This window comes from Thermobia domestica, chromosome 16, assembly GCF_964235325.1.
Source record: "Thermobia domestica chromosome 16, izTheDome1.hap1.1, whole genome shotgun sequence".
Classification (NCBI taxonomy): Eukaryota; Metazoa; Arthropoda; class Insecta; order Zygentoma; family Lepismatidae; genus Thermobia; species Thermobia domestica.
The window spans coordinates 41,673,267-41,794,605 of NC_137469.1; the positions used below are offsets into that span (position 1 = coordinate 41,673,267).

At 36.1% G+C, this 121,339-nt stretch overlaps 4 protein-coding genes across 4 annotated transcripts; 2 read left to right on the forward strand and 2 right to left on the reverse strand.

Annotated features, from left to right (window-relative positions):
- Window positions 1–8,224: 8,224 nt before the first annotated feature.
- On the reverse strand, window positions 8,225–22,747 carry Fic (FIC domain protein adenylyltransferase). The gene is made up of 2 exons (XM_081742372.1): window positions 22,194–22,747; window positions 8,225–10,199 (listed from the first exon to the last, which is right to left on the reverse strand). Exons 1-2 carry the CDS (start codon window positions 22,552–22,554, stop codon window positions 9,112–9,114), a joined length of 1,449 nt encoding a protein of 482 aa, XP_081598498.1. The 5' UTR covers window positions 22,555–22,747; the 3' UTR covers window positions 8,225–9,111.
- A 162-nt stretch (window positions 22,748–22,909) lies between these two features.
- On the forward strand, window positions 22,910–62,706 carry Dbp73D (putative ATP-dependent RNA helicase Dbp73D). Its single transcript, XM_081742371.1, has 11 exons — window positions 22,910–23,067; window positions 28,587–29,274; window positions 34,295–34,445; window positions 36,999–37,126; window positions 41,140–41,317; window positions 42,240–42,437; window positions 45,027–45,215; window positions 47,217–47,520; window positions 53,198–53,363; window positions 55,908–56,042; window positions 62,533–62,706. Exons 1-11 carry the CDS (start codon window positions 23,045–23,047, stop codon window positions 62,665–62,667), a joined length of 2,295 nt encoding a protein of 764 aa, XP_081598497.1. The 5' UTR covers window positions 22,910–23,044; the 3' UTR covers window positions 62,668–62,706.
- A 4,274-nt stretch (window positions 62,707–66,980) lies between these two features.
- On the reverse strand, window positions 66,981–89,549 carry LOC145673040 (trans-1,2-dihydrobenzene-1,2-diol dehydrogenase-like). Its single transcript, XM_081742373.1, has 6 exons — window positions 89,161–89,549; window positions 78,939–79,102; window positions 73,454–73,581; window positions 72,509–72,758; window positions 70,156–70,309; window positions 66,981–67,298 (listed from the first exon to the last, which is right to left on the reverse strand). Exons 1-6 carry the CDS (start codon window positions 89,360–89,362, stop codon window positions 67,195–67,197), a joined length of 1,002 nt encoding a protein of 333 aa, XP_081598499.1. The 5' UTR covers window positions 89,363–89,549; the 3' UTR covers window positions 66,981–67,194.
- Window positions 89,550–105,902: 16,353 nt separating this feature from the next.
- On the forward strand, window positions 105,903–107,018 carry LOC145672456 (uncharacterized). Its single transcript, XM_081741612.1, has one exon. It carries the CDS (start codon window positions 105,903–105,905, stop codon window positions 107,016–107,018), a length of 1,116 nt encoding a protein of 371 aa, XP_081597738.1.
- Window positions 107,019–121,339: the final 14,321 nt, after the last annotated feature.

Below are 121,339 nucleotides of genomic sequence, written 5' to 3' on the forward strand. Positions count from 1 at the left end.
AACGTCCCATGGCGACACAGTGGCTGGCGCCATTTTGCGTTTTTTTCGATTTTAGGCGTTCACGTTGTTTTGAATATCTCAGCATGTATTTGCCCTACCAAATTGAAAATTATTTGACGTCTCCAACTCGTGCAGAGCTGAAACTTTGATCTTTTAACATTTTTGCCTAAAACCACTTGAAGGGGGTGAAATCAGGGTCTACAGTAGAAACATTTTTGGACATTAAAGACATGTTTGGGAAGAGGAAACAACCGACGTCGAGGTCTGAATTTGTTTGTGCATGTAGTCCGGGGTCATAAGTTAATACAAATTCACAGACCTGTAGCTGGTCCCAAAGGCCTGAAAAAGAATCGTAAAATTGGGGAATTATGCCAATTTGGCATGTTTCATTGTCCAATATCTCCAATGGGCTTGGATGATTTAAAAAAAAAAAACTGAAATTTTGGGAATAGTTAGTTCTTTAGTATATCATAACACACAACAAAGCGCGTTTTGTGCTTTTGAGCAGAAGGGGGTCAAAGTATTACGGAATGACGTCATACCCCTAGGAGGTGTTTTGTTCATAAATTCAACTGGAAATTTGTTATGAAGTAAAATAAAGTAGGATGAATGGTTAGTCCAGTCAAGGCTCTCAAGCTCGTTCTTTCCTCTAGTTCTAACACTGTCTTATCACACCCACAGCAACTGGTGAAGAATGCCGCTAACGTCATCTTCGTAACGAATAAAGCTAATTTAAAAATTCTGTAGCTTACCTTAAACAAGAATCACATCCTCCTGTGTAGATATAATCTATTCCAGCAGAATAAAATCCAACTGAATCTGACTGGAAACGTACGACGTATTCCTTAATGCCTTACAAATGAGATTCTCTAGTGAACCATGCATAAGAATTGACTCAAATATTTCACTGTGTTCAGCTCAGAGACCTATCAATTGATATCTCCCAGGGTGAACTTTTCTCATACAAGGATGGCATTTTTTTTTTTTTTTTCTTTCTTCGAATGGAGCATAATAGGATAGATCAAAGATGCATGTTGGGAAGCTAATAACATGGGCCATCGGAATGGTCGTATCAGAGGAAGGCCGGATGAAGGAGGCCCTCTTGGGGAACCAAAACACAGGCAACCAGAGGTCATCGTATGAGCAACGGTTACACAAAACTACTTACACAGCCTCTACAGTCATACACAGTACAGGTCTTGAAAGTTATCCTGGATGTTTAGCAACCTTCGAAGTTGTCTCCAAGTTCATCGACGGTCCGTTGCCAACGATAAGGAAGGCATTAAATACTATCTGCTTTATGTAAAGCGCTAACGTAAGCTACCTCATGTTGAAATCTCGCATGAGGAAAAAGTTTACTGCGATAGGTAGGGCACGCACACCTGGTGCTTCCTGTAACTGTGTGGCATTTTGGTGCATTCCTAATGCAGAAAATTGATCACTGTTCGTAAACTCCATTCCGGACCACTGTTGCTCACTTACTGAACTTCGGGGCGCGCTCAGACATGCAGCACTACTCGAATACACCATTTGGTGGGACCACTTGACAATATATGCCATAAGCTTTCCAGCATGTATCTTCAATCCGTCCTGTTCTATTATGCCACATTCGAGAGAAGAAAAAGGTAGATGCCATGACTTAACCCTACATATTCAGCTTTTCTTGCCTCCAATATAAAATCAAACTTTATATCGTTAGAGAACAAAAGACCTACGAGTTAGCATCGACAGTGCCTGCTCGTCAAACATCTACGCAACTTAAATACACCTAAATTGATTCTGGACATATAGAGGTGTTAAAAATTCTGATTCTTAGCACACTTGGGATTCGCTGCTGCCTCTGTTGCTAACAATATTAATTAATTTCTCTGACTTGATAGGTCAATCATTTTAGACTTGACTTTTGTAACTTGGATAAAGCATTTTCTCTTGAGGCATAACTAGTCTCGAAACAAGAAAGAAATCACGTGGTGCTAGATCTGGTGAGTAGGGGTCATGTTCCATAATATTAATGTCCTTACGCTCCACATTGACAGACAGATAAAACCGTGTGTGTTAGTACGTTGCTCCGGTGCAGAATCCATCCATTTTGTAAAGCGAGTTTTTCCACACTTTGTCACGAAGTCTCGTCAGAATCTCAATGTAGTAGCGCTGATTGACTCCCACTCCTCCCCCACTACTCAAACATTGAACCCCATGAATATCATCGAACACAAGCATTGGCTTAAATTTTCAGCGTGATATGCACGGTTTTGCTTTGGTCTAGAGGAATCAGCGTACCCCCATTGCATAGATTGTCGCTTAGTCTCCGGTCTAAGGTAAAAATTCACGTTTCATCAAAGGGGTTACAAATTTCATCAAGTCTGGTTCATTGTCGATGAGGTGTAACATGTATACACCCAATTCTTGATGGCATTATTGTTGCTGCAACAGATTTTCCTCATGTCAAACACTTGTGTGATAATCCACTGAACGGATTCCTTGTCAGATTAATTGGTTCGGTTACTGCACGCACATTCAATCTTCGGTCGCGTACTACGTTTATGCGTGTGTGACTAGGCCTTCCTAATTGATCATTGTCTTCAACACTTTCCCCTTCCTCCAAGAGACGTTTATGCTACTAAGACTTGTACCCTGGACATACAAGTATCACAGTATACCATGAACTGCATTCGAAATGTTTCAATCTGCGACTGTTTACGTTCTACAGGAAACCTGATATTTATTCTTTGTTTCTTTCACTTTCAAACTAGCCGCTTTCCGACTCAAACCACCGTTGTATGTGTTCACGGAATGATGTCTCACTCGGAACGGCTACAGCCAGATGAGCATAAATCCCATGGAGAGGAAAGTGAGGGATGGTGCTTCAAGACAAAAATAAACAATCTATTGGAACTGCTCTCGTATTCTGTATCAATTACAGAGAATCTTTATACTTACCGTTCCTTTCGAACATATTCCAGGTTCTTCAAGTTTGTGAATGAACGAAAGGTGATAGAAAATAAGAAAAAAAATCAGCATTGATTCGACCACACACAAATAGCTTCAAAAGGAAGTATTCACACGCGGTTCATGTACGATTCTGACCGTTTCGCAATCATTAAATACATAGATAAAAACTTCAGGATGAATTGCCTCTTAGAAATTACCTACAAATGCGACAGATTAATGCTATTTCACCTTTTAATTTCAATTTTTTTTCTTTTTTTCTGGTGAGATATGGAGAATCCAAGTGGTAAGTACAAGGCCATTTCAGTTTCAATTAAGGTTGGTGTAAAGGGACAAGTTTTGCCGATAGATGTCACTACGGTCTTCGTACCTCTCTCGTGTATTTTTTACCTTTCACGAAAATTTACAAATTTCAACCTAGAGACTTCAAATTTTTAGAGGAGAAACTTCATAACCTATCGAAGGCAACAATCCGTTCCGATTTTTCATTTATAATTTTCTTCATTGTTGAAACAGTTCCATTGTTAAAGGTTAGGATATCCATTTCAACAATGAAGAAAATTACAAATAAAAAATCGGCACGGATTGTTGCCTTCGATAGGTTATGAAGTTACTTCCTACTACCAAAGTTTGAGGTCTGTAAGTTGAAATTTATAAGAGAAATTGTGATTTTTTTGTGAAAGGTAAAAAATACATGAGAGAGATAAGACTGTAGTGACATCTATCGGCAAAACTTGTCCCTTTACACCAACCTTAAGTGAAAAAGTTTATTTCTAAATTATTATCTCTTGTTGGTATGCAATTTTCCACTGATCTTTTATTTAAGAAAAGAAAAAAAGTAGCCTTTTCACACATATGTACAAGTAGTATTTGCCTCACTGTTTAGAGAATTAAAACAACAGATACACGCTGCTACTTAACAGTCCATCTCGTCAGATACAGTACATAAGTTCTACAATATTTTTAACGTTTAACCAAAAAAGAAAAAAAAAGTCCAAATATAAGACAATATCAACTGATAGATCTTGTTCAACTGAACAAAATATGTGAGAGTACAAAAATGGTGCGTAGCCTTTGAGAAATCTTTTTTGTTTGTTTGTTTGTAAATACAGAGAATGATGCTGTATTTTATTAGTTATTCCGTCAATATTAAATTATGGCAGTTGAAATCACTTTTTTTTCTTACACCACGAAATCTTGAGATGAAACTGATATTTAAATACACCATCATAAGGTTCTCCATTATGACAATACAGTACAGTAAGTTAGAAAGAGCCTACAATTACCATTCACCCTTAGTTTTAATTTGTTTAATTGTCCAAATATAATAATATCACATGGAGCCGAACATGAGGGTAAGATCTTATGCGCAGTATTTTAGTAAATTGAAAGAAAAACATTAACCTTCCTAGAGGTAAAAAGTATGTTGTTCCTAATAATTGAGAACTTTTGAAAATGAAATGAAATCATTCAGTTTTAAGACTGCTTTAAGGGCAAAAAGAGATTGTAATGATGAGAAATGAATGCAATAGTGGAATGAACGAAATGGGAGGAAACGGGAGAATCCCAAGAAAACCCATGTACACGGTGTTTACCTATTACAAAGTCCACTTGGCGTGAGCTGAATTAGGGACCCCGCACACCAGAGTTGAACGCTCTACGACAGCCACCACGGCTCCTTGGGAGTTTTTATAGAGGAAATTATTTACTTATGTACTGTTTATTTAGTAAAATACACTGTTAAGTTCCATATCGTATCTATTATTAGTTTCCTTTTCTACCAGTGACACACACTATTTTAGTGTACACTACTTGTAACCCTATTTCTGATTGCAATCTATTAAGAGTAAAAGAGAAAATCCACTAATATTTAGTTAACGGCAGTTATTAAGGCCGAAAGTTATGCTAGAAAGTATTAGTTATTTTGTTTTTTCATGCAATGTTTACATCTAACTGTACGAATAACAATGTGACGAAATATTGCACATCTTAGTTTAATTAAGCACGTATTTTGTATGATATCGATTTCTAGACCGTTTCTCTGTATCTGTAACAACAAACAAGTGTTTCACAAGTATTTATGTTCAAAAAGAAATACGTTTCCTTCATTTGTTTACGCGTACCGCTCTACTTTCTGTACGATAACCATGTGTACGAATATGAATGTGACATACTGTATACACATTCATACTGTATACACATACTGTATGTGTACACATACTGTATACACATACTGTGTACACATACTGTATACACATTCAGTTTCTTGATAGCTGCGCATGAGAATTTACCTTTCTGCACGTCAATTCGTTCAGTTTGATGATATCTATGTCTCAATCTTTAGACAATATTAAACCCTTTAAGTTTTTTCGGTCGTTTCCGACCGATATTGTAGTGTCTTAAAGATTCGATTAAAAGAAAACTAAGAATGCTATTTAGTTCCGTTTTTATTATTATTATTATTATTATTATTATTTATTTTCCAAGAGAGGAGGCATTCAAGAAAGCCTTGGAAGGGTCTATACGCTTCCGAGCGTCAGAACATAGGGGGGTATGACGTCATCATTTTACAAATTCCCTTTTTTTTTTTTTTTTTTACTGAGGTCTATATTCAACATTTTTTGGTGAGCTTCTCTTTAATCCTAGAATCCTAACATTTTCCCTAAACAATTAGTGAACCAATTAGTTTTTATGAGAATTTTTTCAGATCTCTTCGTCAACATAGAAGGGGGGTTCAGAGGGACAAAAGTGTAAAAAAAAGGATATTTTTGATCAAAAATCCCACTTTCGCGATTCTTGCTCCGCTCGGCTACATGATAGGGACATTTGAGTGGTACTTTCTGAAAGCCTACTTGATTCGAAAGAGAACGACGTATGAATCATCATCCTACGATAATTAGGGGCGTGTCAGGAAATTTTTGAAGTTTGTATAGTATCCTTAGGAAATTTCGAAAATATTCGCAGAAGAGGAAAATATTTTTCCCCCCTTAGCATTGAAGATAGGAAATTGGTATTTGGCACAAGTAATTAGTACTATAAGTAATATTTTTAAAGTGATTTCCAGATCTCTATGTTATTTTTGAAGTTTGTATAGTATCCTTGGGAAATTTCAGAAATATTCGCAGAAGAGGGAAATATTTTTCCCGTCCTTAGTATTGAAGATAGGAAATTGGTGTTTGGCATGAGTTATTAGTACACTACGTAGTATTTTTGAAAATGATTTCCAGATCTCTATGTTTACTCAGGGCCGCACCAGAGGGCCCCAAAAAGGGATAAAAGGGATTTTTCAGCAAAAATCCCTATTTACTCAATTTTTCTCTCCTTAGCGACGTCCGAGGGACATGAGCGTAATACAATCTGAAAGCATGCTCTATTTTGAAGAGAATGGTGTATGAATCGTGATCCTACGATAATTAGGGACGTGTCAAGAAATTTTTGAAATTTATATAGGGTATTTGGGACATTCTGGGAATATTCGCAGAGGAGGAAAATATTTTTCCCGTCCTTAGTGTTGAAGATAGGAGATTGGTATTTGGCACAAGCAATTAGTACACTACGTGGTAATTTTGAAAGTGATTTCTGGAACTCTATGTTTACCCAGGGCCGCGCCAGAGGGTTCCAAACCGGGAAAAAGGGATTTTTCAGCAAAAATCCCTATCTTCCTCAATTCTTCCCTCCTTACAGATGTCCGAGGGACATGCGAGTGATACCATCTGAAAGGCTACTCCATTCTGAACAAAACGATGTATGAACCATAATTTTACGATCATTAGGGGCGTGTCAGATTTTTTTTTTAAATTTGTAGGATGCATGTTAGGGAAATTTTGGGCTTTTTTTTTTTTTTTTTTTTTTTGATGCTCTCTCAACATGGGTAAAAAAATTTCCCGTCCTTACTATTCAAGACAGGAAATTCGAATTTGTCACAAGTAATTAGCACACTATGTAGTATTTTTCCAAATTTTTGGAGGATTGTGCGCAGACCGGTAGAGCCTCAGGGGCCCCAAACTTTGAAAGTTTTTTTTTGGTAAAAAAATCCCGATTTTCCCTCAAATAATTCCCTTCTGGCATATTATGGGGACATGTAAGTGGTACCGTTTGAAAGGCTGTTCCATTCTGAGAAAAACGAGGTATAAACCATGATCCTAGCACAAATAGGGATGACACTCGCTGCTTATCTGAAACTCAAGAAAAACGCCGAAAAAGGCAAGTATTTAAAAGAGTTAAACAAAAATTACAGTACAGTAGTTAGTCATAAATTTAGACTAGATTTCATTACGCATACTATGGGCTGTCGTCTTGGTAATATCAGCTTGATTAGTGTAACTATCCATCATGACTCTGGAACTCCTTAAAGGAATAATTAACACAAACCAGACACACTTATTTATTAAAACTAAAATACAGTTTAACGATCTCGAAAACTTAACGTTACAATGTATTTTAGTTTTAATAAATAAGAGTATATACTCTGGTCAGAACTGTTAATTATACCTTGGATTAGTGTATACAGGGTGGCCCAAAAGTAGGTATACATCCCTGCATTGATCAAGTATAACATTCTAGCTTATAGGTTTATTTGCTTCGGCTATTCTGAGCTTAAGATATAAGTACAAATAATAAAGAAACTAAGTCTACCTGATGAATAACAATAAGAAATGATATAAAAAGCAATGAGTTGATCAGTACGGCACTGTATACCTACTTTTGGGCCACCCTGTATTTGAGTATCATTTTCGTCAGTATCAAATTTTAGTTTTCAAAAATATATCGTCGCATAAGAACCAGAGAAATGTCTTTTTCAAACAAATGGTGTCTTAATAAGATGGTAAATTCATCATTGCATAGCAGAGAAGTCAATGACAAAGTAAACTTCAATAACACACAAATAACACCACGTGGGGCTTTTAGAATTATGTTCATAATCCAAGCAAACAAAAATTCCATTCTTAAAGTTACATTCGTTTGGTTCTTATACGACGATATATTCTAGAAAATGGCGTACGAGGATTTACCCTCACTCCTTATAATTTTGTTCAACTCACTCACCATTGGACACTTTGTTTTTTCGTTAAATGCTAACAAATACCGTAGAACAAATAATCTCTTGTCAATGGGAGTATCCAGTGACCTTTTACGCAACAAAATCGTCAATACTCTTACACAAATTCATCTCACATGATGCGTTTTTGGTTTTAATTATACAGTCAAGGTATTGCATTTGAAAAATAAAATATATTACATTCGATACCATAAGTAACAATAATTAAACAGTTCATGAATTAAAAATAATTTATTTGTACGTAATTTCAGAAATGTGCTATTTTTTACGATATGTATAGGAACTCTTCCAATAAATGCATCCGCCAAAATACACGCACTCATACAATACTTCCACACTCGTATGGCACCAACACGACTATTTACCAGTTGTGTCAGTAGTTCAAAGACTCAACTCGTAAACTAGAACTGCTCACAATACTGCATACAAAAATAATTGTATCTTATATAACTTCACATATTCTTGTTGTGTGTGCATTAACGTTCTGTATGCTCATATAAACCAAATCAGAAACAATATTTTCAGTGTTATCCCATTTTGTAATACAAAAGTCTCGCTTTATTTGCTACTGATAGGAACAAGAGTCATTGAAACTCAGCAACTCATTGTAAATTCTAAAAATACATCACCGTTTTTTTTTTTTTTTTTTTATCTGTAAAATGGTGCATGCAAACTTCAATCTGTACAATAAAATTATCGCAGATAGTACAGCTGGCAACAAAAGTTGTTTTCTTAAGTATTAACTTGAGTGTTCATTAAAAAAACTATTACAAACCTGATTGTATCTTTTACCGAACATAGACAATTCTATACGGCTTATTTTATATTAATATTTTATATTTGTTTCTTACAAAGAACAACTTCTGTGGTCTATTACATTAAATATTCATGCACACACATTTTGCACCAAAATATATCACAGTAACAAATAAATATACCGTGCAGATTGTCTGCATTTATTTAAATACATAATTAAAAATCAAATTAAAATTACATACTCACTTGTACCAGACAAGGACGTGATTCAATTAAAACAAAACTAATCAAAATATGCCAATGGAAACAATTACATTTCCTTATCTCCATGATCCAGCATGAAATATTTAATGACCAGGTCTATCATCATCTTCAAGTATTATTTTTTGGCTCTCATCCTGTTCAAGTGCAGGGAACATAACAGAATACTCTTTGGTAGCCCATAAATACACATCTAACGTTCTTTCCGTACAATCTGCTATAAATCGGACAAAAGGTCTTATATCACCTTCATTAGCTATTTCCAAATATTCATAGTACTTTTGTCTGTCTTGCTTTAGTATGATCACAGGCGGATAGCCAGCTTGCATAAGGATCATGTTCATAAGTAACCGTGAGGTCCTTCCATTACCATCACTAAACGGATGAATGTACACTAGCTTATAGTGGGCAACTGCTGCATACCTTATGGGATGCATGCGTAGAGCGCGTTCCGAGTTCAACCACTCTAAAAATTCTTCCATTAAAATCTGTATTTTCAACGGACCAGGCGGTACATGATCACCAACGTACACTTGTGTTCTTCGGAACATACCAGCTTCTATAGGATTCACAAATCCCATCACTCTCTTATGAATTTCAATAATGTCATTTAGTTTTATAGCACCGATTCTATGCACGAGTGTACTATTGATGTATTTCAACGCAGCGTCAAGACCTAAAATCTCATTGTGTTCAATTATACTTTTGCCCGCCACAGCCATGTGTGTTTCAACAATAGATCGTGTTTGCGATAATGTCATGGTGTTCCCTTCTATACCCACCGTATGATATATATGTTGAAAATATGCTTCCTTTTTGACACGTTGCAACGCAGCGTTTGAGTCTGGTATATTAGTTAGCGAATCCCGTTTTTCATCTATTTTTCGTAACCTATTTCGATCTATACGCTCAACTACATGCATTGTTCGGTGACGGTTTACCAAGGCCCGCGAATGTCCCGGAGAGTAAGTCAACGCTTGAAAATATAGCTGATCTGCTGCCACTGTATCATTTTTGGTGTCCTCCAAAAATTCTCCGAAGTAGTTGAGAATATCCGGATGCTTGGGTGCTAAAGCCACTGCGTGTTGGAAAAGTTTCAGTGCCTTGTCATGCTTCTCAGCTTTCTTCATCTCGAGAGCTGCATGCAGGGAACTCAGTGCCTCAGAAATTGCCGCTAAAAATAAATAAAGAAACCATAAAATAATATCTCCAGTTTAAATGAAGGTATTATCAATTAGAACATATCTAAATTACCCAACTAACTCATATAACTCTCAGTTGTTACGTGTATTTATAATAAATATGTCAAATAAACTTCTATAACAAATCAGTTCCTGTATATCTAACTGTTAGGTGTGAATAACTATTATCGAGGGTTAAAAGTGTCCAATTGGTGCGAGAATCCAACTCTGATCTTAGGCTCACCGTACCTATGTGTTAAGCACTACGCTTCGCAGTCTGCTCTGAATAGCCATGGCCTTCCCCATTGGTCCATTGGCTAGCGCGTCCGCGTTTGGTGCACGAGATGCCGAGTTCAATTCCCAGTGAGAGAATCTTGGAACTTGAACTAATTAGCGGTCCGGATTCCACCTTAACCCTCAACCTACCAACGGGAAGGGGGGGGGGGCTTTGTGGCCACCACAGTTCTTTGTAATTACTCTTCTAATAGTTTCTTTAAAATTATAAAAATTATGTTATTGCTCAACATGTTTAGCTAAAGCATATAACTTACGGTGGTGCAAATTGAACGCTAGTGTGTCTCATAAATTTGCTATTTTGAGTTGGTTTCACAAAGTACCCCACGTTGTAGGGGACGTGACTTGCCATTCAGTAGTTTTTACTCCTACATGGCATATAATAAATAGTTGTTAGTCCTATTCCGTGCACACTTCACTTCAATCACTGTAGATTTTTGTGCGAGCTTCTAATTTGCTTCTTTTGCGACATATATTATATCTCAACAGGTAAGTACAAAATGAATGACTCCCTCCTCTTGGTAGTCTGTGATACAAGAAATAACTAGGTAGTGCGAGGATTAAACTGTATGTTCATGCCTCATACAGCCTCGCTCCTGAAAGTGGTGCTAAACTCCAATCAAACTGCAAATCCATACATTCTATTACACTTAAAAGTCTGTTCTCGGCCAGATCACATGACGGATGAATTGCTTATGATAAACGTAGGAAATAACTGATTTTTGTATCACAATTTCTCTACAGATGCAAATTTTATAATATACAAAGAGTAAAAGAAATGCGCAACTGGACCGAGAATCTAACTCGGGCGTCCTGGTCATTCTGCAGATGCATCAACACGTGAACCGGTCAGCTCCTTGAACATATATATAAGCTACACTTTACTCAACATCCACTTTAAAGGTTGCAGATCGTATGTCTGTTCAGGGAATCGTCTATGAAGAGTACTGCTAAACACGTCTGCACGATGATCCGGACACCCGGGTTGAATTCTCGGTTCAGACGTGCTTTTCTCTTTTTCCACTCATTGTGTATCATTTTACGTTTATATTGCAAGGATCTGTACACCTCACATACTATAAGCCACATGTTTTTACTATCTACGATCTGTAAAGAAATGATGACAGATGGAAACTACACTTCCAGGAAGAGACTAAATGGACACGGAGAACCACGAAGAAATCCGACAACCCCCGAACAGGTTCTCCCTCCAAAGGATAGCTATAAAATAGAACGACGGAACCAAGACAATATCAGTGTCTTGCACTCATAATTAACCTATAATATCTTCTCTGGAAGCCGCCTATCTGTAAAGTAAAGGCTAGAACTCTGTTGGTAAAAGATAGCATGTGGTTCTCGAAAATTTGTTGTTTACAAAACAAAAGGATAATTCACAAGGTAAAGGGGAATCATTTGAAATTACTCACCCCCAAAGGTACACACTGGTTAATATCGTTTTTTGCAACGACACGATGTTCACATTATTGTTCTATGTCTTAACAATGACATCTTAATAATATTAGGTAGATTTTATCGATACTTATAGGTACGTGTCTCTCCCGATATGTCATATGCAGGGTTGGCAAAAACCATGTTTTTTATTAAAGAACCCACAAAATCGAGTTTTTTTTGTTTTGTTTTGTTTAAACCCGTCTTTTTTTTAAAATAATTTGCTGTATGTATTTACATCACATATAGACAGAAATAAGTTTGTCTTGCCTTGGTGTTATTATACAACAACCAGGTTATGCTGGAAAGGGTCACATAAGCTTAAAGCGGAATCCAAACCGATTCTCGGCTTACATCCGAGAGAAATTGTCCTCCACTTGAACTCCAAACCGGGACTAATTGGCCACAAATGCTATACGTCTACCGACTCACTCACGAAGAACTCCTGATAAAAATACGTTGTACTGATCTTTACTTACTTGTTGATATATTTGTTAAGAGTAATTTCAGAAGGACAAAAAGATAAACAATTGTACAAGTGAAACCATTATACAAAATTACATATAGACAATTTCAAAGTACTGCAGAGTACAGAAGAACTAATTTAGTCCAAGTTAGTTCACTACGACTTTTATTAGTCCAAGTTCAAGAAATATAACGACTTAATTGCATATCAGTAAGAAAAGTGAACAAAGATACGAATTATTTAAGTCTATTTTGGCTCTGATCCATTTATACAGAAATAGATATCAAATATACTTCTGATTTCAATAAATGTCTCTCGTGGGGTTTTATGCCCCCCCAAAGTACGGCATTTCGATGTATTTTATCAATAGTAAACATTGTTAAAACGAAACAATATTTAGAAGTTTGCTTTGATCGCAACTGCATAACAATAATAACAAATTATAAAAAAAATTACAAAAGAAACATTCATAAACTTATAAAAAAAGTTGCTTTTGTAGCATAATCTCTCTGAGTAACGAATGGAAAATTTAGGTCTGAATATAATACGAATAATATACGAGAGTGAAACGTGATAACTCACAAATGTGTGTTCATCAAAATTTTACGATTGATTTTGAGTTTAACGTCCCGTTCAGCAGCTGAGCTATATGAGACGTGGGCCTATTGATTAACGTGGTATCCGAACCACATGAGCTCCCGCCGGGAATCGAACCCTTGTCTCGCACGCCAAAGGCGCGTACGCTAACCGCTTAGCCACGACGGAGCTCTTTGTTTTGATTAAACCAGCCAACCCTGGTTACATTGTTACTCTTATTCTTTTCCTGTATATATGTATGCATTCATTTATATCCTTGGACAGTGTACCAATTTATTTCAGCCCTACATTTTTAAATTGTGTATTAGGTTTTTCAGGCAATAATCTCTTCTTAATCAGCACATAGTTCTCCAATAAATAAATAAATAAAGGTAAATTAAATAAGTAGTGTACGAGTGGCACCAGAAATATCGAAAGAAAAAAATTGAGGAACATTGCTAGGAGAGTAATTTGAAATATTACAACTGTGTTTCATACGTAAAATAAACGTTAATGTTATGAAACAAAACGCTTTGTTCTAAAGGAAAAAGTAAATTTGTAGTCCCCTGTAGACCCACAATGTATTGGTGCAAGGCTAACCGTAAGATATATACCAATAGGATTCTGGGTATCTTATTCTGAAAATGCATTACAACTTTTAATTTAAATAAATAAATAAATAAAAGTACTCGTGAACAGGGTTGGCTGGTTTAAACCAGCTGGGTTTTAAAAAAAACTGGTTTAAACCAAAAAACGAAAAATGTTTGTAAAAGTGTAAATGTTCGTAAAATCTTGATGAACACACATTTGTGGGTTATCGCGTGTCACTCCCGTATATTATTATATTCAGACCTAAATTCCCCATTCCTTACTTGAAGAGATTATACTACAAAAGCAACTTTTTTTATGTATATATAAGTTTATGAATGTTTCTTTTGTGATTTTTTTTAATAGCTTGTTATTCTTATGAAATTGCAATCAAAGAATAAAATACATCGAAATGCCGTACTTTTTTGTGGGGATGAAACAAACCGCACGAGAGGCATTTATTGAAATCAGAAGTATCTTTGGTATCTGAAGTATTTATAAATGGCTCAGATCCAAAGCGGACTCAAATAATTCTTTTCTGTATTCACTTTTCTTACTGACATGCATGCAATTAAGTCGTTGTATTTCTTTAACTTGGTCTAATAAAAGTCGTAGTGAACTAACATGGACTAAATTAGTTCATCTGTACTCTGCAGTATTTTGAAATTGTCCATATGTAATTTTGTATAATGGTTTCACTTATGCAACTGTTTATCTTTTTGTCCTTCCGAAATGAATCTTGACAATTATATTATAGTCAGCCGGCCAAGCCCCGGAAATGTCAATAGAAAATGAACCGATGGCATTTGCGTGTTAGCAACAGGCATCCACCGTAGAGTCATAGTACATAGGCCCCTCTAACACGCCTTGCCGGATGCCAGGCTGAATTTTTGGGGGAAAGTACCCAAAATGGCGGAAACAAAATGGCGGACTCCAAATTCTTATCCTACACGAGAACTTCCTTATTTTGCGATGGATCTTCAATATTTTGGCACCAAACCTAGGGTTTTCGGGGGCGAGCTATTCGCTCATACCACTGGTTCCTCTCTGTAGGTTTTCAAAATGGCGGAAAACAATATGGTGGACGCGATACATGTAAAAAAATCTCTTTAATGTATTTTTAATATTGTCATGTGAAATATCACTTTTTATACGCAGGAAGCTTGTTTCTACAAACTATTTAATTCTGAATATCTTTAAAATGGCGGAAAACAAGATGGTTGAATAATAATAATAATAATAATAATAATAATAATAATAATAATAATAATAATAATAATTATAATTATTATTATTATTATTATTATTATAAAGTAATACCCGCAGCTCGTATGGGACCCCTATACTAGAAGAAGACGGGCTATATAAGTTCTCTAGCGTTAATCCGACCCTGAATATAGTTGTAGTTTTAGTTTGGTATTGAAGTTGATGATTCTATCACAACGTGCAAAGACTCTCAAGTCTCAAGATTACACCGCGATGAGGAAGATGTTCAAAGTCTAGTTGAACAGCTTAAGAGAGATTCTCCATGTGTAAGAATGTTCCGCATCCTCCGGAGCGTGCAGATGAAGAAAATGTTATTGACTCACAAATGCTGGTTAGTTTATCGACAAATGACATAGCATCACCTGAAGTTCAGGAACATCTCCTGTCTGCAAAACAGCGAGGAGAAAATCTGGTGAAAACATTCTTGACAGAGAGTTTAATAAAACGAACAGTGCCATTCTTTTCGGCTATAAAGAGACAGAATTCTCTGACATTTGCATCACTGTACAAAGTAGTTGCTACCACTCCACAAAATGAAAAGAAATCAATAAAGTTTGACAGACAGTTGATACAACATTTATTCTGTGCACAACAAGCAGGACGGGAAGTGTAACTGGAGGATATCCTTTCACATAAACTATCGCCCGTTCCACTTTCCTTGGCAAAGAACGATGGATCGATGAACTTCACCACCAAGTCGACTTTGATAGACATACTAACAATAAACATTTCAGCCACAACACCAGTTTCTGATATTTCTACTTGTTTAATCATAGATGGTCATCTTTTGATGCATTGTGATGGCAAACCTTCAGACTGCAAGACATTCAACGATTATGGAGAAAAAAATTCAGCTATAGTTTTCCCGTACGTATCTCCAGAGGTTAAATAATTGTAATAACGTTTGACAGTTACCGACCATGCTCGATTAAGAATCACACTAGAAGGAAAAGAGATGATAAAAGAAAAAGACCTATAAGAAAAATCATTGGCGATGGGAACACTCCACTTCCAGCTTCATGGGATCAGTATGTTGGTCTCAACAGCAACAAGGCTGACCTTGCATCCTTTCTTGCAAACCAATTACTTCAACTAGCATGTCAACACTTGCCAGAAAGCTGCGAATTGATAAGTTATGCTTCTCCTGATAAAGTTATCTCAAATTTGAAAGGAGAACTAAGGCATCTGGTGTCTAATCACAAGGAAGCAGACACACTAATGATACTGCATGCACAAGAAGCTATTCGAGATAGTGAAATTGAACAGGTGATAGTGATGTATTAGTTATGTTAATTCATTTCTTCGGTGAATCCTCCAAGAAGGTTTGGATGGCGGAAGGAATATCCAGAGATCGGAAATTCTTCAATATCAATGCTATTTCTGCGAATCTGAACAAGGCCGCGAGGAAAAGTCTGGTGGGTTTTCATTCAGTAACGGGCTGCGATACGACATCATCCTTTACCGGCCATGGAAAAAAGAGCTCCTGGAAAATATTCATTCAGTACCCACATCTCCTAAAAGGTGTCGGACGTGATGGATCAATGGAAGGCGTGGAGGAATTCGTCTGCAGACTTTACTCTGCATCCGATCCATTTGGAGGTATCGACCGTGTTCGATACGAACAGTTTCTAGAAGGCAAGAAACAGTTGGAACATCTTCCACCTACAAAAGATGCTCTTAAACTTCATTTCATTCGGTCAAACTATCATTCTAAAATATGGTTGCAAGCAAATACTGCCATCATGGATATTGAGAATCCCGAGGAAACTGAAGGATGGAGAAAGGATGATTCTAATCTCAAGGTTGTCTGGATAACTAAATCAGCAGTCCCACAGGTATGCGTAGTTCTGGTTTCGTGCTGATGTAAGAAAAGTATCATCTGCCGTCTTGCAAGTGCAGGCGTTCAACTCCACCACAACTATGCTTGCCTACATGCGGGTGCAATGGTATTGGTTGCCTTAATCCAACAGGCAAGGATTAATAGGAACAAGGAAATTTGTTTCACATTGTATTGCATCTAAGAAACTTGTCTGTTGCGACAACATGAAGTGGTAAGTGGACATATAATTTCCACAAAAATTGTTCTTGTTTCTATACTTTAGTCAATATTGTTCTGATATTACCAAACTGTATGAGTCATCCGAGAATGTTACTGCTATGACAAATTCAAACAAAAGTGCATAATTTGATTTAAAACCTTGTGTGTAGAAACGCTGTGTCTCCTCTTAATCCATAATTTTACGATTTTTTCTTTCATTGAAGAAGCAAGACGTTTGAAGTGTTCATCCGAAAATGGTCATCGATGACGAAGCTTTAAATTTTCAATATATATATATATAAGCTTTAATATAATGAGTGTGTTTGCGTGAAAGAGAGAGAGAGAGAAAGTATTTAAGGATGGAAGATATCTACCTCACTTTGAAACACTTGGAATTAAATTCGATTTTTGAATCACCGCGAAACCTCGTTTAATACTATAGAAAGTCGATCGGAAAACGAACAGTAGAATTTTATGCCCGCCATTCTGTTCCGCAACATTTTTGAAAACTCTTAGAGTGTAACAAATTAGTTAAACTTAAGAATTGACTCCAATACAAATATTGAAAAATACACTGGTAAATAGGGCATTTTCCTGCAAATTACGAATGTCTTGTCAGCCGTTTTGATTTGTGTTCCGTCAAAATTCATCCTGGCATTCGGCAAGGTATGTTATAGGGACCTAAGTATCATGGCTCTACGGTGGATGCCTCCATCTAATTCAATTCTTTGGAATCTTACGATAAAATAAAAATGAAGAGAAATGTACAATCTAGAAAATCGGAAGTTTTGAAAACATGTCAGACTATAAAACTTAAGACAGCTCTTTATGCATACACATAACGATTCAACCATCTTGTTTTCCGCCATTTTAAAGATATTCAGAATTAAATAGTTTGTAGAAACAAGCTTCCTGCGTATAAAAAGTGATATTTCACATGACAATATTAAAAATACATTGAAGAGAATTTTTTTTTACATGTATCGCATCCACCATATTGTTTTTCCGCCATTTTGAAAACCTACAGAGAGGAACCAGTGGTATGAGCGAATAGCTCGCCCCCGAAAACCCTAGGTTTGGTGCCAAAATATTGAAGATCCACCGCAAAATAAGGAAGTTCTCGTGTAGGATAAGAATTTGGAGTCCGCCATTTTGTTTCCGCCATTTTGGGTACTTTCCCCCAAAAATTCAGCCTGGCATCCGGCAAGGCGTGTTAGAGGGGCCTATGTACTATGACTCTACGGTGGATGCCTGTTGCTAACACGCAAATGCCATCGGTTGACAAGTACCGATAAAGTGGCCGGCTGACTATTAACAAGTATGTAAAGATTAATACAACGTACTTTTGTCAGGAGTTCTTCGTGAGTGAGTCGGCAGACGTATCGCATTTGTGGTAAATAAGTCTCGGTTTCGAGCCCAAATGGAGGGTACATTTTTTCGTATGTAAAGGGTCGTGTACACCATAAAAGATCTTGTACAAGAACATGTAGCTGTCATAAAAAAATCTTGAAACCCAATCTTTCTATTTACTGTCTACACATATCAACTTCTTGAAAGCAAGAAAGACATTTCCACCCATGCAGCACTGCGCTCTAGTGGACAAATAGTGAACCTTCTCATTACAGGGTTCTGCCTGGATGACAAATGGGTTTACCTGAATCACCTGAATGAAGTCTATCTATATATTGTATTTTTCTTCACATTTATGTGGCTTTCAGATATTCACTATTTTTAATTAAGAGTTCAAATACAGAATTACACACCTCCAATTTTAAAAAAATCCTTACATTTGACCTTTTTGAGTACGAAGTAGAAGATATAGAATGAGGGGTGTTACGACCTCCCATGCCATGATACGATATGCATAAACCGACTCGCAAGAAAATGACAGTTGTTCTTTGTTCAATGACGTCACTCATGATGAAAGAAACAACTGTCCATTGGCGGTCAGAATCTCACATACAGATGGATGTATGAAATATATAGCTGAGGTATATAATATACGTATACATGTGTAGTATACGGAAGTTTGTTAGATGTCAGACACCCTGCAGCGACATGATATAATGTCTAAATGAGAAAAAGGCAGTAACTATGTAGTATATGGATAACGTATGCTCCGTACAGATTTCCGTACTAATCGTAAGGATTCCATATATTTGTACAACATACCGCTGTCCGAATAACGGATTTTTCTCAGTGTACACATAATTCTATACTATATGCAATAGTATCATATATACTTTGATTTTCATATTTATTTTGTCAATGTAAATAGCAGCAATACAAGATATCAATATCAAAATACTTGTGTTTTTTTGTAGTTTCAATCAAATCATAGGGTCAGATAATGGGGCCGTCTTACGCATCCTTTTGCATTGTTTGCTTAATATATGGCCAAACATGTCTTGAGGCTGTGAACTGTGGAACCTTTTACGTACTGCGAGCAGTGGCGGTTTTAGCGGGTAGACACGGGGCTACCAAAAAATATATAAAACTGAAAATATATAAACACTAATCATCATCATCATAGGTATTCTGCCTTTATTGGCAAGTCACTTGCCCCAGCTGAGAAGCTTCCATGCTCCACGGTCCTCCGCTAACCTTTTCGTCTTCGCGTATGATCTTTCTGTTTTAATATCATCCATTAATTGTAGTCTCCTTCGCCCCCTCCCTCTCTTTCCCGCCACCATACCCTCTAGGACGTCCCTCATGATACAATATCTTCTTAGGCAATGTCCCAACCAGTTTCTCTTCCTCTTCCTAATAATGTCTAAAAGTGTTCTTTTCTCACCCATCATTTCTAACATTATAAACACTAAAAGATATAATAAAAAGTAAATATATTTTCACTTTTTCTATTAATGGTAAATAATTATTTAATAAACAACATCAACAACTACTGTAAAAGTAATTTCCTATTGTCATTAATCAATCGAATGTGCATATGTATCCATACGCGAGGAGCGGACCTACCCAAAATTAAAATCCTAAAGACGCCCCTGACTGCGAGCTTTAGCATGTTGGAGGTGAACTACTGGAAAACAATACAATTGAAATGACTTGATACTAGACCGAAGTAAGTTTGTTTTATCTTTGTTTCAGCTATAATGTCAAACGGTTTACTTGCAACTGAGTCAGTCAATTTTCAATTTCTATGCAGTTAGCTTTCTTTCTTTTTTTTTTCTTTTTCTTTAATCACATTCATTTTTACTGATATAGATGTGAATAACGCTGCTAATAAGAGAATAGTATCTAGTTATTTTTCCAAGAAGAACAAGTAGAATAACATCTAAAATTTATGATAAAACTAGAAGAAAGAGTTATTCTTCTTACAGAATTATTGCAAAAAAATGAAATGAAATCTTTAAGTTTTACGTCCCACGGTTATGCCGGTTAGGCTAAAGGAGACGGTGATGAGATATGAATGAAATGGTGGAATGAAAAAGTGGGAGGAAACGGGAGAACCCCGAGAAAACACAGGAGCATGGTGTTTGTCCACCACAAAGTCCACACGGCGCGAGCTGGGATCGAACCAGATACCCCAAGCAACGGAGGTGAACGCTCTACCACTGAGCCACCGCAGCTTCTATCTACAATCAAAATATATGCATAATTAGAATAATTGCAAAACCTAAGGATTTCTGCTCAAGTACAACCCTGAAAACTATGTACATCGGTTCAAATTTCCATTTAATCCATCATATATATATTATTAAAATATATAATATTATTTGGTGACAATCAGTTTATCGGAAAAACATTGTTATTATTATTATTATTATTATGAAAATTAGTAATTGTGAAAGATAATAACTTCGATTAAAGCTGCTATGATTACAGAATTTAGCTTGCAGTACCATCCTGAATTCAGTATGCTATTTTGATATCTGTGAGGAAGCTAAATTATTTCGATGCCTACATTCATGGAACCGAGCTGTTAACAAAAGAAGAGACACTTGTTTTCCCTGGCAATCGTAAAAATGTGTATTTTGGCCCTTCCCCCTCCAGCCCAAAAGAAACCGTTGTTTCGGAAGCGGCGCAACTGGATTTTCTGTTATGTCAGCGGGAGGGCGATAGCAGGTAGCAAGCAAGACGGCCCAAAAAGTTGAACACTGTTGAACTTCTTGCAAGATGGAAAAAATGTTTTATGACCCTATCAAGACTATGTGTACACGGGGAAATATGGTAGGGTTTCAAGATTTTTTTTATGACAGCTACAAGATCTTTTATGGTGTACACGACCTTTAAGTCGACAAGCGGTTTGAACTCCATTTTAAGTTATGTGACCCATTCCAGCATAACTCGGTTGTTGCATAATAACACCAAGGTGAAACAAACTTATTTCTGCCCATATATAAACTGGTTTAAACAACAACAACAACAAAAAAGTTTAACCCCCCCCAAAAAAAAAAACATGGTTTTTGCCAACCCTCCTCGTGAAGAATAGTCCGTAATAAATATGGTAATGTTACGATTAAATGAGCTGAGTGCATATCAAAGAGGAATATCTAGGACATTAATTTTCCCTGTCTGAGCTTTTCTGAACAATGTAGAAAACAAGTGCTGGGTTATTTAGCAGGAGTCCAGAAGTACGTAAAAAAAAAAAAAAAAAAAAAAAAAAAAAAAAAAAAAAAAAAAAAAAAAAAAAAGGAGAAATGGATGATGCAAGCACTTAGATCTAACATAACGTAACCAAATCTAACCTGAACTAACCTAATATTAGTATAAATAAGCGAAATTCTATCATTATTTGGAAAATTATGCTGACCTCTACACTAACATAATCTAACAAACTAACCTATCCCTGGGGATAATTTTGGAACTGGGGGGCCAATATCAGGTTAAATCCCCATGTTTACAGGAGAAATGAGTTGTAATTACTAAGTACTAACCTAACCTAGCCTAAACCATCAAAAACAGAAAATATAAGAAGAAAGTACGAATTTTAAGCAAATAATTCGGGCCTCCCAAATCCAAGTATCCTAACCTAATCTAAACTAAAATAACCTGTCTAAACCATGAGAAAATAAAGACAGTATGCAAGAAAGCACGAAATTCAAGCAAAATATTCTCGCCCCCAGTTCCAAAAATATGCCCTATCCTACACCTGTATAGTTTTATCAAAAACAACTGGATTGATCCAAGGTTGTACCAAGAGAAAGAAATCTGATGATCGTCAAAAAAATAATAACAATAATCTGAATTTTACCCACTGTAAACTTAAGACGTTGCCACTATTCCTGAACCCTCCAAGTTTCCCATGGTACAATCTTGGACTCATCTTATTAATTGGTCAAATATACTTGCCTGTATTGGTGCCAGATTTCACGGAATCCTGGCCATAGGTATTGAAGTAAGAGTAAGCTACTGCAATTTCCATTGAACTTTCATCAGTAGCTTGAATTTCACTTTCATGAGGCAATGGTGAAAAGTATTGATGTTGGATGCGTTTGGTGTCAGCACTGTTATACTCATTTTTATCAGAAAACGTTCTTATATAATCTGACAGTATAACAAAAAGCACAGCAAATGCTATACCCGATACAAAAACGATACCGAGAGTAATTCTATTCATATCTGTTTTTGACAACCACCCATGTCGCCTTAACGTTCTGCACACAAGATTCTTCAATGATTTTCCACGTTCAAAACACCATGCTGGGTTCATCTTGAATGTTTCTGCCAAACAGCAAAACCAAGTGCATTCCAATGAATATTACTTAAGAACACGTATCACAACAAAATAAGGAAAACTCCATTAACAACAGGGACCTTCTTCCGATCGAATCTTTCCATTGCTTTCCCCTCACTACGCTCACTAAGCTGTAGCTTTCTGCTAGAGCCGAATGATGCTACATCTGGTGGAACATTTTATTACATATACAATGGTGAAATAGACTTAAAAATAAATGATTCGAAATATTTTAAAATGTCAGTTATTCACATAATTTATTCATACTTGTAAGTAATTAAATTAAAATATTTCTACTGTTCTCAAGGTCTTTTTCAGTGAAAGGACAGCTGGTTCATTTTCATTGGTTCCCTGCATATGACGTCACGAAACATGTCTGCCCCCATGTGTGAACGTGTGTTTTGTTTATTTAACCGGGAGTGCGTATATTCCCAATAATACTATAGTGAAAGTGTAATGAAGAAAAATGGATCTGTTCGTAATAAATAGGTAATACAAGCGTAGTACAATTCTAAGGTATTGTAATTTAAAATCATGCAGGTTTACTTTTGACACACCACTCAAAATAATTGTTAAAAATAATTTAACTGATTTGCGTTATCTTATCTGCTAAATGATTTGCGCGGAGCAACATGAAAATATCTCACTTGGTAAAGGGAGCCGCCAAAAGTTATTGGGCTTGTGTATGGTATAAAGTAGTGCAAAAACAAACACAGACCAACCTGTGCTGTCACCAATTCTATCTAACCAAGTAAGGGCAGGCGGAAGCTGATGGGCCCGCCCGATAGCGCAAGGGTGCTTCCGAAAGAAACAGGCGCGTGAGCGACGATGGGTATGCGCATAAGCGAGGATAGTGAAAACTAGTGTGTTTTGGCAGTGATAGAAGGTTCAATAGCACTTGTCATGGTTTCATACTAGTAGCGCTCCACTTATAAACATAAAATACAGCTGTTATAAACTCTCCAGAAATACTGGTGCACCACCAGTGAAAAATATTACCTAATAGTTACCTTTCTTATGCACTCACTTATTTTATCTCTCGTAAATCACTTGTGATTTACACTAGTAGATCTACACCTGTAAACCAAAATTACAGGTGTATTACTGTGGATTTGATTCTACTGCCCGCAGAAATTTGTTTTTTATGTATTTTTATGCAAAATATTGATTTTACCTGTAAATCATCCAAAATGTAAACCGGCGCCTTATAATGGTTTTAACTGGAATAATTATATCGAAGTCCTTAGTATGTACCGGCACCATATAACGTGGAAATTTGTTTTCGGCACACCACTCGAAATAATTGTTGAAATATTGTAATTCTTACACTAACTTGTCTCAAATGATTTACGCTAATAGGCATGAGAATATCTCACTTGGCATAGATAAAACTCAAGGAGGGGAAGGTTCTAGAACACAGGTCCCCCCCATGTAGGTTAGTAGCTAGGTTGGTTCCTTTCTGTACCAAAGTTTAATATTCAAATCACATAGTATTGCTTAGCTAGCGTTAGCGAGTGAAGGCGGGTTAGAGCCCCGCAGGGCACGTTATTTTCTGTCTTTATTACAACTAGACGGGAAGGGGGACCTGTGTGTGTTCTAAAACCTTGCCCTCAAGGAGGCCATCTGAAGTAATTGTTCAAAAATTACAATTCTCTTACGATTTGCGTATAAATAGTGTCCGTGTGTATGGAGTAGAAACAGTGCAAAAAACACAAGCTAGTCTGTGGTAGGTGGCCACTCAAAAGCAAGAATGCTATCTAACCGAGTCAGGCAGTAGAGTAGGAAGAAGGGGAGAGTGAGAGAGAGAGAGAGAGTGTGTGTGTTTGTTTGTTTTTTTTTTTTTTTGTGTGTGTGTGTGTGTGTGTTTTTTAAACAACGATCTTCTAATCATTAACTGAAAGGACAGCGTTTGGGACTGTCGCAACTAAGGGACGTAGAGTTAACAAGCGTCTGTCAATTGTTTGAAATGAGGGTTCTGGTTGACCATTTAGTTATTACAAATTGTTCGCTGCAAAAGTTCGAGACTACCAATATGTCATAGTGTGAAGTATTTTGTAACGATGAAAGGAAAAGAAAATTCAAAAGAAAAGCAGAATTCCAATACTCTGCACAAAGCATCTTCCAAGCAGCTGTTTCTTGCTAAAATCCCCTTGCGTGGCAAAACATCTTCCCTTTTTTCCTTCCTTTAGACATCTTTTACAGATTCCGAAACAGCAGGTGGTATATTGTTCCGAAACGCACCATATACGCTCGAGCCAGCGTATTGTGCGCGTTTTTATTGCTTTCGCATTTGTGATTAGTCATCCACATTTAAATACATGGTCAGCGTATTCCAAGCGTACGCATGAGCCATGAAAACGCGTTCTAAACGCATGGAGTAGCCATGCACTTGACATCTCTCTCCTTTCGAAACTATTAAATCCTGACAACATTATATATTGACGTCATAGACAAAGAAGAAGGAGTAGTTGACATAGATTATAGTAGTATTCAGATAGTGAAGTTATGGTTTATATCCGTCTTTAAGGAGAAGAAATAATGAAATATCATAAGAGAGGATAAGTATGTATAATTAAAGAGTTGTTTTTATTGTAATTTATATCTTTCCTGTCTCAAAACCAACACCAAATTCGCCAAACCTAAATCAATTCTTAGTTATGGGCATGGTAAAAGATGATAGCGCAGTTGAACAAATATTCATCAAGAGCTCCTTCGTGGCTAAGCGGTTATCGTACGCGCATTTGGCGTGGGAGACCCGGGTTCGATACCCGGCGGGAGCTCATGTGGTTCGGATTCTACGTTAATCAGTAGATCCACGTCTCATTTAACCTCGCTGCTGAACGGGATGTTAGACTCAACACAAACAAACAAACAAATATTCATCAACTGTATTCATGAAATGAAATCTTTCAGTTTAACAATTATGCCTGTTAGTCTAAGGGAGACGAATGGTTAAAGCAAGTGAATAACGATACGGTAAATGAAAAATTGATGGAATGAGAATGTGAGAAGAAACGGGTTTACCCCGAAAAAACCCCCCGAACACCACATTGTCCACCACAAACTTACTTGGGTGGGGATCGAACCAGGGACCCCACGCACCAGAGGCAATCGCTCTACTACTGAGCCACGGTGTTTCTCACGTTAAGAGTAAGGTTTATAGAAAATATTTGAAAGATATATTTCAGCATCCTTCCTTCTCATTTTCGTCCGTATCCGTATTTCTAAGTGAAATTACAAAAATCCAGCTTGACGTAAGTGTGAAAAATTTATTTGAGATGGTTCGGCTGTTTTCCCATGACGATGATGCAGATAACATCGATTTTGAACATGGAGAAAATAAAATGATAGAAATTTATCCTCCCCTCCCCCTTAATGAAGGAATTCGCTAAAATGCTGGGACACCTGCCCAACTATTTTTAACGAGCATTTCGTATGCCGATTTTCATCTCTGCTTAAGAAGCTCCTGAAATATTTAATTTTTGGCATAAATTTTGCATCTTGCTCCTCCTTTAGTACGCGTATTTTAAGGAAAGTGACATGATGGAAAACCTGTCGTGGGCCAAGTGCTAACTAGGTTCAAAAATTCATTTCTAGTGCTACTTGTAGACGATTCAAGAAAGCTTGAACAAAACCATTTAATACTTCAAATTTACACGTTCAAAGAAGTATTGTTCAAGGCACTTGAACAAGAGTCTCGTATGGTCTTGAAACAACTTTTGCACGATCATGGAGGTATTGAATCATGTTTTATATACTTATTGATAGGTGGCAGACCAAAACAAGTGACTGAAACTATGAAAACAAATGAAAGCGAAACTGCCAACTGATTTAGTTCAGACCTGCGCATGAATAGATATAGTATTAGCATATCTTTCCTAACTTCCTGCAAGCATTTGGAATTTAATAGATTACCGGTATATTAAATCCTTTAGAAAACAGGCCAATTGATTTTGTAGCAACCCCCTTCGAATTTTTACGAAGTATTTTGCCCCTTTTACAATAAATGCGAGTTAGGTTAGCTTAATTTAAAAGAGTAAAATGCTGCTTAGTTATAAAATCCCTGTAACTACTAAGCTTTTTAAAAATCTGATTCTTCAAATGTCGTACTGATGGCAGAATCACACTATAAAAGAAAAATCGAACTGTTTCCCAAAATTGTATCACGAGGCAATGACTGCCTTTCTGATTTTATTAATGCTATGGTATCGAAGACTGTTTAAAGAAAAGGCTGAAATCGCAAGGAAACCAAACGAAGCAATGATGATATATTTTTTTCAGCCATTGGACTTACCGCTCATATTTGCATCAGACTTTCTTCTTAAACCTATCCCATATTTGGTACTGGTAAAGAATAACCCGTCAAACAAAAGTAATTTTACTGTTAAAATATGTGACTGCGAATGAAAGAGGATTGTTTGGGATAATAATTTCAACTGTCAGATCATGCCTGTATAGGTCTAATGTAGAAAACAAGTATTTTACGTTTAGAAATTTAAAAGTATCAAATCATTAGAAGGGCTGTAGTTGAATTTAAATGAGTGAATACGATGTCAAAGGTTTGTTGCACTACGGTATTGTTATTCTTATGTTTCTTACACTATAACCTCCGTGCAATATAAATGACGCGCCTGCTCTCGACGAACGTACTTTCGTGTGGGCCCCTTTCTATGTTCCTGCCCTGACACTGTTAAATAGCATTCTTGATTTTAGTGGGGGGGGTCCCTTACTTTCGTATGTGTGGCATGTCTGGATGCGCATTCGTTCCTTACTGGAAAGTCCTCGTAAAATTAACCTGCACGCATGAAAGCAACTCCTACCTTAAGAAATAACTCCTGAAATACTACGTATGTGAATTCCGTATTAAAATAATTGCATATTTTATAACAGGATAACATGTAATAATTTCCAAGATAAATCAGTTTGCGATCATATCACCATCATCATAACATCAATCTGTACGTTTTTTTTTTTTTTTTTTTTTTTTTTTTTTTTTTTTTTTTTTTTTTAATCCCAGATTAATAAGAGTACGAAACGTCGTATTAAAACAAGAAAAGTCAGATATATATGTAGTTTTTATTTAATGAACTCTTTTCTCTTAATCTATACCTAATATTCTTGTATATTCTCAAATTAATACTTATACCTATCATTGCCTCAAAATTTAACAATAGTTATAAGCATGTAAGCACTGTAACTACATTAATCGCGTATATTATCAACAAAAATACTAACAATATCTTCCAACCCCGGTGTGAGCCTTCCTTTATTAAGCACACTTTGAACACATCAGATAATTATGGAAAAGAGTAACAAAAAGATATTTAGTCACAATTCCGCTCTGTCTCACGACGCCATCATAGTTGTTTTGTATTTTCCTGCACTCAATTCGAGCTCTGATTGGCTATTGAATACCCTTGAATTGGATTGTTTAGAACAGGACCGAAACGAAATTTCTTGAACGAAACTCTTGAATTCAAGACAAAAATAACGTCATTGCTAACGTCTTTTTCATCAAATAGTCTTGAATGGTCTTGAACAAGACTCTTGTTCAAGTTTTCTTGGATCGTCTACAAGCAGTATAACAGTTCAGCAGTTTTCTTGTGTTTATGAGATAGACAACGTCGATTTCATTTATACATGTATATAGATAAGACTCGAAAACTAGTTGAAACTTATGTAGTGTTGTAAAAAGAAATCATCCTTCATTTAATTTTAATTTTACATATAACTTAGGAACCAAATGTTTATACACCACAATATTTCACAAGTTTTTATCGCAGGTCAGAATATACCATGACGCTAAGTTTGATCCAAATCATAAGAGTTCGGTCGAACCCGTACGATATATAATGATCTTGTCATTGTCTTTTCGGGAGCAAAACAAATGAAGGACGAGTATAAAGTGAATGTTTTTTTATGTTAAAAATGGGTCCTTTGCTCAAATTGCGAAAGAGAAACCATAATTTATTTATTGTTTTTTTAATTTTTTTAATTTTTTTTTTCAGATTTTGGGGTGAAGAAGATAGTAGTGCGCAGCAAAAAATTGATGAAGAAGAACATCTCTCCCGACTACTGTCTAAAATTGAAAAGAAGAAGTTACAGAAAGAACATAGCAATTTACCAGCCGAATCCACTGATGTATTACATTCTTCCATCGATGAAAACACCAAGTCAAAATCGGAAGAAAAACGTTGTAAGAAACGTTCTCCTAAAGTGGACATAAAACAAGAACAAATATCGGACGATGAACGGGAACGTGATGAAGAAGTGTTACGGAAGCGAAAGAAAGAGGAAACCAATGAGGACGTAAAATATTCCGAATTGTTAGAAATAAAAAAGAAAAAGAAGAAGCGCAAATATAGTGAAGGTGAGTGTAACGAAAGCAGTTTTGAGACTTTTCTGAGTGACAAGAACGTAAAAGAAGAACCATCCTTTCATTATGAAGAAAGTGAAACTAAAAGTACGGATCCCCCGGATCCTGATACCGAAGTTCTTAGTGACGTAAGTCCTAAAAGTAAAGTGAAGAAGAAGAAGAAAAAAGTCAAATTAGTTGAAGAACATTTATCTGACAGAGAAACAACTGATCAGCTTGCTGAAACAAATGAAGTTGATGCCGATATCACTAAAGGAGAAAATGCTGATTTGACAGAGTTTACTGTACTCGGCTCTGATGATTTTGATAAGAGGGAAAAGGTAAGGAGTCAATCATTTCGTAAATGTTTTTATTTTTTAATTTTTTCATCCATATGGATAGTTTATAAAACATGGAAAATAATTATAAGTTAGTAATGTGTTTCATATCTTGGAGTGTTTTGAACAAACTTAACAAGCTCGCTCGAACAAGCTCGTTACTGAATTCTCCATGTCCGCGTGTCTGTTTGTGTGACTGTTTGTTATTTGCGAATTTTTCAATTTTGAGCCCCCCATTCGATAGAACATCAATAACTATCTAAAAGAAGTGACGGAATTTTTCGTGTCACTCTTACCGTTCCAGAGATATTGGCCAAAAAAGTTCCGATTTCGTGAGATTCAAGGAGTCATATCTCGGAACCGTAAGTTATAGAGAACTGTTAATGATGTTGATCAATACCTAAGAGGATGGTGAACATTTTGGTACCAAATAGTAACCGGTGGCCACTGATTGTATCTGCATTTTCAGTACATATGCGGTGATAAAAATGACAGCTCAGTATAGCTAATTCAATTGTTTTCCCTAATATGCAGGTTCCAAATACCGGCGTGTAAGTGTATTATCCATTGAATTTAGTCAAATAAATTTAATATACAATTTCCTATAAATTTCGAAAAAATTAATTGTTTTTAAGTTCATGCTGGTAATGCACTTCGAGCATTCTCAATTGGTTTCTTCTGAAGTTGCGATAATTATAAAATGTCAAAAAATAGAATATACTGTCGCCAAAAAATGATAGTGGATATTATCGTGTTAATTTTTGAAGACAAGCGTTACAGGGACACTTGACCACATATTTCAGAGGTTTTGTATGAAAAAGTGTGTTTCTGCGGATGGACCAAATCTGTAACTATCTTTTAGTGGCCACTGTAGTAGTAGAAGATACATTCAAAAAATAAGACCAGAAAGGTCCTTAAAACCGTATGTTATGATTCTCATGTCCAGAACATAAGATGAGGTCCTTTGGGAGGTAATTGACTCGATTTTAGAAGCTACCGTAATCTCGTAGTTGAAACGTAAGAATTACTCTTTAATATCATCTTCTCCCCTTTGTGTTTTACTGTCTACCACCCGCCTAATAAGATGATATTTTCTAGTCTAGTTTGGAATGTCCTAGTCAATTCCTTTGTCTCTTTAACATTGTTAGTATTGTATACAATATAAAGTTTTCATGCTGATAAATATGTATTCATTAGGATAGTAATTTGATTTTGTAACCATTTCACAAGTGTTCCGAAAAACAGTTTTCGTCGTTCGAGCTGTTTGTTCAAATATTATAACAGGGGATTCCAAACGTTGTTAGAACTCAATAATAATTTTCTTTAATTTTTCTCCTCTGTCTGTCATTAAGTTATTTAATTTTTATCTCAGGCGCTTCTTATATCAGTCAGTAGATTTGGAATTCGTAGTGTATTGTATGATGGGGTGCTGAGAAGTCTTTACCTTTTTTAAGAAAAACAAGTCAAAGTCAGTTTTATGATGAATTTATTCAACATACTCCCCTTTCACTTTCACGAATTTTGGCTCGGTTTGTTTAACTTGATAATCTTTTTCCTTGTCCAGAAGGCAATAATCATTAGACGTTAAACTAAAAATATTAGTCTACTCACATTTTTCTGTAATTCCTAAATATTTAAGTTTTCAAGCTTTCGATTCTCCCCTAGAGTCTTGGTCACGGAGGTTAAAAACATGAAGAAAAAGACGAGAAACATCAAAGAATAAAAACGAACGGACTTAACAAGGGGAAGAGCTGTGTGCAAAACAGTTGTCAAGTGCGTCAGTGATCTGTAGATGTTCTTGAAGCAAACTAAGATATGGCGGAGTCAGTTTGTGCGCCTTTTCTGCTTTTGTTGGGAGGTTGGCAACTCATTTTTATTATCATGCCAATGTTGTGAAAATTTTGTGATAACCGCCTCCCATTCGTCATTCAACCGTCCCTTTTCTATATTTAATTTTGGTTTTCTTAAGTGAATAAATAAATTTTCAAAAACCAGTCTCTCTACTTCATTTCTAGTTTCAAATAAAATCTTTGAATCTTGTACCCTGTGTTGCGTTTCTTTAAAATGTTTAGATAAACCTGACACCGGATTTTCCGCTTTCGAATCTCTGTGTTCCTTTACTCGGCCTTTTAAATTTCTTTTCGTTTTGCCTATGTAACTCTCTTGGCAAGTGCATTTTATTTCGTAAATACCCGATTTCTTATTGGAATCTCTGTAATAACTCTTAAATTGGGTGATGTTCTTTCCTAAAGTTTTAGGTAGTTTTAAAGCTGTACGTAAAACCTCATTGTGCATATATTCTATTTAATGCAGTTGTCAATCTAGGAGAAATAGGCAATCCTATCCATATTTTATCCTTCCTTTTATCCTAATTTATTGCTAATTTTAGTGTTTTCCGTGATAAAAAGAACTAAGTTGAATAAGATGTAAAAATATTTCTGTGGCCGCGCGTAGCGTAGTCGCTAACGCTCTCGCTTTTAGATGCGAGCGGTCCCGGGTTCGATTCCCGGTGGGAGTACTCGGTCGAAAAAGTGTAAAAAGCTTTCTCCGCCCAGCCATCCTGAATGAGGTTTTCCTCAGTCACACGAGGTAAATGCCGGGATGGTACCTAATTTATAGGTCCCAGGCCGCTTCCTTCCTTCGCCAATCCTTTCTTCCTTCCCTTTCCCCGGATAGTGTGATCGCCAAGCGACGTCATCCTTCATAAATGACGGGCTAAATGGCTATAGATACCGAAAGCCCAGAAATCTAAATCCTAACCCAAAAAAATATTTCTGAAGCTGAAGCTCTTTATTCTAGTGTAGCCGTCGACAAAATTTTGTGCCGAAATTATACTAGAAATAAACAGTCCAATTAGGATTCCCAGGACATTTAATAAGTCAGCGTTATTCTCTTGTAGTTCTTTACTCGATAACCCATAAAATATGTTTCACTTTCTCAAAGCTTTCCTCATTCTTAACTTTACCCTTACTTGCAGCTACATTTCAAAATGAAATGAAATCTTTGAGTTTTACGTCCCACGGTTATGCCGGTTAGGCTAAAAAAGAAGACGGTGATGATGAGTAATGAATGAAATGGTGGAATGAAGAAAGTGTGAGAAAACGGGAGAACCCCGAGAAAACCCACGCACACGGTGTTTGTCCACCACAAAGTCCACTTGGCAGAGCTGGGATCGAACCCGGGACCCCAAGCACCAGAGGCGAACGCTCTACCACTGAGCCATCGCGGCCCGTTGAGCTACATTTCAGATTTCCACATATAATGTAATATATGTCACTGTATTTTTCCTCTCATACTTTTATACTTGACAGTTTTCTCTTCGTTTCAATCACCTTTGCTCTCGTCTCTTTAATGTGGATTTTCATCCCTTATATTGTGCTGATTTTCTTCAAAGTTGATAACACTCAACTTGTCAAAGGAGATGAACGTGACCAGAGGCGCCCTAAGAAAATTTCGTAGGGAAAGGGGCATCTCCATGGTTGTTATATTACGTCTGGTATTTAATATACGTGGTTTGCTATATTACGTATACATTTTTGTGAGCCGAAGGGCTTCCCCCCTTTAGGCGCCCATGGTGAAAAAGGACACAGAGTAAACTCGCCAATTCATTGATAAACCTGAGAAAACAAGACTTTGTTCACAACATTCTGTGTTTACATTCATTTCCATACCAACAAGTAGACAATTGATGAAACATTACATCAATTTTTTTTATGACCGAGAAAAATACATACAAACCTTAAAACAATTTTTTTGTTTTTTAAATAAGAATACAAGTTCAACACATTTTGTGAAGTGAGAATTTCTGTCGTAAGGGTTTGAAAAGTGAACAAAAAAAGAAAAAAAAAGTATGTCACCGGTTTAGCAGCAAGTAGAAGACATTGACAACAATACCAGATAGCATCGAATCGAAGACTCACATCGGTTACACATGTAAAATTTCATTGCTCTACGATATGTGGAAGTGGTTCAGGGTAAAACTTTCTCGCGCACCTATCGTTAGCCTGCAAATTTCAAAGAAACCATACATGTGCAAATTACTTAGAAATTATTGATTTGCGACCCCCGGCTCATATAGGTGAAAATGTTCTAAGATCCTTGTAGAATATCCCCTTGCAAGGAATGCATCGAATTACCAGTCACCCTATATATATATATACTAGCTGAACCTGCGCTGTCTACTCAGTATATCGTTCTGTTATGACCATGAATCTCCTTCCCACTGTACATGTCTCCTTACTCACACAAGTAAAAGATAGAAGACTCACAAAGGAAATGAATTGTTATGTATAGATGTTGGAGTGAGTTTGTAGCAGATTTGTAGAAGTAACACGATACCAAGTGGAAATATTTTTTCCTAATAAATCCATATCCGTTCGAGTACGCCTCATTGCGTCTCTTGAGGCCGTTGAAGTTGCCAGCATGCAATAGGTTTTGCCATTCAGATTTAAGCAAAGCGCTTGCCATGTTCGTCAACCCGCCATTCATAACTTCTCTACTGGTTGCCTAACACTGTAGTCTCGTCCTTCATGTTAATCTTATGGGCTCAAAACGGCCCCTAAAATGTTGAATAGAATAATAACGACACGGTTTTAGAACATTTGAGTGAGGACAATCTACACAAAATTTGGAATCGACCAGCAAAAACGGCACATTTCTAGCACATATAATTTTTCAAGATCTCATTGTCGAAAGGAATGGAGATAAACATATAAACTAGTATTTTAATATATAGATATATTATCCCGGATACAAGGTAAAAACGTTTACATCTAAGTTATTCAGTATATATCCCATAGCTACAATTAGCAGTTGCAGAGAATAAGTGATTGAAACTGTTAAAAAAAACTTGTAGACACACGTAACCAGGCAAATTATACATTTATCTTCTTTGAAAATTAGTGTTTAAAATACATCAATTATAATCTTTAAATAAGTTAACTGTTAAATTGTATTTCCAGATTTCGAGCTACGAGTTCCATGTAATGATGCTGATTCTAGTTTTCTTTTATATTTATAATAGGTGAAACGAGTATTACCGCATTGGTTAACTACACCATCAATAGTTTCGTCAGATTTAAAACATCTGAGCACAAGAGTAGAAGATATTTCACTCCTAGATGATCAATTGGTGAAGAAGTTGAAAGAAAATAATATAACTCACTTCTTTCCAGGTTTGTTTACCGTTTTCTAGTTAGAATTAAAGTACAGCCTAAATTTAAATATATTTTCCATGAGTATGCTGAATTTGTATATATATGTAATTGGGTACCTGCTGTATCTTTGCGATAAACCTTAGTTGGAATTTGTTTCCTTTTCTATGTATGTTCAGGCCTAATACATATTATGGTTAATTCTAGTTAATTCCAGGTTGCGGTGTCACTTCGGTGTTTAGATGTATTGGAGTTTAGACAATTGTGTAGAAATCGTCTAATATTTTGTGTATTGTAATCTAAAGATTTTAAAATTTCGGTTTCGGTTTCAAAATGATTTGATGAAAGAGGATAAGTTTGCCATAATTAATCTGTCAGTCTGGTTGTAAAATTTGTCCGAAAATGCGTCGAAGTTGTTCTTCAGGTATCATTCCAAGAGGTTTAGTTTTCATCTGATTTGGTTATTTAGGAGGGGAAAGATATTATTTTCTTAGTTAAGTAGTATTCAGTGAAGTACTTCAATTTATAGGTTGTATTCGAGTTTTGTTAGCAAAACAAAATATCACCATAATTGAAATAGATGAAATACTAAACTTCTTGGAGTACTGTTTGAAAAACAACGTATTCCAATTTTCGGGCAGAGTTTATAAACTATGTAACGGACCAATTATTGGAAACCATTTATCTCCTTTCACAGCGAATACAGTGCTGAATTAGTTTGAAACCAAAATTTTAAACTCTTGAGACTTACAATACACAAAATATTGTTTTGCGCGCGATGCGTTATATTTATGTAAGGAAGATACTCAAAATTTCTATACAACTTTCTAAACTGTATACACCTCGACATCAATATAACAGAGAAAACTAAAATTAACAATAGCATGAGTTCCGTAAAGGGACCGTATATAGAAAGATTTACCACAAAGATATACCAAGCATCTAATACACATACGCAAATTCAGCACACTCAAATATAACAAAAGCTAACCTCTGATAAAAATTTCGTTCGCTGACATTCAATTCTATATTTCAATGATAACTATAAAACAATTGAAATCAACTTTTCGTCACACACAAGAGGTATTACAGTATTAAAATAAATAATGATAACATAAAATGGATAGGTAATCTTTTACATTATTCAGTTTCAAACAAAATTTAAAAAAGAAAGGAAGAAAAAAGGAAGCATAATTTTAGCATTTTAGTGCCACCAAAGAACATAGAGAAAACTTAATGTATTACAAAAGTTTCTTCATTAGTCCTCTGTCTTCTATGCATGTGTTTAGGAATACACAGTCTTGTTAATAATAATAATAATAATAATAATAATAATAATAATAATAATAATAATAATTATTATTATTATTATTATTATTATTATTATTATTATTATTATTATTATTATTATTATTATTATTATTATTATTATTATTACTATACTACTACTACTACTACTACTACTTCTTCTTCTTCTTCTTCTTCTTCTTCAATGTAGAAGGCAACATGCTAGCAATCGTAGGTAGGAAATTCGAATACTTTGGCTCTAAATAAATATTTCATTTCACTGAAGGCAATGCATATTTGTTTGATTTAATCCCAACTGTGGGTAAGGATACGGTGATATTACTTTAAAAAAATAAAATAAAAAAAAATAAAAACTTTACATTGCAAGATAAAAAGGAACACACACATTAGATTGAAAGAACATATTCATAATGATGTCTCATCTACATATTCATGATCCTAAATATGATAATGTCCGAATATTAAGTCTTTCAAAATACATGAAAGATACATAGCATAACATGGATGAAACGAAAATTATCAATAATAATAATTCATAGAAAGATAAGCCTTATTCAACACATATTAATAAAGCAAACCTGGTCAAGACATTAAATATATTAATAACTTTGTAATAGTTTCGGCAGTGTAACACGGGTGTAATTAATAAATCTTAATGCTTTGGCCAGTTTTTGTTTTATTAATATCTGGTGAACATTTCCACAGCTATAATTGAACAATATACAAACCTTTTTCATTGGAACGAAGACATCAAAATTAATTGCGACAGAAGCACTGTGGAAAGAAATTGGAATATCATCATTGACACCTTCACCGTCGTTACCATTTACGGAAGAAGAAGCATGAAGATTTAAGATTTATTTACTATGTAGTATAGAAACTTTAGTTGGCTAGTGTAAATATTTTCTTTATTTTATTTGTTAATGATTGTTTCCTAGGTAGATAATTTCTATACACTTTATTCCTACGAAAGCGTTTTTTTGCCTATACTCGTCAGTGTTGAGATCTATTAGCGAAAATTTGAGATTAACGTGTTTCTTTGAACTTAACTGCAACAGGATGCAGAAAAGAAGAATGGGTACTTTTTGAGGCTATTGGTAGGATTGTTCTTCAAGCAGCTTACATCATATTTTTTCAACTTTTTGTTTACTTTATTCCACTTTATCTTCAAACTGTTTTAACACACATTATAATAGAAATAGGAACATTGTCGATTGATTCTATGTATGCTTATGGCCATAATTGTTTCTTTCTTTTTCTTTTTAGTTCAGTGTCAAGTAATACCGTGGCTTCTAAACGCCCAGAGGAAGAGCCACTATTGGCCAAGTGACATATGTGTTTCAGCCCCAACAGGGAGTGGAAAAACATTGGCATATGTTCTTCCTATTATTCAGGTATGTTTTTCGTATGTACGAGAGAAACATTACATAATTGTTGTTGATGATGTTGAGTGTAACGTCCCTTTCAGCAGCGAGGCCATATGAGACGGGACCTACTGATTAACGTGAAATCCGAACCACATGAGCTCCTTCCGGGAATCGAACCCGGGTCTCCCACGCCAAAGGCGCGTACGCTACGCAATTGTAGTTCTTATAGCTTCGCGTAGAGTTTGTGATGAGAATCAACACTTCAAAGAATTAATGAGCTGTTAATCTAACGTATATTGTTAAGTTAATACTTGTAAATCTACAGTTACTGTTTTAAAAGATCAATAACCTTACCTCAAGTATCTAAGAAATCGTATTTCCGCAGAAAGTTTCGATACTATTGTGTATTTCAGATGTAAAGCATCACGGGCAGTAGCCAATGCTGTGCGATATTCCGCGCTGTGTTGCCGGATTTCGGACTCCCCTTTCCCTTCTCGCTCTTCCTCTAGTTGAGATTATTACACATACATTGGCAACATTATTCACAATGTAAATATACTATTCCAGCAAACTCAAAAATTTTGGCTGTGTATCCTAGAAGTATATATAGCAACTGAATAACCTACCTATTAACTTATTCCAGTGGAACTGCTAAACGTTCGTCTTCAACACTACTTTCACTATCGTCTATGTCAATTAATATTTCGCCATTGTCTGAATCTGACTCTTGTAAATTTATTATTATGAGTTCCAAAAATTGTAAACACAAAAAATAATTCTTCGAGCTTCACTTCGTAGCTTTTTTTTTGTAAAGAAAATTCCGCACTTGTACTCGGTTTCATTAAAGACATTGTCAACTATAATTTTGGAGAACAAATGAACTACCACGAAAGAAAGCAACCCAGACACTGATGAATTCTGTTTATGCTAGAAGAGAAGTTGCGTTCCTACACACACAACTAGCTCCTTTGCTTCCATGTCTGTTCCTATCATAACATACTCTTATACTTGATGTAGGTCTCACAACAACAATCTATCTGATTCGTAAGCAACACGATATGGTCGAGTTTGTTTTGGGTTACAATAATTTATGACACCACTCAGACGCCTGGTGCTTTTGCATCCCTGCTAGAGCAGTAAAGAAGGAGTACGTAATTGGCCACACATACGTAAGGTATTGAAACGAAGAAACAAAATCATACTGCGTTTCTTCTGTCGAATAAGGAAGAATCTTGCATGAAGGCAATTTCAAAACAATATTACGAATGTCCCATACCTTCTGTTCTTATATATATATTGAGTTGAGTTGATTTTAGTTTAGCTTTCAGCAGCGAGGCTCTATGAGACGTGGACCTACTGATTAACGTGGAACCACATGAGCTCCCGCCGGGAATCGAATATATATATATATATATATATATATATATATATATATATATATATATGTGTGTGAATCAGGTTGCAGAGGCTTGTTATTTAATTCGATCGCTTACTATTCTCAAGGGTGTAGAAACGGGGGAAAAGGGGGCCTTGACTTTCCAAACTATTTCCAGCCCCGAAATGAGGTTCATCTAATATATGTTTAGTAAACTTATTTAATAGGCCCTAGTTAATGCAAATTAGGAACGTTTATAATAAAATACGATTTTTTTAAAAAAGAAAAAAGAAAACATCATCAATACAGTTTCTGTACCTAATTACAAGGACGCTGATTTCTCTGTATTTTTTTTTGGGGGGGGGGGGGCATTCAGATGCAGAAAGCATATATGATGATTTTAAGACAAATTGCATTCAAATTATGCCTAATATTGCAAATTTACAAATAAAATGAGGGGGCCCTGGCTCCCTCAGTCCCCCCAGGATCGGCGTCCTTGCCTAATTAAAACAACTAACATTAATTATATGCTTTATATTCTCATTTCCCTAACTGGACGCTCACCGTGTGATCTCACTACTATATTATTGCATAATAATATCTGAGTTGATATTTTTTCGAGTTTTTTTCCCTTTAGTATTTTAACCTACATAAACACAAAGTCGGATAAACAGACTGCTAGAAACAGCATTTGTTTTCTTATGAATAGCTTATTGATTTATCTCTTACAATCCGGTTTTCAACTTCAGTACTGTCAAGATCCGTCTTTTGTTAAGGTAGCATCGAGAAAACATAATACAGTGAAACCTCTCAATAACGGACACCAATGGAACATGAATTTTTGTCCGTTACTGAGAGGTGTCCGTTACAGAGAGGTTACAGTAATTTAATTTCTCGCAACGGTAATTGTATGGAGTAATATACAGTAGATATATTATGTATGAGCGTAAATACGTTAAATTCAATATGAAAATACTCTACTTAGTACGTATTTGAATTACTGGAAGGGATGAAGGAGAAATTAATTTATGTTAAATAGTATTATTGCTGGGGGATGTGTTAATATATTCGTATATTGCAAAAGATAATGCATGTATGATCATTTTCTTCCTACATGGGAGGGGAAAGCGGGAGGGAAAGAGTTTTTCATTTATTTCAGATTTTCAGGACCTTCTCAAAAGATGCGTTAGGAACCAACTAAACGGCTAAACTCATTAGCTAGTGTCCACTGAGAATCCTCAGTACGGTTGCGGAAAAAAATATCTGTGTGTGTGTGTGTGTGTGTGTTTTTGTTTGTTTGTGTACTGGCGGAATGGATGAAAAGGCAAGTTATTGGGAGTGCATATGTTTGTTGACTCAGCCCCAATCGCAAAGAATATCATCTTAGAGAAAGTTGCTTTACTAAGAATGTAAGAGAGGAAACATTGTTCGTTGAAAATGTTATTGTGTAAAAAAAAAAAAAAAAAAGTTTTGTTATCTATGAAATTGTCGGAAACATGCAAGGTCCAGAGAAAAAAGGACTAAATTTGTTAGGGAAGGGAAGATCTTTCGTATAGAATTCTTGGCCATACGACTGACCCTGCATGAGTGATAGCTTATTGAAGGTTTTCTAGAATTTCCCCCAGAAAGCAATTTATTGAGGGCAGAACAAAACAATTTGAAGTTCTGCTTGGTGTTCTGTTTGATGGTTCACCGGTCTAGACTTATGATAGATACACTTGTGGGGAAAATACTTTTGTCTCCTGTAATATACCGCAGAATCGAGAAAAATTCCTGTCCGTTATGAAGAGGTTATTGAAACGTTTGGGGGGAAAAAAGGACCGTCCGCGTCCGTATCTGAGAGTGTCCGTAAAAGGGAGGGTTTTGTTCCATAAGAGAACATACAGTATATTTTTGCCGGGACAAAAAAATCTGTCCGTATTATAGAGGTGTCCGTTAGGGGAGGTTTCACTGTATGAGTATAGTATACATGGTGAGTTAAAATGCTTTCATATTCTGAAAGAGGTCATTTGTTCTATTTTTAATGTGTGAAAAGCTTTCCTCCCCCTGAAAGTAATGTTCCCCTAGAACAACCTGTTGGTTACACCTCTGATTATCCTTTAATAAAAGTTGAGTTCCATTTCCAAATCGAAGAAAAATCCACTGGAAATTAGACGGGACTCAACGCTCGTTTTACTAATTGTTTTATATGGAAACCTTTCAAAGCGTGTTTCATGACAACCAGTTGTCATAAAAAGATGTAGTTTTCACGTATGTGTTCGTAATTCTTTTCTCTACTTCGTAAAGTGAGCAGTTAATGTGCTAATACAATATTTCTAATAAGCGCCTCTGCTATTGTCAAGATTCGCAGTAGCGCGAGAAGTCAGCGTGCAGAACTGCTTGTCGCGAATTGTCAACACCGCTCAAAGCCAATTCGACGCCGCGTGAAGCCAAGTCAAGGCCATGCCGCTTATCATTTGAAATCTGCTTTAGGCTAACTAGGCTAGTGCAAAGACTTGTAGTTTGTCCAGCGGCGTAGTTTACATTCTGAAGAATTTTGTTGTCATATGAATCCTGATGGCTATTTACAAGAAAACAAGGATTTATATTTGCAGTATGGTAAGTAGTTCATGAACTAAGTAATTCATCAAAATGATAAGCTAACTTTGTTTTTGTTGTATTTCAGGCTTTGAAGTCTAGAGTAGTACCACGGATCAGAGCATTGGTAGTCCTACCTTTGAAGGACTTAGCATTGCAGGTGTACAAAGTATTTCTTACATACTGCAAAGATACGATACTGAAGGTTGTACTACTGACGGGAGAAACTTCTTTACAACGAGAACAAAATGAACTAGTCAGGAAAAGTAAGTTTTGATTCTTCTATACATATTTTCTTCCGTGCACTGAAACCAAATTTAAATTAGTTGGGAGTTACGTGGGTTCGCTAGTGACACAACATTCAGGTATTCCAAATTCCTTGTCACAATGAACGAGATGCTTTCACTGAATAAAAATTAAAATAATAATAATATAATGAGTTGAATTTTTCATATGTCAGTAGTTTCTCCAGTACTGTTATGAGCTCTTGTTTACGAAGGTTTTCCATAGTCCTAGAGTCGTGTCTATCAATCTCCAACGGTTCTGTGATTGTTAATCGATGATTCCGAAGGAGCGAATGATGATGATTGTTTTAAAATTGCCAGTTTTAATATTAGTTTGAAAGTTATTTTAAAGTTGGAAAAAACACATGTGTGCACTTGTTGTTAATATAAAAGAAGATGTTTTTTCTTGTTTTGTTAAAATCTTCACCTTGAGAGTGTTTATATGATGTATTTTGATTTTTATTAGAAATTCCATTTACATACTATTTTTTGACAACAAGGTTATTATTTTGTTTTTGGATTTGTTTTAATATTGTATTTACAGGTGATGCACCTTAAAGTCAAAAATTTTTAATTTTTAAAACATTTATGACCTTTAGAACATATTAATCCCCCTTTTAATAAAATACAAGCGTCAACTGTTTGACAAAACCAGTGACGTGTACTTTTGATAGTTTAATTTTTAAAACATTTATGACATTTAAAACATATTACTTGTAAGGAACCAAATAATATTTGATTCAGAAAAGTTATAATCTGTTGACTTGTGTTTGTGAATTAAAATAAAGAAATCGTAATTATTTATGTCTTAATGAGGAACCAAGGACAAACGTCATTTTTGTCCAGTGTTAATTTTTAATTTTTTACTATGTAACAATCTTTAAATGTACTTTGTTTTGCATAGGTTTGTCTGGCTTCGAAAATGTGGCCGATATAGTTGTAACCACCCCAGGTAGATTGGTTGACCATATTCAGTTTACGCAAGGCTTTTCGTTGGAACATCTTAAATATTTAGTATTGGACGAAGCTGACAGAATTATGGACGATATTCAGATTGATTGGCTGTACCATTTGGAAAAACATATTGACTCCTTTAATCCAGGTACATTTTTCTTTCTTCCTTTTCTTCTTTTTTTTTTAAAAAAAAATGAAATGTTTGTCTTTATATTTGCCTTTCAGAGTGAGAAATTCCATTAATGGCTCGGAATATCCACAGTGCTGTAGTTCATTTCAACATTATATCACTAAAATATTGGCCCTATATTAAATATCTAATTTACATGATTTATTAAACATTTTTTTATTATTATTATCAGCACATGTACAATTTTTAAGCTTGTAAGTTACACTCCCACTCTTGAAGTCGGTGCTCCGTATATTTAGAACTTCTCAGGATAAGTTGTAAATGCTTCAAACTCTTACTGTACATGTAGTTGAGTCGCACGATTCCAAAACGTCTCTTGTCCACTTAACGATGTGTTTTTTTCATTGTTTACGATTGGTTAATACCTAATTTCAGCTAATGTATCCCATTTATTTGCATTTTATGGAACTTTTGACTTATTTCAAGGTGTAGAAATTAGAATGGTAAAATTAAAAAAAAAAAAAAGAAAAAGAAAAAATGATTTCCCTAAAGTTTTGTAAGATGGACAAGAGATGTTTTGGAATTTAATAACTCAGTCGGTAAAATAAATATTTCTTCGAAACCAAGTCCACCGATTATAATTGGCATTAATAGGAAGAAATAATAATAAATATGTTTCCTATTGTGAAAAAATATGTAGTTTTTCAAATTAGTTATGATGTAAATAGTTTGGTGACAAATACTCAGTAATAAGTAAATATTTTATAAGTATAAAAAGTTTCGCATTCCTGAAATTATGTGTTATTTTAAGAAAACTTGATATAAAAAACCAAGTCGAGATAAACTCTTAAATTTCATTTTTACACATCTTGTTTATATATAAAAGATTTTTTTTTTTTCTTTTGTTGCGTTGGTTTCTTAAGTGTTTCTAAATTTCATCCGTCAGTTTTTCTGAAGACATCGTCAAGGATTCATCTTATTTTTTTCAGGTAAGTATGTTTTCTAGATCCTTTTCTTTTCTGTCTTCTTTTACGAGACCTGCCCAGAAAGAAAACAATCTTGTTCCGTGTAGTGGTACTTACCGTCTGTGGAAGTTATTCAGATTTATGTCCTTCAAAATTAGTTCCCTCCACTATTGAGAACACATTGTTCTCAGCGCGTCTTCCACTGTTGGAACGCATCGTAGAACACATTTTTTGGAATAGCCTGGAGGTCTCCTAGCGAATTTTTTGTTTTGTCTTTTATGGATTGGAAATGACAACCTTTCAGGGTGGATTTCAACTGGGCAGTAAAAAGAAGTTTGCAGGTTCCAAATAAAGCGAGTGAGGTAGTTTTGGTACAACAATCGTGTTGTTTTTCGCCAAAAAATTCCTAACTAGGAGCATTGTCATTGTGCAGCGTCTATGTTCCATTTTTCGTATAGCCTCTGTTCTAAATAATATCCTTTGTTGATGGTGCGACCACGTGGGACGTATTCATAATGAACAACACCTCGAAAGTCAAAAGTATCAATTTAACGTTTGAGCGATGTTGACGAGCGTTTTTGAGTCTTGGCGAAGATTTTTCCATCTATTGGGATGGCTGTGCCCTTGTTTCTATGCCATAGTCATACACCCAAATCTTATCACCTGCTGTGATGTTTGTCAGCAAAGTGTCGTCTTCATTTGCATATTTGCACGATTCAAAAATTCTTCATAGATTCCCACACATCACCAGTATCGTCGCATTCGGTTTATCAACTAAGAGCACACGGCATTACGATTTTCTGATTTCTGCTTCCTCGTCTATTTCGCAGAGGGTCAAAACGTGAATTTTTCCGTACAACACCGTGCACTTTCTGCACGTAAACGTCATCACATGATGTTCTTGAACGTCCAGGTTTTATGTCGTCTTCGATGGATGTTCTTCCTGCTTTGAAACGTTGAAACCCGATATAACACTGGTTTCGGCTCATATATTCTTTCCCGTATACTTTCTGCAACGTTTTCAAAGTTGCTTTAAACAACTTGCCCAATTTGAAACAAAATTTGATGCGCATACGCTGTTCTTCCAAAATCTTTATTTTCGTAATACCACAAAATCGCCACAAGAAGGAACACAACTTCACTCCAACGTTTGCAGTTTCACAATGATACAAGTTAGGATGATGAAACTACCGTCTGCTTGCTTAGGAAGAATTCAACTACGCGACGCTGGTAAGCATAAAATCAAGGAAAATTTCATTGGTCGTTTTTCTTTTTAAGTTCGATTCCTTTCTGGACATAGCTCGTAAATACAGAAGTATGAACCTATAATTTATACCATAAATTTGTTGTGTAAAGACTAAAAATTATTACCTTCAAAGAAAATGAAATTAAAAACTAGTCGTAGAAAATGTACTTATCTGCAAATATAAGCTGAGACCACGACAATATCTGCACAATAATTGACAGATGAAATGTACGATTAATTAAAGAATCAACGCAACAAAAGGTAATAAAAAACTTTCGTTTTTATTTCATTAGATGGGAGTTAGATAATTGCAAATTACTGATTATATTGCTAATTGTACCATCTGAATTGCTGTATTGACACTCGCTAGTTTTATTTATTTGTTATATATTTCAGAACAAGCACAGTTGGGTAAACCTCTCCCACTAACAGTAACAGCTATCCACTCACTGAAGCCGCCGCCACAAAAATTACTATTCTCAGCAACATTATCCCAGGATCCAGAGAAGTTACGACAACTGAACTTGTTTCAACCAAAGCTGTTCACTTCTGTCGTGAAACATAAAAACAAAGAGGATGTTTCCGGTAGGTTTATTAGTTTGTAACACTGGTGTAACATGTCAATATTAAACTCTTTTTCAGAGCATGTTGGCTTCATGATGAAAGAAATCTATATATAGATTTCTAAGTGCTTTTTACTGTTAATTTTCAAAAACTAGGTACAATATTAAATTTGATACATTGGGGGATTTTTCGTGAGCACGCCTTTCTCTTGCATGTAATTCAATATAGCAGATCCACATAAAAAAAAAAGGCCCGATAATTTTTTTCGCAGAGTTGGATACATTGATGAAGTTGAGCATACACAGGAGCATGCCCTAGTATCTTGCAACAAACATAGAATCGTCCTAGCGAAATTGCGTACGTGCAAGTAGAAGTAAGCTGAAATGGCTGCCGTAATACAAAATCCTACCAAATGTGAAATGAAATCTGTCATACGATTTCTGTAAGCCAAAGGACAGGATGCAGCTGATATTCATCGTGAATTGTGTACCATTTACGGACCGACAGTAATGAGTGAAGGGAAAGTCAGACAATGGCGCAGAGTTTCGCAAAGGGCGTTCAAATGTTTATGACGATGAGCGTAGCGGAAGGCCTAGTGTTTAGACGGACGATCTGGTGGAACGCATTATCGAGAAAGTGCGATCCAATAGCCAGTTCGCAATAACTGCACTCGCCAAAGAGTTTCCAGAAATGTGAAAGTAGTGCATTGAATTATGACTGACATACTGGGTTATCACAGACTATGTGCGAGGTGGGTGACAAAATGCTGACAGAGCACAAGATGAGCACAAAGAGTAAAATATATTGATCATTTAGCCCGCTTAGGGGAAGAAGATGATGTCTTTTCTGACATAGTGACGGAGGATAAATCCTGGATATCGTACGCCACTGGCAAGTCGAAGCATCAGTCAATGTAATGGCAGTACTCTGGTTCTCCTAAAGCGAAGAAATCCAAACAAACACCATCAGTTCACAAAATCATGGTAACCACGTTTTGGGACCAAACGGGTGTGCGTTCTTCTGGGAGTTCTTGGAACAAGACGAACAGTAACAGTAGATGTGTATTGCTAAACACTAAGTAATCTGCAGTATGCTATCAGCGGAGAGGAATGCTGCACTCTGGAATTCTTCTGATCCATGACAGCGCCCTGCTACATACTGCTCATACTGTTGAGACAAGCCAAAGATTTCAATGAGAATTATTCGCTCATTCTCCTTACAATCCCGATCTTGACCCAGCGACTTCTTTCTTTTTCTTCACTGAAAAAGTGGTTTGCATAAAATAGTTTCAACGACAGTGAAGTGCTCAAGATTTCTGGACTGGCTGCACTCTTACGCGACAGATTTTTACACAGAGGGTATATAGAAGTCTCGAAAAATAGTCAAGGTATGTATTTGTATATCAATCACAAAAAATTTCTTCTTCTATATTTTCTTGTTTCTAAAAAATACCGGCCTTTTTTATATATGCGCCTCATAACTACTGTATTTATTACATTAGGTGGGAAGTGAAACATTGAGTACTTTGATCAGGGGCTAGGAATATAGTAGGAATATAGCTTTCGTAATATTCCAAGATGTTATGTCTAGCACTAAAGAATAATAACCGGGCAACTCTCTCTGCAAACAGCAAGAATAATTTATTTTTCGTTTCATCCAGTTTTAAAGAATTTCAATTACATCATTATTATTAAAAGTATTTATGCATTCTAGTTCCAGTTCTAACGTGGAATATTATCTAAGAATCTTATTAGATTATGGAAAAGAGCAATGCTAAATGGTGTTTACCTTGTTGTACTAACTAGTGCTTACGGACTAGTCCAAACAGGTCTGTCGGTTAACTGTCACATCAGATGTCTATGTTTTTCCACTGTACTCTCGGCTTCGAGCTAAAAGAAACGCAGTGTGGCTTTACATAATGTATTTTGAAACCACCACTTTTTTTTTTTTTTTTAATAATAATAATAATAATAATAATATACGAATTGATATGCTATTGTTTCAATATTCCTATGTTTTCAGAATGTGTATCAGATGGAGCTGAAGTAAGAGGGAGCTTTATTGGTAAATACACGACCCCAAAAGAATTGCGCGAGAAATTTGTGGTTTGTGAGCCGACAACAAAACCTTTGTTGTTGCATTATCTTATCATGAAACACCAGTGGAAGCGTATTTTGTGTTTCACAAACTCTCGACAAGCAACTCACAGACTTTGTATACTGTTGAATAATCTTGGAGGACTCCAGGTGAAAGAGATATCTGCAGCGTTAAACAAAACAGAGAGAAGCAAAGTTTTAGCTGACTTTACTGCAGGAAAAATAGACATGTAAGTTATCCTATTAATTTGGTAACTAGCAATATCTATACGTTAAGGTTGTCATTTTGTATTATACGCACTTGTATATAAATAAAAGTAAAATTACGACTGTACTATCATATGGTTTTTCCTCTTCATACGATGATGATTTTGCACCTATAAGAATTCCTGATACCTTCCTCAAGTTCTCTTTACCGTGAAGGCGAAAAATCTAGTTGCCATCTATATCTATATTTTCTTTCAGAAATTTTGTATTTTTCAACTCTAACTTGTACTGCAATAATATCCACACTAAATTGTTAATGAATTAAATATACATTCATGCTATAATTCACTCCAAAACTGTATTTTGAGCATAAAGTCTTGTTTTATAACGAGCAGCGTATAATCGAAGTCACATCTTTGATTACATGCAAAGTGAGTTGATCACACGCTGTTACAAAACGATGGATGTGAGTTTGATTACACGCTGCACGTTATCAGGCCCGTATTTAGGTAAGTGCTATTCTGTGCTTGAGCACAGGGCGGCAGAACTTAGGGGGCGGCAAAATTTTGGATTTTTTTTATTAAAGAATCACAATAAAGTAATATTTAAAACTAGCAACTCGCAGAGTCCCGCACAAGGGCGAGAAAATATGTTAAATGTGTTTAATTCGTCCTAATTACAGTAGTTAATAATTAACTAGCTTATCTGGTTATTTTTAAAAAGTCATCCTCTCCCACCCCCCACCCCACCCCCACTCCCAAGGAGTGAGAATAAAGTTGAACATCATGGAAACTGATACTTATAAACTCAGCGTCCTCGAAAACTATGAATTCAGCACTAATATCTGTCGTTTTCGAGTACTTTTCAAATCTCGCCCCCCCCCCCCCTTTCCCTGGGGAATGGAGTATGACCTTGAAGTTGAATTGGATTAAAACATGAGAAAAGAAAATGCATACAGGAAAAACAGTTTATTTGCAAATACTTTGCAAAGAGTTTCTCTTATTCGTTCGAGTAGCTTAAAAACATATGAAAGAATCCACAATCATTAGGTAAACTAATATAATTTTTTATATGAAAAGTTTTATAAAATGCTTTTTTACTAAACTCATTATAATCTTTAACTATGTGATAAGTTCAAAATAAACAATGTCAAAAACACTAGTTTTTTTAGTTCCATATTTTACTATTACGATGGTAAGAGTTAAATATTTAAGAAATTCAATCATAATTTAAATTTAATTATGAAATATAAAACTGACATAGCGATTGATTAAGAATAAATAGAATGCATTTTCTTCGGACAGTAAATTAAAACCTACATGAATACATGCCAGTATTGAGAGAATGTACCCCCAATGGATGAGTGGTTAAGCTCGTTGCTTTGTAATCAACGGGTACCGGGTTTCATTCCAGGTGGGGACACAAGTGGTTCGGATCCCTAGTTAAGCTGTAGGTCTCGTCCTTAGTACGTCATCATCATCCCATGGAAGACAATGGCAAACTATTATGGGTTCACCGTGCCCAGGGATCTTCGGGTCAAACACCTACCTTCGGGCAGAACACCACATCATAATCATCATTGAGAGAATTAGGCTATTTAAAATTACGTTGTAACTTGTAATACCTCAACTACTACTCAACAAGAGCTGGTATGTTTGAAAAATTACGGCTTGTTTCCTTGTTTGAGACATAAACTTGTGCGGGGGAGGGGAGCGACAAATTACTTAGAGCACAGAGGTGCACAATATATACGGTCCTACACGTTATAAATAAGAATTTTATACTCAAAATTCGTAATTTTGGAGTGAATTATAGGAAAAGCCAATATTTAATTCATTAGCAGAATGCCTACTGATACTTGAAATACTAGAAATTTGTATTGATACTGGAAGTACTGGAAATATACTGGAAATTATTGTGTAATAGTGGAGAAATTTAAACATTCCGTTTGGGGTAGCCCCATCATCTCGGTGTAGGTGAGGATAGGGCTGACTGGCCAACCACTGAAAAACTAGCTAGATCGAGAAAAGAAAATGGATTATGTTTATAATAAAAGTGTTCGTAAAATGTTATTTTTCAACTTATTTTATATTCGTTTAATATTTTTTAAGTGTCATGACAGTAGCATATCTAAATGTATAAGCATGAGCATTAAACATTATTTGATATTTGTAGTTAATTGGTCTTCTTCTTAACAGTGTTTCTGTATCAAATGTAATACGAATGTTTAAAAAAAATAAAAAATCAGAATGTGCACGGTAAGAAAAGAGGTGACTGTGAGAGGTGAGTAGAAGCAAACTTTAAAAAAGGGGGGATTATGACAGGCATTCTGGAAAATAACGTCCAGAAGATATATAATATAATAAAGAGTCACATACACACACTCTTATTATATTTTCGATTTTAACCCACTAGTTTTTCTCATTCTTTCTATTTGAATATTGAATGAAAAAGATTGCTTTTTCACCATATTTTATAGACTGTTAAGTATCACACCACATACTCGTATGTGGGACTTACCTTTGTTTTTCAGTTCTCTGTACTATACTGGAACTTTTTTTTTTTTTTTTTTTCAAATAGGACATTAGAAATACTTCCATGTCAGTCCTGATTAACATTTAGTATGGATATTATTGCAGTACATGCCAAGACCTGAAGAACAAAATATGTGGAAGAAAATCAAGATGTAGGCTATAACTAGGTTTTCCGTTGCCACGACAATAAGGACTTGAAAAGGCACCAGTGGTTCTCAGTGCCGAATTCATCATAGTATAAAAAGGAAAAGAGCATACACTAGTATGGACATAATTTTACTTTTATATAACAGTGTTAACTAATGGAAACTGTTGGATGAATATCTGCTATTAGAAAACTTGCTCTTGCCTTGTACAGAATTTTAGAATCATAACAGCACACACTGTTCCAAAACATCTCTGTACCCATATCAATACCTCTTCTAGTACTACACCGCCCACTAAAGCATATATACATATATATATATATATATATATATATATATATATATATATATATATATATATATATATATATATATATATATATATATATATATATATATATATATAAATATATATATATATATATATAGGTTCTTGCTTATAACTGCTTTCCATGTGGTTCACTGTTGAAATCTTTAATAAGAATAATTTTCATATAGTGCGAATTGAATTACCTTTTTTCCTTTTAAGGTTTTACATTGAAACATGGATTTTTATGGATGGTCAGAACCTATAACCATGTTCAGGTGGGCTGTGTAGTAGTAATAGAAGATGGATTGAGAAAGGGTCCTGAGATGTCCTCAAACAGTATACCATTATGATTCTTATATTCGGGATGCAAGGATTTTTTACAAAATAATAATAATAATATCAAATTTTGATCTTAAAATATCGTAATATATATACACATATTGATATTGTGCTGATATCACAATTATAGTGTTTCCTGAGCTCAGTCATGCTTCACAAATGGGGACGCCAAATTTTACTTTTTTTTTTTTTTTTTTTTAAAGAAAGCTCTTTAAAATATGTTAATAGGCTAAATATTAAAGGTCAGGAAGTAACCCTTTTCTTTATTGGATGTGTCTTATGAATATCATTGCAGGGCTTTCCAAATAGAGATGAACTACTAGATTTGATCACTACCGCATATTATAGAAATGGACATCTTTTTTCTTTTCATAAAAATATATATACCCACTAAAACTTACTTAGAGCCCTACTATTTCAAGTGTGCCCTCGGAAAACATGTGAAACATTCTTCGGCCTCACCCCCGCCGACCTACGGAAGAAACCTTCCCGTTGCTTTGGGGAAAGAACCCTGTCCCATTCAATTATTGATGGGTCTCGGCCACAGCAACATGTGTCTTCTCTTTTGAGGGAGGTATAGGAAAACACAGATCGACTGCAGCGCCAGCAGGGGCACACCTGAAATAGAAATGCTCTAGTATGCTAGTTATTCTATCCTTATTCTATCTTACATAATAAATCGAGGTTTGGATTTTCTCTCTCTTTCCCGTTGAAGTCGTTCTATCGTCCTGAGCATGATAGCCAGTAAACGATTTTTATCGTTTTTTTAAACACCCCTTTTCTCTTCCTTCATCTGTCTCCTTCTTGCTCTTTCCTTTATTCCTTTTTCACCCTATTTTTTGTGCTATCTCATACCTACAGAGTATCTAAAATAAATATGAACAAACCTTTTTAGGTTACATACTAACTGAGCTTACCTGGATTTTCCTCATTCACACCAAGCGAATGCTGGAATAGTACCTAACATAATGGTCCCAAGCCGCATCCTTCCGTCCCCGTTCCTTTCTTCCTCCCCGATTCCCCGGATAGTGTGATCGCCGAGAAACATGATCCCTCATACGTGACGGGAAATATGGCAATAGATGCCGAAAGCCCAGAAATCCAATTCCTAATCCTAATTTCAGAGCTATAATGACAAATACTTATGTCACTCAAGTTTTTTAGTAACCGTAATGTGATACATACAGCAGAATAAAATAAATAAAGGAAAAGTGCATACTTGAATATAGTTAGAGCTCTCTCGTGGCTAAGCGGTTAGCGTACGCGCCTTTGGCGTGGGAGACCCGGGTTCGATTCCCGGCGGGAGCTCATGTGGTTCGGATTTCACGTTAATCAGTAGGTCCACATCTCATATAGCCTCGCTGTTGAACGGGACGCTAAACTAAAATCAAATCAAATCAAATTGAATATAGTTAGTCTCTTTAGGCTAAGAGTTAGACAAATTGACTCAGGCTATTTACGTTTGCTCCTCTAAATTCTTATAAATAGTTCAAAAATAATACTGAGCGCCAAATTTTCGCTGACAACTGTCAGCATTTTCAAGATCAACATAAGGAACTGCATTTAGGTTGAGATAGGAGAATGGGAGATGCTGACAGTGATGAAATAAAGACGTTAAATTTAACGTCCTATGATTATGCCCTTTAGGCTAAGTAATGATGGAATAATTGGTGAAATGAAAATACGGGAGGAAACGGAAGTATCCCAAGAAAATCCTCGAACGCGATATTGTCCACCACAAACAATAGGAGTATGAAAATTAAATATTTACACTTAAAAACATCTCATCTCGACCTAATTACAGTTCCTTATCTTGATCTTGAAAATGCTGTCAGTTGTTAACGAAAATTCGACACTGCTCAATATTATTATCATATTTTGAAAGCTATAAAAATTTAGAAGAGCAAAATTTAGTACCTTTGAGCTTTTGATAAGATTGCTCTTGAGGCGCTTAACTTTACAAGATGATAAATGTTTACAATTTTTTTTCCTAATTTGATTTTGCTATTTTTGTGTATATTGCATATTGGTAGTGTTTGTTGTATAATAATGAACATGAAGTACTAATCTATTTTGTACTAGTTTTTTGAGAAACTTTGTTAACTAACTTTACTTGCGGATGCACTTCCAAACTATAAATAGTGAATTTCATGTAAACTAGTTTTTTTTTTTTTTTTTTTTTTTTTTTTTTTTTTTTTTTTTTTCAACTTGTACGGTGTAATTTGGTGATTCGGAAGATGTAGTGAAGGAAGAAGAGAGTCGTTTCGTAGCATCAAGAAATCTGGAAGATGGCGAAAGATTTTGCCTGATAACTTTTCCCTTCGAGTATTTCTGTAAGAATTTAATTTAATTTATTTTCATTTTGTTTCAGCATTGTTAGTTCCGATGCGTTGGCGCGTGGGATGGATATTCCAGGAGTCAAATATGTTGTATCTTACGATTGTCCAATGTATATCAAGACATACATTCATAGAATTGGTAGAACTGCAAGAGCTGGAAAGAAGGGGACGGCAGTAACACTATTACTCCAGGAAGAGGTAAATATTATCGTCTTCTCTCCTCGTATATATATATAGGTAGGGTGTCTCAATAACTCTGTAATTATCAGAGCTACAACAAAATGTAACAGGAAAAGCCATCTCCAAACGTGATGTTTTAATCTAAAATGAAGGAATTTTTAAATCGGTCGAGCCGTTTGGGCTGTACACTCTTTATGCGCCAAATTTTAAATGAAAATGCAACCTTGTCATGGACCTAGAACATAAGTGAATGAAGTTACTGCCTTTTACGCTAACGTGTCGATGGCCAGCCCCCATTTCAAACATCCCCTCATTCACCATACTCTTACGTTAGCGTAAAAACAGTAATTTCATTCACTTATGTTCTAGGTCCGGTAAATAACAAAGTTACATTTTCATTTGACATTCGGTGCATAAAGAGTGTAAACGGCTCGTCCGATTAAAAAAAAAAAAAAAAAAAAAAAAAAAAATCCTTTACTTTAGATTGAAAACATCATATTTGGAGACGGTTTCCTGTTTTACATTTTGTTGTAACTCTGATAATAACAGAGTTACCCTATGTCACAGGACTTGTGAGACAGCCTGCATATATGTTTTATATTATCTTCCCACCTTATTCTTGGTGTATCAAAAAGCCTTTTTGTCTTTCATGACATTTTCCTTAAAAAGAAATCAATCAAAGGATAGTTTCTATCATGTGCTAATTCATCCGATCTTTACCAAACTTGACGTGATGATAGACCTTAATAAGCTTAGTGCACGTATGAAATAGTATGGTATGTGGATCTTTGGTTTCCGAGCTGTGAGCCATCTGAGTGTTTGCAAACATTTTACTAATTGCTATTTAAAACAACTAGCCAAAGTGAACCAAACTCAGAAGCTCTCAGCGTGCAAAGTTGTGGAACACAACCTCTGTTGTCGAGCCAAGCCTGTCTGTGGCCAAACTTGGACACCTAATATAGCGATCTTTATTTCCTAAGGGGTGGGCTACATGCCTACCAAATTTCGTTCAGATCCGGCCATTAGTTACGAAGAAGTAAAGTACCATATACAAGGTGAGCCGAGCCCGATATCTAAATATAGCATTTTTTTTTTTATTCATTTGGCCATGGGCTACTTGTCCTTAATTTGGTTCAGATCAGATCTAGCCAGTGCTACCGAGAAATCAAATATCACATACACACACCTGGAGTAAACGTATAAGCTCTCGTAGGCTTATGTCGGAAGCTTTAAAAAAATAACAAACTTGTTAAACGTTAATTTATATCATTAAAAAAATAAATGAAGAGAAAGTTAATTAGGTATAAATCCAGTGTGTACTTACAATAAATATTTGCTTTAAAAAATATCAATGAAGGACTATTTTTTCCGCAATAGGAAAACATTAGTCCCTAGATGTTTTCGAACATAATCCTATACACTCAGCGTGAATTTTCCAAGCGAGCATTATGTTTGGATCTCGTCTGTATAATATTCGGTGCTTGCGGTAGTTGGTGTAAAGTCCCGACTTGTGTCCCTTCATCTATTTGATCGCTTGTGCATCAAAAAGTTATTTTAAGATACGAGGGTTATTTTTAACTAAGGTTCGTTTTCCAGTTAAAAGGAAATAAATAAATATTATTCTAAAAAATAACATTAATTTTCTGAAGTTACATGTCATTCTCCATTTTCCTACTTAATTTCCTTGCCAGCTTAAAACATTTCTCGTAAGTTTTATGATAGCCTTCTCATAAAACTCTGCCACCAGTTATTCATGGTCGTTTTTACTTCTTCATCCGTGTCTAAACATTTGCCGCGTAGGAAGGTCCTGAGACGACAGAAAAAGTGGTAGTCGCTAGGCCCAAGATCTGGGCTATATGATGGATAATGGACTTCCATCCCAGTCCTGATTCGTCGTGGACGTTTTCACGATATTCCTTGAACAATCTGGCTCATTTTCCCACTTTAGTATTACTTATTGCATTATCACCATACAACGACGAATATTCACAGCAGTTGTGGTTCTTGATATTAGAAACCGGATGAGCGTATTTTACAGTCGATAAGCCGTTGATTTTTTTTAAACATTCCAACTTCTTACTACGAAGCGTACAGACTGACGCTGTGAATGCAAATGATAATCAGTTATACCAAAGGGATGGCTGAAATCTGCACAAATAGGTGATCAACAGTCGTAACAGCCGCTCTATTAACCATCTATATTTCTTTAATTATTAATGCACTCTTTCACAAGGGCACGCGAAATTTCAAATGGTGATTTTACTTAAAAAATAACCTTTACATTATTTTCGAAAAACTCCTAACCCTTGTTATTCTCATCGATAAGTTTATCCATACTATACAATAGGAAAAAGAAATTTTATTTCATCAATGTTTACGTTTAATGTTTTCGATAGTAGTCGCTACGATAAAAGGTTTCTCGCGCTTTCCATCTACGTCTTTCTTCGTTGACTTTGCTTCTGTGTGACAACACTATCACCAAGTATATATTTATTCACTTCTGTACATTATTACTGTTGATTACATTATTTACTTATTATTTATTTTTTAATTCTTTTTAAGTGTGAACATTTCCATGAAATGCTGAAGGCAGCAGGAAAAGATGCAATAAAACAACTAGAGATAGAAGAGGATGAATTGGAGCCCCTGGAGAAAGCATACATGGACGCCTTGGAAGCTCTTAAGGATAAAATAAATGTATGTTCGCTTTTTTCTTTTTTTTTTTAACCGGGAGGAAAGACGTATATTTTAAAATACTTAAAGAAAAGCTGAAAATGCGATTTTTAACAATATTTAATTATTTGGTATGCCAATATTTTTGTAACCATTGACCATTTTGACCACTCAGATTGTTTCTAAATGGTTTACTTGTACAGTCTGAATCTCGTAAATCATGATGTGATTTGATCTTAGGCGATGTGAGTGTGGTGGACAACATTGTCTCCGTGGATTGCCTTTGAAAATCTTCCGTTTCCTTCCACTAATTTTATTGGATTCATTCGATCATTTTCAATTGATCAATGTATATAACAGCATACCTTTCTGCCCAGAAAGTTAATAAGTGCCAGAAGGGAAGGGAATAGGGTGCTAATTATATATATATATATATATATAGGGTGTCCGGTGAGGAAAGTCAAAGATTTTGGGAGGTGATAGGAGAAGTAATTCTAAGCAAAAATGCTTATGTGAACATAGGGTCTATTCCCCATCGTTCCGGAGATAGAGGTGGGGTAACTTTTTTACCTCTTGCACTTGCCGATTTTCGTTTGAAACATTCTAGCACACCCTGTAGTTGGGGTTATGTTACATATTATACCTCGTTTGAAAACTAATGAAACAGGCTTACAGATGATATACAAATTGTTTCAGTATTACATACAAGAGGGAGGTAACGGAGGGAAATTTTTTGAATTTCCCTATAAAATTCCCATTTTTAAACAATTTTGTACTGTTCTTGAGTGGAAACACTGTCGCTATAGGAACAGTATCTGATTAGGCAAAAATGATACTGTATACCAAAGATCCAGGTGAGGTGTCAAGTATTTAGCCTCATTAGAAGCCGTAACAAAAAGCATTCTTCCTGACTCCTTACTCTAATAACATAACAATATTCCAACTTTCCGTAGATGACAATGATAACGAATATTAATAAATGAATGTTTTATGCATAATTGGAAGTACAATACTATTCCCTAACATTCGAGAGCTCTACATTTCTATGTGGGAACACTAATTACAGTTCTGAACAACAGATGGTAGTGAAACTTGAATTAAAGTTTCCTCATCGGTGGATGGAGGTCGATTATTCACTGGCCCACCCCGCTCCCCGGATCTTACACCTTTGGATTTTTGCTTGCGGGGGTGTTTGAAGGACGTTGTATACAGACGAAGGCAAACTCACGAGAAGAGTTTATTCAGATCATTGTAGAGGCATTCAATACCATCGGGCAACACTGCATGTACTGACGCGCAGTGCAAAGTGCATTGAGGAGATGATGATATCATTGAACACTGCTGCACGCGCAAAATAATTACGTTGAAAACTGAAATTGTAGGGTTACGTCTATATCTGTATGCATTAGAAGTAACTATTATTTATGTATTAGAAGTAATTATTTATGATTTTGACAACCCTACTTCAATGGATATTTTGGTATATTATGTTGTATGAAAACTTTAATTCAAGTTTCACTGCCATCTGTTATTCAGAACTGTAATTAGTGTTCCCACATAGAAATGTAGAGCTCTCGTAGGCTAGGGAATAGTATTGTATTTCCGATTGTGCATAAAAGCATTCCATTATTAATATTCGTAACCATTGTCATCTATGGAAAGTTGGAACATTGTTATATTATTAGAGTAAGGAGTTAGGAAGAATGCTTTTTTTTTTTTTTTAAGGGCTTCTAATGAAGCTAAAAGCTTGATACCTCACCTGGATCTTTAATATCATTTTCGCCTAATCAGACACTGTTCCTCTAGCGACAGTGTTTCCACCCAAGAACAGTTCAAAATTGTTTAAAAATGGGGATTTTATAGGGAAATTCGAAAAATTTTCCTCCATTACTCCCTTCTTGTATGCAATACTGAGACAGTTTGTGCACCATCTGCAAGCCTGTTTCATTAGCTTTCAAACGAGGTATAATATGTAACATAATCCCAACTACAGGGCGTGCTAGAATGTTTCAAACGAAAATCGGCAAGTGCAAGAAATAAAAAGTTATCCCACCCCTATCTCCGGAACGAGGGGGAGTAGACCCTATGTTCACATAAGCATTTTTCCTTAGAATGACCTCCCCTATCACCTCCCAAAATCTTTGACTTTCCTCACCATATATAGATATATATATCGTCGCTGCGCATAGACGGAAACACTTAAGAATATAATAAATTGGTTCTTCATATATTATGTTCTGGACATCTTTGTAGCTTGCTTCAACAATATTATATTACTATTTTGTGTTTACGTAGCGCATGCCGGTTTATCTTTTGCGCCTTTATAAGCACATAGAGAATCAATACTTACGTGTTTAGAACTTGAAGCCTATCAATTATTTTTTTCATTGTTGTGGCGAAACAATTGAATATTCACTTATCACATTATAAGGGACACTGCCTGGCAGCTTTGAGGTTTATTGGCACGGCATAACTCATTTTCGACAAAAATGTCACATAGCGGTTTTTCGAAGCACAGCAACGATATATAAAAATAAGGGAGATTGTTACGACCTTACAGCTGTTATCAATGAACATAAAAGGGTTAGGTTAAAAACATTTTGTTACATAAAACAGCTACAGTATAAACTTACTGCAAAATACAATGATTCTTATTTGAAGCCGTATAAATTTACGAGGGTATCAAGAAAGTAAGTCCCAGTGGATTGTAAAATAATTTTTAAAAAAATACAAGAAAATGATTTTATTACTGGGGAATTAGTGATCCATAACATGCTTTTCAACGTATGCACTATCCTTGTTGACGTAACGAGACACTAGGTTTTGAGTGTCTATGCCGCCAAGGATTGGAACCATGGTGTCACGATCGTCTGAAACTTTGTCCAGCCAGAAATCGCTTTAGGTGGAGGAGTGGGTGAAAGTTACTGGGCGGGAGGTCAAAGCTGTTGGGCAAGGTCAAGTAGAAGACTCATGTTTCCGTCCACGTTGGTGATGCGATGGAAGAACTTGTCACCTTTCTGATGGTAACTCAAAAAGAAGGGGAAAGCAAAGGCTTGACACGGAACTCATGATGCACACAATTTGCGAAACTTTAGCTGTTGGGTGACAATCTTATCCAGCAACACAAGGAATGTCTACGTAAAATAACGGAAACACCATTAAATGCTGTCTAATGCGGCAACTAGGCATTGTAGGGGTTTCTTGACATTCCTGCACTGTGCTGATTCACTCTCTAACGACCGAGTTTAATCTGAGTTATACGACCAGGACTGAATTCCGTACTATTAACATTACTGTTCTCTGGTGGAACTCTAATCGTTTACATACCCTTTATAGCTCTACACATATACCGAACTGCAGTTGAATTGGACTACTTTTTTTTTTTTTTTTTTTCAGTGAGTGCATTTAACTCATATTGATAGGGGCAACGCTGAAGGGATTGCTCTTCCTTTTTGTTTATTTCACTCATTTGTTTACTTTCAAATACAATATATTGCATAAACCTAGAAGAACGGGTATTTCAGCTAGGGATATACCGATACTGAAGAGGCCGACACTGCAGATACCGATACTTTCGGGCACATAATAAGGTATATTAGATATAAGGCCAAAATTTGAGATACAAAGACAAAAAGGAGAATTTCATATTACGTTCCACACAAAAAATATATTTCCTCTAAATTTAATCCGTCACATAAAATATACTAAAAAGCAGCAAATACTTATATAGTGTAAATTTAATTCTAAGAGTCAGTGATTGATATTTAGAGTGATAATGTACACTCATGTCCAAAATTATTGTCGCGTGGTCTATAAATATGTTGTTGGAAGAATATAATTTGATAACAAATTCGCCCGGTATTTCTTACAATGTTAGTATGTGTATAATCGGCAAAGACATGTACGTGGCAAATTTCATGTCAAAAGAGCAGTAAATAAGAACAATAAAACAAAAATAAAACTTTCTTCTCCATTCAGCAACATTTTGTTTTACTCATTCTAATTTTCATATTTATAATTCTTGTCCTATGAGATTTACCACAAATATACATTTCCCAATTATACACATAATATCAGTATTAAAAGTACCCTGCAAAATCATTATCAAATTATATTCATACAAGAAGACAGTTATAGATATGCGACAATAATTTTGGACATGAGTGTACTTTGATAGTTACATTGTATTTACTAGTAAGACTATTCATGGCTTTGGATTGATTATTTTAACAAAAGAGACACTGACCAAAGCTTAAAACCCACTTTATTTTAAATTATAATTTGTAACTGTTTCGGATATCTAGCATATCCTTCTTCAGACACTATCGAAAATAAACGAAAATACAGACATACATATTGCCATTGTTATACATTGTGGAAAGGGACTAGGAGACAATTAGAGAACTTCAAAGATAGTGTGGAAGATAAAGAAAAAGGCATAAGTTTGGACATGGAGTTGGAAGAAAATGAAAGAATAAACTTTTTAGACGTATATTTACTAGTCTCTTTTACATACATATAATGTAAATGGATACTACCGTTACAAATTTTTATTGTTTACAAAATTATGCATGCTGAACCAGGTGTTGCTGTGTGTACCATAAAATATAAGAGGGTTATTTAAACAAAGACGAAAACGATAAAACTATTTATTAACTTTAAAACTAATTGTTTTTAACCTGTAAGTAGGAGAAAATAATAACAAAGTGAGCCTCTTGTGGGTTTCTTCCATAACATTTTCTTCTGAATCGAAACCTCTGTCTCGTTTGGGATTCAAATTACGGGTCTGCTATCCTGACCATGGGCGCCCGAACTGGGAGGGCAGGGTGAACACCCCCTGGCTCACGAAAATGTATACGTAATATAGCAAACCACGTATATTAAATACCAGACGTAATATACCAACCTTAGAGATGGGCCCCCCTAGAAAATATTCTTTGAGTGCCTATGATCCTGACTGAAGACCTTTGATTTTTCTTCCCCACTATTTTGGCTTCGAGGGACTAAAAATATCAGTCAAGTACGAGTAGTGCAAATCAAAGGCGTACACATACATAAAGAAATCGATTGTACAATTGACAAAAATTTAGATCAACTTTAAGTCTAAAAGAAACCGATGAAATATAAGTGTCACTGTTAATATTAAACAAATTGAAAATAGCTCGAAAAAGGTATCGGTAAATATCGGTGTTCATTTGCCGATACCGATACTCCCAAAAGTGGTCGATATCACCGATACTGATATATCGGTACATCCCTAATTTCAGCTAGAAAATAATTTTTTGTGATGTGTGTTTTCTTAAGGAACAAAGAAAAGAGATTTAAGAATAAAAAAAAAAACTGCGGTTTTCTTCATTGAACTTGAGTGTTGTAAGATATATTAAATCTAAGTCTCATTATTTCTAAGTACATATATTCGGCATATGCAAAATTTGATACTTTTTATTTATTTTTTAAAGTTTGATGTCACACGATTATACACAGAGGCTAATGATGATAATGAATGAAATAGTGATGTAAAAACCTCTGAGAAAACAGGTCCCGGAAAAAATCCACAGACATGATTTTGTCCACCAAAAACATATGGCCTAGGATCGAACCAGAGAGTCCTTGCACCAGAAGTGAACGCTCTAGCATTGAGTCTCCGTGCCCCTATTATTTAACGTTTATGTCTCCACATTGGAATTTAAATGATTCCTGAGCAGCGGTAGTAGTATGGCACAAATGAGTTATTTGCTGATTTTTTAAAAAATTTTGCATTATCTTCCAGTGATAAATATATAAGAAAATAGATTTAATGCATGGTTGTTCATGTTATGGAATTTATTGTAACGCGCGTCTTTAATGAGGTTCATATGTCAGTTTACTTTGTATAAACGATTGATCACTTTATGGGCTGACGATTAGATACTTTTCTTTTTAAACGTATATCGAAATTTAGTACTAGAGTATTTCAGTCAAAATGGAATGGTAAAAACCCAGCTCGACCTGTGTTCAAAAATTATTTCGTACGGAGAAGCAGTTATTCTGTACTAGAAATTACCCCCCCCCCTCCTTCCCTCAAAGGAAATGCACTTAGATCAATCTGTGTGTTTGTTTTCCCCTGATTGCTGGCACTGTTTTCCTTGTGCAACTTCTTCCGTATAATTTACTTTTCTTCCGCTGTTTGTGGCGAGATATAACATGCTTGGGTTTTCTTCGTTCGTTCGTTTCTTCGTTGGCATAACACAGAATCTAAATTTCGAAACCCCGGGACGATTGAAATATCCTGTTTTTGGAATAATCTTAAACTTCCACACTTTCCTCACTGCATGTATTTTAACCGAAGTGACATGATATAAACACAGTTCGAGCTAGATACTATGGTATGTTCAAAAATTCACGTCAATCTGCTCAGCTGTGATCCTATCATTCACTTTTATTCGTATAGATGAAGGCATAATTGATGCAAATGTTTTTGCATGTATAAAGGACTGTTATATATTTATCCAGCAAATTTTCTTTCTCTTTTCAGAAAGAAGAAAAGGACGCGGTTCGAGGAATGAAGGTGAAGAAGGGACGATTAAAGAATCCATTTAGACGAGACAGGAGACGAATAAATAAAAAGCACGCGAAACTTAATAGAACAAAATTGAAAAAAGAGTTGTAGTATTAATCAATGTTACAGTAAATCTTTATATGAAAATCAGTAACGTGTTTTATTTATATTTGCAGAAACACTATTTTTCTCATGATGATAATGTCTAATACAATGGAAAGAGTTTAGGTTTATTTTTTTATTAGAATGTTATTTATTTTTCTAAGTTTGATTAATTTATTCACAAGATATTAACGATTTTTAAAGGGAAGAATGAATTTTGTTGTCAATTTATTATTTGCTACAAGGTGAGATTAACAATCTTAATTGATCCATGTAATTTTAAAATTGCTGGAGTGGATGAAAATGAATTAAATCTCTTAGTCTTACGTCCCACACTTATGCCGTGTAACCTAAAGATGATGATGATGATGAGAATGCGTGAAATGGTGGAATGAAGAAAATGAAAGAAACCCGAGAGAACACATGCGCACGGTTTGTTCACCACAAAGCCCACTTGGCGCGAGATAGGATCGAACCAATAATCCTTCACACCAGAGGTGAACAGTGGGACCTGGGATAAGTTATATAGTGCTCGATCTAATACGGTGATATGTATCTGCAGTCTTGAAGTCTATTATCTTTGATTCATGTTCAAAATTTTAAATGGGAGAGGGGGAGCGTGTAGTATATCGTTCTGAAGTTGTTTTTTTTTTTTTTTTGGGGGGGGGGGGTTACAAACACAAATCTGAAGTATTTTCTATCTGTTTATGTAAGAGTCATTACCTATGAAAATGTCATCCTACATAATGTGCTCAATATAACCGCTCTTACCGGATACACTATGCCAGTCAATATTTTCAGCCCACTTCCACCAGCCTTAGATCCTATGGGTCCACAGTAGTACATTGTGTCGCTTGAAATGGAGCAACTTCTCAATTATCATCTGTTAAATGAGGAATTTCAAATGCTCCCAGATGTAAAAATTTAAATGACGTTAGATCTGGTAACTGCGGCTGCAACTCATTCCTTTCCCTTCCATTTCTATCCCCCACCTGTACACGCATCTGTCTTTACATGTGACCAAGAGCTATGCTTTTGCTTATTCATAACTGCTTGCACGTAAAAATTGATTTTGACAGTAAACAAAATTTGCCGACGGAACTATGGATTCCTGTTCTCGACTCGTCCAGAGCCCACTCGGTGAACTATACATGCCTATCACAGGGCCATCCCCCGTGAGATGTAATTGCAATTCAGTCCTGTATAGGTGACATCTATTGGTGTACAGCACGTGCAGGGTTAACTTTTGACTGATACCTGTCTCCTTCGGTAAGCGGGGTACTGTATTGTGTACTCTGCACAAATGCTTCCACAAAATTTCTAAATTTCGTGAACATCTCAAATCTATAAATATCATCATACTTAGAGGGAAAAGAGCAAAGAATATGCAAGCGTTTTGTAGACAATTAGCATGTTGAAATTACAGTATGTAAACCATAGTGTGCGAATGGCAAACCTACATATGATTTTTATAATATTCCAAAAATAATTTTTACTGTATATTGTTCACGAAATACGATTTAATAGATAAATAATCGCATTAGAAGTGTTTTATTAGATGCATAATACAGCTTTTTCCTTCAGAATTTGTTTATTTGGTGCAAGTTGACAACTTTTCAATGGAAATAATTGTAGGCAACATAGGTTTCACTGTATAGATATATTCTGTACAGTATGTATTGGAAGCTTGGTAAATGTTATAGACACTGAAGGAAATAAGCAATGTATTACGCACTAGATACAACAAGCGTTCAACTCGCAAGTAAGCATCAATGCACCTAGTTACTGTTCCTGCTGTCGTCATAGATCGAGGTTGAATCCTAATAGAAGAACATGTAACTCCGAATTGACGTTAACCCTTAGATGCATGGAAATGAGTATCGATTAAAATCGATAGTTTTTCAGAAATTTGAGGATTCTCTTTACACGAAAGAAGAAAATGAAAATATTGTAGGAATAAAAGTCATCAAATTTGGATTTCCTGTGGTATATAACAAGGGAGATGTGAAGTAAGAAAAAATGGCTTAGGGTCCAAGAGACACCACGTATGCATCCAAGGGTTAAACTAAGTACAACTTATATAGCCTCGGCATTGAAAGAGACGTTCAGCTCCTTATAAATAAGAAACGAATCATCTCATACTATCAAGATTAATTTGCATTTGTTAGGATTACTAGTAGTGCCTTAACTGTTGGGAAGAAAATATTACAATAGTGGAAGTGATGCATACTAAATTAGATTGTGAATGTGAATATCCTGCCTGTAGTTTCTATGAGATTTTGTTACTCACCATTCTTTTTATCGCGTATTTATTACTCATTCAATTCCCATATTAAAATATACCTTTGACAACGTCCAATTTTCGCTTAAGACAAGAACTCTCTTCTAATCCCATACCTAACGTCTAGAGCGACCCAAAGGCACAAATAAATAAATAAATTTATACAAAAAGCTTTAAACATTATGTATCAGATGGCTCGTCTAATTTGTTAGTCTATATTGTAGTATTAAGTTTTACTTCTAGCAACAATGAAAAGCTAGGCATTATCCTAATTACAGGGTGGTCTAGATTCAGTTTCCCTATTTCATGTTGAAAGGAAAACAGACTTTCATACATAAATGAATACAATTACATTTGATAATTAAAATACTTGGATTTTTAGTTCAGCTTTTTTTTTTTTTTAAATATAACATAATCTAAGTATTATCCATCCCTCTGAATGCAGCTGATCAGTCGTTCACGGAAACTGGCCATGATTCAATTTAAAGAGATCCGAAGTGATGGCGGAAATTTCCTTCAGTGCTTCATTTCCTCCAGTGTCTGCAGCCGAACTTTGTATACACTGTCTTTTAAATGCCCCCACAAGAAAAAGTCCAGGGCGATCAAGTCCTGGGATCTTGAAGACTATGGAACGTCTCCAAATCTGGAAACCGCTTTTCCAGGGAACATGGTCCTGAGTCTTACATTGATTGCCTTGCTGTGTGGGCCGTTGCACAATCTTGTTGAAACTATACAGATTCCAGATTAATATTTTTCTGTCGTAGCTATCGAAGCAGGAAATTTGAAAATTTGTCAACATGCATGTGTATCTTACCGATGTCACAGTAACAGGTTGCTCGCGTTCATCCTCGCAAAAGTGTGGCCCGACAACACTCATAGCTCCCACACCACACAATTTTTCACTATGGAGGGGCTTTTCATGTAACTGACGTGGATGTTTAAGTGGCCAATATCTACAGTTCTGTTTGCTCATATACCTTTTTAGAAAGAAATTCGCTTCATCTGTGATGAGAATCGAATCAAGAATGTTCTGGTTAATTAATTCTAGTATGGCCTGGCCTCACTGCACTTCATTTTTTTCTAAATCTGCCTCTGATAATTGCTGCACCACTCTAATTTTTTTCTGAGTGAAGCTTGAGATTATATCGCAACATTCGTCCAATACTGCTCCAAGGAGGCTTCAATGTGAGGGAATGTCGCCGCACTGAACGTTTGGGACTTTGAAGAACTGCCTCTCGCACGCGTGCAATGTTTTCAGGTATACGGACTATTTTCTTGTGTGTGTGTTTTTTGTCACGTACATTACCACTTGTGCGCCACTGTGTAACCCACCTACGTATTGTTTTTCATGATGGCAGTTTTCCTCTTCCTTGCTGGTCACCAAATGCACGGCACGGTTAAATGCTCACTGCAGGTACACGATTGACTCATACATTATAAATTCTTCTACATAAAACACGCGCTGCTGTACCAGACAATGCTCCATTGTGCATTGAATCCAAGAGCACCTGCTACAGGCTGATAGACATCTCATTTACCCCTTCCAGTTTTCTTACCAGTATTGCCAAATCAAAACTAGGAAACCGAAACTGGGTCACCCTGTATTATAGACTAGAGCTGTTCAAATTGCGCCCCGCCGAACCATTTAGTGGTTTAATCTGTTTTGTACTGGTACTATTTTTATATCACTAACACTTTCTGACGACACTAATACACTTATTTATCAAAACTAAAATAATGTGTTACAGTTTTAACAACTTAATGTTGCCTTCCTCTGATTAAGTGTCTAATATATTAAGGTGGAAAACTTACTCGGAGTTTGAAAAACATAGTAAAGTTGTACTCATTACTTTTCAGCGTAATGTTCAGAGTTGTACTATTTTCAGATCATTTTACAGTGTAAGAAGAGAATTAACAAGGCGTTTCAAAAGGCATGTTCCCAGTATTTGCTTAGTGGGATGGCCAGCCTAAAGATTCACATCTGGAAACTCTCGACTTTATCCGTTCATGTAAGGTTGATTGACAAAATCAATATAACACATTTATGAAAGAATAAATTTTTATTCCAAAAAATATTTCAAGAATTTATCATACATTCTGCTGACTAGAAAATTTTGATACAAGTTTTACATTTGCTATCTGCGAAAATCAAGTTAATTTCTAAAGAGTAGGAGTCAATTTAAATTCTGATTTCAAAAGCTGAATCAATTCGCTGCAATCGCAGTTTTCCTGCACAAAACATCTCAGCTACCAGTTTAATCCTGCATATAAACCACTCCAACTTGTTTCCGTATGTTTTCTTCTAACTCAGCTAGAAGCAGACTTTCATTGTGTGTAATTCTAGGACTCTCTTTCAAACCTAGAATTAAAGAAAAAAGTTAGAATCATTAATATTTCACGTTTCATGTTACTCAAATTTCAAAATCACATATAAATTACATAGTCATACCCAGAGACTAGAAATTTTAACGCTCTCGCCTTTGGTCCCAGGTTAGATTCCCGGTGGGAACACTCGGTCGAAAAAGTGTAACAGCTTTTTCAGGCCAGCCATCTTGAATGAGATTTTATCTGGGATTCCCCTCATTCACACCAGGTAAATACCGGGATGGTACCCAACATAATGTTCTTAGGCCGCTCCCTTCCTTCCCTTTCCCCGGTTAGTGTGTTCGCCAAGGGACGTCATCCCTCATAGATGCCGACATCCCAAAAACCTAATCCCTAGAAATTTGAAATCCTCAATATTTTTGTGAAAATCGGAAGGGAACATTTCAACGTTGTTCAGTTTCTTAGCATGAATTTTATGTTTGCTCATATTGTCATTGTACAAGTTCCTATTCGTCCATTTGTAGAAAATCATCAGAAGACTATTTTATCATGGCGTTTGGGAACTAGACCATTACAATACTAGAAAAGCCAGTATGTTTTGTTTTAGAGAATTTCTCATAACATCAGATAACTGTTCCAAAAATGTACTTCCGACAGGAAGGATTATCGGTATTGTTCTGACATAAATTAGTACCCAGTATAATACGAGGATGGATAAAAAAAAAGTTGCAAAGCTGAGAAAAAAATGAGCACTATCAAGAAAAAGTAAATCAAACGAGACATATGCGCCTCTTTTCCACATAATCACTAAAGAGATTTAGGCGTTAACCAGAAAGCAAGACCGATTTTCTAATCCGGCTTGGTAGAAATGATGTCCCTGTCCAGTTCTCAGCAGCTGTTTTCACATCACAGTCTGAAATGAACCTTATTCCCCAGAAGTGCTCCTTCAATGCCCGAAAAAAGAAATAATCTCTGGAAGCCAAATCTGGGTTAAGAGAGTGGATCCGCACTTCCCACTTGGACTGCAGCAGCAATATTTGAGTTTGGCGAGCAGTATGAGACCCGGCATTGACATGCGGTAAGATGACACCTTCACTCAACATGTCAGGGCGTTTTCGTCGGATAACTTCATGTAACCTGGTCAACAAATACTGCACAATAACGATCGGCAGTTACGAAATAGCCACATCACACTGTACGATTCCTAGAATATGGGTGCCATAACTTTACCGGCAGATGGTGTAACCTCCGTCTTCAGTAACGTTGTGATCAAGGAAGTTCTGGCCGTCAGCGTGGTACCGCTCCACCAATCTGAGACTGCATGTCATTCATATCTCTTTCTGCTCCTGGGGTAACGTACGTGGAATCCAGCGGGCACACACCTTGGAACAACGCAACACATAAGATACGATACGCTGTAGGGTACCATATCTCAATTCCAGCTCTGACAAAATTGCACAAACTGTTACCCTTCGATCATTTTGAAGCATTTCTTCCACTTGTGCCGTGTTGTCTTTGCAGAACTTGGACGTCCGCCCGGTCCCTTACTGGAGTTTTCCACATCCTCTCTGCCCGCTTGAAAAACACTACACAATTTCGCCACATGTCTATTCATTGCTTCTTCACCATACACTTTCACGATTTGATTGTGAATATCCGATGGCAACATATTCTTTGCCCACAAGACACAAATCACGGCTCGAAACTCCAAGTGAGATCAGTTTTCTAAACGTCTTGCCATTTCACTCGCTCAAACGCGTCTGCGAATTCACAATTTTTGACACAACTAGCGCCATCTGTCTCCACTCTCGGGAAACATTTCCTCTACAATGCTTACTTTTGCAATGTTCCTGCTTGTAATTTTTTTTTCTACCCATCCTCATATATATATATATTTCGTCTCCTGGCGTTTACACGCTCACCCCGGAGATCCGGTCTGGTAGGTTGTTTCTCAACCCGTATTATGAAGAGTAACCCCTGTGGTGTCACAGCTCCGATTTCTGTTCCTTGACTCCCCAGTGATGAGTCCAGTGAGAGGGGAAGCAGGGAGCCATTCCCTTTGCTCTGTACCTTGGCACCTGAGGTGCCCAAACTTGATTACCAGCTGGTTGGACAATTGTTCGTAACTCGAATTTTGGAGAGTGATTGTGCTGAACTGCATCATTGCCGTCGACAAAATATGAGCACGTGCGTATAAACCGCAGTGCAGTTCCAGGAATTGTATCATCCTGGGTTACAAACCACCGAGGATATTTTAATACCATTTTAACAAGGAAAGATGGTATCCCCATCGCTGGCAATGAACCATGAGTACTTTGGATGACTACTTGGAAGGCTGTAAACATGTGTACTTATACTTTGTGTTATTGCTATAGTAGTACAATGACACACACCACTCAATGTATTTTGCCACGCATGCCATACTGAAACATTGTTTTCTTGTGTTTAACTTCTTCCCTACGGAAGCCTGCATTCATACTGTATCTAATGGCAAAGTTCAGACGTACAGGCCTCGTATATATATTATTCGTGTTGTCCTTAGTTCGTGCGAAAAAATAGATGTTATGACTCATGAATCAACAACTCTCGTGGCAAACATAGCCAATTATATCAATGAAAACCGATAAGTTCATATTCTGACTTAATACTCATGTCATCAATCCAGGCTGAGAACTTCCCGTAAACACAGCAAAAAGTGATACAAATCAGATCACTTTTTACATATTTCATTTTCCCGCAATACATTTTAATCTTAAAAGAAAGGTCAGTGTGTGTGGTGAGAGAAAAAGATTGCCTTTGCTTCACACAGACTGAATTTCACAATGTCAAGATTGTTCATAAAATGTTATAAATTTTATAATAATGAAACTAATATCAATGAAATTCATTACCTTTCAAAATGCAACGGCGAACTTCGATAGCTTCAAATTGTAGGCCCTCACTGTTCACGAAATTAAAAGGATGAGTCGCTTTTCCAGGTAAAGGAAACTCATACACCTTTTCATTACAGGTCAATGACAGTGGACACCAAAATGGTGCAGGAAGCTGAAATGAAGGGTTATTAAATTACATGTTATGCAGATTGTTCGAAAACAACAGAACACTGTTATGCGTTATTGTAAAGAGTTTAAATGTTACGCTTTCTATACATACACAGTCTTCCAAAAGTCCTGCAAAAAAGTAAAAAGCTGTAACTTTGTAACCATTTATTGTATTTGTACAAAACTTTTAGTGGACTTGTAAGAAAATCTGAAATTTTGTTTCCAAGCATTATTTCAACGCCAAACTTCCAGCTGAGCACCATTTACATCCAAACATTGCTGAAGTATTTTTGGGAATCCAAGAATGGCATTTCGACGTGCTTCATCCGTAATACTCCCAATCACATCACGTATCTTCTTCCGGAGGTCCTGAACATCTTTCGGTTTTTGCTTGTAAACTTCTGTATCATTTTCTTACGAACGATATTGTGTAGCGTTGTCATTGGCACTCGCAGCTCCAAGGATCTGCGTTTCAACGATTTCTTTGGACTTCGCAACACGCTTTCCTGCACGGACTGAATCATCAACAATGGTTATTGGCCTTCCGCCACGAGGCAAGTCCAAGACACTTCCGGTAGCTAGGAACTTATCGTACCATCTCTTGATACTTGAACCTTCAGGTGGTTGTTTCTGATATTTTTGTCGGAATTTTCTTTTCACTAAAACACTAGATTTTAACTCACAAAACCACGCCACACACTGCGCTTCCTCTTGCGTAGATGCCATCTTTGTCACGTGATTTGCGGTTATGACGTCTACATCCCCTCATTGTTGCCAACAAAAATTTTAACATTTCCACTAAACATTACAAACAAAATACAAAATTGTAAGTAGTACTTTCAAAGTTACAGCTTTTTACTTTTTTGCAGGACTTTTGGAAGACTGTCTTCTTGGCCATAGGTTTTCTCCTGGTTATAGGAATAATGAAAAATTGTTCACGTTATCATTATAGAGAGACTAAGGCTTATATTACTTATGTCACAGCAGTATTTTATTTCACTTCTGAAAGTTTCATGATGGACTCTTAAAATACAATTATGATACAAATTACACTAAAGTCTCGTTTAAGTATATCATTCGAATTTCGAACTGCGAATGAAGCATATGCTACAGCCATCTACCAGATGCAGTGGGTATCCAAGTATAGGAATGCTGTGGGCAGTCTCATGCAGTACAAGTGACTATAGTCCTTGTGAACTAAAATGTGCCACAGTGATATTCTAAAAACTTTTAAGAGTTATATTAAAATTCCACTATGAAACTTTACTTGCAATATAAAAATACCTTACCTTTGGGATGTCGAAGAAATTTGGATTTTCTTGCCAATTTTGACATTGGCATTTCAGCTGTTTTCTTATCAACAACACCAGTTTATAGTTCAACCTTTTATAACGTGTTTCAAACTATACCCTAGTATCTCTCTCACTAAAAGACACACATACTGTATGATACGAATCCTAGAGTTTGCCAAACAACTGCCTATTACTAAGATAACCATACACTTGAATCTTTAAACATTACAGATAGGGACTACGCAACCTCCAAATTTTGAATGGAAGAACCTAACTGTCCATACTTAAGTTCCTACAGTATGTCTTCGTCCATAACTATCGAAGAGTGTCTTCTATTTTACGTCCAAACTTTCTTGTTAGGACACGATGAACTTATCTGGATTGCTGACAAATGCTGAATTAGCAACACTATCAAAATACAAAGCTCAATCTGGTGTTTTTTTAAAGAAATGAAAATGAAATCTTTTGAGTTTTAAGTCCCACGGTTATGCCGGTTAGGCTAAAGGAGACGGTAATTATGAGAACTGAATCAAATGGTGGAATGAAGAAAGTGGGAGGAAACGGGAGAACCCCGAGAAAACCCACGCACACGGTGTTTGTCCACCACAAAGTTCACTTGGCGGGGGCTGGGATCGAACCCGGGACCTCAAGCACCAGAGGTGAACGCTCTACCACTGAGCCACCGCGGCCCCATTGGTGTTTTTTAAGGTCCAACAAGACCTGTACATATTTTACTATGTTTAGGCAAAAACATAATATAAACAATAGAAGGTAAGGATACTTGTGAGAAAAAGGACTTTCCGTATCAGCTGATCTTAAATGCATTTCTCGATATACATTAAAACAGTTAATCTGATTTAATATCTTGCTACAAATTAATTAATAAACTACTTCGCTAACTGTGTGCTTACCTTGATACTACCTTTCGTTCCCAGAATCAACGCTTCATTTGGAAATTTTACTCTTATGCTTGTAGTAAATGTTACCAAACGACCGTTACTATACACAAGAGTTCCACCGACAGTTTCATCAATTCCTTGCTCATTTAAATGGCCTCCTGCTAATACTCGTTCAGGCTTTTCGCCATTAAAAACAAAAGAGCCCAACTGAAGGCAATATACTCCAATGTCCAACATCGATCCACCGGCCATTTCTTTCAGTCTGAAACGAGAATACAAAACTTAAACAATATACACACAGTAAATTTATGGATAGCAATACGTAACAATCCTGGCAACTCATCCTACATTGAATCTGGGACTTGGTCTTTTACGTCAGATGTAATCCAGGTTCTTCAGGCTGTAACGTAGCCTTTTCTTTTTACTTTCTGCTGGTATTTCCTCAAAACTTCCGTGGATAAGTTTTGAGAGAGAGAAAGACAGAGAAGGTTCTTCACATGCTTGTACTATCAATATCAGCGGAATGTTTTACAATTCCTATGACGTATTTATCAAAGTAACGTCTGTTTTAATACACTAAGTTTTTATGTGGGTACCAAACAAAATTATATTCTTTCCCGTTAAAATCAATTATCTGTAAGTGCACTTACAAAAAGCCTTTACTCAATAATTAAATTTTATTTTCCATATATACACGTAAATTCTCCTTAGCAATAACCTTGATGTATTTTCAGCCTCTTACACAAAACCAGGAGGAGGCCAGAAGTAGACTCAAACAATGGCACAATTACTTATACCTTCAAGTAAGAAACAATGGAGTACTGTGTAGTTGCGTGCAACTTGACACAACTGTTTTCCTGTACGACATCATTCATCTGTAAACATAGGATCTAACTGAATAATATAGATAAGTGTATTATGACCCTTACGTATATATAAACAATCAAAAAAAATTACCTCAATCTATCCACATCAGCTGCCTGAATACCGAAATTGACAATCACATTACGAACTTCTCCTATTTCTCCGGAGTCAACAATTTCCTTTAGTTTCTCGTATGTTTTGAAGAACCGACTCCAAATTGCCTTCGAAGAGAGAACATATTTTTTATCAACAAAAATGCAATTGCTCTTAGTCTAAATAGTCCTTATCTTTACCTACTAACCAATTTTCAACATACAGGCTACAGAGTGATGTATTAAATGATTTATTATTATACACCCTACACTACGAACCAGTTGTAGGAAGATTGTGTTAACATAAACTAATCCCACCTTTATTTAAAGATGTAACTGGATCACTTGCTTCGATGATTGCACTGCAAGGGTTACGCTGTACCGTTTTTATCACTTATTTTACAATTTTCTTCATCACGTTAAGTCATTCAAATGAAAAATTGAATTACTTTATAAAAACATCTTGCACTTTTGTTGCAGCTGTTCTAAAATTCAAATAATACCTCTTGATAAACTGGCCTCTTTATGTATAAATTGTTTTACGGTGATTTCTTCATGAACGAAGTGAAGATTCTTTCCTTCTGTACATCCTATTTATGACAGTAAAACATGTCAGTTTGTGCGTAACGATAATTTCTAATAGTAAACAGTCACGCTAATACGAGGGAAAATCAAAAAGTAAAGGGACTAACGCAATTTCTCGCACTAGAGTTTGATAACACTGCTAGTATCCAGCGCTGATTTAGTATCGTTTGCAACACGTCTATGCAACATGTCACTTTTATTCCCGCGTTAGTCGTTTGAATGAGTCATTAGGATAAATGTTACCTATATATACCAACAGATGTCGCTAGCGTGCATACAATGTCTAAATTTAAAACTAATGCAACTTAAAAATTGTTTCAATGTACTTACTTCAAAATAAGATAACCTAATGCAGGGTTTCTCAACCAGGAGATCGGATCCACTAGTGAGATCGTGACAGGAATACATAGGGGGTCGTGCTAGTGAGGTCGTGACAGGTATACATAGGGGGTCGCGAAGGGAGAGAAAAGATAAACGTAATTAGGAATCCAGTAGCGAAAGAATATTTTTGAAAATCATTTTCAATTTCTCATTTTTATACTCTTATTTATTGCGAAATACAGCGGGTATATTAAACAAAATTTTCATAACTAAAGAATTGTTTAAAAAATAAACAACTGGAATAAAAGAGGAATGAAACTAAAGAAAAACTGCATTTTGAAATACAAGAAAAATACATTTCAACAAAAGACTACATATTTGGTCTAGGAATTAATTCGTGCGGTTGGTACGCACACATTGAAGCTGTAGTACAAACACAAAATACATAAATACCTTAAGAAAAATATTGTCCATCGCTAGCCACCACTTTCGCCCATCTATCAGGCAATGTACGGATTCCGTGGCGAAAGAAGTCCTCATCCTTGGAAGCGATCCAGTCAGAGACCCATTTTTCGATAACTTCTGAAGAAGTAAAACGCTGTCCAATCAAATCCTTGTTCATGCAATCGAACAAGTAGTAGTCCGAAGGAGCAACGTCTGGTGAATACGGCGGGTGGGGTAAAACTTCCCATCCGACATTTTCTAAATAGGTTTTGACCGGATTTGCGACATGTGGGCGAGCGTTATCATGTTGAACAATAAGTTTATCATGTCTGTTCTCCCATTCTGGTCGTGTTCTGGCCAGAGCTTGCTTCAAACGCATTAATTGTCGTCGATAACGTTCTCCATTCATAGTTTCACCCGGTTGCAGCAGCTCATAGTACACCACACCTTTCATATCCCACCATATGCACAGCATAACCTTTGCACAGTGAATATTTCGTTTTGGTTGTGATGGACCTGGTTCACCTGGTTTCACCCAGGCCTTTTTTCGTTTAGGGTTCTCGTAATGGATCCACTTCTCATCACCCCTTTCTGCTCTGTTGTAGAAGCAGCAATTCGCAAATGGTTTTTCGTCTTTCAACGTCTCTGTCTTTCAATTCATGTGGAACCCAATGTGACATCTTTTGAATCATTCCCATGGCTTTCAAGCGTTTGGAGACTGTTGTTTGATCAACGCCTAATGCTGCCGCAAGTTATTCCTGCGTTTGACACGAATCCTGCTCGAGCAATGCTGTCAATTCTTCGTCTTGAAATTTTTTTGGCTGCCCAGCTCGCTCTTGGTCTGCCAAGCCGAAATCACCACTTCTAAACCGTGCAAACCACTTCTGACACGTTCGCTCAGCTAGAGCATGGTCACCATACACTTCCACCAAAATACGATTACTTTCAGTCGCACTTTTCTGCATGTTAAAGTAATGCAGCAGGACACCCCGCAAAAACACTTTATCAGGCACAAATTGCGCCATGTTCACTTAACTACAAACTGGTGTTGTTGACGCTTTAATCCACTGCCCTATACTACGAACGATACGCGATGACAGGGGTTTGCAACACATGTGTTGATACACGGAACTGTGGGACGCTCCGTTCGTTGCGCCATCTCTTGTCCACCCGCACGAATTAATTCCTAGACCAAATATTTAAATACAATTCAAAATGAATGCTATACAAACATACAACTGTACGCGATAGGCAGCAAAAGTCAAAATGCTTATTACAAACCAGAAGTTACTCATGGGAGGCGCTAGCAAGAGGATGTGATTAAGAAAAAAAAAAAAAAAAGTAATATGAAAGAAGCTAAGAAACTCTGACTTAAAAGTGTTAGCGGGCCACAAGTGGCTTGTATACAGTAACTAGTGCTAACAATGAATAAAAAATCCCTTTTAGGCACTGCTGCATTACTACTTCAGAGACGTGTCGTGTGCAAGTTATAACATGAAAAGAAAAAGCAGCGCCTAAGGGGAACTTTCACATTGTTAGTAGATGCGAAAGAATTGTTAAATCTTCCATTCTTTTAGAAAGAAATCATCGTAAAGTTCTTTTTTCCTACATAAACAACCAATTAATCAAGAGGTCTTATTTCAACGGAAGTGCAAAATGTATTTAAAATTGATTCGATTTCTACGTGAGTTACTTAACCTGGTGAACAAAGCCACAAAATAAGTGGTCAAAATCGCACCGAAAATTCTTGCGATCAACGGAGTATGTGTTTTATTTATATATTCATTAATTAGATTTAAAAAATCAACTAGTACCTTAAAATAAATATACCAACTTTTATTTGGTGCTTGAAATGAAATAAATAAATAAATAAATAAAAAGCAGTGGCAATAATATTTCGCTGTTTTCGAATCTGAACCCTAAAATGTTTTTCATGTATGAGTTTGTACGTAATTTCCCTAGCGCTTGGTCCACTAGTACGCTCTGTCGTTCAATTCGCTGTCGGAAGCTGTAGTGAAAACACCTCGTATACTTTTGTACATGTTTTTCTTATGTTATTTTAAACAATTCAGTGTATTTGCTATGTACCCTAAAAAGCTTTTATTCCAGTATCATTATTATCTATTAATATTTTAGTTTAAAATCCAGTGTAATTACTGTTACAATCAATTTGAAAATTCGAGTTCGTTGGATCCTAATCTATTAATCCAGTTTCTCTTATTTTGAAGGAAAATACTAATGTGAATGGAGAATTAGGTCCTTCTCATTTGTGATCCATGGTTATGCCCTGTAGACTAGAAGAGACGGATGATTAATGGAAGTGAACGATTACGGAATGGAACTGATGGAATGAGAGAGAAAATGTCAGAATCCTTAAAAAAATACTGACACGATATTGTCCACCACAAAGTCTCAGCACTTGGAATCGAACCAGAGATCCCTTGCACCAAAGATGAACGCTCTGCCACTGAGTCACTGTGCCCTCATTCTTCAATTATAACCAATATCATACCCATATACTCGACTCGATTTATACATTTTCATCTCCATATGCACGTGACATTTACTGCTGCCACTTGATTATTTTTTAAAAATCTCAATTCGCTAACTTATTGCCAATTTGTATTGTATGTATAGTAATAAAAACCGCGTTAGAGCAAAACTTACGTTAAATAAGGTTTTCCCATGGATGTTGTAAAATAGAGGATATGTCTATATTTATCTTCATCCTAGTAACTCAATGAAGCCAAAAAACAACCTTGCATCGGCATGTCTGATTGGCTACTTTCGTTTCCTCCATTTTTTGATTGGCTACTCTCGTTCCCGTCATCGTTTGCTTGGCTACTTTTGTTTCCGCCATGAATGTTGGCTTGAAACATTGCGATCTTATTGGGCGGATTGGGCAGAGTGAGGGTGGTGAAACTGTGACGATGGCTTCATGAGTTTGTTGTACAGGCAGATCTTCTATTTTATAACATCCTTGGATATTCCTGTATGCATATACGTAAGACTACTTTCTGTATTTAATCTGACTACATATCTGAGTGAGCTAAATGTAAAATCCAGACTATCACCAACAGATGGAGCACTTATCCACTATTTTTCCAAGTGTATTTTGTAGGGATCAACAATATTCACAATAATCAAAACAACTTCAACAAGACAAGAATATTCAAACTACATCCAAAGACAAGTTGATTAGACAATCATACACTAACAACTTATTTAACGTATAGAACATACTTCAAAATTTACACTGCACTACACTAGAAGACGGGAAAGACAATCTGCGAAAAAAATTATTAGCGATTATAAGCTTAAATAGTGCACGTTTGTTTGTTTATATATATATATACATTATTGGCTCTCACATATTGATTATTGCTACTAAAGAACTATACCCTAGCTAAAGTGTCAACAGCCTAACATCTTCACAATTTAGTTTAGAAATCATCCTGCGGAAAGGCAATCGTGTATTATGTCTAAGAGTTAAAAATTATCATCACTACAGGACCACATGACGGTAAGTACTGTGTAAATCATATGACAATTCATGTACCTAGGTACATTTTGATTATTTTGGTTTATACATAGTACAGGCTACTTAGGAGTATTCTTCCAACCAATAAAATTCTTCCAACAAGTTTCTTTTATTATTATTTTTATATGAAATAAACAAAATGAGCTTCCTTGTGGCTACATGGATGGTGTACGTACCTTTGGCGTGGGAGATCCGGGTTAGATTCCCAGCGGGAACTCATGTGGTTTGAATTTCACGTTAAACTGTAGATCCACGGCTTATATAGCCTTGTAGCTTAACAGGACGCGAAACTCAAGTTCAACTAACTAGGCTAACTGAATAAACAATATAACAGTGCATGGATTATTCCGATTTATTGATTTTTCTGGGGGGGGGGGGGAGTTTGCATGTTTGATCTCTTGAAGTTGATTCAATTATTGTGACTAACGTCGTGCCTACAAAATATATTGGAAAGATAGGGGATACCTGTTGCCATCTGTTGTGGTTAACATTGCTTTAAACTCAACTTGACAGCACATTCTGGTGATAGATCTGTACTTGGTGTAATCAAGGATTTCCAGTTTCCAACTCTTAGGTAGACAAGCAGAGCACTTACCTCCATGAGGAATACATTTTTCTGCTTAGCAAGCGCCAAAAGTTCTTTTACTTCTTTAACATTCACACATAAAGGTTTCTCACAGAGAATATGCTTTCCATTTTCTATCATCAGTTTTGCCAAAGGAAGATGCTGTGTGTTGATAGATCCTATGTATACAACCTCTGAAAATATAAAATACGCGTTAATTAACATGAGTCACATCCAACATTGTTATATTTTATATGCACTAATTACCGAAAGGCAAAGAATAACAATGGAGTACTAGATAAATTTGACAGAACTCGCAGATTACCAAACTCTAATCTCCAACTTAGCGAGCGGAACTTTTATGTGGTTTGGCGCTTTATTTCTCCAATTTCTAATATTATATCCCAAGAAGAAGCATTTAACTTTTCTGTTTAAAGCCTATGAACCTCGACAGCACAGGATAAATAGTGTCTGAGAGGTTAATCCAGAACCACTGTCCATTCGACTGGCCGGCAAACACTACAGATTTAAATCTTAATGGAAATTATGCAGAAAATTTTGTAACAGCGGATGACATAAGGCAGATAACTGCGTGCATCGCAGAAACACCAGTGCCTTCAGTCGCGTAAGTAGCTATAAAGTACATATAATTTTAAGAGATCTCTTATCAGATATGATTCGTACAGTTCTCAGTGGCAAAGATCATGTCAGAAGTTCTTTGCTACATTCTACCATGGTAATAATATTATGTGGTTCAAAAAGTGTTCCACGAAACGCAGACACAGCTTCAAGAATTCGCTTCGTGTGACAAAGTAATTCCATAGTTTCATGCGTACAATAGACAGGACCGGCTTTGCCATATGTGCAATACGTGCATTTGAACTGGGCGGCAAGTTTCGAAGGGCAGCAAGATGTGTCATAAGAAGCCTTCGGATTATTGCATATTGGCATGTTTTTTTCCTGATGTGACATTGATATGCTATTTAAACAGAAATTCGTTTCAGCTGTTTTGGGATCAAATATTCGAGTTTTATAGTGCATATATTTGCATATTTTGGAGGTTAGTGCATGTTTATGTCGTTATTGCATATAAATGCATATTTAAAGAAAAGAGCAAATTGATAATTTTTAATGTGCAATAACTTCCGTCATAAATGGGATTCCAAGTTTCTAATATAAATAGACTCAAGACCTTGAAATGGTTCATTGTTGTCGGTTTCGAATATCTTCCAAGGTCATGTAAAAGGAGAATAGCAAAGGGCTCCGTGATTCATCCCTCCGGTAATGATGCATGATTGACACTTTTTTTTAATAGAAGATATAAATAACAGTGTCAAATAACCTACAACAAAATTTCCACGTCACCCATCTTTCGGAAGTTAAAGTTGCTACTGTTGTATATGTGTGGACTTGAAATTGTGTGGTCCTGTGGCAGGATTAAAAAAAAAAAAAAAAAAAAAAAAAAAAAAACCGAAAGAAAAATCTTCTAGAAGTTATCTTCCGAAACAAGGTCCATTTAGTTGTAGTGCGACATCTTCAAATCTGAAATTTAACTATCTCAGAATTTTGTTCATTTTTGGCCATTTTTGTTCACCCAAGAAAAAATTTTGTAAAATTCAACTAAAAGAGGGAAGGCCATTTCAAAATTTGGCCGCTTCGATCACCTGTAGTGAGAGATCTTCAAATTTGAAATTTAACTAGCTCACAATTTTGTCCAATTTTCGTCTATTTTTGTTCACCCAAGAAAAAAATTTTGTACCATTCAAATAAACGAGGGAAGCCTACTTCAATCATCTATAATACGACATGTTCAAAATCTGAATTTTAATTAGCTCAGGATTTTGTCAATTTTTGTACATTTTTGTACCACCAAGAAAAAATTTTGAACGCTCAAATTAACAAAGAAGGATCATTTCAAAATTTTGGCCACTTAGTTCACCAGTAGTCCACATCTTCAAATTTTAACTAGCTTAGAATTTTCACGGTTTTTGTAGTTTTGTACCATCAAGCTAGTTAAAATTCAAATTTGAGATATCTCACCACAAGTGAACGAAGTGGCCAAATTTTTAAATGTCCGTCCCTGGTTTATTTGTGAATGATACGAAATTTTTTCCTGGTGGTAAAAAATTTTCAAGTATTTAATAAAATTCTGAACTAATTAAAATTCGAGTTTGAAGATGTCTCACTCTAGGTGTTCGAAGTGGCCAAATTTTGAAATGAACCTTCCTCGTTTATTTGGATGGTATATATCTTTTTGTTGATGGTTCAAGAATTGGACAAAATTCTAAGCATGTTAAAATCATAATTCTTTTAGATGCACTGCAGGTGATCGATGTGGCCAAAATTTCAAGTGGCCTTCTCTCGTTTATTTCAATTGTAAAAACATTTCCTTCCTGGTCCACCAATGTACAAAAACCGGACAAAATTCTGAGCTAGTTAAAATTCGAATTTGGAGATAACGCACAACAGGTGATCGAAGTAGCCCAAATTTTGAAATGGCCTTCCGTCGTTTATTTAAATGGTACATTTTTTTTTTTCGCCTACTCAAAAGAGATCATCCCAAAGAAATCCTTTACAAATGTATTTCGGGAAGAAATGAACAACCCTTTTGAAAATAAGCTCTACAATTAATTAAAATATTTTCTTTACAAAATCTAAAACTTGTCGCAGCAGTTAGTTTTTGAGATAAGTTTCTGAGTTTTCCTTTAAGGAGTTTATGAGATTATTTAAATATAAGCTTGTGTTGTTGATATGCACTTCAGTCTCTCGAAACGTAACTTTCGTACTAAGTCTTCTGTTATATTTTCGATAACTTTACCTTCTTCCCATTCATGCTCCATGTCTCGCTCAAATCAGTTTATTCCATTTAAAGTATCAACATTATACATTGTAAATTCTTACTGTTTTAAACGGACAATGTTACGCTAGAAGAAAATATTCTGGGATTAACAAATAATTGGATACAAAAAGTAATTTCAAGTGGATTTATTTTCTTTTAAACAAGAACATAAGGTCTTGAATACAGGATTTTAATACAGTAAAAATTGCCTTTAATAGGCCCCTTATTAAACGGAAATATTTCAGGGTCCCATGAATTTGAAGGTTAAAAAAAACGTGTTGAATTCTCTTGATTAGTCGGAACCTGTGTTGCGAACAACGGATGTTAAATTATACTTTTTAACGGAAATTTTCAAGTTCCGGAGTGCAGCTAGAAAAATTTTAGACATTCTGTGAGAGTTTAGGTATATGAACTACGTTGTCTGTAAAGATCTTAGTTTTCTTGTTATTAGTCTATAGTCAACCGCCATATAAGGCCGTAGATGCCGTGCAACTTTTTGAATGAAGTGCAATTTATGTAGTAATTTCCAAACCAATAACTATTTCTCTAGCTGGTCTAGAGACATGGAACAAGGAGCACAATATACAGAATAGATCAAAGTGAGCCAAAAGTAGAGGGAGGAGCGCTAAAACATTTTATTTTATTATTTATTTATTTAATTTTCATTTCATAGATTTATCTCCATTAACTCGAAAACCTTCAAGGGAATTTTTTATGAGTCCTGTTCAATTTCGCTAGTCAGGTTTTACTATGTGCTTATGCCAGAAATGTTTATTTACTTCTCTGAGTATATTTATTCTTTATTCACAAATACTTAGCGCATTTTATTTTTTTTATTTGTATATATATATATATATATATATATATATATATATATATATATATATATATATATATATATATATATATATATATATATATATATATATATATATCTGGGGGTAGATGTATTTATTTCAATTTCACATACTGTGCTGTTTGAACCCGAAGAAAACAAATGTATTCAAGAAGCCGTGGATACTTGTGGAGCTGAAAACATTAAAAGCGAACTTGCGTTTATCAATACTCATTTCAGTTCAATTTCAAAGATCATAACGAGATGAGAAGAGCGATGATTAGGACTTTGTAGTGCATTTAAGCTGTTTGATTCAATAACGAAACAGGCTTCGCCAAGACCAATCGGACAAACATTTTTGTCGAAAAGCACAGTCAATAGACGCCAAAAAAACCTGACGTAAAATTCTTGTCTAATGCAAATAAAGTGTTCCTGGGAACAACGACGCACGAATTACAGATTTATCGGCAAGTAACATTGCTTCCTTGAAATATTGTTCCTTAACAACCCGTGACGCTTAAGGAATATATTCGATGTACAGTAATGTTTTGACTGACAAATGCAGGCTTTTGCCAGAAAATATCGAAAACTACATAGTTGTCTATTGCAGCATGAATGCATCATAGTTGTACACCAACTATATGTAGTTTAAGTAATACAACTTTTTTCTCTAAAGATAATAAAATTTCTCATTTAACTTTAGCTTTTGATTGTTGCATATTTATCCTTTTTAGTGCATATTTTCGTGATTTTTAGCGCATATTTGCATACATATTTTGCCGTTTTATAGTGCATATCGATCCGAAGTCTAGTCATAAGTATATTATTTAAAATATATATTTCTTATAGGAAACATACTTCATGATCATGGTAGTTAAATTTACTAAACTGACCTTCTATTTGAATACTACATTCATAAATCATGTTTAAGTCGCAAGAGATTAAGGTCATATGACAGTGCTAAAGCAAATGGTTAAACAAATCCCAGCATGAATTGCGTGATTGTTGTCAAATACAAGAACTCAATTCTCAAACAGTAGCGAACACTTGTTCTTTCCTTCCACTTCGTTGTTCATGATGTGATAGCATACTTAAAATAGTGGCTTTTAAGATTTGTTCTTTCTGGAGAAAAGGGGGAGGAGGAATTGCCTAGAGCTGACCCTGACAATAAAACATTAAATGCTTAAATAGTATCATAAGTACGAATAGGGCTTAATTAACCCTTTGGGGATCCCATGGTACAATTTGTACCATACGGGGTGTTTCATGGTACATTGCGTTATAACTCTCCTATTTGAGCTATTTCGTCCTTTTTTTTTTTTTTTCCAAGTCCAGAGGCATTGCAGAAGACATTACGGATGGTTTCACACCTTCCTGTGTCGAGACATAGGAGGTGATGACGTCATAAGTCTAAAATTTATATTTTCGTGTAATACTTTTTGGGGGGGGGTTGTAAAGTATTTTTGGCGGGCTTATTTTTGCACGTAGAAGATTGAAATTTTGCACAAACATGCAGTCCACCGAGTAGTATTTACCAGATTTTTTCTTCAGATTTCTGCGTTAAAACAGGGGGGATCCAGAGGGTCAAAAAGTTGAAAAAAGGGATATTTTTACCAAAAAATCCCGTTTTTCCTCATTTTCCCGCCTTAGATACATGATGGAGACAAGTGAATGGTACCGCCTGAAAGGCAGTTCTATTCTGAAGAGAATGATGTGCGACACATGGCCCTAGGGTAATTAGGAAAGTGTCAGGGAATTTTATCAAAATATACTTCTGTATAGGAGAATTTTGGACATTTTCGGTACTATTTTTGTGCTGGCTTATTTTTGCACCTAGAAGATTGAAATTGTGCACAAACATTCAGTACACTAAGTAGTATTTACCAGATTTTTTCAGATTTCTGCGTTAAAACAGGGGGGTACAGAGGGGCTAAACTTTGAAAAAGGGAAATTTTTACCAAAAAATCCCTTTCATGGGATTTTGTCGCCTTAGATACATAATGGGGACACGTGAATGGTACCACCTGAAAGGCCGTTCTATTCTGAAAAGAATGATGGGCGAAACATGACCCTAGGGTAATTAGGGATGTCTCAGGAAATGTTTAAACATTTCCCTCTGTATACGGGAATATGGGACATTGTCGGTATATTTTTTTTGGCGGGCTTACTTTTGCACCTGGAAAATTGGAATTGTACATAAACATTCAGCCCACCGAGTAGTATTTACCAGATTTTTTTTTGAGATCTCTGCGTTAAAACAGGGGGGGATCCAGCGGGGCCAAATTTGAAAAAAAGGATATTTAGACCCAAAAAATCCCGTTTTTCCTCATTTTCCCGCCTTTGATACATGATGGAGACACGTGAGTCATACCGCCTGAAAGGCAGTTCTATTCTGAAGAGAGGATGATGGGCGAAACGTGACCCTAGGGTAATTAGGGATGTCTCAGGAAATTTTTTACCTGAGATCATGGTGTTTTACGGTAATTTTGGGCATGGTGGGAATTCCTGATAAAATTTCTCCCGCCCTTGGTATTCAAGATAGAAACTTGAAATTTGGCACACACATTCAGTATACCAAGTACTATCTATCAGATTTTTTTAGATGGCTACGTTCACACAGGGTCACTCCAGGGGGTCCAAAGTGCGAGAAAAAAAAATTCCCTCCAAAATTTTCCCTTTGACATTTTTCCCGCTCCTGGTATATGGTATGAGCATGCAAGTGGTATCATTTGAAAGCCAGCTCCATTTTGAAGAGAACGATGTATGAACCATGATCCTAGGATAAATAGTGACGATGCAGTAGCTGCTTGACTGAAAGTCTAAAAAATAGCCCAAAAACCCCGGATCTCTTAAGGGTTAAATCCAATTTTGCCTCATAAAACCCACTGACTAGTATATTTTTCTTTAAACTGAGTTTTTCACAACCTTACTTTGATTGCTAAGCTAATTCAATCCTAAATATAAAAGAGAAACACGCCACTCTTTGCGTTACGCTATCCTGGAAGTTATATAAGCTTGCTTAAGAGATTTGTAATGTTTGTTGTGGGAAGACAAGAAGCATAATGAAAATCCCTTATAACAAGCAGCAAACGTCTCAATGCATCACACTAATTCCTACGCTAATAGACATCGCTACCTCCGAGACTTTGAATAATTACATAAAAAATACAATCCTATAAATTAACGTGTGTGTGTTTTTCATCACTCACCTCCTTTCGTTTCTATAAAGGAGTTTTACAAAAAAAAAAAAAAAAAAAGTTGTTTCAGTTCCTTATATCTTGGCCCTACCTTTTTGCATTTATCATGTTTTATTTATTTTAAAATTGTATGTAAACAATACAATGTATATCATTTTATGTTTCCTTCAATTAAATTAGATATGATAAAATTTATCTTAAAACGTATATATTTTTATTCCTGGGATTCTTTTTTCTGTAATAATTTTTTTTTTAAATCCTGGCCTTTACTACAGGATCAGCAGATATAAATAAGAAATTTGGATTTTTTTTTTTTTTTTTTTTTTTTTAATCTGGCCTTATATTAGTCCGAAAGTCTGTTGTACTGTTTTAATAATAAGAGAAGCATCTCCGCTTTTCAATTACAAAGAGTTCTTTGAACTAATAACATTATGTAAGCTGCCAAGTTCATGACCTTGACTTTTTCACTTGGGAAACAAGTTTTCCATTAGATAGTGCTTTTTAATTCTGCTAAAAACTAGTAACAACAGCTACAAGATTCTCGCAATTCTTTAGCTAACAACTACCAGCTGGTTGACCTAAGCCCTTCAAGGAAATAGTGTCAAGGACTTTTAGTTTAGTAGTTTAGTTAGTAGAGCGATACACTGTAAAAAAAAAAAAAAAAAAATTGTTTTAAGGAATGGCCCAACACCCATCTTGTATTTCAGATGAAACTGCATTGACTTTTGTTGCTTAAATTTTTCAAATATATACACAATGCGTTCAAAAAGTCTCCCCAAAGTGGACGTAGAGCCCTGTTATTGAGAAAAATTTTAAAACAATCACTTTTTTTCCTTACATATGGTTAATATCTTACATGTAAGGGCAACGAAGTTGTGTTTATTCTTTTTTATAAGCGGATATAATCATGGAACTATTTGGCAAGCGGAAAGAACTACTTCGCGGAAGATTACCGCATGGTTGGATTGTGGGAATGTAACGAGCATTTGTATTCTGAACATGTCTGCAGATGTATAGAGACGCTTTAGTTTGTATCCCTACGTAGAGATGAAAACTTACACTATTAACAAAATGGGTCGAAACCACCCTAACCTAAGCTAACCCTACTCTAACCCATCCTACTTATCCCTATCTTACTCTACTGTACCCTACCTTACTCCACAAGGGTACTATCGTATACAGCTACGACAGTATAAGACTATATTCTGCGATTATATTATTGCCTTTTTTCTTATTTGGAGTCGTAATACTATCACATAACACACTCATAACACACATAACACATCAAAGCTCCGTTCTGGATTGTTAGCTGTCTTGCAATTTCATTGACTGATTAATCCATAGAGACTAGGGTTTAATAATTGGCAGAGCCAGTTTTTCAACATGGCAATAATTACTTATTAACACGTTAAGCTTGATTAGATTATATAGGTTTCATTACGTTCATTTACTTAATACATAGGTTTGGTCTGGCGGGCTTATCGAAACTGAACTCAAAGAAGTGTCGAAAACTGTGCCACACGCAGCACGAGTGTTTTTATGTCATATTTTTCTCCACTCTCCACGGTTGTGCTTCTGTGCTGACTATTAGATAGCATTCGTCCCTTTTAGTGGTCACCTATCTCTAGTTGGTGTATTTTTATGCCACATCTTCACAAGCTATATTTACACTCAGCCCTCCTAAAGTCAATCTGCACACATTAATAGGTGCTAGTCTAGTTTTGCGGCACCACATTTTGGAAGCCTTACAGGTAAAATTGAATACGTTATATGAAAAGACATTTCTGCAGGCGACAGAATTTTATACAAAGTAATACAGCTATATTTTAGGGTTACAAGTGTAGGGTTACTAGTGTAAAATCATTACAAGTGTTATACGATGGATAAGTGAGTGTATATGAAAGATGACTCTATTAGATGTTATATTCCAACAGCGGTGTATTTCTGCACAGTGTAAAGAATCTGTATGTTAATGCTTACAAGTGGATCGTTACTAGGATGAAACTATGACAAGTGCTATTGGCCTATGTTTAGCAGAAGGGGTCCAGCTCTTTTCTCTAAAAAATGTTACTGTTTTTGTAATTTCTGCTCACATTCGATTAATTTAGGGTAGAGTTGGTTAGTTTAAGTTAGGTTAGGCTAGTTTAGGTTACGTTAGGTTAGTTTAGTTTATGTTTTTTTGTGTAGGATTCCCTCATAATTTTCCAAAAATTGATAGAATTTCGCTTATTTCTACTAATATTACGTTAGTTTAGGTTAGTTCAGGTTAGCTTACGTTAGTTTATGTTAGGTTAGCTTAGATTTGGTTACGTTATGTTACGTCTAAGTACTTGCATCACTCATTTCTCCTGTTAATTTTGTGTTTTTTACGTGCTTCTGGACCCCTTGTACTAAATATACTCCGTGCTATGGATACTCGTATCTTTCCCAAAACCAATTTTCACAGTCCTCGCTTACGCGTATACCCACCATCAATGACGCGCCCGCTCCCTTCGGACACTCCTGCAATAACGCGCAAGCCCACCACCTTCGCCATGCACTGACTCGGTTAGATACCATTTGTGCTTTTTAGTGGCCACCTAGCACATTTTGGTTTATTTGCGCATTGTAGTTCTTACGCCATACATCCAGAAGCATCTTCCTTCAATTACTTGTGGTGGCCCCCTTAAATTTTATCTATGCCAAGTGAGGTATTTCTTATGTCGCCCCGCGCAAATCTTTTAGGGGGCAAGAAGAAGGAAATCAGTGAAAGAATTATGATTTTTCAACAATTATTTCAAGTGGTGCACCAAAAGTAAACATGCACGCATTAATGGATTTGCGCACTTAAGAAACAGTTTGGATATAGTATACGAGAGTGCCTCATCATTTAGCGAGGACTCACGAAGTGCAGTCTTTTAAGGATTATTCATTGAGGATATAGGAACTTGAAAATGAGGTAAAAATGCGACTTTCATTTAATTACTGAGTAATATAAAATAAAATGTACGTCGGTTTGCGTTGCGTTTCGTTGTGTTTTATGGTATGCGAAGAATAATAATGTGCCCTTGTACGTAGTGTATGAGTATATGTGGGGGATTTGAAACACATATCGCATGTCACGTGCACGTGGATGCTTCTTACTACTTCTAAATGTAATAAAATCATTTTTATACGTAGTACAACAGTAGGAAGTATCCACGCGCACAGATCATGAGGCACTGTTGTATACTATTACCAACAGTTTTAAGACAGCAAGAGTGCATATAAGACACTAAGAGAAGTCAATGGTTCATGAAAGTTAAGTATGCCCCCCTCCCCCTAAAACAGGATAGTACTATTTTTTTATTTTATTATTATTATTTTTTTTTTTTATTGAAAATATTTTAAAGTGCACCTTACCTACGTCCCCATCTTTCGCAAGTTCTTCATACGATCCGTAAGCCTTGGGAATATTGTGTCTTTGAGCGAAATCATTGGCACTTTCTAGTTTCCTTGCCGCTACGGCAACAACGCGATGTTCAGTTGCTGGAAGCGTACCTAAAGCCGTAACAAAATCATGAGAGATTTTGCCGGCACTCGCAATTCCCCACCGTGTAGTCATTCCTATATTACAAGTTATTTCGTGTGGACTATACAATATGTCAAAAAGTATTACACAGTTCAACTGGTGCTCTAGTAGAACTGAGAGCTTGACCTCCAAATTCAATTACAGTCTCAGTATCTGTCTTGAGATAAATTATGATTAGAATAAGATTAAAACGAATAGACCAATCGAAGCATGAAGATATCGCTTCAGTCAGTACACGTGAACATTTCGTGGTGGAAAGCGATATGTAGATTATAGAATAAGCCTGTTATGTAATGTCATCTGAATCTTTTAATATTCATCAAGGAATTTACGGAATTTACGCTCCTTGACTCTTAAATAATGTTCAGGTGCTAAATGAACAAATTATATTCCATACAGAATTCCACATTTGTATGGATTGAGAAAACGAATTTATTTACAATAATATAGAGAAAAATAAACATTGGCAGATATGCTTGATCTGCAATAGCGTACTAATCAAAATTCATGCCTTCTCTCCCAATGAAAATGTCAAAAGATCCGTACTTTTCTCATGTTCGTAAACTTTTTAGAGCAATAGAAAACATCTTCCGACTTTGTATGTTCTATCTAGTCAGTCACTAGACTTGAGCCTCCTTTTCATGTTATACAAAAATTGCATATTAATATATTAATAATATAATATAATATACTAATATGCAATTCTTCATACTTTGTTTACACCAAGTAATATGTTTCATTGTAAAATATTGTGTTTTCTTTATTAATAAATTTCTGTATATTTAACTTATCACAAAATGTATTTAAAATACAAAATACTTTTCAGAAAGTAACTTATTCCTTCCATTTAATGTTTTTAATGATTAAATTTCATTGTTATATTTAATTATCTATATTAATATTTTATAACAATATTAATATTTTATATTATTTTTTCAGATTAATTTAAGTTCTTATTCAGATTATATTACATTTGTAACGACCAACATTGTAACTATACGGTTTGGCTCAGTCAATTTTTAAGAAGAAATTTTTAACTTTTTAAATGAATCTCGCATAAAAGTGCTCTCAAGAATTTTTCTCTCAGCCAACAGACGAATGTGCATATATGTATGCACGTCTCGACTCCAACGGAAATCACAGAGTTCCTCTCTCCTTCCCATATAAGGACCTAAAATTCAGCACAATGGACAAACGTCGTCTCAAAACATTCCTGTCTATGGGCTGTCATGGCTATTTTTAGCTCTTGACATCACCAAACTGCGTAGCAAGCCGATTCTTTTGCCTAGCAACAGGAGGGGACGGAAAGAAAAGGTGCAGTAGTCTGACTTACACACACGGGGAAGCAACCACGTTGAATTTAGTGCGCGCGACAGAAATGAAAACACAAGTTGAAATAACATTTATTCTTGTTAATACGAAATGTAATTCTAAAAACAATGTAGTGAGAACGAAGATGATCACAAATTTTAAAGTGTTCGTATACAAATAAATACAAAGTCATTATAGCGAGATGGAGTAAACCAGCAGCAAGACCACGAGTTCATTAAAAGAAGATGTAAAGAAACCAACCCGCAACCTTCTGGACATATCCTCAAGAGCCGCCAATGACAATTCTTTTCCAAGTGTCAAAGTGAGTAAGGAGTGTTAGTGAATTACAAAAGTCTATCGAGTGACGAAAAATAACGAATAATTCGTGTCAACCGCGACAACCGCGTCTTCGATAATCAATGGGCTAAATTTAATTAAAATATAATCATTATTATCAAGTATTTCTTTGAAGTGCCAGTGATCTGTTATATGTTCATAAAAATTTAGTGTTCTAAATTAAAAACCAAGAAAATCCAAAAGTTGAGTATCCTTTCAATATGATAATTATGGTTTAAATTTACCTGTGTTATTTTAAGAAATAATCTAATTAATTTTTCTTTGCAGCACGAGTGATTAGCGCCTATGCAACTTAGTAATACATACATTAATAAATTGCATTAGCGCTGTAGAATACAATTGAAGTTAACTTTGTGCCGGTTTCCCGTAACGTTCTGACCGAACTCTGAACCTGTTGTCCGACGGCTGTATGGTCAGTTGCAATGGTCGATCAAACCCACCAGATAATGCTAAAGAAGACATTCGAGCGGTGGAGAATCGAACCCCAGACCATAGTAAATGCGTAAGCCCATTTTGGGACCGTAGGACACGAACCACGTACAGTAACAAAAGGGTTTATCCCGATTGGGAGTGAGACGTACCTGGATCGAACCCAGTACTGTTATATATGAAAACAGACAGGGATAGACGAGAATCGAACCCAGGACTGTAATGTATGGCCTTCCTTTGTGGGAACGTACCAGGACTCGAACCCTGATACTGTCATAATATGGCTTTCCCGACCAGGAACGTTTAAGGTTCGAACCCGATACTGTAATAATATGGCGCCCGAACAGGGACCAAACTACTGTTATAATCGGCTTCTCCCGAACGGGAACCAACGAGAATTGAACCCGATACTGTCATAATATGGCACCCGATAGAACAGGAACGTTCGGTAAAACCGCATAAAAGCGACGTTAATTGTATTTTATTAAGGTAAATTGTAGTGCCTTATTAGTGTTATTTAATTTTGTTGTTCTGGCATTAGTAAATTAATCATCATGTCCGTAAACAGAGAAATAATTCCTGTCTTGCATGAAATGCGAAAAATATGGAAAGAAACAGAGTATTTAATAGTAGAAAGTCAGTTCAGATATAGAAAAGAACCTTTTACATTGTTAGAAGTCGAAAATGCTTTAAAAGTAGAACAGGAAGTTTGTGAAATTCGTAAAAGAGCTAAACAAGAAATTGCAAAATCTCTTTTGAAAAGGAACATAGAATATAGGGCTGAAATTGAAGATAAAATTGTTGCTAAAATGCATGAAATACGCAAATCTGATTTCTATCGAAAGGTCAAAGATGAATGTATTCTTGAATCAGAATTTATTTCCTTGTCAGACATTAACGGTAAATTGAAAGTTCACTATGAAAATTCAGACATTGTACGTACTGCAAAAGAAAGATTAGCTGAAAGAATATATAAAAGATATTCAAAGCAATACAATGTCAGTTGTAACAGGGATTCCAGCGATAATCAGAAAATAAATTGTCAAGTTGTACCACCAAAACGGGTTAGGTTTGCTGATCCTCTCGAAACTGCAATTTTTGCGCACACTCCTGTAAAAATTAATGAGTTAGAAAATTTTCAAGATCATGAGAATAGTAAAAGTAAAACAATACCATTAAAAATAGAACTTGCTGAAAGTAATTTAGAATTTGTTGAACGTGAGTTTGAAGGTATTTTGTGGGACTTTGCCCCCGTTGCTCAGAAAGCATACGCACGAACAGTGAAAAATGAATGTGTTGAAACTTGTACTATTTTGCCATGTGTTAGGTCTCAGTCACCACCTATTGTAGTAAATCAAGCTAATATTGAATTTCTTGACAATGAATTTGAACAGGTTAAAGAAATATCTGAGTGTGAATTAAAGATAGAAAAACAAATCATTCCTGTTGTCACTCACGTTAACGTTGAACTAGGCCAAGCCAAAGAATTTGTTTTGTCTCTGTCAAATAGTTTTGTAGGAAGAAAAAAGAAGAACAACCCAGCTGTCTTGCAAACCCTACCAACCAAGTCGATCTCGTTTAGCGTAGCTCTGTGTGTGAGCGAGCGATCAGCTGTCCCAGCTGTCATTTGTTTGTTTTGTAAAGGAACAAAAAAATGCATTCATGGATGCGATGCGTGCTTCACTACAGAAAGGTTTACTAGAGTTGTAATAAATTGTGTTGAGGATGAAGGCAAAAGCGGCCTGCCCACGCAATCTTGTAGTGTATGTGTATTGGAGGAAAATCGCCTCTATGGCACCTTGCTAACCAGTAAATTAGAATGCGTTCCGTTTCACAAAACTTGTTTATTTTTTGTGTATGTTAGGGTGGTAGAGATTTGCCAAGAGAAGAGTAGTTTTTCAAGCTGTGAGTTGAAAGTCAAAAACATACAGATGAAACAAATGAACTATGTTATCTTTTGCGTTGTCACTTGCATTCAAATTGTGTATTTAGAATATAATACAAACGGCTTTACGCCAGGTAGGCCTAATGGTAATGAACATAACTCAATAACGTGGAAAAAGAAATTGAAAACCTGTCAAGAATATTTTAGTAAATTACGAAATGTTGTTTGTCAAAGGGCAAGAAAATATAGTTCACAGGTTCAATGTGGCAAAAAGCACCGGCAACATAAAAAGAAAGTACGTAAAGTCAGACGAAAACTAAAAAGAGTTAAACGTATGCTGTATTGTTTTTCAAAATTTTCCAAGTATGTTCGTAAATGTTCTTCCAAAAATAAATGTAATAGTTGCACTAATGCTCAGGCAAGTAGTTGTAAATGTCAAGTTGTGTCGTCGCATCACGGTGATCAAAATTCCAAATCAAATCACACTAGTAACTTAGCGATCCGTGACGTAGTAGAGGGGTCAGGTGCTGGCCACTCATCACCTGTAGACAAATATCACGAACCTTTTCAGGAAGAAGGTGGTAATTGGGTGAATAAATCTTTTACGTCTAAGCGATCTGAAAGTGAACGTAATGGTAAAATTAAATATCAGTCACCGAATACTGTCAGTAATGTGTTATCAGCTGATCGTGACGTCATAACCAAAGCTAAGCATACAGGTAAATGGAAAAACCTAGTGAAAAGAAAAAAGCAATCTAGGGTTCATTCTGAATACCGTAAAACTAGTGCACAGCGAAAATTATCACAAAAGAAAAGTAATTGCGACTCAAGCAGTGATAAATTAGCCAATTTTTTGCGCTATGCAGCAGTCATACATGTTGAGAAACCATTCACACTATTTGTTTATTGGCAAATAAAACCTTTAAAAATTGTTTTTGTGTTGAAAAAACCTCGAGTAGGTGTAGGATAAACAAAAAGCTTCGTTAAGCCGGACTGCTTGTATTGTATGAAACCGACACTTGCAATGGTTTTGATATTTCAAAAAAAAAAAAAAATCTTGATATTTCAAACATACGTAATACGAAATTACTTGTAATAGTATATTTTTTCGTTAACGAATTTACAACGAAGTTTAAATTTTTGAATCATAGAAAATATGGTGTTTCTTTTCGAAGTGCAAGAGTGCATTTGCGTAGTGAAAATTATCAAATATAGTGAAAAGAAATAAATTTAAATGGTGAAGATGTGGAAAATCTATATTGAATATTTCATCACAGTGTTGCAATTTTACAAAATTAAAAATGTTTTAAATCACAAATTTATATATTTTGGTGAGAAACCATTCGGTAATAAATCTGAATGATCATATTTGAAACTAATTAGTAAAGATTTCAATTTTTAAACAACCATGTGTCAATTAATGATAATGTATACTTACGATGTGTTACGTCAATTTATTTGTTTTAACCAATCGGTATGCCTCTGGGATTACTAATCAGCTGAGGATACTTGAATTTTGATGTGGTAAGTTATGGTAGTTACCTGTACCCACCTTTATGGCGCGTTGTTTAGTTGAAAGGAATATATAATGAGACATCTTACTATAAATAAGTATCAAGTAAGTTATATACGTATTAATTGTGAGCAACTATTGTTGCATTCACTTTGTGTTAATCTTTTCGTTAAATACGAAAACATTTCAAGTGGTACTTGAAGACATTGAAGCAAAGGTCCCTCCAATATTTTGGGTTATTCATATTATGTAATGCCCGGAGTAGGCAATTTTCTTATTAGTCCCCCCTATTTTATTTTTGAATTTTAACCCAATATCCTATCTTTTCACTTTGCTTCGGGGATGGAAATAAATGATATTTTACTGTGGGTAGGTTTCTTCGAAATTTCGGAGGGCAGACACTTTGAAAAGTGTAATGGTTTGACAAACCATCCTCTGCTCAGTCCATTCTTGGTTAATATTTAACCGGAATGTAATAATTGTAAACATTATGATATTGAGTGCTGTTGTAGATTTAAGTAAAAATTTTCATACTGTAACCAATATTTTAAAAATATTTACGTGTGCTAATACTTGAATTTAATTTGTGTACTATATATTTGATTCATAGTAGTAATGGTAATTGAAATAATACTACTAATAATAATATTAATAAATGAAAGTAGATATACAGTCATTGTATTAGTTTTCAAGAATATTAAAAGTTGTTTTCAATGAAAGTAAATATTGAAAATAAATGTTTTTCGATAATAGTTAGATAATTAATTCAAGGTACATTTAAAAGTACAAGGCACTACAGTAATAAACATTTTAGGTTACAATGATTACTTAATATACTTGTAATATTTTTATGTTTAATGGTAAACAATGCCAGTAATTAGTTGTTCAATTATTAAATGTAATATTTTGAAAGAAAATCATAATAATTTTGTTTATATTTTGTTGTGTTGGAAATTGTGGCACTTAAATATTTTAAAACGACAACATACAATAATAAAATGAAAGACATTGATAGACTTTATTGAAATTATGGCCCAACCGTAATCCGATTTCGTTTCGCATGGCCCACGTGTTCGTTACCGTACTTCCGAAAGGACTTTGAAAATTTTTCGTTATATCGTCACGAGAAGAGTTAAGTGATGTTAACCCTTTGAAGACCAATGGATGAAATTTAGTGACAATGGTGAAGTGATCAGTGTTGCAGGGTTCTATTTGTTTTTCTCTCTCCCTCAAAACAAATGCCCTGCCGAGCGCCAATGTAACTATACGGTTTGGCTCAGTCAATTTTTAAGAAGAAATTTTTAACTTTTTAAATGAATCTCGCATAAAAGTGCTCTCAAGAATTTTTCTCTCAGCCAACAGACGAATGTGCATATATGTATGCACGTCTCGACTCCAACGGAAATCACAGAGTTCCTCTCTCCTTCCCATATAAGGACCTAAAATTCAGCACAATGGACAAACGTCGTCTCAAAACATTCCTGTCTATGGGCTGTCATGGCTATTTTTAGCTCTTGACATCACCAAACTGCGTAGCAAGCCGATTCTTTTGCCTAGCAACAGGAGGGGACGGAAAGAAAAGGTGCAGTAGTCTGACTTACACACACGGGGAAGCAACCACGTTGAATTTAGTGCGCGCGACAGAAATGAAAACACAAGTTGAAATAACATTTATTCTTGTTAATACGAAATGTAATTCTAAAAACAATGTAGTGAGAACGAAGATGATCACAAATTTTAAAGTGTTCGTATACAAATAAATACAAAGTCATTATAGCGAGATGGAGTAAACCAGCAGCAAGACCACGAGTTCATTAAAAGAAGATGTAAAGAAACCAACCCGCAACCTTCTGGACATATCCTCAAGAGCCGCCAATGACAATTCTTTTCCAAGTGTCAAAGTGAGTAAGGAGTGTTAGTGAATTACAAAAGTCTATCGAGTGACGAAAAATAACGAATAATTCGTGTCAACCGCGACAACCGCGTCTTCGATAATCAATGGGCTAAATTTAATTAAAATATAATCATTATTATCAAGTATTTCTTTGAAGTGCCAGTGATCTGTTATATGTTCATAAAAATTTAGTGTTCTAAATTAAAAACCAAGAAAATCCAAAAGTTGAGTATCCTTTCAATATGATAATTATGGTTTAAATTTACCTGTGTTATTTTAAGAAATAATCTAATTAATTTTTCTTTGCAGCACGAGTGATTAGCGCCTATGCAACTTAGTAATACATACATTAATAAATTGCATTAGCGCTGTAGAATACAATTGAAGTTAACTTTGTGCCGGTTTCCCGTAACGTTCTGACCGAACTCTGAACCTGTTGTCCGACGGCTGTATGGTCAGTTGCAATGGTCGATCAAACCCACCAGATAATGCTAAAGAAGACATTCGAGCGGTGGAGAATCGAACCCCAGACCATAGTAAATGCGTAAACCCATTTTGGGACCGTAGGACACGAACCACGTACAGTAACAAAAGGGTTTATCCCGATTGGGAGTGAGACGTACCTGGATCGAACCCAGTACTGTTATATATGAAAACAGACAGGGATAGACGAGAATCGAACCCAGGACTGTAATGTATGGCCTTCCTTTGTGGGAACGTACCAGGACTCGAACCCTGATACTGTCATAATATGGCTTTCCCGACCAGGAACGTTTAAGGTTCGAACCCGATACTGTAATAACATTACATTGCAAATTTTATAAGGATCTGTTAATAATCTAACAGTTTATATTCGTTGTTTTTATTTAATTTACTTTATATTACATTATTCTTAGTAAGCAATAAAACTATAGTTTACACGTCACGAATAATGGTATGCACTGTATCAGTGGCTGCGATTGGACGTTAAAAGTGGGGGGCAAGATCTCATCTGAATATTTGTATATCAACATTAGTTTTCCTAGTTGTTTCTAATACTTTGTTTGCCGAAAGGTTGCATAACTAATAGGATAATATATTTTTTCAATTAAAATATCGTAATATTGTATTTTATATTTTATTAAGTAAATTGGCAAGGGCAATCCAAATAGGTACTAGCCCTTTGTAGTCTAAACAACGAAGGTGTAAGAAGAGATTTGATTCCTTATTCATGGACATCTTAAAATTCTGTCTGGAAAAGTGTGTGATCAGATTATTTAATAACAAACTTGCAAAACAAATAAATGGAAAGGATAATATTAATCATAGTAATGAAGAATGACATTTTAGGCACTGTCGATTTTTGTGCAATTTAAGAATAACTTGTGAAAGATTTATTTTTTCTTTTGCGAAATGTTCTCTGAATTAGTTTCAAAGCGGTTGACTAACATATCGAGTCCTTGTAAGAAGGAATTGTTGCTATGGTAGAATTGTTGCTTTCCAATAGGTTAAATTTTGGGCAGGGCCGTAATTTGTGGGGGGAAGGGGCAACTCTCCCCCAGAGGAGCTCTCCGCCGTTCGACGCGAGCCCATTGTAACCATATGGTCCAGCTCATCGAATATTTATGAAGAAAATTTTTTTTTTTTAGTGAACCTCGTATAAAAGCGCTCTTAAGAATTTTTCTCTCAGTTAACAGACGAATATGCATATATGTGTGTGCGTCGCGTCTGCGACGGAGATTTTGGTAATACTCTCGTCTCCCCAAATAAGGTGCTAAAATTCAGCGCAGGAAGCAAATGTCCCGTCTCTAAAAATTCCTGCCTATGGGTTGTCATAGCTATTTTTAGCTTTGACATCATCAGGCTGCATTGTGGGCTCATTCATTGCGTAGAAACGCGAGGAAACGCACAGTGGGAGATTTCATCGATCTAGGGGAACTTTATTCGATGTGTGATGCACATTTGCCTGTGGCAGATTTTAACGTTCTATTCGATTGAAACAGGGGTGGACTGGCCATAATCAAGTACCGGCCCGATGGCCGCTGCGCCCTCCTCACATCAGTGCCTTTGCGCCCTCCTCGGGAGGGGCTAAGACCCGTCTTAGCCTCGGGAAGGCGCACAGTTTCCTCTCTGAACATAATTTTAAAAAAAGCTACATAATTATTTTATAAATTCGCTAGCCTTTGGCCAGCTAGGGCTCCACCCCAGACCCCGGTATTTACTCGGCCTGCGGGCTGGCTCTTTCTGTTTTCGGCGTGGGAATGCTATTAATGATATTAGATTTACCCCTAAATATATAGATTTGAATCTATTATCGGTCATTTTGGACTATTTTTACATATCACCCTTACCAACCTTACGCTCCGCCCCAAATTCCAGTATTTGCTCGGCCTGTGCCCTCGTTCTTCGGTTTTTGGCTTTGGGAATGTCATTATAATGATCTTAGGGACCCTGAAATTTATAGATTTGACTCTAATATCGGTCATTTTGGATGATTTTTATATATCAACCCTCCCACCCCCACTGCTCCGCCCCCAGATCCCGTCTTTACTCGGCCTATGGCCTTGCCCTTTCTGTTTTAGGCTTTGGTGGTACTTTAATGATCTCAGCGACTTCGAAATATATTGATTTGACTCTAATCTCGGTCATTTTGGATCATTTTTACATGTCTCTCCCTCCCACTCCCGCCGTTAGAGGCGCTAGTAGCGTTACATAAAAACAAGACTCCGTTCAAGACTTACAGATGAACATCTCGAAACATTGTTCTTGATGAACTCAGAACGAGACATTCGGACCAAAATAGACAAAAATCTTATTATTGACAAAATGTGTGTAAAAAGCAAGGAGATGCGAAGGCTCCTTCAAGCATAAAGCAGTGACTTTACTTTCATTTTCCAGTTTTGTTTTTGAATTTCTTTTTTCGCTAGGTAGGTATATAATTCTAAATTTACTTTTGTTAATTTGTAGTAAATGTTTCATGTATACTTTTTATTAACGGTTTTAAAAATAGATGAAAAATAAATTAATGTTATGATGAACATAGCTTTAAAAGGACAGAAGTATGAAAAATAGCATAAGTCCCAAACTTAACTCAAATCTTCAGTTATAATTAGGCTGTTAACAAATGTAGCCGAAGAATTTAAACAACTGGTGTGATTTTTGTAGTCTCAGTTAAAGTGTGCAGATTTATATAGGCCTAATATACGAGGCGTGTTTTTTAAGTAAGGCCGTTTGAACATAAGTACACAACGAAAGGTTATTTCAAAAAAGTAAATGTATTTTCAGAAATTACATACTTTACTCTATTTTTCGACATAGTTGCCAAATTTGTCCAAACACTTATCATACCTCTCAACCAATTTCAAAATACTCTCTTCATAAAAACTTGCCGCCTCCTCCGATAACCAAGAGTTCACTGCCGTTTCACATCGTCATCATTGTAACGGTTGCTACTGAGGTGCTGTTTAAGGTGGAGGAACAGATGGTAATCGCTCGGCGCAAGATCAGGACTGTAGGGTGGGTAGTCTAAAACTTCCCAGCCAAAACTGTCCAACAAATCGCGGGTCTGACCTGCAGTGTGAGGTCTTGCATTGTCATGGAGAAGAACAATGCCCTTTGTTAGCACGCCGTGTCGTTTGTTTTGAATCGCTCTGCGTAGTTTTCACAGGGTTTGGCAGTATGCTTCTGCATTGATAGTGGTTCCTCGTTGCATGAAGTCGACAACAAAACACCATGTATATCCCAAAACACCGACGCCATGATTTTGCGCTGAGACAGAGTCTGTTTGGCCTTCACCTTTACAGGCGAGTGTGTGTGTCTCCATTCCATGTTCTGTTGCTTCGATTCGGGCGTGATATGCGAAACCCATGTTTCGTCTCCAGTTACGATCTGACTCAAGAAGCTGTCACCTTCTTCGTGATAACGAGTCAAGAACTTCATGGCACACTCAAATCTTTGGTTTTTGTGGTCCTCTTTAGGAGTTTCGGGACCCAACGGGAGCATAGTTTCCTAAACTTTAGGTGTTCAGAAACAATTTTGCAAAGCACTGATCTCGACACGTCAGAAAATTTGTTTGAGAGACCTGTTATTGTGAAGCGCCTGTTCTCACGAACCCTCGCTTCAACTGAAGCCACCAAATCGTCTGTAATCGAAGATGGACGACCGGAGCGGTCCTCATCATGGACATTGTCACGGCCATTTTTGAATTCTCGTACCCACTTACACACTTTGCTTGCTTTCATAACAGTATCACCGTACACTTCGCACATCTGTCGATGAATTTCTGCAGCAGACAGGTTACTTGCTGACAAAAACCGTATCACTAAGCGAACCTCACACGCGGCGGGCGACTTGATAGTCTTAAACATTGTGAAAGCACAGAACACAACCGTACAGGTCAGCTACAGAGTTGAAACTGAGCACAGTTGTTCCCGAGGCATGCCAGTACACGACGCACACGCTAGTTGCGGTATGCGCGCGAACTACTAGTGTCTACAACAAAACGGACCTTACTTAAAAAAACACGCCTCGTATTTAATAGTCAGTCTCTTTGTTTGTTTATGAAAATATTGAATTTGCATAATTCTATAGTGATTAACTGCAATAGCTACTTAATCTTTTGTTGTTTTTGTGTACTAATTTTCCGGGGGAAGCCCCCCGGCACTTTCTTTTATTAGGAGGGAATATTCCATACAAGCGAAAGCCTCAAATGGACGGCGCCCTCCCAGAGTATGTGACCGCGCCCTTTTTACATAGCCAGTCCACCCCTGGATTGAAATATGCGATTTCTTTGATAAAGAATGTTGTTTGTTGTATTACTGAATTAAGTTTATTTTGAGTTTAACGTCCCGTTCAGCAACGAGGCTATATGAGACGTGGACCTACTGATTAACGTGGAATCCGGACCACATATGCTCCCGCCGTTGTGTATTATTTACCAAAGAAGTAACACATTTGTGAGGAAGGTAAACACGGTTACACACAATTGTTAAAAGAACAACAATAGGATTGATGGGATCAGCTTCTATCTAAATACACGTTTAGTGATAATGAGTACATTACACTAGGTAGTCAGGACAATAAACAATAGTCAGCAAGTACGTGAAACTGACGGGAAAAACAAGTTCATTAGTCTTAATCACTGCTCTGTTCGGAATGATCAGAGAAATCATTTACATAAGGCACTTTTAGAAATTGTAGTACCTCGGACATTATGTCTGAACGTTTGGTTTTGGCAAAAGCACGTTTACTAGCAATATATGAATCAGAGGTAATCACGAATCTATGAATTAAATCCGTGTTGGTATTCGCTCTGGATAATTTTCTTGTAAAGAATTCCCTATACTTCTTATTGTCTTTATTTCGAGACTTCTGTGCTTCTTCGGAAAGCTGGTCTATCGGTAGAAATAGGGCTTCGTGAACACTTACGGGCATGTGATACCAAGAATACTTTTGGAAATACAGTTCCAAAGTGCAACGAGCGCACTCACTAAATTTGTTTGTATTAGTCCGAAAAGCACAATTTAAGTATTCTAAAATAATGTGACATTGCTTAATTAAGTGGACATTTTACCCGAGTTATTTCGGACGATTTTTCAGCGTTCCGAAAAAAACTTGCGGGCTTATCATTGGTGTTTTCTGCTTATTGTTTCGGCATATCTACCAATAGTCCAAGCTCACTACGAAAATTTTGCTTGCGCCGTTTCTTTTTTTATTCCATTTTTATCCGATTTTCTTTGCCTCGTACATGCCATGCTTTAATACCTAGGCGGTACGCAATGTGAAGAATACATTCCATAAGACGTATCCAAGAATAAAACGAAGAGTTCAAAAGTCAAAAAGTTCAGAAGAATACCAAGATTATTCATCTCTGTCGGTTTTGCTCCACATAAATAACACGTCTGCGTAGACGCATATGAGGATACAAAATTACACACTTTTTCATGTCAAAAAAAAATCATCTTAGGCCGAATGATAAATTCCTTGTCACATATAGTTATTATGATTGGAGTGAGTTTCTCGATTTGGCCTTCTATTTTCTGGACTTCGTTTTGTACAACCTCAACCGTTTCTTTTGCAAACACAAAACTTATGGGATGACAATATCTGGTAGACGATGGAGCTGGATTTTGCCAAATAGCACAGTTACAATTGTTAGTGACACTGCACAGTTGAATAGGGACCATATTCCTGCCCTCCGTAGTTTTAATTCAGTCGCCAACGTCAGTTCCTCGTTGTTGGTTGATTCTATGTTCTTTAACTTTCCTACATTGCACTTTTGAGGTATATTTTCGGTCTACTGCATTTATTTTCAACAGAAGTATCTGTTGGCAGAACAGGCGCTAAGTTGAAGTCCACTTCATTTCCCAACCATGTTGCATTGTCTTCTATCAACCTCTCCTGGTGTCGATCGGTTTTGTCCCGTTTAACCAGTACGGTTCTACTATCCCGGTTTGTTCCATTATGTAATTTGTTAAAACTTCAACCGCTTTGTTGACGCATGTTGTTCCCACACATCTAATATAACATGTCACGTAAACATGGGAGCCATTTTAACATCACGTCCTCACGTTTTTGCGCAAACTTGCGCAAGGTTTCTCGATTGTTTTCACTTCTAACCTCAATAAGCTTTCAGGTGAACCTAATCCGCAGGCTGAACACCACAGAACACCTACTTGAAACCTTGTTTGTAATTCACACACAACATTTTTTCCACACATTCACATACCTACTTTTTCCGCGCTATCCCCTAGGAACCCTAAAATACAATGCAAAGTTCAAGTGCTTGATATTTCATTCGGAGACTCTCAATACTATTACAGCACTGCACTGTACACTCTTTATAAGAACAGCAGGACACAAGTCAAATGAACTTCTAGTACAAAGCGTACCTGTCGCAGGCTCAACGCGCGTGCACTTGATTGCCTCCTTTCAGGCCATATTTGCAACATTGCACGCGACCATCGCACAAATTCATGTCAATTTCATACCAACGGCATATTTAGCTACCTATATCGCAGGTATTCTTGCATGCAGGTATTACATGGTCGCAAAATTGAATAAAGTTCCCTTAGATGGACGAAATCTCCCACTGTGAGACGGGGAGAAAAACTAAGTTAGTCTGACAAGTGTTCTGGGTGCAACAACAGCGAGCGACTATGGAAGCTGTGTTCGTGCGAGTAAACACGTAACATTTTGTTAAATATAGCACATTAATACGTTAAAAGTTCGTTGATAATATTGATAATGTAGTCTAAAGACGAAAACTCGAAATCTCGAATCATTTGCATATGATTGTTAATTTTAATATCATCTCAACGACGATGAGCAGTAGAGCAGCGTAAAGTATCCTGTTCGTCGCAAAGAAGATAGAATGACAACAAGGGAATTCAACCCGTAACCCTCAGGACTTTCCACCTGGAACCACCAAAAACGACCTTTCTCCAGCATCAAACCGAGTGAACAGTGACAGTGTGACATTGTGGAAAATAACGACGTAACAAAACACAACCGGTAACTCACGACAACCGCGTCTTCCGCGCTTACAACAATAATTAATGGGCCGAGTGTTAAAATTCTATTATCATATTCAATCATTCAAATCAAAGTGCCTAAATGTAATGTAATATGTGTTCGTGAAGTTTTAGTGTTGTTAATTAAAGTGAAAAGTGAAATTTTGAGTATTCTTTACCAAAATAATTATCATGATTTAAATTTATACTTTTATTTTTAAGAAACAATCTAATTTACTTTTCTTTTCAGCACACATATCCAATGCCTATGCTACGTAATAATTTTCAGATTATTAAATCGTATCGGCATTGAGAATACAATCAGAGTCAACTTTTATGTTGATTTCCCAGAACGTTCTGACCCGAACTTTGAACCGTGTTGCCCTGTGGCTATATGGTCGGCTTTGGCTAAAGATCCAAATCGTTGTCAAAGTCTAAAGGAGACGTATAAATTGTAGAGGATCGAATCCCGGACCATAGTAAATGCACAAACCTTCCTTGGGAACCGCGGGACACGAACCATATACTGTTATAAAAATGTCCTCTCGAACAGGGACGTACAAGGATCGAACCCAGTACTGTTATAAAAATGTCCTCTCGAACAGGGACGTACAAGGATCGTACAGTTACCGTTTTGGACATAAGGTAAACACTCATGACATTATTACCCCCTGCCTATTAGTCAAAACACCTCAATTTCACTTTAGATAGGTACAAGATAGTACGACGAACTTTCCCATACCAATATATCGATTTTCGAAAAATGTGGAGTTAAGGTCTTTTCGCTTAGGACGGCAGTATTTATATTTCAATATTTTTGACAATTTTGTTTGTTACAATTTTAATAAACTGTAATTCAATGTCAATATGTTCAAGCGCCACTTATCCTTCCTTATTACATTAACAGTGTGAAAAACAATTAAATCGTCAACATCTAACTCATTTAATATCAAGGGGGCGCGGTGGCTCAGTGATAGATTGTTGAACTCCGGTGCTTGGTGTCTCTGGTTCGATCACAGCTCGTGCCGTGTGTACTTTGGGGTGGACAAACACAGTGCTTGTGGGGTTTCTCGGGGTTCTCCCGTTTCTTCCCATATTCTTCATTCCACTATTTCATTCATTTCTCATCATCACCGTCGCCTTTAGCCTAGCCGGAATAATCGTGGGACGTAAAATTGAAAAATTTCATTTCATTTTCATTTAATATCAAGACCATTGAACATAAATTGGCAGAGGGAGACATGCGAGGAGCAGTGAGATTGTTATCTTCCGAAGATGTTTTAACTACTCCGGATACATCAGTGATGGAATCCCTTAGAGAAAAATATCCTGCTCACTCTCATTTATTGAATTTTCCTGAACCTCCCGAGACATTCATTACTGTTACTAAAGTATCAACATCAGAATTCATCAAAGTACTTAAATCTTTTCCGGCGGGTTCAGCAGGTGGAATGGATAATCTCCGTCCAGTGATTCTAAAATATCTTATTATGATTCAATTCCGAGACGAATGAGCGCTAAATCAACTCAATCTGCGAATTATTAAATTTGATAATTTCAGGAAAATTACCAGCCTTGATAAATTCGATTTTTTCGGTGCATCACTCATTGCGCTCAAGAAGAAAAGTGGCATTCGACCAGTAGCAGTAGGGAATGTGTGGAGACGACTCACAGCTAAAGTTATATGCTCGAGAATGCGAGAGTCATTAATTGATATATTATCCCCACACCAGCTAGGAGTCTGCGTGCCCTACGGAGCTGAAACTGCAGTCCATGCTGCACGAATGTATTATTCCTCTCAACATCTTCGACCTAAAGCTCCACTTAAAATAGATTTCAAAAACGCCTTCAACGAAATTAACCGAGGTTCAATGCTGTCTTTAATTAAAAGCCACTTCCCTTCTTTCTTACCATATATATACCAGAGCTACTCACAACCTATCTACCTCTTTATAGGAGATAATATTATCCTTTCGCAACGAGGAGTTCAACAGGATGATTCACTAGGTCCTGCTCTATTTGCACGAACTCTTCAGCCAATCATTAGGGATATTAATACAGAGCTCAACATTTGGTATTTAGACGATGGTACTATAGCCGGAGAAACTGAGTCAGTATTACATACTTTAGATCATATACGCACGCAAGCAACATCAATCGAATTGTCTCTCAATTACTCGAAATGTGAAATAGGCTTCCTAGGAGTAACAAATGCTGAAACTCAAAATCTATATGATAGATTCAACGAGGCGGCGCCTGAAATTAAGTTATTAACATCTTTTAACGCCGAACTGCTAGGAGCGGTTCTTACACCAGACACAAGGAGCAAGATATTACTGGAAAAGATTTCATCTTTAGATCATATACTTTCGCGCCTTTCCAAACTTTCTGCACATTCAGCATTTTACCTTCTCAGAGCATCTTTCTCGATCCCAAGATTGTTGTATTTTCTACGGTGTTCCCCATCTTGGAGAGACGATAATCTACTGAAGAAATTCGACGTTCTTAAAACAGGACTGGAGAATGTTCTAAATTGTACTCTCAGTGAAGAAGCATTTCTACAAGCATCATTACCAGTCAAAAACGGAGGTCTAGGAATCCGTCGCACCACAGACTTGGCTACTCCGTCTTTTCTAGCCTCTTTCTATAGTTCAAGAAGACTGATCGGAACCCCCCTTCAGAGAGAAATTGAAGAAGTCACCAACCCCGATGTACTGGACTGTATAGCTAAATGGTCAAATTTAGTTGGGTCAGACCCCCGGCTCCTGAAAGTCGAAATAAACAGTCGGTCTGGGACGAGCCCATCGTAAATTACCATTTAGCTTCATTATTGCAGACTTCTAATAACATCAAAGATAAGGCCAGGTTTCTTGCTGCCATGTTCCCTGAAAACCGTACTACTTTTCACTCCCTATATTTTAAGTCATACCCGGAAGAATTCTGAAATAAGCACAAATCGAACGGCCGCGCCGACATAAGATGGCAGAAGAGTGGATGGAGAATAGTACCCGATCACATCGTCATTTTCCACGGTCTGTTCTGTAATTCTTATTCGAACCTACGAAAGGGTTATATATTAGGGTTTATATGCTAATTTTAGTATAATATGTAAACGTAAATATGATTTTTAGATTGTTATATGGCTTCAATCTAACATTTTATACGTGATACAACACATATTAACTTTTGTTTTCAAATTATTTAATTTCATTTTTTGTTTTCAAATTACACAATTTCATCTTTTAAATGGGTGTGGTTGGTTATTAATTTTTATTTTAAAAATTTTGCTTAATACTCAATTTCATTTTTATGCTTTAAAATTACGTAATTTTGTTTTTTTAAGCAAAAGGGGTGGTTACTTTTCATTTTTTTTAAATTTGTGTTTAAATTGTAAAATTCATTTTTAAACGCTAAACTAGGATTAAAAGAAGGATGTAGGACTTAGGTCGAATAATAGTTAAAATGTTTACTTACGTTTGAAGACGGTGTCCTTTGGTGATATTCTGTGGCGCCAGGAGACTTGCTTGCTTTTATCGCAAACCGTTAGATATTTCGTCGGCATCTTCATGCCTCCTTTTTTTTAAGCTAGCACGTAAGCTAGCAACCTCTTAGAGGGGTACGCCCTCTTTTAGGAATGGGATGTGAAGGAAAATGGTTGGACTAGGATATTGGGAGAGGATCTAAGGGATGCATGGTTACAGTTTCAACCTTTATTTCACTTTATTTCGTCATTTATTTACATCACAATATATATATGATTATGTATGGACTTTATGATCTTTGCGATCATAAACATACTGACAAGTGGATGCACAAGTAATAATATAAACATATAAGAGAAATCATAAAGAAAATGCAATCGGAAGAATGAAAATAAATTATAAAACTATAAACATAACACAGACGATAGAGAATGGTAATTATAAATATATGCTATGAACGTGAAGGATGAAATGAAGTGCGAGCACGCCACAACACAAGGGAAAGGTTAGATCGACGAATGCTGTTATCTTCTGCCTAGGGGCGATGCTAGGCTGATGAAGACTGGGGGAGCCCTGTTAGTAAACAAAGGAACATCACTGTGCAGTATATGAAGGAAATACGTGAGAGAGATGAGCATGAATACGATAGTCGTCCAGAAGTTCTAGGTTGAGATGATTAGGGGGTAATGTATAACAATAGAGCGTGAAAAGGAGGTGCAAAGGGGTATAGTAATAACGTGGTCTGCATGGGTGAAGTGAAAGGTAGTGCATAGTGTCGAAAAGTAGTGGGTGGTGACGAGAGTAGCGATCGGTGAGAAAGTTACGGTGTAGCGTTTCTAGGTGAAATTTAAGAAGAGGAAATGTAATACGCGAGTAAATATCACTTGTGGGACTGGGTAATGAAATGCGATAGGCGATGCGAAAGGCGCGTCGTTCGAAAACTGCGAGCTTGGCATAGTAGGATGGTGATGCTGATTTCCAGGCTGGAGAACCATATGTAAGCACTGGGCGAAGGAAGACTTTATATGTATTAAGGATAAGCTGGGAAGAAAGACCCCAAGTAGTTCCGTTAGTCTTTTGAATAAATTAAGTCTATTATATGCCTTAGTTTTAACAGAATTGAGGTGAGGTGTCCAAGTGAGGTGACGGTCGAAAATGAGGCCAAGACAAGTGACAGTTTTAGGATGTATTAGTACGTCATTGACTTGTAATGAAAGAAGTGATGAATTGCGATGGACTTTTGTGCGTTTGCGAAGTGGGATGAAAACTATGGCTTGCGTTTTTCCGGCATTAATTGTTAAGTTCTATTTCTGGCACCAGTGTGTAAAGCGATTGATAGCTTCCTGGAGTGCAAGATTGATTTGCGGAACGGTGCGACAGAGGGCAAGAAATGCCGTGTCATCGGCATATTGGAAAAGATGGACGTTTCTTGGTAGATCTGGAAAGTCGGCAACGAATGGTAAATATAAAAGAGGTGATAAAGCAGATCCCTGTGGAACGCCAGATAACAAAATAATGGGATACGAAAGCGCAGAATTTATGGCAACGTAAGTAAGACGGCAGACAAGAAAGTGATATATGAGCCGAATATAGGTCATAGGAAGCCGGAGTCTGACAAGCTTGTAAATGAGTGCTAAATGCCATACCTCATCAAACGCTTTTTCGAGATCGAATAGGAGAAGACAAGATGGCTGAATCGTGTTATAATGGTTTGTGATTAATGTCGTGCAACTGGTCGTTAATAGAGTAACCAGGACGGAAACCAGATTGATGGGTCGGGATGAGATGACGATCGTGCAAATATGGATGTAATCTTTTAACGATGATCCTTTCAAAGATTTTACTGAGTGTGGACGTTAACTGGATGGTCTGTAAGATGAGACGGAACTGGGAGATTTATTAGGTTTCGGAAACATGAGACATTTTGAACTTTCCATTCAGTGGGGTAGAAACCAGTGCGTAGCAGAGATGGCCATTTTCCACTGGGCTCGCTCGGGCTCGCGCTCACTTGTCTCAACTGGGCTCGCGCTCGCGCTCACTTCTCTCAACTGAGCTCGCACTCACTCGGGCTCGCGCCCATTTCTCTGGACTGGGCTCGCACTCACTCGGGCTCGCGCTCACCTGTCTCAACTGGATTCGCGATCACTTCTCACTCGCGCTCGCAATCATTAATCTTATCTGGGATCGCACTCACTCGGGCTCGCGCTCACTTCTGTCCACTGGGCTTGCACTCATCCGGGCTCGCGCTCACTTGTCTCAACTGGACTCGCGATCATTTCTCCCATCTGTGCTCGCGCTCGCACTCACTCGGGTTCGCGCTCACTTCTCTCCACTGGCTTGCACTCACTCGGGCTCGCGCTTAGTTCTCTCAACTGAGCTCTCACTCACTCGGGCTCACGCTCTCTCTCGACTGCGCTCGGGCTCATTTCTCTCATTTGGGCTCGCGCTCATTTGTGCTCGGGCTCAGCTCCCTCAATTGGGCTCGCGCTCACGTATTTCATTGGGGCTTGAGCTCCCTTGCACCCGGGCTCACTTCTCTGAGTTGGGCTCGAACTGACTTGTTTTATTGAGGCTCGGGCTCAATAATTGAGCCCGAGCCCAGTTGAGCACAAGAGCCATGCTCGCGAGCTTGTACACCTTAATGGGCTGATTAATGGCGTATGCCTCCTCCAATTTCAATCCTGATGGAGTTGTTACAATTAATCGGAGTTTTCTAACTTTTCTTATTTTAGTGGCAGCCCAAACTATTATCTAAATTGAATTTTGTTAAAATAATGTGAGTCACATTTATATCGATTTTCATTGTTTCTGTTTGCAGAATCTATACCTGACACGTTAATACTAAACTTCGTTAAAACAGCTGCTTTAACAAAATGGACAGTCCTACAAGTCATAGGTTGTTTATGCAGCTGAAATTTGAAATACTGTTGATTGATTAATTGATTATCTTTCACCGTCCCCTTTCATCAGCGAGGCTATATGAGACATGGGCTTATAGTTGTAACGTGGAATCTGAACCACTGTCGTTCAATACTTTCCCATAGGGAATCGATCATCAAAGTCGCGCGTGCTAGCCACTAGACCAGTGGGAGGGCTTGTAATACTGTTGTCCAATGATTTTTATTAGGAATAAATTATAGGTGATTTTTTTTTATCGTTTAGTCAGCGTAACAAAGATGTCCAAATTACAGTATGATATACTGATTGTGAATGTGATCTTCAAGTATTGAACCATTGTGTGATCCACAATCCAGTATACACCTTCTGAGTTCCTATCACCAAGGCATTTAAAGTGAAAATGTTAGTGCTCTGAAGAATGTTAACCCTCCCCCCGTTCCATGCCCATTGTTAAGAAACCAACTATCCAACCCCGAGTCAGTGAAGCGGAAATCGACCTTGGCCGATGATAATTTTTTGCTCAGGAACTGCATGAATTAGTAAGTACAACAAAATTAGTAAATCCCAAGTATGTTAAAAGCAAACCTTCACCTTTAAGTTTTATTGTATTGCCAAGCCTCGAGGCTTATTCATTGTCGTGCTCTGTAGATAATAGCTATGTATCCGAGACCATGCTTCAAAACTAGGGATGGCCAAAAATTTTCGGATCCGGATCCGGATCCGGATCCGAAATTCGGATCTCGGATCTGGATCCGAAATTCGAATCTCAGATCTTGATTCGTATCCAAACCTACATCTAAAATTGTGATGATAAAATTGAATATCTAAAATTTGTTAAAACTTTTTTCGGATTCACTGATATAGTAGGTTGCTGTGATTTTAAATGTTTCCATAACACGTTTGTGCTACCTTTGTTCTTTATTTTAACCTTGCAGTATTTACATGTTGCACTTTCTGTCGACGTCTCTTTAGTAAAATGTTTCCAAGTTTGATTTCTTCCCATTTCAGAGTATAGTGAACTGTCTGAAAACTGATGTAAATGGTAACTAATTCTCCTGTTTAGGTCTTCTTCGAAACTTAATGTTAGCTTCACATTGAAAATATTTATTTTATTCTTAGAAAATAAACTTTCTTCTTTTCACATATACAAATGAAATATCTTTTATATAAGGCCCTTCTAATCGCAGGAATACTAGACAAAACAAACTCTTTATTAATATTAGTTTCTGACTCACTAGAGTCCAACCATCAACAAATGTAATAATGAATATCTTTCACTTCGAAGGTATATACAACAAAAAATATAGACTGGTTGGCGTGGAACAACAGTAGATTTTAAACATACACACAAGAATTTTAGGAGAGTGATATGGTCGTGTTCGTTGCATGATTTTATTACCTAACTTATGGCTTGCCCTTCTGAGGTCGGGAGTTTGTTGAAGGAGTAAATATGAAGGAGATTTCTGTTATTTTCTCTTCACCCTCCAGGTTTCTTTAATCATACATTGCAGGACGTAACCAAAACATATCCATGCATCGTATCACTGAAGTGTTTTGTGTTTTATATATTAAAGTGTTCAAAAATATTTAACATATTCGCATTTGTTCATGTGATCTCAGGTTCAATTCTCGGCGGGAACATACATGAGAAAATTGAACGCTGAAATAATATGAAAATAGTATTTAAAAGTCAGGAAATTGATATTAAAACTTTAGCTATCTATTGGGACTGTAAGGCTGTAGTTAAATTAACACACACGTTTCGTGAAGATATATTACGTCGTTATTGTTTATTTACTATAAGCTACTAGATACATCCTCAGAGGCCACTTTACACTGTAGTAATCAACAGATGAAAACATTGGAAAAGGAATGTAAGGAAGGTATCCAAAGCCTTAGATCAAGGTACTAATCTAGCATTTGCCCAGTATAACTGAGGAACAACCCTGGAAAATCCTGTCAGGATGGCTGGTCTCCGAATTCGAACCCGGTGTTATCCAACCGAAGCAAGAATCCTAACAAGTAGCCTGAACTCGCTCCGTATTATTATTATTATTATTTAATTAACGTAATGTTTTAAAATTTGTGCAAATTAAACCTTACTTTCTTTATTGCTGATGTTATAGTTAATAAGCCTACATGAGACATTAGTCCCCCATCAAGAAAGAATACTAGAACTGGAATTCAGGAAGCGGGGGTGAAGAGATTAATGAGGATGAGGCAGTGCATTTTAAAAGAAATTTCTACTGGGTATCCAGGCACAAAAGGGCCCTTGTCACACACAGCAAAATTCAAACGCAGAGATTTTTTTAAATGCATTTTTGTATAATATACACTTTTGAAACAATGACATTAAAAAATGACGTTTTTGTCAGACTTCTGCTAAACATTTCGTTTCCGATTCAACACCACCATCAATACAGGAGCGGACATTTCCTTTTTTACATTCTGGCTCAGATCTGCCCTCAGGTCGGTAGTACTTAAAGATAAAACCGTACTGTGTTATCATAATTTGATATTTTACATCATTTATTTATTTATTTATTTATTTTTATGTCCATATTTTAAAGTTGGACATAGACAGAACAAGGACAAAAAAAAAAAAAAAAAAAAGCGACTGATACAGATGGAGATGATACAAAACAAACAGTTCAAGACACAAACTACTGAACAAGGAAATAACAATACGTGAACTTGACTAAACATTTCCCTAACGAAATCATCTTATGTGTATATGTTGGTGCATATTTTAAGATATTTTCACTAGGCGACATTGGAACTTTTGCATCATGATATGAGATATTAAATTAAAGGTCTTCGTAAGGCCCGCTAACATTTTGTATCAAACATTCAAGTCGCATCGCCTAGAAGGAGCATGTAACCAGTGAATGCCACACTTAGTATCACACTTTCTGTAATATATTTTATAAAATATGCATCAGAAGACACGGAAAATATGGTGGATTTAAGCATCGTCAACGACATGCTATCTAACCGTGATCCACTTAACGAAGTTTTAACTAACTCTATCAAATCTTAGTGTAAAGATGACCGACGATATCAAGTACCAAAAGTAAGCACCATGGTCCAAAACAAATGCTGAAAAAGAAGTAATGATTAAAACCATTTTTCGCACATAAATTCAAATATTTTATTTACCAAATGAAGATTTCGAAATTACAAATAATGCAACGAACAAAAACGTGTTGTAAGCTAAAGATAAGTAAAAATTGCATTTCATAAAAGTTACTAAATATTCAAATAGCAAGTTGTTTTCTTCTGTTATCTTTTCTCAGAGAATATTCAAAAGGTATATAAGCCAAGCGTCATTTGGACCATTACATCTGAAAATTCGGCTTCAACCTTTCTACCTCTTTAGTCGTCTATTAACTTTCTATGTATTAGAGCAGAATGAAAGTGCTAGCATCTAGAGCAGTGATGTCCAATTATAATGAGCCTAAGGGCCATAACCATCTTTACTAGTAAAGTGGAGGACCGCAGCTAATAATAATAATAATAATAATAATAATAATAATAATAATAATAATAATAATAATAATAATTATTATTATTATTATTATTATTATTATTATTATTATTATTATTATTATTTTTATTATTATTATTATTATTATTATTATTATTATTATTATTATTATTATTATTATTATTATTATTACACTACGAAAGAAAAACATAAAAAAGGTATTTGAAATATTACCTATTCAATCTGTGACAAATAAGGGTGACTAGCAGCGTTTACAAGGTCTGGGATATCTACATCCATTCCTATTGTAGCGAGCCGCAGGAGTTGTAAAAAAGAAGAATCTCCAAAGCAGTTTCTGAAACGATTTTTCACAATTTTCATGGTAGTAAATGCACTTTCACACAAACAAGTACTATCAAACATTGACACTCTTTTCCGACCAAACTCTCAGTTTTTAGGGAAAGGTGTTGCTGTAGATGCCCGCGCCCTTTTTGTTGTATAGAAGCGCTAAATGGATGCGTTATTTCGAAAGAAGAGTAGAAACATTAAACGAATGAATAAATATAAATGAAAATACTATCAGTAATAAAAATCGTGAATCGTGAAAGCTTTGTGGGCCGCAGAATATGGTTTGGCGGGCCGCCACTTGGACAGCGCTGATCTAGAGGTAGACAAATGATTACGCGAAACGAAAGAAAGAGGAATATCTGAAATTTCAAGAATAAAGATCTCCAATTTTATACCTATTCACAGAATACAAGCTAATACATATAGTCACAAAGCCAAAGTACATTGAAGTAATTTTAAATTTACAGTAATCCAAGTTATTTATTGTTCAAGTACTTTTTCAACAATTTAAAGATTTTTAAAGTGCACTAGGTATCCAAACTGCTGGGCCTGGGTATCCCAAGTGCTGGGTCTAGGTATCCATTTGGATACAAAAAGGTAGCTTAAAAAATGCCCTAGGATGAGGAAACTATGTACGGTGCAAAAACAGCAATTATGACCGTCATAGATATATTCACTTACATATGTCAATTAATATTTCTCTGATACAGTGCACTCTTACTTTCTATAGTGGCAGGAAAATGGCCCGCTTTTGTAAACGAACACACTAAGCACGTGCGTATAGGCGCAATGTCCGTGCAAAAAAAAAAAAAAAAAAAAAAAAAGGTAAAACTAGAAAAAAAATAGGGAAAATGATAAACCGCCCTACAACTTAAAAAAAAAAAAAAAAAGAACATAACTAAACTTAGAGCAACGAAAGACGCGAGGCGAATTTTATTCAAAAGATTGTTTTTCCTTAGTGACTAGCTGTGCTAACTATGAACATAATTTAAAAAAAAAAGTAGCTAGCTCTGAGTTTCGCAAACTAGTTGAAAAGAAAATATTGGATACAATTTAATAATAAAGAAGACATTTATGATAATTAAAAGAAACTAAATTCTTGGCACGACAGTCGTTCGGTTCCTACCAGCGGGCTTACGTTCAAAGTAGGGATGTGTAGTCAACGCATCGACACCCGAAGTCCCTAATGCTGGCTTTCTAGACTGGAGTCCGTTACCTCTTACTTAAGATAACTCCCCAATTGTCCTCACGATGCTGGGTCAACATCGAAATTGTTGAGTGCCTCTCCGGAAATTGAGTCCATGACCACGGGCACCGAAGGCACGCTCTCCGTCTTCTATAGACGAAAAGATATAGTTACTCACATTATCTAATACAGAAATAAGTTCTGATTCTCTAATAGCTGCTGATGGTGATAGTCAAGGTTCACCGAAGCATGATCCCAACCCCAAACTGAGATATTGATGTCACTGGAATGCCTAAAAAGTCATTGTGGATAAGTGAATTGCCCACTTGTCAGGGTGAAGGGCGATGGTGATGTGAAATGCGGGGCTGTCAGAGGTACTACTTATGATAATTGGATTTATAATATTCTATGTTGCCATAAACCCTCTTCAGGAACATAACTGTTAATCTTAGCTTTGAAAATGTTACATAAGGAGTTTTATTGCTATCATTAGGTTGCATTAGGAATTATCGGGTTTATTTTAACGCTTAACTTTTACATCTCTTCTGATTTACGAATATTTAAATCGCGATTATCCCCTTAAGGTCAATTAGTGATATTTTAAATCATTTCGAACCAACTTTATATATATAGTTAGTCTTGTTATATGGGAATGATTGAGACCAGATGCAGTCTACAGGCTAAGTCCAAAAGAATCTTGGCCAACCTCCTGATAAACCACGTCTTTCAGCAAGCCGATACCCACATGAGGAAATCTTCGGTTCAGTGTGAAAGCTTCCATAAGAACCAGCACTCTAATCAGTGAAATGTGTTTTGCTAATTTTTATTCAATGTGAAAGTACCTAACTTTATTGCTAAAAAAAGAAAAGGCCTTTATTTCAAACAAGTCGCCATTACAGTTTTCGTATTTGAACACAACACTCATGAAAAGTCATGTTAAAGCGCGACTTGCCCCTGAAAAAGAATATTTATCTGTTTTTAGTTTCTCGTGTTCCCCAAACTACATGCAGAATTAGTGCAAGTGCCTTCCGCTCGCATTACCTAGGTACAAACGGCTACGATCTTGGTACTAGCACTTGTTTCGGTTTCCAGATCTCAAATATTTATCTTTCAGACTGATTCTATATTTGAATCCGAAATTCCAAATCTAGATAAGGGGAACCAAAATTCATAGTTTATTCTCGGTGCTCATATTGTGATTTACTAAACAATTATTAAATCTAATTGTAAGATGTACATTTGATATTTTGAGCAGACTGAGCAAGATAAATATACGTAAAAACTAGTCAGTACTTGTCTTAACTGTCAATGACATAGGTGTATTGAGGAATTTTAAATATTCCAGTTTCAAATATAAATATGTGTGTATTTCATCTCGGTCCTGCAACCGGGTGGACCTAGATTCGACATTCGAACTCTCATCCGGATCAAATCAGATTATTTTTTAGTAAGGCAAGCACTTGATATTTAGTGTAGAATGAAGGAGACAAATAGACTTGTCAATATTCGTCTTAATTTTCTGTTTTCTTCTTCAGTGTCAGGACTTCGTGAAATTACTTTCGGCGAATTTTTGATATTCAAGTTTATCACAATTTGGGTGGGATGTGGGTTTGGATAAGAATCAAGATCTGATATCCGGATTTCGGATCCAGATCCGAGATTCGAGATCCGGACCCAGATCCGAGATCCGGATCCGGACCCAATCAGATCCGGATCTTCGGATCCGGGCAGATCCGGATCCGGCCATCCCTATTCAAAACCATACCTTGAGAAAGAAGTGTATGTAGCGTACATAAAATCGTATGTTACATTTGTAAATCCTGTAGTTTTTGGACTGCAAACGTATAACTGAAAACGCATGTTTTATAATACTTTCTGTAAGTGTTCCATGTGTACGTACTTTCCGTATGAAACAATATGGGCGGTCAGGATCTCATATACAAATGGACGTATACAACATATATATGTACAGGACAGGATTTAGGGGGAGGGGTGAACCGGTGCACGTGCACCACCTTCGTTGTAAATATACACTATCTAAAATGAGAAACTAGCAGTGAAAATAGCAAGACTTTCCGAAACTTTCTGCCGTCATGTTTCCGTTTGGTGGGGATTAAAAGAAAAGAGGAGTTTTGCAAAAGCAATAATTTAAGTTGATTTTCTGAATTTCAAGGAAACGGATTCACCAAGCAAAGCAATATAACATTTGTCAAGTAGGGAAGAAAGAAGCCAGGAAGAGAGAAGAATTTTTCCTGCATATCGTTTGCGACCCTCTTTAAATGTCGCGGACATAAGTTCACCTATGATAATGCAAAAGCGGAGATAAGCTCACCACTAATAATATAATTGTGTTATAAGACAATGAATGCAATAAAGAATACAATAATGATAACTAACTACATTTCCTACTATGTTAATGTAACTCCCAAAACAAACTCCTGGTCTCCAAATGGGGGTTAGTCTGTTTTTACATATTTAATAATTACAGCAAATTAAGAATGTTTATAATAGAATGTAAAAGAAAACTGTAAAAACTGCATGTTAATTTAAAGAAAAGAACTAATTAATCATCCATTTTGAACTCTCATTTGCTTAACTGGATGAACCGACACCTGGTGGGAAAGTTTTCTGCCCAAATCTCATAAGCGGTGGGAAATTTTAATATTATAGAAATTGACACTCCTTCCCTCTTAGAAGTGTGATTTTCAAGACATTGAAACATATATTTTTACTACGTTTACTCAAGAATTCAAATACTGAGCTTCACGCATCCAGCTTAAGCAAATCCTCCCTTTATAAATATTTTCTGAATAGGTAATGGGGAATTCGAACATTAAAGAAAGTGGCCCTTTGTTCTTTCCCTTTTATGTGTTGAATTTTCAGTCATTTCTTCAGTGGAAAGTTGATAGCTTCAGAAATTTGCCAGATACACTACTCTTAAAATAATAATAAAATACATATTTCCAAAAATTCTTTTTATGTCCTACTTTCGTAAGAAAATGATTATTTAAAATTAGATTTTAATTACTCTACTTGTAGTAGTATGTTCAGAAAGTCACTCATCTTTACTCTTTTACATAAAAGTACAGAAGATAAGCACAATCAAGCAAATGAACTTGGAACAAATTTCAGAACTAAGGCAAGTCAATGAAAAAGGCATAAGACCTAAACGGCGCTAGTCCTAACCGGCACAAGACCTAAAATTTAGGTTTAGTACCGTTTAGGACTTATGAATGTTACCCAGACGTTAAAGTTCTTTGCGATGATCAAAATTTCCTTTTCGTTACGACGAGTGACAGGTGAAGGATCGAAGAGGACATTGTCTAGATGTTGCTGTATGACTGTGAGGGACAGTAAGATACAAATTTATTGAGAAAGCGCTTGTTGTTGACTATTTAGGCGTTGAACTCAAGATCAGAGATACATGAATCTGCTTGGCAAATGTTTCCCAAATGATGATTAAAGATGAATGAGTCCCTTAATCACATCTCGTTACACTATAATACCTATATTTCACTGTCTAACTACACACACTTTTTAATTTTTAACATTAAGTTTAGTATAATTTCAGAAACATAACTCCTTAACGTTTTAGAAGTCTAAACCACCTCAAAATATATTTAAGAGATACACTTTTTTTATCTGTTCGAAATCGTTAGCATAGATTGAAGTTTCTCATTCTTTAAACAGATGGTTATAATGATGCACTGACCTGCTAAGCCTCGAATATTTTCAAATAAAGAAAACTTATTTTGTTACTATAAGTTATTTGCATCAGGACTGCAATCTTTTTGAAGATAAATATGCCACCACGCGCCATACTGTAGTCACTTACCGCTAGCTCTGCGTATGATTGAAACCATTTCATCGACAATTGAGATGGAAGGAAAATACAGCTTTACTGCATACTGACACCATTTCAGGATTTGAAAGAAAAGAAAAAAAGAAAAAAACGAGTTTATTACGTTTTGTATGAAAGTAGAGAGAGAAAAAGTAAAAGAAAGAAAAAAAGAAGAAAGCAAGAAATAATAAAGAAAATATGGTGACTGAACGTCTGCTACCAGTCCAGTTAATACAGGATTAGACAAATTGCTGTCAGCGCGATACGCGAAGTTTCTGTATACTACTGGAGCGTTATTATGGACGACAGTTTTCACTCAACAATCCATCACCAAATTCATATGCTTCATACGAAGAGGTAAATTCAATCGAGTGTAAGTCACATAAAGGACTTTCAAGCTGATGATTTGAAGTCCAGCATCTATTTTTTCCGGTACGTCATGTAATTTTGCGTCCCCCTCTTTGTCATTGGCTCCTATGGCGTTGCCCCGCCCTAGATATGCCTCTGGTGACGAGTTCAATGGGTTATGTGGATTTACAGTTCTGGTTGTGAAACATACATCTTTCTGACGTTGTCAATATTTGTGAGTTGATCTGAGGTGAAAAACTAGGTTCGTAGAAATTAGAAATCATAGTAAACACAGAAGCAAAGGAGCTATTGTAACGCGAAATATATTCTGTTAGCGTATTTTAAGGGGAAATTGCGTATTGAGAAAGCGTGTATATACACATTAATAAAATTTAGCGTGCTTCTTGATGATCTGCCTTCGAATTGTAAACTATATTCGGATCAAAATAAAGAATGAATTGACATTTGCAGGACCACATGCTGCCCTATTGTCACACCCTGCTCTGAGTTTGAGGAATCTGCTGTACTCCTTCCAATTCGGCTGACAAACATTGTAATATCAAGGTTCATATAGATTTTTCTAAATTGTTTTCCTGACAAAAGTTTAATTTTTCCACTTTTTCCCAAACCTATTTGTTTAGTTAGATACCTAAATTAAAAGGTAGAGAACTAACTTTCTATAAAATTGGTCAACCTAGGCAATATGTTTGACTATCACTCTATGATATGGAATTTTACGTTAACATACACACGGTATTGCGACTATCATCTGTTGAAGAGTTTCACGGTCCAACTCCACATACTGTCATTAGATTTTGCTAGAATTTATCTGCAAGAAAGTATACACTTTGAAACTAAAAAACAAGAATAATCAAAATTGTTACATTTGTATTATGTGTGAGCATTCACACCATAAAAGCGGTTAATAATGATGTCAACACTGTCAACCGTTGAGAAGTTTCACGGTTGATAATGAATCAGAGTCCGAAATCGACTTCCACTACCGGTTGATTATAAAAATCTTCTAATAAAATACAGCAATATTTACAAAAATGCTACAATATAACTTTCAGTAATGTGAGGTAGAGAAAAGGTAGCCTAAGGCCTTACCAGCCTCAGGACAGGATCTCTACAGAGCTTTGGGCAAGGTAAGTAGAGTGATGTACGAAACTACAATGCTCTGAAGCAAGCAGTGAAGGGATTAAGAGTCATAGAGCCCCGAAGTAGGCTAAGCTATTGAAGTTAGGATCCTGACAGAGCTCCGAGCAAGCTAAGCCAGGTAAAAGGGAAGTCTAGAGTCCCGCAGCAAACTAGAGGCTTTGAGGTTGGGTTTCTCCTAGAGCTCCAGGCAAGCTAAAGGAGGGGAGACCAATCGCAGACTGCTGACTGTTGTTGAATCCTTTTCACTATATAGGTGTTCGGGCGCCGGTGACGCTCTGCTCCCATGTCGTCATATAACTTGTAGGTGGTGCTGGTCCGTTAGGTCCGTCGTTTCTTCTTGTAGTAATCCAAAGTTAGGTGTAGTACCCCACCGTAAATTC

Bases quoted from the DNA above. Each gene is read 5' to 3' on its own strand.
- Fic (XM_081742372.1), bottom strand. From the start codon at position 22,554: ATGAACCCAGCATGGTGTTTTGAACGTGGAAAATCATTGAAGAATCTT. The intron at 10,200-22,193 runs GCAAGTATATTT...ATTTATTTTTAG, and splicing joins GAAATCTGGCACCAATACAG to CGGCAATTTCTGAGGCACTG.
- Dbp73D (XM_081742371.1), top strand. From the start codon at position 23,045: ATGGATCTGTTCGTAATAAATAG. The intron at 45,216-47,216 runs GTAGGTTTATTA...CTATGTTTTCAG, and splicing joins AAACAAAGAGGATGTTTCCG to AATGTGTATCAGATGGAGCT. The intron at 53,364-55,907 runs GTAAATATTATC...ATTCTTTTTAAG, and splicing joins CACTATTACTCCAGGAAGAG to TGTGAACATTTCCATGAAAT.
- LOC145673040 (XM_081742373.1), bottom strand. From the start codon at position 89,362: ATGACTACACGGTGGGGAATTGCGAGTGCCGGCAAAATCTCTCATGAT. The intron at 73,582-78,938 runs GTAAGTGCTCTG...CTCTCTTCGAAG, and splicing joins AAAATGTATTCCTCATGGAG to GCAATTTGGAGTCGGTTCTT. The intron at 67,299-70,155 runs GTAATGAATTTC...CTTTAATTCTAG, and splicing joins TCGCCGTTGCATTTTGAAAG to GTTTGAAAGAGAGTCCTAGA.
- LOC145672456 (XM_081741612.1), top strand. From the start codon at position 105,903: ATGCGAGAGTCATTAATTGATATATTATCCCCACACCAGCTAGGAGTC.